Raw genomic sequence first — 144179 nt, 5'->3', positions numbered from 1 at the left:
TCTGTTGTTTATATATACTATTTTTGGGATAACTCATCATTAACTCACAATGTTCTTAGCTTGTATGTCTAATTGTTACAGCCTGTTACGTTATACAGTATAACGCCTTGTTCGGATCTGACCGATATTAGTAGAATCAAAAGAAACAACTGATTATAAATGTTTCTTTATTATATTTACACAATTACAAGCAATAATCTCACGTCCATCTGCCCATTGGGGACCCCGCGGCGATGGCTAGTCGAGAGATATCCTCAAGTTCCTTGGCACCGGTTGCGAACCCAGTCCACAGGTGAAGTCCGAATTCGAATGGAAGGTCCCTGCCTTTATAGTATGGTACAAACAATGGACTCATCTTGTTTGTTACATTCTTTCCCGGATCAGTCACAGCCATCTGGTGTTTGCAAGCATTAGACAAATTATACTATATTAACCCATGAGTATCATTCTGAGACCGTGGCAATCTGCAGATTCCCACATTCCACCCCTTGATACTCAAGGGTTATCAAGCAAATGAGTATATGCACAAATTAATAGCTCAGTAGCTATTACCTTATGATACAATTTATAAAATTTACATAGTAATATCGATAAAACCAAAAATGCAATCCAGAGTATGATTAGTAAAATCACAGTTGGATGCATAATTAAGGAGAGGATCGTGGAGGCTTTGGGAGACCATCCGCTGAAAATATCCCACCAATGATGGACGGTTAAGGTATGTAATTCGTCTGTAATATGAACTAATTCCTGATTCGTATATTATTTACAGGTAACTTCCTCCATTTACATGTTCCTCCCGAAGCTCACATGGTACATGGCTCAAACACTGGGGTGTGATAAGGACGTACCAATCCTTCAGGCCAGTACTCACAATCCTCCCCAACATGGGTCTTATCATATTCATTCAACCATTTTCCATAGAATATGGGGAGCCAAAACTTAGCTCTAAATAAATGTGGTAATGTAATAAATTTACACTACATATCTTTACAAGTTCCATTTAGAATTGTAAATGTTATATTGCATGCAGTGTCATTACACTGCGTACATTTCAGGTCTGGATTTATAGTCAAATTAGTATTAGTCACACTTAACAGCTTCATCCATGCATTATAATGTCCGGTATATAGACTAAGTTTCAATTCATTCCGTTGGGCTATCTCATACAATTCCATCAAATTGCAATGGGTTAGGGCAAAAATAAGGTCCCATGTCCATCCATCAAAGGTATAACGATCCACAGAATCCATGTTATCTTCACCTGTAATGACATAATGTAATAGCTGCTCTTATTTACAGTTTCACTCTCTTTTCCTCAGTTTATCAGCATTTATACAGGTTGGTATATCTTCATTCTCAAGTAACACCCAATAGGTATTACCTTCCCCATGTGCCAATACTTCTGCTTGTACTGGTTTCTTATTAGGGTAATGCACCCATATTTTTCCACCTTTACATACATTTTGTCCAGTAGATTTTAGTTGTTGGGGAGGGATTTGGTTCCGCCCCATCATCCATTCAACAGGAGTACCCCCAGGCCTAGGCCGATTGTTAAGATTGTATTTTGCTTGAGCTAATGCTTTCGGCCATCCCCTCACAGTATGGTTGGGAGTTAGCAATTTGATATGTTGCTTCAATAGCCCATTCATTCGTTCAATTAATCCTGAGGCCTGTGGATAACGTGGTATATGATACACCCACAAAATCCCATTGTCCATTGCCCATTGCCCGACCTCTTGTCCGGCAAAGTTTGAGCCATTATCTGATTGTATCTCATTAGGGACACCGTATCTCTGCACAGGATACTCTAACCTTTTATCGTTGCAGCTTGGGTTTGCTTTCACAGTGGGATAGGTGACCATATAACCTGAGTACGTATCTACCATTGTAAGTACATACTGATATCGTTGCTGAAGGGGTAAGGGCCTTATATAATCAATTTGCCAGTTTTGCCCTGGTCCCAGCCCCCTTTTCATCTGTCCTATGGGTTTCTTCTGTAGTAGGAATTGTTTCACATTCTGGGATGTTGGGTATTCAGCAACTACCATTCGTGCAGTACCATGTGTAACTGGGATTCCTCTGTCAGATGCCCATTGTCAGGTTCCTGCCACCCCTAGGTGTCTGGATTTCCAATGAGCCCATTGTGCAAACTGCTTAACTTCCTCTTCTTCAATTTCAATAGCTCGAACTCTTGTTCATCTCATCAACATTTGCATTGTTCATGCTAGTGGGTTTGGTAGTTTTCATGCGGCGTCCACATGATTTACATACAACTGTCTCTAATGAGCTTCTTCCCATATCTGAGCCCACAAGTCTTTTCCCCAAAGGGGTTTTCCATGTATCGCCCACTGATTATTCGTCCACTTTGGCATCCAGACTGCCATTCCATCGTCTACTGCCCACGAGTCAGTGTAAATATGTACCGCCAGTCCCTCCCGATCATGCTCTAAGGCAAAGATTACCGCCTTTAGTTCAGCGTATTGACTAGAGCCATCAGTACCTTCTTCTTCTAAGAGTGTCCGGGTTTTTGGATCAAACGCCACAACTTTCCAGATTTGTCTACCTTGGCAATACATAGCCGACCCTTCAGTAAACCAAGCATGCCTTAAGTCCTTATTTTCCAAACTCTCATACATTTGACCCCATTTAACAGGAAGTTCAGGTAGAGGCGGAGACTGGGTAGCAGTAGTCTTAGGTAGGGTAGTTAGCCACTTCCTCATGTATTCGACTAACCCCATCCCTTCCCTTAATCGCTCTATCTGCAATGTACCATTTCCATTTCACGATCGAGCTTTGCTGTGCTCGTCCAATTTTATTGTCGGTACTATCAGGCAGTATTCAGGTCATGATAGGGATAACTGGCCTAAGAATAATTTTGGCAGCATCGGCGTAGAAGAAAAGAGTTGACGTTTCGAGTCCTCATGACCCTTCGAACTAGGTGAATCCAAGGAAGGGGTGATGTATAAAGGTAATGAGAAAGAAAATTGCCATGGAATGGGGACCAAAGCAACAACGGGCCTTTGAGACAGCAAATTCACCCCTTCCTTGGATTCACCTAGTTCTGTCGAAGGGTCATGAGGACTCGAAAGGTCAACTCTTTTCTTCTCCTCCGATGCTGCCAGACCTGCTGAGTTTTTCCAGGTAATTCTGTTTTTGTTTTGGATTTCCAGCATCTGCAGTTTTTTGTTTTTGTTTTTATCTAAGAATAATTTTGTCTGGACCGGTCAATCCTTCAGTTTCTACCAGAGCCCAATAGCACGCCAACAGTTGTTTTTCGAATGCAGAGTAATTTGTTGCAGCTTCTGGCATTTTCCGTGACCAGAATCCCAATAGAGCTTGTCTCCCTTGCAAGTTCTGCCATTGGCTCCAAGTCACCACATTCCACTCTACTGATATTTGCAATTCTAAATGTCCTGCAATATGGGGCTAGAGGCATAGCGATCAACACAGCTTCTTTTGCTGTCTCAAAGGCCCGTTGTTGCTTTGGTCCCCATTCCATGGCAATTTTCTTTCTCGTCACCTTATAAATTGGCTGTAGAAAACTCATTAGGTGGGGAATATGTTGTCTCCAATATCCTAATAGCCCGATAAACTGTTGGGCCAAGTCTTTTGCGGCAGGAGCTTGCATATCTCGGATCTTATCTTTCACTTTATCTGGTATAATTCACTCTCCTCTTGTCCACTATATGCCCAGGAACATAACAGTTTTGCTAGGTCCCTGAATTTTCTTGGGATTGATTTCCCATCCTCTGTTTCTCATACGTTGCACCAATGTAGCCAAAGCTTCCCCGACTACCTCTTCAGTTGGTCCTCGGATTAGAATATCATCAATATTGTGGGTGGTGCTAATTCCCGGGGAGAGGTTACAACTTTCCAAATCACGTGTTATCAACCCATGACACAGAGTTGGACTATGTAGTTAACCCTGGGGCAGCCTCTGAAAAGTATATTGCCTACCATCCCATGTGAAGGCAAACTGATTCTGGGATTTCAGTGATCAGTTCGGGACTACCTTTGGTGGTCTATTAGCAATAACGAATCATATATTAGTTCTAACCACTGGGCTCTCGGCGCCTCCAAATCCATTTACAACCATCCGTATGCCTGCATGTTTTCTAGGATTTCCGTAAATTAATGTCACCTCAGCTCCCGTATCCATAAGAGCCATTACATGTTGTCTATTCCCGTTATTCTAATATATTGTATTCTGGAACATGTGGCCTCAGGTCCCCAGGCTGGACTCTCTTTATTGGTCATACCTCGGTCCCCGTGCCATGCCCCTATGTTGGGTAACTAACCTCCCAGGTTCCCAACTCCTCTAAATCAGGGTACAATCGTGGTTTCAGCTGCTTTGGCGGCTCTCCCTGATTGCCTTTAACATGTGACTTATCTGGTTTCTCTAGGTCAGACACCGCTTCCCGCACCAGAAGCACACTCGGCTCCCATTTACCCCCATACTGTTTCTTCCATAATGCATACATAGTCCCAGTCAGGATACCATCTATTTCTTCTCTAGGTACCCCTGACTTCAAAAGAGCTGTAAACTTCTCTCATCTGGTAATCCTCTCCCTAACACTATCATTCCCATTTTTACCTCCCCTTGGTTTCCTTTCTCTCCTATTTGTGACTCTGGCTCTTGCTCGCCCTTCTTCAACATCCCCTAATTGTCCTAGCAACATTACCACAGTTCCCACTGCTTGTCCTTGTGCTGGACCTAACAAAGCGCCTTTTAAGTGTGGAGGACCGTGTTGCATTAATCAATTTCTCACACCAGCCATAAATGGCTCATGATCTGGACCCTGAAAGTCTGCAGTATAAATCCCTATTTGGGTCGCCATCTCTTGTAAATAATTACCCGCTTCTGTCACATTAGTCCAGGGTGCCTGCCTGTCACCCCAGTCCACAGAACAAACAAGGAGCATGAGTAGGCCATTCAGTCCCTCAAGCCTTCTCCACCATTTAGTAAGATCATGGCTGATCTGATACTAACCTCAAATCTGCATTCTGCCTACCCCTGATAACCTATCACCCCTTTGCTTACAAAGAACCCATCCGTCTTTGCCTTAAAATTATTCAAATACTCTGCTTCCATCGCCTTTTTACGAAGAGAGTTCCGAAGATTCACGACCCTCAGAGAAGAAAATTTCATCTCATCTCTGTTATAAGTGGACAACCCCTTATTTTTAAATAGTAAGCCCTAGTTCTAGATTCTCCCACAAAAGGAAACGTTCTCTCCACATCCACCCCATCAAGTTCCCTCAGGATCTTACATGTTTCAATCAAGTCGCCTCTTACTGTTCTAAACTCCAGCGGATACAAGCCTAGACTATCCAACCTTTCTTCATAAGACAACCTGCCCATTCCAGGTACTAGTCTGGTAAACCTTCTCTGAACTGCTTCTAATGCATTTACATCCTTCCTTAAATAAAGGTGACCAATACTGTATACAGTACTCCAGATGTGGTCTCACTAGTGCTCTGTATAACTGAAGGATAACCTCCCTACGTTTATATTCAATTCCCCTCAATTCCCCAATAAATGATAACAACTATTAGCTTCCCTAATTATTCACTGTGCCTGCATTCTAGCCGTTTGTGATTCGTGCACTAAGACACCCAGATCCCTCGTATCTCAGAGCTCTGCAATCTCTCATCATTTAGATAATATGCCTTTCTTTTATTCTTCCCGCCAAAGTGGATAATTTCACATTTTCCCAAATTATGCTCCATTTGCCAGATCTTTTCCCTCTCACTTAACTTATCCATAGCTTTTTGTAGCCTCATGTCCTCTTCACAGCTTACTTTTCTACCTATCTTTGTGTCATCTGCAAATTTGGCAACCATCTGATCCATTCCTTCATCCAAGTCATTTATATCAATTGTAAACAGTTGAGGTCCCAGCACTAATCCCTGTGGCACACCACATGTTAACATCTTGCCAACCTGAAAAAGGCCTATTTATGCCTATTCTCTGCTTCCTGTTAGCCAGCCAATCTTCTATCCATGCCAATATGTTACCCCCTACACCATGGGCTTTTATTTTCCATAATAACCTTTGGTGTGGCACTTTATCAAATGCCTTCTGGAAATCTAAGTACAGTAAATCCACTAGTTCCCCTCTATCCACAGCACATGTTACTTCCTCAAAGAGCTACAATAAGTTGGTTAAACATGATTTCCCTCTCATTAAACCATGTTGACTCTGCCTGATGACCTTGAACTTATCCAAGTGCCCTGCTATAGCTTCTTTAGGAATAGCTTCTAATATTTTCCTTATGACAGATGTTAAGCTAACTGGCCTGTAGTTCCCTGCTTTCTGCCTCCCTCCCTTTTTGAATAATGGAGTTAAATTTGCTATCTTCCAATCTAATGGGACCTTCCCCGAGTCTAGGGAGTTTCATAAAATTAAAACGAATGCATCAATTATCTCACTAGCGACTTATTTTAAGACCCTAGGGTGAAGTCCATCAGGACCCAGGCACTTGTCAGCCCACAGCTTCAACAGTTTACTCAGTACCACTCCTCTGATTGTAATTTTCCTGCGTTCCTCCCTCCCTTCCATTTCCTGATTTACAGCTGCTTTTGGGATGTTACTTGTATCCTCTATAGTGAAGACTGATGCAAAATACATATTCAATTCATCTGCCATTTCCTTGTTTTCCATTATCAATTCTATAGATTCACTTTCTATAGAGCCAACACTCACTTTGTTAAAAGCAAAATGCTGGGGGTGCTGGAAATCTGAAACAAAAACAAAAATAGCTCGAAAAACTCAGCAGATCTGACAGCATCTGCAGAGAGGACGGCAGTTAATGTTTCGAGTCTGAATGACTCTTAGTCAGTTCTGATGAAGAGTCATTCGGACTCAAAACGTTAACTCACTTTGTTAAATCATTTCTTTTTAAAATATTTGTAGAAACTCTTACTATTTGTTTTTATATTTTTGGCTAGCTTTCGCTCGTACTTTAATTTTTTGCTCCTTATTAATCTTTTAGTCATCCTTTGCTGATCCTTATATTCTGTCCAATCTCCTGTCCTCCCACCTATCTTTGCATAATTATATACTTTTTCTTTAAGCTTGATACTACCTTTAACCTTTCTAGTTAACCACAGATGGTGTGTCTGTCCCTTGGACTTTTTCCTACTCGTTGGAATGTATCTGTTCTGTGTATTATGAAATATCCCTATAAATGTTTGCCACTGCATCTCTATTGACCTATCCCTTAACCTAATTTGCCAATTCACTTTAGCCATCTCTGCTTTCATGCCCAAGGTTTAGCATGGACTAACCCATGGGCTAGTCATTAACTTCTGGGCCTGGCCTAAGGTCACATTCATTCTAGTTTTTTTTTAAATGCAGGCACCTTCAAAATGCATATCTTTAATTTAGCCAAGCCTGGGTAATCCCATGATGCATCCCGATATGTCTCTTCAGCCAGAACAATGGTCCCAGCACAGTTCAGATGTAGACCATCCCAACGGTACAACTCACACTGGCCCCAGCACTGTTGCCAGTGCCCCATGAATTGAAAACCATTTCTCCCACACCAATCTTTGAGCCACATATTCATCTCCCTAATCTTATTTACCTGCACCAATTTGCTTGTGCCTCAAGTAATAATCCAGACACTATTACCCTTGAGGTTCTGCTTTCTAATTTAATCCCTAGCTGCTCATACCCCTAGGCGGAACTTCTTTCCTAGCCCTAAGTTGTTTGTATCTCATGCATTATGACCACTGGATCCTCCCCCTCCCACTGCAAGTTCCTCTCCAGCCCAGAGCAGATGTCCTTAACCCTGATACTGAGCAGGCAATGCAGCCATCTGGACTCATGCTCTCGGTTGCAGAGAACACTATCTATCCCCCTGACCATGCTATCTCTTATCATTACCACACTCCTCTTCACTCCCCCCACTTGAATGGCACCCTTCAACATGGTGCCACAGTAGTCTGCTCATCCACATTGCTGTCCTTCCCCTCATCCACACAGGTAGCAAGCACCTCATAACTATTGGACAAAGTCAGGGGCTGAGGCTCCTCCATCACTACATGCTGGTTCCCCATACATGTCTGACTCACAGTCACACTCTCCTGTCCCTGACCACTGACCAACTCTAAAGATCTGCCTAACCCTAAGTGGAAGGACTGCCTCCTGGAACAAAGTGTACAGGTAAATCTCCCCCCTCCCTGATGCCCCGCAATGTCCACAACTCAGACTTGAAGCTGCCTAAGCGACAGACACTTTCTACAGATATGGTTGTCTGGGATTGCAGGGTTTTCCACAGATTCCCACATGCAATAACAGCACACCACCAGCCCTGCTATTTTTTTTAATTAATTAACAATATTTTTAAATACATGGAACGCTTCATGAATTTGCGTGTCATCCTTGCGCAGGGGCCATGCTAATCTTCTCTGTATCGTTCCAATTTTAGTATATGTGCTGCCGAAGCGAGCTATTTCTGCCCAACTTGTTTCTTTAATTAGTCAATCAGTTAATTATTTACACAGATAAAGTAATAGCATGATTGCACTCTGCTGGCTTAGACAAGGAAGGAAGCTCATCTACCACTGGAGGCTGAAAGTAAGTAGAAAAAGGAAAACCTCTTTGCCCCTCTGCACTGAATTCCCACCTGAACCAAATTCTCAACTCCTCACTCAAACTACACCACACTCAGGCGTAGTCTCATGTCTGCGCACCCCCTCTCCTTGTGGGTTCCGAATGTAAATGCAGAGGGAGATAGTATACTTGGAAAGGTCAGCCTGGAACCCCGGATGGTAAGGACGAATAAGATGAGTGTCGTCCCCCATCTGTTGCATCTGTGAGGCAGCATACATGCCTCTGGCAACTGGGCAGGATAGGAAAGCCCTGGGCAAGGGGTCGGGGGGGGGTCAGGGTTGCTGTATATAAAAGTTTAAAGCAGTTGAGGGAAAGGGGAATTGAATCCGCTAACATCATTTATTTGTCTTGCTTGCTTCTGTTTTGAGTTCTGCCTTAAGTCTTACAATCGTAAGACAAATGTTGCAAGAATGGAGACTGCAATGGAAGCTTCTGATAATAACGTATGTTTGCTTTATTCGTCCATGGGATGTAGGCATCACTGGCTGGGCCAGCATTTATTGCCCATCCCTAATTACCCTTGAGAAGGTGGTGGTAAGCTGCTTTCTTGAACTGCTGCAGTCTGTGATGTACATCCACGGTGCTGTTAGGGAGGGAGTTCCAGGATTTTGACCCAGCGACAGTGAAGGAACAGCAATATATTTCTAAGTCAGGATGCTGAGTGACTTGGAGGGGAACTTCCAGGTGGTGGTGTTCCCATCTATCTGTTGCCCTTGTCCTTCTAAATGATGTGGTCGTGGGTTTGGAAGGTGCTGTCTAAGAAGCCTTGGTGAGTTCCTGCAGCGTGTTTTGTAGATGGCACACACTGCTGCTGCTGGAGGGAGTGAATGTTTGTGAATGTGGTGCCAATTAAGTGGGTTCCTGAACCTGCTTCTTGAGTGTTGGGGGAACTGCACTCATCCAGGCAAGTGCGGAGTATTCCATCACACTCCTGAATTGTACCTTGTAAATGGTGGGCAGGCTTTGGGAAGTCAGGAGGTGAATTACTTATCGCAGGATTCCTAGCTTCTGACCTACTTTTGTAGCCACAGTATTTATGTGGCTAGTCCAGTTCAGTTTCTGGTAAATGCTAATCCCTAGGATGTTAGTAGTGGGGGATTCAGCAATGGTAAAGCCATCAATGTCAAGGTGTGATGGTTAGATTCTCACTTGTCGGAGATGGTCATTGCTTGGCACTTGTGTGGTGTGAATGTTACTCCCACTTGTCAGCCCAAGCCTAGATATTGTCCAGGCCTTGCTACATTTGGACATGGAATGCTTCAGTGTCTGAGAAGTTGTGAATGGTGCTGAACTTTGTGCAATCATCAGCGAACATCCCTATTTCTGACCTTATGACAGAAGGAAAATAATTGATGAAGCAGCTGAAGATAGTCGAACTGAGGACACCACATTAAGGAACGCCTGCAGTGATGTCCTGGAACTGAGATGATGGACCCCCAATAACCACAACCATCCTCCTTTGTGCTAGATATGACTCCAACCAGCAGAGATTTTCCCCCCAATTCTCCATTGACCTCAGTTTTGCTAGGGCTCCTGGATGCTATACTCAGTCACATGCTGCCTTGATGTCAAGAGTAGTGACTCTCATCTCACCTCTAGAGTTCAGTTCTATTGTCCATATTTGAACCAAGGCTGTAATGAGGCCCGGAGCTGAGTGGCCCTGGTGGAACCCAAACTGAGCATCAGTGAGCAGGCTATTGCTAAGCAAGTGCCGCTTGATAGCACTGTTGATGACCCCTTTCATCACTTTTTGATGATCGAGAGTAGACTGATGGGGTGGTAATTGGCCGGGTTGGTTTTGTCCTGCTTTTTGTGTACAGGGCAGTTTTCCACATTGTAGGATAGATGCCAGTGTTGCAGCTGTACTGGAACAGATTAGCTAGGGATGTGGCAAGTTCTGGAGCACAAGTCTTCAATACTATAGCTGGAATATTGTCCGGGCCCATAGCCTTTGCAGTATCACGTGCCTTCAATCATTTCTTGGTAGCACATGGAGTGAATCGAATTGGCTGAAGACTGGTATCTGTGATGCTGGGGACCTCCGGAGGAGGCCAAGATGGATCATTCACTCGGCAATTCTGGCTGAAGGTTGTTGCAAATGCTTCAGCCTTATCTTTTGCACTGATGTGCTGGATTCCTCCAACATTGAGGATGGGGATATTTGTGGAGCCTCCTTCTCCAGTGAGTTGTTTAATTGTCCACCACTGCTTACAACTGGATGTGCCTGGACTGCAGAGTTTAGAAACTGATCCATTGGTTGTGGAATCACTTAACTCTATTACTTGCTGCTTATGCTGTTTGGCAGGCAAGTAGTCCTGTGTTGTAGCTTCATCAGGTTGACATCTCATTTATGATATGCCTTATGTTGCCCCTGACATGCCCTCCTGAGCTCTTCATTGAACCAGGGGTGATCCCCTGGCTTGATGGTAATGGTAGAGTGGGGGATATGCTGGGCCATGAGGTTAAGATTTTAGTGTATACAGGTCTGCTGCTGCTGATGGCCCAAAGCGCTTCATTGTTGCTCGGCCTTCAGTTGCTAGATCTGTTCAAATTCCATTCCATTTAGCACGATGGTAGTACCCCACAACACAATGGAGGGTATCCTCAATATGAAGATGGGACTTTGTCTCCTCAACTAGTGGTCACTCCTATCAATACTGTCATGGGCAGATGCATCTGTGGCAAGCAGGTTGGTGAGGATGAGGTCAAGTATGCTCTTCTCTCTTGTTGGCTCCTTCACCACCAGCCACAGACCCAGTCTAGCAGTTACGTCCTTTAGGACTTGGGCAGCTCGGTCTGTAGTTGCTACTCTTGGCAATGGACACTGACGTCCCCCACCCAGAGTTAATTTTATGACCTTGCCAGCCTCACTGCTGTAAGTTTTAATGTGTTCTTTGGCACTTTGAGTTCATAACTCATTATACTTCACATTTCTAGGGTGCATGGAGATATGAAAATGTGGATATGATTATTGACTGTGCCTGTGTCAATTTAATATTATGTAAAGCTAAGTTGTGAATCGATAGAGAGCAATTAGTGCTGGGATTTTGTTGTGTTATTACATCTCTCCCAGATAAAAGTAGAGTGGCAGGGAAATGTAAACTTAAATCATAGTGTTCTGTCTCTTTACGAGGCTATGGCTGCAGAGATTGCTGTTGGAGATTTTACGAGCTGCAAAGTCAAAGCACTGATTGCACTGCTCCTTTGTGTGAAAGCTTTCAAGCTTCCTTTTTTGGGGGGCTAAAGCTGTTAAGTTTTTTCTTGGGAATTAACTTTGTTTTGAGCTTTAATTACACTTCGGTGTGAAATTTTACATGGTTGGGATTTTACAGTCCTGTCAAAGTCAATTGGCTTTTTAATGGCTCCCCGCATTTTACGGCCCCACTCCCTCTGAAATGGGACCGTAAGATTCCACCCCAGAGTTTAAAGAAAGAAGACAAGAAATGTAATTTGTTTTTTTTAAAGCATGAGCTATTATTCTCTGCTTGTGTGGGAAATGAAAGGATTGTTTTCTTTGCGCAGCTGATATTTGTGCACTTTAAGCTTTTGGCCAGGTATTTACTGCTCTGTCGTGACAGGGACAGGGCCATAAAATGCAGCGAGCCATTCGAAACTCCATTGACTTTGGCGGGAATGTAAAATCCCGCTGCTGTAAAATTCTGCTCTTGGTGTTTTTCTTCCCAAAATTGTGATTTTGTGGTCATAGTTTCAGTACTTCAAGTTTACAAGTTAACAAAAGGGAAGTATAATTAATAACGTAAATTTTTCAAGTTATGAACCTGGAGCCATGATTACTGGCCAGAATCATGATTCCAGGGTATTTTGATAAATGTGTGGGAATTTTAATCTGGATACTAATGTGAGAACGGAGTAGCTTTTAATGCTTGGTCATGGAAATTGGAATTTGGTTCGAGACTTTTTACAAAAGTTAAAAGTTTCTTTTTTCGGGGGAATCATTGGAGTTCTTGCTCTGAAATAATTGGAAAAAGGAATTTGGTAGAAGTTGAAAAAGCCTTAAACAAAAACAGAAAATGCTGGAAAAACTCAGCAGGTCTGACAGCATCTGTGGAGGGAGAAACATTTCGAGTCCATATGTCTCTCCTTCGGAGCCTTTGAAAAAGCTTCTCTTCGTTCAGGAGAAAACAGCTTGAACTGGTTTCTTGGTATTCATGGAATGCATGATTCTCTTGATTTAGAAAAAGGAGAGACTTGGGGAAAAAAGAGGGAGCTTGGAATTTTGAAACAATGGGAAAAGTGATTTAAAATAGTGAGCAAAATATTCTGAAATCTGAGAAAATCATTTGGAAAAAGATACAACTGTTTGAAGCAAAAAAGTCTAAAGGGAGAGATTTGTTAGAAAAAAAACCCAGTTCAAACTCTAACCACAGCATGTGGCAATGTCTATGTTGTGCTCTTTCTTTTTAACAAAAGCTGGGGGGATGGTGGTGGTGAAGATATCACTAGTCCATATAAGTGCTTTTGTTCTGCCCTCTTTCAAAGCAGCAGGAAGGGTGCATGGGTGACGATGTGAAATTATGCAAGGGTTGTTGTGTCTGAACACCTGTACAAAGGACTCTGTAGCATAGTGGATAAGGCTAGCCGTATGATGGATGTGGTCATTTCCCAAATGAATAAAATGTTTCAACGTTAACTGGATGGAGTTAGCAACGCCCCAAACCAAGGCATGTCACTGACATCACAGGAAACTGTTCTGTGCAATTTGGGTCAAATCATACCAATAGTGTAGGGAGATGCCCCAAGAAGTTTCACAACAGAGGGGTGATGATGATAACGGTGGTGATGGTGTAAATGATGCAAATGCAAATCCACTCCATCTGTGAGATCAGCGGCAGGTAAAATGAACAAAATGGGGAATATCTGGAGATCTGAAGCCTAAGAGATTCTGGTCACAATCTCCACTCTGGTACCACCAGAGTGAGGAGCAGGGAAATACAAAGAAAATCAGGAAGAAATATAGATATATATTTATATAAAACTGCAACTAACCTATAATACCCATGTGATCCAATATGCTCACAGAGCAAAATTTTGTTTTGTTTTATGTTTTACAGGAAATGTGGTGGAAGTTAATCTTAACGATAGTTGTGTTTGGAGAAGGAGATGAAGGATATAAAACATCAACAGTAGGTGGTTGTTGATAACCGGAGGGATCATTACAAACAGCCAGTAGTGACATCCCATGGTGCATGACTATTTGGCTCCAGTTGCCCCCCCTGTTGCACATGCGGCAACTCTATGCCGACCAACCTGGGACTCACTAATCTTCAGGGGGAGGCCATGTGTTAATTCCGTAAATTACTAGCAAACGTGTCTCTTGTTGATTAAGATGGCAAAGGGATGGCCAGAACAACCAACAGAGGGAAGGAGATGGCACGACAACCGTTGAAGATTCAGCTTTGAAACCCACAACACCCAGCCCATTGGGTGATAGCTCTCGTACAGTAAGAAAAAGGGAAGGGAGACTCCACGAGGTTTGTGGTTAGGATGGGAATAATGAACACTTGCCCTAATAATGTGGTTGTGAGTCTAATCAATGTGGCGGTGGAATGGGGAACACCACTTTGCATATAGTGCTCCCCATAACGATAAGAAAGGTTTAGGCCCGAGATAATATTCTATGGAGGGAAAAATGTCCCCAAGGCTCCAAGTAATAGAGTCAGGGATACGGAGACTGCCAGATTATGAAAGGGTGGATATTGCTGGCAACACCAGGAGAGACAACAAGATGTTTTGTTGGAAGTTTTTGCAGCTCAAGGGGTAGGCATCTACATGTGCGAGGATAAAGTTCAAGTAGCAGAATGAGCAGAGTGTGAGGCATCCAGGTGACACTACCTAGGAAGTTCCTGGCCTTTCTTTGCACAAACAGTAATGCGAGATGCCCAAAGAACTAACTGGTTATTATGTCCACACGAATGGTCCTACATCACGGTGTGCACGGTGATGATTAATTTAGCAGATATGGGACTACCGCCATGGCATAAACACAAAACCTGAGAATTGAATGCTGCATCGAGTTTTGATGGAATTTTGGGAACAGACCAGCACTGTGATTGATGAGGATAAATGCACTAGTCTGTATAAGAGTTCAAGGAATTAAACAAAATCTCACTCTCATGGGCAGCCAAGACATAGTTCAATTAATGATGCTGCAACTATATTTAGAACTGGGACATCACTCATCAATTGTTTAGATTTAGCTATTTTAAAGGAAGAGGTAATTAGAAATAGGTTAAGGAAAATATTAAATGGGATGAATGATGTGGAATAGAATGAATTAGAGGGAGATCAAATACTGGCCGTTTATTTGCAAGATGTGATGGGGGAATTGGAAAAGCATGGCCAACGCATGAAAGAAATTATAGGAGAACAAAACTGCCTCTGTGGAGTCTGCTGAAAATGATGCTTGCACAATGTATGGTTCTTGATTGGTGGAACAGGCCCGTGAAAACCTCCAGAGGATTGTGGAAGGGAAGCTGCCCTCCTGGGTCACTGATAAACATCTCAGGGCTATGTCTACTTACCAACTTACCAACAATATCTATAATATCAGAGGACTTGAGCAGATATACCTGGTGAAACATGAGTGCCACCTGGGGAACAGTAGCATGGGCATGCTTGTGTTGGTTTTGTATTATTCTGTTCAAAGGAAAGGGGAGAAGCCTAATCATCATTTTAGAGTTGAAAACATTGCTGTAGCGGATCAGGGATATGTGTCACATTACGACCAATGCACTACAAGTGGATTAGGTAGCCCCGGATTGGTCTCAGTGTGCTTGGAAAGGGGATACTTTTGTTTGCCCATATAATGTAACTTAAAATGCAGCACTATCCTGCGGGTTCACTTGGGATCAGGAAGGGCCCAATTACACAGTCATGGTGACCAGGGGAAAAGAGTTGCCAACACATTTGGCATATAAAGGAAAGGGGAATACCAGTACGAGGATCTGATCTGTCCTATCCAGGGTGGAACATTTTGTTTTACCTCCGCTTGACCTATTAGACTGGGTACGTGGGTATTATTAAATGCTTATGCTCACGGGCAGATGGATATTACTAAAGAGATGGACTAAGGTGAATGGATTAGATTCAGAAGTATAGTAACATTCGTAGCTGAAGTTACACATTTAAGGGTGGATGCTGTAAGGCATTTTGATATCTCTCATATTTCTGTTATGCTGTAAGGCATTTTTAATATCCCTTGTATTTCTGTACAGTTGTGGTGTGGAGCTCACTGGTTGGAAGGAACACAGAGTGAGGAGGACATGAGGACGAAGGGGAAATTCACTGCCTGGTTTGGTGGTAGAAGCAGAAACCCTCAACTCATTTAAAAGGTACCTGGATCTGCACCTAAAGTGCTGTAACCTGCAGGACTATGGACCAGGTGCTGGAAGGTTGGACTAGAATGGTGGCTAGTTTTTAAAAAAAATTTTTTTGGCCAGCGCAGACATGATGGGCTGAATGCCCACTTTCTGTACTGTAACTTCTAAGAATTCTGACCGAAGGCATCATCACTGGGGCTCATACTGAACTTTTTAAAAGCAAAGACAGTTTAACTGAACACATGCATGCACACACGTGTGCATACATGCACACGTACACGCACACGGCAGTGGCTCACCATCAGCCATTCTCCTACAGCAGCTTTCATAGACAATGAGCTCTCTGGAGATGGGTGAGTGGCTTTCTTCCTGCCTTTTGAAGGTGCAGTTATTGAATCTATTGCTGGAGACACTCCCAGCTGAGAGCAGGAAATGACCACATTCAGGTGGTCTTGAATAGCCATGATGGGATTGAAAAGGCACTGAAACCCAAATAGGTGACCCGATTCATGATATTCCCTTATTTGTCAAGGGACCAGCGTCAGAAAGGGGTATAAATCCACATTATACAAGGACATTGTTGCTGCAGCCAGGAAAGCATGACTTGGTCAGTCACGGGAAGTCATGTGGAAGAATTCATTCAGTGGGCTGACCACCCAGAAGGAGCTCCTGCTTGCGGGTTTTAGTAAGAAACTAGTGTTGTAAGCTTATACTATTGCTTAGTAGGTTAATAAAAGTTTTCCACATAAAGTGGAAACTATATCCAAAATTGTTTTGTGTTGTTGATATTTATTATGGGGTATGGACCTTAGAGGGAAGTGAGACCCACTCCACCCCCGTTAAAAGTCTTGCAAACAGACAAGCTAGCGTTAACAAAAATATTCCTGGAGCAGCAGAGATTAGAGCCAGAATTCCATGAAAGAGAGAGAAAAAAGAGAAAGAGAGACAAGAATGGAGGGAAGAAATAAAATTCGAGTTAAGACAGCTCAAACTGTGTAGGAAAAGAGCCACTGTACCCAGTGTAGGCACTGCTAGTGAGGGAACTGCCCCTAACTCAGAGACAAGCACTGAGCTCTTAAGGTTCACCCAGTTAATACCAACATTTCATGAGGGAGATGTGGAAGCATTTTCATCTCATTTGAGAAGCTTGCAAAACAGCTGAAGTGGCTAGCAAAGAGCTGGACCCTGCTATTGTAAAGCAAGTTAACAGGGGAAGCTCATGAGGTTTATTCCCTATTGTCCGACCAGAGTTTGTCAAATTATGAGATGATCTAAATTGCTATCCTGGGTGCATAACAACTGGTGCCAGAAGCATTCTGCCAAAAATTCTGAAATTCCAAAAACTGCCTGGACAAATTTACATTCACATTTGAGAGCCTTAAACAATTTGCTTTTGATTGATGGACACCGACGCTTTAGATAGAGTCCACCTATGAAAGCTTCAGAAAGCCATCACACTGTCTGAAATGTTTGCTAAGATTCAAATTATCTGCCCTAAAAAAGTTGGTAACTATTCATTATTGGCGAAGGTAGACACAGGGGCAAGTGCCAACATATTAGCCCTGCGTATTCTAAAAGACATGAATCTACAGACATGGAACGCCATGATGAAACCTATTGCTGTGAAACATTCAGTGTACAACAGTTCACTAATTCCATGCTCAGGATCAATAGTTGTGGAGTGCAAGTACAATCAATCCTCCTGGGTATCATAGATGATCTACATTATAGAAACTAAAGGCTTGGTGATTGTGGGCCTACTGGCATGTAGTGAACTCACATCTGTGATGATCCATGGAATTATTCAAGCCTTACAAGGCAGATCAACCTCAGAAACTATTATGGATAAGTGTAACTATTCCATCGCCAGCAGAGCTCATGTTTGGCAGACCAGTGCTTGCCAATCTACCTAATCTTACTCATTCTACTCTCTCAGAAACTAGATAGCAACTTTTAAAACCACAAGAGATGACCAACGTGCACGATAAAACGACAGGTACAGAATTACCAACTTTATGCTTGGAACAACAAATTAGTACCCAGGATCACACAGAAAGGGCGTGGCAACTAGCCAAGGTGACAAGGGCTTGATCAGAACCAGGGTCCTATGAAGTCATTGCACACAAAGGCACAATGGTGAGGCATAACCGAGGACAAATCAGATCCATTCCAGTGTCTCAGCCACCGTACAGTCCTATTGCATATAGGACAAGATTCAGAATGAAACCAGGAACAACATCCAGGAATGACAATCCCACAGATCACTGTGAGCTCCAACCAATGTTACCTCTATGCTTTAGTGACTCACAGATTCATCAGTTCTATACACTTACGTAATGGTAACTAAACATGAACATGCATTATAAATAGTTATACTTCTTTGTCGGGGGCGGGGGGGGGGAAGCATCTTTAAAAAGGGGGATGTTGTAATCTGCCTTTAAGGGATAGAAACATGACATCATTAGAAAGGAATCAGGCTGGGACCAGTGTCCTGTGAATCGCATAACTAGGGTTGTAGATAGGGCTTTAAACTAAATAGTTGGGGGGAGGGTTCGGTTGCATTGAAATATAAAAAATCAAAGTTTAAGGAGAGGGTAAGAGTGCAGGTTAGTGACGAGGCTGATTGTTACCAAAAAGTGAAAGGAAGGGACAGAGTGTTTGAACGCCATATTGCACCAAAGAATCATATAAGAGTAGGGAAAATTGACAATAGGGCAAACTTAAAGACTTTGTATCTGAATGCGTGTAGCATTCAGAATAAAACTAATGAGTTAACAGCGCAAATAGAGATAAATAGGTACGATTTGGTGGTGATTACTAAGACGTGGTTACAGGGACAACAGATTTGGGAGTTGAATATCCAAGGGTACTCAGTGTTCCGGAAGGATAGGTAGGAAGGTAAAGGAGGTGGTGTAGCTTTGTTAGTAAAGGAAGAGATCAGTGCTACAGTGAGGAATGATATGGGCACTGGAGAGCAAGACATAGAGTCAGTTGGGTAGAAATAAGAAATAGCAAGGGAAAGAAGTCACTGGTGGGAGTAATCTATAGGTCCCCAAACAATAGTTCAGCAGTAGGGCACAGTATAAACCAGGAAATACTGGGAGCATGTAAGAAAGGCATGGCAATAATCATGGGTGATTTTAATATGCATATAGACTGGACTAATCAAATTGGCAAAGGTAGCCTCGAGGGAGAGTTCATAGAGTATATTAGAGATTGTTTCTTGGAGCAATATGTTGTGGAACCAACCAGGGACCAGGCTATTCTGGATTTGGCTTTGTGTAATTAGATGGGATTAATTAATGATCACATAGTATAGGATCCTCTAGAGAAGAATGATCATAGCATGCTAGAATTTCAAGTTCAGTTTGAGAGCGAGAAATTTGAGTCCCACACTAATGTTCTGGAGTTAAACAAAGGTAACTACATAGGCATGAGCGCAGATTTGGCCCTAGTAGACTGGGCAGGAAGACTACAAGATAGGACAGTTGCTGAATAGTGGCAGATATTTAAGGGGATATTCAATTCATCCCAAGTAAAATATATTCCAAAGAGGAAGAAAGATGGTAAGAGGGGGAAAAAGCATCCATGGCTAAACAAGGAAGTTAAAAATAACATAAAGGCAAAAACTAAGGCATACCAAATTGCAAAGGTCAATGGCAGGCTTAAAGATTGGGAAACTTTTAAAGATCAACAAAGGATTACTAAAAAAATAATAAAAAGAGTAAAGGTAAATTATGAAAGAAAACTAGCGCAAAATGTAAAAATTGATAGCAAAAGCTTCTACAAGTATATAAAAGGAAAGAGAGTAGCTAAAGTGAATGTTGGTTCCTTGGAGGATGAGACTGGGGAGTTAACAGTGGAGAACACAGAAATGGCAGAGACGCTTAATCATTATTTTGCCTCAGTTTTCACAGTGGAGGACACTAGTACCACCCCAGTAGTAACAGGTAGTGCAAAGGGTATAGAGAAAGAGGAACTTAGAATAGTCACCATCACTAGAGAAAAAGTACTAAGCAAGCTATTGGGATTAAAGGGTGACAAGTCCACAGGGCCTACATTCCAGGATCTTAAAGGAAGTGGCAGCAGAGAGAGTGGATGCATTGGCTATAATATTCTAAAATTCCCTGGATTCTGGAAAGGTTCCAGTGGATTGGAAAAATGCGAATATAACGCCTTTATTCAAAAAGGGAGGAGAGGCAGAAAGTAGGAAACTCTAGACCAGTTAGTTTAACGTCTGTCTTTGGGAAATTGTTCTAATCCATTATTAAGGAAGTAGTAATGGGGCATTTGGAAAGTCAAAATGCAACCCATCGGAGTCAGCAAGGTTTTATGAAGAGTAAATCATGTTTCACTAATTAGCTAGAGTTCTTTGAAGTTGTGACAAGCAAAGTGAATAATGGGGATCCTGTAGATGTGGTATATCTGGACTTCCAGAAAGCCTTTCATAAGGTGCCACGCAAAAGATTAATACACAAGATAAGATCACATGGAGTTAGGGGTAATATATTAGCTTGGATAGAGGATTGGATAACCTGCAGAAAGCAGAGAGTCAGAATAAATGGGTCTTTTTCTGGATGGCAAGCTGTAACTAGTGGGGTGCGGTCCTTGTGCCCCAACTATTTATAATCTATATTAATGACATGGATTCAGGAATAGAAGGTACAATAGCTAAATTTGCATTTGACACCAAAATAGATGGGAAAGTAAGTTGCAATGAAGAAATAAGAAATTTACAAATGGATATGGACAGGTTAGGTGAATGGGCCAAAATTTGGCAGATGGAATTTAACGTGGATAAGTGTGAGGTTATCCGTTTTGGTTGGAAGAATAAAAAGGCGACTTATTTAAATGGAGAGAAACTTCAGAATGCTACAGTGAAGAGGGATCTGGGTGTCCTTGTGCATGAATCGCTGAAAGCTAATATGCAGGTACAGCAGGTAATAAGGAAGGCAAATGGAATTTTGGCATTTATTGCTAAAGGAATAGAGTATAAAAATAGGGAAGGGTTGTTGCAACTGTACAAGGCATTGGTGAGACTGCACCTGGAGTACTGTGCACAGTTTTGGTCCCCTTACTTTGAGGAAGGATGTAGTTGCATTGGAGGCGGTTCAGAGGATGTTCACTAGATTGAATCCAGAGATGCGGGGCTTGTCTTATGAGAAGAGATTGAGCAGTTTAGGTCTATACTCGCCAGTGTTTAGAAGGATGAGAGGAGATCTAATTGAGGTATATAAGATGCTAAAGGGCATAGATAAAGTAGACGTGGAGAGGTTGTCACCCCTTGTGGGGCATTCTAGAATGAGAGGCCATAGTTTTAGGCTAAGGGATGGTAGATTTAAATCAGAGATGAGGAGGAATTACTTTTCTCAAAGGGTCATGAATCTGTGGAATTCACTACCTCCGAGTGCAGTGGATGCCGGGACGCTGAATAAATTTAAGGAGGAAATAGACAGACTTTTAATTAGTAATGGGTTGCAAGGTTATGAGGCGACTGCGAGAAATTGGAGTTGAGGCCGAAATGAGATCAGCCATGATCGTATTGAAAAGCGGGGCAGGCTCGAGGGGCTGAATTGCCTACTCCTACTCCTAATTCTTATGTTCGTATTATGATCTAATACCTCAATTAGATCTCCTCTCATCCTTCTAAACACTGGCGAGTATAGACCTAAACTGCTCAATCTCTTCTCATAAGACAAGCCCCGCATCTCTGGATTCAATCTAGTGAACATCCTCTGAACCGCCTCCAATGCAACTACATCCTTCCTCAAAGTAAGGGGACCAAAACTGTGCACAGTACTCCAGGTGCAGTCTCACCAATGCCTTGTACAGTTGCAACAACCCTTCCCTATTTTTATACTCTATTCCTTTAGCAATAAATGCCAAAATTCCATGATTGGAACAAGCATGATTATGTCATGCAATCAATTGTTATTTCCACGTTTTCTGAGAGCAGAACACACACAGACAGCTCTGCTGCTGATGTTTCTTCAAGCTTTATACCTTTGTAGAGTTATCTTAATAAATGAACTCACAACACATTTACCCAACCTCTTATGAGTGATTGCTTGCTTTATATCATTATAAAAACACAACAGAAATAAGGCCTTCCATTAGCCTGACCCCAAAAAGAACAAAGAAATTCAGTAAGGCTATTTCGATGAAGCCTGTATTTTTGTAACGTTACCACCTAAAGATTATCCACATTGCAGACAAAAAAAACAAGGTCGTAGATGAGGCTTTATCCAGCTCAGCATCACATTGTTATGCAAACTTAAACAGAGTGCAGCTATACCCGTGTACAGTCAAGATATAAGTGTTAAGAATGAATGGGTGTGTGTATGATTTCTCTTTATTTGCAACCTTGTAGTGAAATGATTCTAATAGTCACATATCATTCTGTGTGGTGGGGAAGTGTTATGTCAAATATTTATTTTTATTCATCAGCTGAAAACAGAAATTGGACATTTAAAAAAATATATTTTTGAAACAGACCAAAGTGATTTCAATCTACATCAAGATGGCTGACACTAATTTGCATTACTGTATATATTCCACATGCCAACCCTATATAAAGGAGATGGCAAGTCTGCAAGACTCAAAGACAATGACACCTCCTAGGGACAATGAAAGACCTTCCTCATGCCCTATTGACAAGATATCTATGGAAATCACCTACAGTTTTCAGCAGCTGAAGATGAACTATTTAAAGATTAATAGCTTAGACAAAATACCTTGATTTTTAACAAGCTAATCAAGTTATAATTGGAATACACAATTATTGTTTGAGTTGCTGGCAATTGGAGAGAGAAGTCATGTGACAAGCCAAGTTCTTTGTGAGTGTAAAAGCACGTAGCTTTCAGCAGAACTGGACCAGCCGTTGAGCGAAGTGGAAGATCTTGCTTACCTCACTCTCTCTCTCTCCACTCAACTATAAGCTTATAGTTGCCCTGGAAGCAAGACCATTGGATTCTACCTGCAGCCAAATCTATTGTCCACTTCTCCGTAACCTGTATTTGTGTGTGTGAGCTTCGAGTGTGCGTGAGCTTCGAGTGTGCATGTGCACACATGTTTGGAAGTTGGATTGTATTTTATTATTTTACTTAGATTGGTTTAAGCATAAATATTTAACCTCTTTGTTAAACTCAAGAAAACCTGCCCGACTAGTTCTTTATGATCACTGCACGTAAACAGTAAAGTACTCAATAAATTGGTAAGGATATCCTTATCCAAAAAACAAACAAAACTGTTGCAGTCAAACAACAGCCTTCTCACCTGGTCATAACAGCAACTCACCCTCATAATTTAATCATTTTAGCCCTGGAATCATTCTGTGAAGCTACACTGTATCCCCTCCAAGCCCAATATATTTTCCTGAGGTGTGATGCCAAAAACTGAATGTAATTCTCCGGACTGGAAAGGATCGTGGTTCTATACAGTTGAAGTATCACGTTCTCACTTCTGCATTCCAACTCTTTGTGATTGTGGCCAATGCTGAACTAGCCTATTTATATCTGTGGAGTACCTTTTTGTGATTTTTAACGAAATTGTCCTTGGTATGTGAGCGTTGCTGGCAAGGCTAGCAATTATTGCCAATCTACAATTGCACTCAAGAAGGTGGCGGTGTGCCACCTCAATGATTTGCTGTAGTTCATGTGCTGTAGGTACATCCACAGTGCTTATCTGTAGCAATTTGATGAACTGAGTGGCTTACCAGGCCCATTTCAGAGGGCATTGTTGGTCTGGTGTCACAGTCAGGAAAGGCTGGGTACGGATAGCAGATTTACTCCCCTGAAGGCTGTTAGGGTTTTTACAACAATCTCATGGTTCCATTATTATTGACACTAGCATTTTATTCCAGATTTATTTATTTAATTTAAGTTAAATTCCCTCTTTGCTCATGATGGGGTTTGAATGCAAGTCCCTGGGGCATTCGTCCAGGCCTCTGTGCTTACTAGTCCAGTAACACTGACCATTATGCCATGTACCCACTACTTAGACACCTAAATCCCTTCACTCCTCCCAGTGAAGAGCTTCTCACTGTTAAAAAAAAATTCTGATTGGTTTTAGCTTTGTCTAAAAGGGATGAACACACACTTCCCTTCATTGGGCTTTATCTGCCCAGTCACTTAATCTGTCAACATTCCTTTGTAACTTCCTGCTCCAATGCACACAATTTCTGTGCATTTTTCCCAGCATGAAGCAAATTGGCAAGGTCAGGCTGCATCAGTTGATTTGCTGCCTCGGAGGATTTATTTGGAAAGTTGTTGCTGCTTCAGGAATTATTGATGCTCTTCTTACAGCTGCACACATTTGCAACTTGAGCCTGATATAGCTGCTAATGGAACTTGATTCTGCTCTATAAGCTGCAGGTAGGAATTCCTGCAACAGCACAAAATATACTCAGAGCAAAGCAGCATGTCAGAGAGGAAAACAAAAACAGAATTACCTGGAAAAACTCAGCAGGTCTGGCAGCATTGGCTGAGAAGAAAAAAGTTGATGTTTCGAGTCCTCATGACCCTTCAACAGAACTGTCAGAGAGGAGTTGACCAGCAATACGGTCTCACAGCACTGAGGCTGCCTTGGGCAAAGTAATAGGTGACATCTAATTGGAACAATGGTGCAATATCTCTCTTTGACCTTTCTGCAGCGTATGAGACAGTCAACCACATCATTTCTTGCATTCCTGCGCACACTGCTGTCTGTTGTCTAGCTTTTTGAAGTTGCCTTTGTTTGGTTCCATTTCTACCCATCTAAATGCAGCCTCTGCTTCTATAACAGAAGTCTTTCTCCTCACACCTGCACAATCCTTTGTCCCCTCCTCTTCCTCAACTAGATACTGTCCCTCATTAACCTCATTTCCAAAAACTGAATACCTTCCATGGTAACGTCAGGGTATACTTTTATACCCTTTCTCTCAACAATGTGTCAAGCTCTGTGCTGTTAAACTTTCTATCTGATATTAAGTCTTGGGTGACTCACAACTTCCTTGAAATGAGTATTCGTAAGATCAAAAGCATTACTTTCTGCTGCTGGCACAAGCTACAATTGCTTGTCATGAACTTCATTCCTTTCCCTGGCCACTTGCTTAGGCAGAACCAAACTTTGTGAAACTTTGGTGTCCTGTTCAATCCAGAATATGCTATGAATCACACATCTTGTCAATAATCAAGGACACTTATTTCCAATTTCACAACGTTGCCTACCTCTGTCCCTTATCACAACTTTGATTTCTCTAATGCTGAACTCATTGGACTCCAATACTCCAAAATTATAGGTGCAAAATTATACAACCAATATTCCATCCTGTATTATTTCCCATTCACCTAACAACTTCATCCGTACTGAACTGCATTGGCTTTTATAGCCCAACAAATCCTTGTCTTTAGATCATGAATGAACCATATCCCTATGAACCTCCTTCAGTGTTGTACAGCCTGTACATCTTGATCCTCCAGCTCAGCTGGCTTGTGCATCCTCGTATCCTTTGCCTCACCCATGGTAGCAGACCCAACTCCCCCTGCCTTACTATTAGGAACTAGAGTTAATTTTGAGTAAGTTATATTTGTATTGGTGGGTGTTAGGAATAAGCTATAGCTTTAAGTTTAATTTATTTTTTATTTGTGTGTTAGAAAGGCGAAGCCTGGATTTTTGGTTTCATTTTAGAGTGGAGTCAGCAAGTCTGAGGGTTTGTTGGTATACCTGCATTTTAATAAGGTTTAACGACCCTTGAAGTGGTTTAGGGAAGTTAAAACAAAGCAGGGAAAACTGTGCTATTGCCTAGCAACAGGGGGCCCACAGAGACAGAGAAACAGACAGCAGTTTGAATTCAGTTGGTGAGTATGTTCCAAAGTGAAGGGAGCAGTTTAAGTCTCTTTAGCTGGACATACCAGCAGATTGCTAAGGAAAATAAGTAGAAGAATCTTAGATGAGTTACTCTAAAGTTAAAGAAACATTGAATGTCAAGTGAGTTCTGGATCTCAAGGGAGATAACAAGTTTTCAGCAGTCTACTAGGAGAGGGAACTGCAAGGAGCAGGTCCTAAAGGAAAAGGTGAAAGATCCCAAGAAGACCTTTGAGTTAAGTCAAAGGACAAGGACAGGAATCTGGAACAAGATCCTATTCAGTAAAGTTAAAGTAAAGAGCAGAGGAAAAGGCTCCAAATTAAAGAGAGAAAGCTGTGAGGAGCAGAATCAAGACAAAGTAGGCTTGCGAGAAGCCAGAAGATCCGAGGAGACAGCCAAAAATTGGTGACTCCTTTCTATGGGCCTGTGGTGTTCTACTCACACACATAGAAGCAGTGGTGTTCTCGGAGCTGAGTATTTGGGACAGAGTGCATGGAAGGAGAAGCTTGAATGTACGTGATGATCCAAGGAAAAGGAACATCAGAAGGAGAGGTTGAAACCCTGGAAGTGGATCCTTGTGGAAGAGGACCAAGTGAAAGCATTGCTTGGGAGAAGATTCCAAAGTGAATTCTTCAAGCCTTGTGATGGGAAACCCTCGGGAGAAAGACAGAGTTCAGTGAGACCGGTTGGCTCACAGTGTGACAAGCGTCTGGGGGAGTTGAGGAAAGTTCCATAGCATCTGGTTGAGGTGGCATCTGTCACTTGATCTTGGAGTGTGGTGTGTCTGAGCACAGGTCACCTATCCATTTACACTGACTATATACTTACTGTGAACATTAGAGTATAAGATAGATTTTTTGCAACTTGTGTTATTCTTACGAATCTGTTTAATCTGGAAAGGTATGGTTATGGGTGAAGGAGTAGTGTAACATCTTTTTCTTGTTTAGTGAACATTTTTTTCTTTTTCAAGTACATCAGCAGACTCTCTGGGCTGAATTTTCCATTCGTTGAGCGGGCGGGTGCAGAGCCGATTGCGGCCGCACCGCCATTTTATGTGGGCGGGCCAATTAAGGCCGGCCCAGCATGACGTCCGCTGGGAAGTGCTATCTGCTCCCTGTGGGTGGGGGGAAATCCCTAAAATCAAGAGTGCGCTCTTTCCCGCATGCGCATGAAAGAGCGCACTCATCTCCCTGAGGCTAAGTGCAGCCTCAGGGAGATCGGCTCGACTTTTAAAAATATTAAAAAGAGAAAAGAAAAATCCCTTACATGTCCCCTCATGTGACAATGTCATGAGTTGGGACATGTTCATAATTTCCATAACAACTTTATTACAATTTTTAAAACCCTACATGAAATCTCATCCCGCCGCTGGTTGAGGTTTCATGTTTTTTCTAGTTGCCACCGGGATTCCTGGCTGACCCACCAACCTTAAGGTTGGACGGGCAGGTCCTTTAATTGCTTAATTGATCCTGTCAATGGCCTCAAGTGCCATTGACAGGTCGGCGGGCCCGCAGCTGATTTTGCTGCGTTCCCACCTTCCTGAAAATTTAAATGAGGCGGGATGATGTCGGGGGTTCCGCCCGATGTCATCCCGCGTCACTTTATGCATTGGTGAGCAGGCCCCACCCCCGCTCGCCGATGGTAAAATCCTGCCCTGTGACTCTGTTGAGTAGCGACCCTGCACGTTTCTAAGCAAAAAATAAAAGTTGGGATCTATCAAACCAGGGTCCACCCAGGGATCTTACTTGTCCAGTAGTAACAACAGCTGGGATCGTAACACTTACTCTCCTGACTCCCTTCTCTCCCTAAATCCCTCTATTTCTTGTCTAAGTCTCCTATATTTTGGCCAAGCTGTCAGGCTTCCTAATCTCTCCCCCCTGACTCAGCATCCGGCCCCTTATTTCTATTTACTTTCTTCTCCACCTCTGTAATGTGCCTTGGGATGCTTTCTGCTTTTTAACTGTTTCCACTTGGACTAAGGGCTGCTACTTGCAGATAAAACTGTGGCAGAGCAGTGGGAGATATTCAAGGATGAAATAGCGAGAGTACAGACCAAATATGTTCCCATAAAGACAGAGGGGGGGGGACCAAGTCTGGAGAACCCTGGATGTCATGGGACATAAAGGTTAGGATTAAGAAAAAAAAGAGAAGATTATGTCAGATACGAGGGCTCAATACAGCAAAGTCCTTAGAGGAGTAGAAAAAGTGCAGAGGGGAACTTAAAAAGGAAATTAGATAAGCTAAGAGTGCATGAGAAAGCATTGGTGGGTAGAATAAAGGAAAACGCAAAGGGATTTTTTAAATATATAAGAAGCCTAAGAATAACTAGGGAAAGTGTAAGACCAATTAGGGGCCATAGAAGTAATCCATGTGTGGACCCAAAAGATGCAGGTACAGTCCTCAATGAATACTTTGTGTCGGTCTTCACAATGGAAAAGGACGACACAGATATAGACATCAGGGTGGAGGACTGTGAAATATTAGAGGAAATTAACATTGAAAGAGGAGGTACCAGCAGGTTTAGCTGCCTTAAAAGTGGATAAATCCACAGGCCTGGATGTTTCTCATGTGCCTTCAGAAAAAAAAGGCACATTTATAAAGGACCCTTCACAACTACAGCACATTTCAATGCTCTTTACAGCTACTTAATTGCTTTTGAAGTGCTGTCAATGTTGAGGAAACTGTGCCAACCAGTTCACGCACCACAAGCTCCCACAAGCAGGCAGCAATTTGATAATGGCCACATGACCTGTCTTCATTTCTTGTGATAGAGTATGATGATGCAGTTTAAAACTTTGCCATCAAGCTTTGTCAATCTCTAGCTTCTTAATTACAGAAAAGAGCACATTTACACTCCCACCCTGGTGTCAGTCGGAGTTCTGTCTGTATCAGCCAGTTTGTTATTTTATTCTGTGACTCATACCCTCGCCCCAAGATATTTTCAATAGGACGCAATCGCCCACTGCCTACAGCGGAAATTGAAACTTGATGCACTGAAGTTTATTTTCCGGAGAAACGAAACTTTGCTTCTCAGCCACATATGCCAATCTTTGTGAGGCAGTGGACGGCTACGGCGGGACTCTCAGTCTAAGTGTGGGAGCGCCGCATAGCGGCCGCTCGGTTCGGTCCCTGCAAATCCTCGCTATTTCTGTCTGCAAAGTACCTTGGACTCAATCCCTGCAGCCGAACTAACTCCTGGGTCATAAAAACAAAAAACTGCGGATGCTGGAAATCCAAAACAAAAACAGAATTACCTGGAAAAACTCAGCAGGTCTGGCAGCATCAGCGGAGAAGAAAAGAGTTGACCTTTCGAGTCCTCATGACCCTTCAACAGAACTGAGGCCGAGCCAGTTCTGTGAGTGAGGCCAGTTCCGTTGAAGGGTCATGAGGACTCGAAACGTCAACTCTTAACTCCTGGGTCACACTGGCATCTGGATTTCGGAGTCCTGCACCTTCTCCCGAAGGTGCCTCGTTAAAGCCAACTATTTAAAGGCTTTTTAAAAAAAGCCCAACTTTTCTAGTGCTGGAAAACAACTAAACTGGCCGCGTAACGACAGCGGGGGAGGGTGTTGCTCTCTCACGCCACTCTGTATTAAACAAGCACCAGTACTACAGGGCTCAGCCACCAAACCGTACTTCCATTTACCATGTGCGATTATTTCCTGACTGTCCTTCATGTTATATTCAATTAGAATTATATCTAGAAACATTGCAGTGAGCACAAGGATAAGACTTTCTCGAACACCTTAGAGATGGAAAGTAAGAGCAGGAATCAATTAGTAACACGGATGCCAAATGTCAATTATTGTGCTTAACTGAGTTAGCTGGACGAGGTAATGGTTTTGATTGTAAATTCCCTTAAGTGCATTTCAGTATGTCTGATTTGCAGTACTGAGACCGGAAAGCTTAATGTAATAAAGCGAGTAAATTAATTAAAGAAATCTAACAATTTGAACAAAATGCCAAGTTTATCTAAAAACTGCTCTTTCTCTCTTTATATTGCGCTATTAAACGAGCATGAGCTACGGAAGAATGCTCTCTAATCACGTGTGAACAAATCACAAAGGGATAATATACAAGGCAATCAACGGCAAAATTACCCAAAAAGTTTGATCGAGGAATCTTTTCTGGAACAAGGGATGCGACGAAGAAAAGTATCCATTCCAAGTGAAACAGTTAAGTTGAATTCGCTGCGTGGACTTCAGACACGTCAGTAAAAAATTCCTCTTTAACGATCCACCAGCAGATCACCCAAAATTTCCATTTATCAAAGGAAATGTGCCTATTCCGGGTAGAAAGGGAAACCAGCAGTAATAGAAGAGAGGTGACTAAAATCAGAAGAAATGGTGATAGCAATGTGTGTGCGTGTCAAAACAAAAACAAAAACAGAATTACCTGGAAAAACTCAGCAGGTCTGGCAGCATCGGCGGAGAAGAAAAGAGTTGACGTTTCGAGTCCTCATGACCCTTCGACAGAACATGAGTTTGACTCGAACTCAAGTTCTTTCGAAGGGTCGTGAGGACTCGAAACGTCAACTCTTTTCTTCTCCGCCGATGCTGCCAGACCTGCTGAGTTTTCCCAGGTAATTCGGTTTTTGTTTTTGTTTTGGATTTCCAGCATCCGCAGTTTTTTTGTTTTTATCTATGTGTGTGCGTGTGTTGGGAGAGGGTGCGCGGGGATTGAGGGAGGGAGTTCCAAAAAGCAAGGCTAAGGTGGCTGAATAATCTGTTACCAACAGTGGAACAGGAAGGGGGGCGGGAGGGGGTGTACAGGAGGTCAAAGGTCTTGATTTCAATTTATAACTTTGGTATATTTAAAATTAACCCCCACACAGACTAAAAGAACTTGCCCAACTGTCAACAAAACCTGGGGGAGGTTTGTAAAGCATTGACAATCATGAGGATGTCACTGGGAAGATGCCAACAGATTGGAAGTGGACCATTTTTGATATTGTTAGGGGAATGAAACAGGCCCAGACAGCTACACACCATTCGTCCTGCTTCAATTCCAAGTAAAATAATGGAATTAATTATTAGAAGCAAATTTGAGGAATATCAGAGTGACAATCTAGTAAACAATGGCTCTTCTAGAACATAAGAACATGAGAAATAGGAGCAGGAGTAGGCAATTCAGACCCTCGAGCCTGCCCCGCCATTCATTACGATCATGGCTGATCTCATTTAGACCTCAACTCCAATTTCCCACTCTCTCCTCATAACCTTGCAACCCATTACTAATTAAAATTCTGTCTATCTCCTCCTCCTTAAATTTATTCAGCATCCCGGCATCCACTGCACTCTGAGGTTGTGAATTCCACAGATTCACGACCCTTTGAGAAAAGTAATTCCTCCTCATCTCAGATTTAAATCTACCACTCCTTAGCGTAAAATTATGGCCTCTCATTCTAGAATACCCCACAAGGGGAAACATCCCCTTTAGCATCTTATATACCTCAATTAGATCTCCTCTCATCCTTCTAAACTCTAGCGAATATAGGTCTAAACTGCTCAATCTCTCCTCATAAGACAAGCCCTGCATCTCTGGATTCAATTCAGTGAACTTCATCTGAACCAGCTCCAATGCAACTGCATCCTTCCTCAAAGGGGACCAAAACTGTGCACTGTACTCCAGGTGCAGTCTCACCAACAACAAGTTGCAACAACACTTCCCTATTTTTATACTCTATTCCTTTAGCAATAAATGCCAAAATTCCATTTGCCTTCCTTATTACCTGCTGTACCTGCATAATAGCTTTCAGCAATTCATGCATGAGGACATCCAGATCCCGCTGCACTGAAGCATTCTGAAGTTTCTCTCCATTTAAATAAGTCGCCTTTTTATTCTTCCGACCAAAATGGATACCCTCACACTTATCCACGTTAAGCTCCATCTGCCAAATTTTGGCCCATTCACCTAACCTGCCCATATCCATTTGTAAATTTCTTATTTCTTCATTGCAACTTACTTTCCCACCTATTTTGATGTCATCTGCAAATTTAGCTATAGTACCTTCTATCCCTGAATCCAAGTCATTAATATAGATTGTAAATAGTTGGGGTCCAAGGACCAAACCCTGTGGCACCCCACTAGTTACAGCTTGCCATCCAGAAAAAGACCCATTTACCCCGACTCTCTTCTGTCTGTTGGTTAGCCAACCCTCTATCCAAGCTAATATATTACCCTTAACTCCATGTGATCTTATCTTGTGTATTAATCTTTTATGTGGCACCTTATGAAAGGCCTTCTGGAAGTCCAGATATACCACAGCTACAGGATCCCCATTATCCACTTTGCTTGTCACATCCTCAAAGAACCCTAGCAAATTAGACAAACACGATTTATTCTTCATAAAACTATGCTGACTCTGATGGATTGCATTTTGACTTTCCAAATGCCCCATTACTACTTCCTTAATAATGGATTCCAACAATTTCCCAATGATAGACGTTAAACTAACTGGCCTATAGTTTTCTACTTTCTGCCTCCCCCCACCCCTTTTTGAATAAAGGCGTTATATTACCATTTTTCCAATCCACTGGAACCTTTCCAGAATCCAGGGAATTTTGGAATATTATAGCCAATGCATCCACTATCTTTGTTGCAACTTCCTTTCAGACCCTGGGATGTAGGCCATCAGGTCCTGGGGACTTGTCACCCTTTAATCCCAATAGTTTGCTCAGTACTTTTTCTCTAGTGATGGTGATTGTTCTAAGTTCCTCCTTCTCTATATCCTCTGCACTACCTGTTACTATTGGGATGGTATTAGTGTCCTTCACTGTGAAAACTGAGGCAAAATATTGATTAAGTGCCTCTGCCATTCTGACACCCTCCACCACTTTAACAGTTTCTTGGCCTGACCTGTATCCTTTTCACAATCAACATCCAGTCCCTCGACATCTCCATCTCTCACTAGGACAGTTTGTGTGCCTTCCACTTCATCCCTGAGTAGAGGAGCAACTAGTCCCTATCCAGCATCCACCCTCCTTTGTCTGGCTCAATTTGTTCTTACATTGAACACCTTATTCTTATGACTCCACTCACTTCCTTCAACTAATGTGTTGCAATGCGAACCCATATGAGTCCTTTCTATGCATACCTTTTCATGTTTTTGCTATAGTCTACTCACATGCCCTCCCTCTCTTTCTCTGAATGGCTGGATTGGTGTGTTTTCTGCTTTTAACCCAAACTGGAAAATTTTTATCAATCTTTTATTCAAATTTCCACCCCTCCCTCGCCTTCACATGGTCAATTTCTGACTTTTTGCCTCCCCAATGTCTTGTCTTCATTTCTAGGGATAAATTGTCAGTGTCTACTATAAGCCCACAGACTCTCACAGCTACCCCGATTACACATTTAGCTTCCAAATAGGACTCTATTTCATTCTTCCAGATTCTCCATCTTTGTTATATCTGTCCTGACAATGTCGCCTTCTACATCAATGCTTCTGATATGTCTTCATCCACTCAACTGAGAATTCCCCATCACAGATCCCACACTTCTGTCCTCAAACCTTCCCACCCCCCCCCAAGACACACAATGGGGTGCTTGTCTTCACCTTTGATGCATCATTCTTCACTATTTCCTCCTGCACCCTTTCCTCCCATTTCTGCGTTCCCAAGGGATCATTCCTTCTGCGACATCCTGGTCTACTCTTTCTTCAACTTCAACCTCCTTCAGTTCTTCCCACAGCATCCTTCCATGCAAACATGGGAGATACACAACCTGTTCATTCACCTGCTCCCCTCCCGCTATCCAACATCACTCCTTTTAGGTGCAGTGATATACTTGTACTTAATTCAATGTAATATACTGTATATGCTACTCATGAGGTTGTCTCCTCTAAATTGGGAAGATCAAACACAGATTGTGTATTTGCTTTGCTGAACATTTCAGTTTGGTCTGGTTTCTTGCCATTTTAATTTTCCACACAGCTCTCCAACTGACCTTTCATTCTCTTCTGTCACCCACACCATTCCAATGAAGCTCAATGGAAATTAGAGGAACAGCACCTCATCGTTTAATTAGAAGCTTTACAACCTCCTGGACCCAATACCAGCTGCAACAGTTTTGGATCCAGAACCTTTGCCCGTTATTTTCAGATAGCAGGAGCTGGTAACAATTCTGTTGTCCATCGAATCATTCCTGCCTTCCACCCTATCACGCATGTTCCTCCCATCTCATCTTACCCTGCCTCTGCACTTGTTTAAAACCTGTTACATCTGTAACATTTTCCAGTTCTGATGAACAGTCAGCAACCTGAAATGTAACGCAGTTTCTCTCTTCACAGAAACCTTCTGACTTGCTGAAAAGGTCCAATATTTTCTGTTTATATTTCAGATTTGTAACATCTGCACTATTTCGCCTTTGTAAGCAACAGTCATCATGGATTCAGAAGGGGATGATCATAGCTGGCCAACCTCGACTTGCTTGTGGAAATGACCTCTAGTGGAATGCATGTTAAGCACCAAAATCAGCAAAAAGCAGGTCCCTAGTACCAAGAAAGAAATGTGAATGGCAGGTTAGGCATGATGTCCAATGCCAGGAAACCAAAACCACACTGATTGCACTGCCCAGTTGGCAGGTGAGCAGTAACAGAAAGGGTAGATAGGAACACCGATATTGAGCTGAGGTACGTCCACCACTCCCCGTGGTAGTGAGTTTCACATTTTTAGCACTCTTACGGTAAAGAAGTTCCTTCAGAATTTCCTATTAGATTCCTTGGTGACTATCTTACATTGATGGCCTTTAGTTAAGCCGTTTCCCACAAGAGGCAACATTGAAGCAGCACTTCCCAAATTATTTTTCAATATAACCATTTTAACACTAAAATTAGCATGCGCAGACACCAAAACAAAATAGCAGGAAAGCAGCAATGTAACATGCAGTCTATAATTATTAAGTTTATTATAGGTCAACATATATCTTAAATGTGAAAACCTGTTTCTAAAATATTTTATTTTATTTACTCACCAGTCCATTACTTCATCTGAGCCACTCCACCTCATGGACCTTGGCCAGTTCGAGGGCCTTGAGGTGGCTGATGTTGGAACCCAGGTCAGTCCACATGGTGGGCTCAAAAAAACTTAGCTACAGAGTTCATGGTCGGGGCCAGACTTCAAGACTCGGTGAAGTAGCCATGGCAGGACCCAGGGCCTGGAGAGACAAGCAGGGCAAGGACAGATCCCATCTGGGCCTCAGTGCTGGTGTAGGGCATGGTCTTAGAGGAGGGGGAACTTGTGACTCCATTTGCTGTTGCTGTGACCCCAACTGGCTCATGACCCAGTTTGGGAACTGCTGCATTAAAGGGTCTGGGTAAGAGATATACACTTAGCCACCTGAAACCAGCCTCATTTTAAAATTACATGGGAATGTGTGTAGGCCAGTTAGTCTTCTGTATCAACTCAAAATAAGTTTACCCTTGGGTAATAAAATTCTGCCTTGAAAGCTCCAATGGTCCCAGAATCCAGACATTTGTGGGAAAGGGACATCCAAATTTCTACTACCCTTTGTGTGAAACTGTTATTCCTGATTCAACTCCTTTTATTACTTAGTACAAATCAAAGAAATAAATAAATTCACAGCATGGCTGCAATGTTTTCTTTGTATTGATAGTCAAAATAGCAATCTTAGGAAGAACTGGAGTTTGGAGTCGGTCATTCTAGAGTTAAACTCAACCAGGTTTAAAATATTTTTAGCTGGTGCCCCATGTTTTGGCCCTTCGCTATGTTTACTTGGTCACACTCCTAACAAAATACGTCATGGCTTATAACCAAAGTATGCTTTTGTCCCAGTTTCTAGTCTGCTGCAGTTTTTCTTGCTAAAAGCTGTCACATCATTTCACTAGTTATCTCAGCAGCTGTTTATCCATATCTAGACTCGTCTGCTCCACTCTCCTCCTGCTATTTACCGCTTTTGGATCAGGTGGCTAAACTAATTCAAGTTATTAGCTAGTTTCTACTTCTGCCCAATGCCTGCCATGTTCCAGCTTACTCACCAAACATAAATAAAACCACTAATTTCTTCATGGATGACATTCTAACAACACTTTGTAACATCAAACCCAGTAATACAAATCATGTCCGCTTAAAGCCTAGTCCAGACAAATCTGGATTGAAGATTCATACAATACAGATCACACATATTTTAACCCCAATGCAAACAAATAATCTTCAAGAGAACATGCATTTTCTGTCACCACTCATGCACTTTGGCAAGTATTTTATTCTAGTAATCTTAAATCTGACTGTATGATTATTTCACTCCAAACCAGCCCAATTACTAGCACAGTAATTCAAATTTCATTGGTTGTCCCTAATTTGCAAAATATACTGTACAAATTTTAAAAATTCTTTCATGGCATGTAGGTAGCACTGGCAAGACCAACATTTGTTGCCCATCCCTAATTGCCCTTGAGGTGGTGGTGGTGAGCTGCCTTCTTGAACTGCTAGTCCATCTGGTGTGGATACCCCCCTCAGTATTGTTAGGGAGTTCTAGGATTTTGGACGAGCAACAGTGAAGGAATGGTGATATCATTCCAAGTCAGGATGGCGTGTGGCCTGAAGACAAACTTTCAGGTGATAGTGTTCCCATGCCTCTGCTGTCATAGTCCTTCCAGTGGTAGAGGCGAGGGTTTGGAAGGTGCCATTGCATGAGTTGCATCTCTGCTGCCAATGTGTCGGTTATGGAGGAAGTGAGTTTCTAGGTTGGTGCTGGGGAGACGAACCAGTAGACTGTTTTGTACTGGATGTTTGTTGAGCTTTTTGAGTGTTGTTTGAGCTTTCATCCAGGCAAGTGGAGAGTATCCTGTCACACTCCTGACTGGTGCCTTGTAGACGGTGGACAAGCTTTGAGGAGTCAGGAGGTGAGTTACTCACTGCAGAATTCAGGCTGACCTGCTCTTGTGCTCCCCCGAAAACAATGGATTAAAAATTTGTGAACCACCTGATCTTTGATGAATGCCTAATTTGTAGCTTCTTTTAAAATGACATTCAGGACATTCTACAATTTAACACTGAATGATTATCACTACACTGCTTCAGAACATGCATTCACCCAAAAAATCAAACTTAAGATCAGTCAAGTTACACAAAGCAATGACTTGTGACATCACTCACTTGTTTTACAAGATTTCACTTAAAACTTTTACTGCATCAGACGAACCAAGATCAACATAATCAGCCATTAACATGCAAAGGATATTTCAAATAAAAAAGTAAATTTCAATTTAAGTAGCTGATACAACAAAGGTACACCTCAAGTAGTTACAAGAATTCTCATTATTTCCTTCACAAATATGGCACCACGACAGTCTTTCCAACTTGGCCTCCATTATGTAGGATCTCACTTCTCAATCATTTTGGCCCTTGAGTCACATTCACCAGCAGCCATATTCCATTCAAAGTCTCTGGTCATAGTTAACACTGATACAGCATACATCCATTCAACTTCTCTCACACAAGTCACGACAGTTCTGCGAGTAGCCATCCAGAGTTCCTTTTTAAAATCAACAACACATCCAGCTCAGTCTGGTTCTCTGATACAAATACTCAGCTTGCTCATTCACACATGGTCTCACCAAGAGCACCTGGAGTTGTATTTTCTTCTTACTGCAAAACAGAAAACTAGTCTATTTGTAGATAAAAGCAAAATACTGCAGATGTTGGAAATCTGAAACAAAAACAGAAAATTCTTCAGTCATACGGACTCAAAACATTAACTCTTGTTTCTCCCTCCACTGATGCTGCTAGATCTGCTGAGTTTTTCCCAGCATATTGTTTTTTTGTCGTCTATTTAGAGTTTGGCTTGTTCCCCTCACATGAATTTTGTGCTCTAACTGCTTGCCACACAGACTGGAACCAGACATCACTGCAATTTGCTTTCTATTTACTTTCTGCAACCTCATGTCACGTGGACATTTCTTGTAACCTAGTGTCATAGCCAGGAAACCAATTACCCCCTTTCAGAATACTCCCCAGTTTCATTTTGGTCTTAAAGAGGACATTGCACAAAAAGAAAGCACATGGTTTATTGCACTTATCTCCAAATATTGCAGCACTGTCACTAATCAACATCATACTTATACATATTGCGTGTATGATGCCACTAATGAATTGCAAAGTTGCAAGACAAGTTTAAAAAGTGAAAGTTTTTTTTTTAAAAAAAAGTTGAAACACAACATAGTAAACCCCTCTCTCCATTAAGCTTTACTGAAAAACTTGTGAGAAGTGTTTGCTGGAACCAATATAAAACAGTTGCATTGAATAATGCAAATCAACATAAAGCCTTGGGAGAAACTGAACGTGTGGCAACATGGAGTTAGAACAGTGAATAGATGCATGTAGAAAAGTTGAAAATGCACTTGATAGATCAAGATAGCAAAAATATGCAACTGAACACCATTTGATGGGGACTTTCTACACAGATAGGATCTGCTGGCTCAAAAAAGGCCTCTACTCCAAAACAACAGTGAAAGTACCGGAAATTGAAGTCCCAACTAGGGTTTTATTCAAAATAAACAATTTGGAATACAATATATCACATGACTGCCATCCTCAAAGACAGTAGATGTTAAATCGTTATGACTGTCGGTCCTTTTCTTGGTAATTGCCATTTTATTTTTTGCTTTCAACCTTCCTCCCTCCTTTTTTGTTGTGTTTCTTGGCAAACCGCATATTCCTCAGGAACTTGGGATCAACCTGGCGAAAAAAAAAATACATATTAAGATACTATACTTAATCAATACTAGCTAGGAGTTAGCATTACTAATAATTGTCCATGTAATCTGACTGCTTTATAACCAAGTTAAGCATTGGCCTGGTGGCCCTGATTTGTCATTTTCAACAGGGCCCCAGCCATTTAGATAAGATAGAACAACTGCATAATATGCTACCAAAATAGAGAACCAGCCAGGAAATTATTAGGCCAAGATAGTCTTGAATAAAACGCTTCCAGATTATTTGATCTCTTTCAGCTTCTGCCCTCTACCTGTTACAATCCATTGTCATGATCTTAAACACCCAACTCACCAATCGTATCAAACTGATGTGCATTTTGTTAAGAAACTTCAGACACCAGTCCAAGCTTTAACTTCATAACCATGTACCCGTGACTCTTTACTCTGGGAGTTGAATTTTGGGTTTACTATACCACATTAAGTGCTTTCTATAAGAAGTCTATAACCTGCCCCTTGAGAAATCTCTTTTCAAGATAGAAGAGTTTGGTTCATTCATCATCATGCTGCGGTGATGGTGTTTTGCCTGATAAGGATTAACCTTGTTGGTTCAGTATGCACTACTCATAGACTTGTATGACACCACATTCCCTCATGACAGCAGTAACCAGAACCACATGCCTTGACACCTCCCGGGAAACTGCAATTTTAAACTACTAGGGATTCTGCATCGTAACTGTTTATTCCACTATCACCCCACAGCTTTAACACGACGAATACTAACTAGTGCCCCTAGACCTCTTAGGAACTATCCTATTGGGAGTATAGATGCTTCCTATTACTACAGGAACGCCAGGTCCCTTTCGCAGTTTCATTTGCCATTGATCATAAACTGGCATAAACTTGGACATGTTCCGTTCTGAGAATTTCAGCTGTCCAAATACTAGTAGCTTGGTCTTGTTTACAAATTTTAAGCATTTTCATTCCAGAAAATTTATGTATCAGGTCAAGAGTGACATCGCAGTATATTTTAAAGATTGCTCTCTGCTCCTCCTTGAGCCATGTTTGATCCATCTTTTGTCCTTCCTGCCCACTAATCTTGGTTTGTAGTTAACTCTTTTGTATGACACTTAATCAAGGCCCTTTTGAAAAATTTAATTGCACCCGCCCCATCAACCCATTGTGTTACTTGCTCCAAAGTATCGACCCATTCTAAATCAGCGGTTAGTTTCTTCCCGAACAGGTAACCCTGTTTCTAATTACCAATTACATCTATTTTCAATTATTAGGAGCAGACCAATGGCTCTAGCCACCTGTCCCAGACACAGGAACTATATGGGCAGGTCATCAATCTGCCAGCCACCCCACAGTGATCAAGATTCAATAGGATGTTTCTAATCAGCATTTAAGAACATGACCAAGGGAAGAATTTTTCTAAAAAATCCCACCGCTCGCCATACGTCACATCTCAGCCAGTGTTTCAGAGATATAGAACATAAGGTGGACCCAGGTGAAGCATTTAGCTGAGGGGGAAATCACAGCAGACACCTTCCTAGCTGCACAGAGGGCTAGAGACCTAACTGAAGAAAGATGTAGGATTTGCGGGGAAAAAAAGCATACAAACTACCATGTGTGTTAATATAAAATACAGCATACATAATATAAACAGCAAAAAACCCATTGAACAAATGCAAGTTTTGAATGGTATAGATAATGCTGCACATGGACAAATGCAGGTTAATTAAGAAAAGCCAGTGTGGATTTCTTAAGGGAAAATAGTGCTTAACTAACTTACTGGAGTTTTCTGAAGAGGTAACAGAGAGCTGATGAGGAAATGCTGTTGACTTGGTGTATATGGACACCCAAAAGGCATTTAATAGTGCTGCACAATAGACTTGTGAGCAAAATTATGGTTTATGCAATAAAAAGGACAGTTGCAACGTGTGTTGGGATCCTTGCTCTTCCTAATTTATATTCATGAACTAGACCTTGCTGTACAGGGCACAACTTCAAAATGTGAAGTGATTCATTTTAGTAGAGACAATATAGAATAAAGGGTACAACTCTAAAGGGGATGCAGGAGCAGACAGACCTGGGTGTATGTGAGCATAAGTCATTGAAGGTGGTAGAACAGGTTGATAGAGCGGTTAATAAAGCATACAGTATCCTAGCCATTATTAATAGGGGCATACAGTACAAAAGCAGAGAGGTTATGTTGAACTTGTACAGGATATTAGTTCAACCTCTGCTGGAGTATTGTATCCAATTCTGGGGGCCACACTTTAGGAAGGATGTGAGGACATTGAGTCGAGTGCTAAAAAGATTTATGAAGATGACTCCAGGGATGAGGAACTTCAAGGACTATTTCCCTCGAGCAAAGGTGGCTGAGGGGAGATTTGATAGACGTATTCAAAATCATGAAGGATTTGGGCAAAGCACTTAGGGATTCCCACTTGTGAAAGGATCGAGAATGAGAGGACACAGATTTAAAGTAATTGGCAAAAGGAAAAAAGCAACACGAGAAAACATTTTCATGCAGTGAATGGTGAAGGTCTGGAATGCACAGTCTGAGATGTGGTGGAGGCGGGTTCAATCAAAGCATTCAAAATGGCACTGTTATCTGGAAAGGAAGAATCTGCAAGGTTATGGGGAGAAGGCAGCAGAATGGCACCAAATGCACTGCTCAACTGGTGCAGGCACAATGGGCTGAATGGCCTCTTTCTGCACCATAACAATTCCACAATTCTGTAATCAATATCCAAGTTCTCAAATTCAACTCTTTTATTCAAAGCTTACTAAAGTCAACAAATGGAATAGAGGAGGCAGCAGTACCGTCCCCTCTAAAAACTGTCAAAAGAATAAAACTGTAGAAAGAGCCAGTAAAAAGCTTAATATGAAGTTAACAATCGTGTCCAAAAGCTATGAGGTTTAATGGAGACCAATGCTCTATTAAACACGGGGAAGTTTTTTGATTTAATCTTCCTGCAGCATCAATGATCTGGTAATGATGAATACCACAATCACTTTCGAAAGCAGGTGCAATGCTTATAAGAAATTACTGTAACCCGCAACCTTTTAAATAGATCTATATTTAGAAAAATACAAAACTCTCTCTAGTCAAAATTATGACTTTCCATTCAAAACAATGGCATTTTCAGAACTTTTAACACTCCAGCAGTACACTGGGGGTACAACGCACAGTACTTCACTGTTACTAGCAACCTTTCAGATGAAACATTAAATCAAGACCCATCTGCCTACTTAAATGGATGGAAAAGATCCTATAATATTCCAAGACCAGTGAGTAGTTTTTCCAATGTCCTAGCCAACACCCCTCTTTCAATCAGTCTCCTTATGTCAGGGTTATCTGATCATTCATTTGGCACCTACGAGACTGAACGTGACTAGCCATATACTGTGGCTACAAAAGCAGGTCAGAGGCTGGAAATCCTGAGGTGAGTAACTCACCTCCCAACTCCCTAAAGTTTGTCCACCATTTACAAGACACAAGTCAGGAGTGTGATGGAATACTGTCCATTTGCCTGTCACCCCATCCACAAACATTCATTCCTTCCACCACCGACGCAGAGCAGCAGCAGTGTGTACCATCTACAAGATGCACTGCAGGAGCTCACCTAGGGCCTTTAGACAGCACCTTCCAAACCCACAACCACAGCCATCTAGAAGGACTAGGACAGCAGACACATGGGAACACCACCAACTGGAAGTTCCCCATCAAGCAACTCACCATCCTGACTTGGAAATATATTGCCGTTCCTTCAGTCACTGGGTCAAAATCCTGGAACCCCCTCCTTAACTGCACTGTGGGTGTATCTACACCACATGGACTGCAGCGGTTCAAGAAGGCAGCTCACCACCACCTTCTCAAGGGCATTTAGGGATGGGCAATAAATGCTGGCCTAGCCAGTGATGCCCACAGCCCACGAATGAATAGAAGAAAACTGAAAATTAGCTGCCATATTCATCTACCAAAGTGAGTGCACTTCAAAATAATTAGCTGATGGTAAGGTACGTTCCGATGCTCTGAAGGAACTCTGTGCTTTATAAATGTAACCTACTTTATTTAGCAAAATAGTCAAAAATGATCCACTGAATTAGGAAAAGATTTCATTTATATAACATCTTTCACAACCCAAGGACATCCAAAAGCATTTTATAGCCAATGAAATACTTTTGAACTGCAGTAATTATTGTAATGTAGGAAATGTTGCAGTCGATATGTGCACAGCAAGCTCCCACATAAGCAGTGAAAATGGCCAGAAAACCTGTTTTTGTGCTTGAGAAATAAAGATCAGCCAAGCCACTGGAGATAGCTCCACTCCTCTTTTTCAAAAATGGCAACTGCACATTTTGTGTCAACAGAACCTCCGTGATATAAAGTGAACTGTGGTTCCAGATAGACTGCCAAGTTTGCTTTGACACCGATAATTTTACAGCACCATTTATATAACATCTTTCACAACCCAAGGACATCCAAAAGCATTTTATAGCCAATGAAATACTTTTGAACTGCAGTAATTATTGTAATGTAGGAAATGTTGCAGTCGATATGTGCACAGCAAGCTCCCACATAAGCAGTGAAAATGGCCAGAAAACCTGTTTTTGTGCTTGAGAAATAAAGATCAGCCAAGCCACGGGGTCATTTATGCCCACCTCGAGGCAGGCAGGGTCTTGGTTTAGCATCTCATCTGCAAAACGGCATCTCCGACAGCGCAGCACCCTTTGAACTGGATTGTCAGCCTAAACTTGTGCACTTCGGTCTTGAGCAGGACTTGAACGCACAACCTTTTGGCTCAGAGGGAGGCGACAATATCCTTTATCTTACTGCCGTGAAGATGTCATTTGTGACAAGCACATGTGAACCTTCAACAGTATTACTGTTGGCTCCATGATGCTGCCAGACAGGGGTCAAAGCCCAGCGTCATTTTCTAACTGTAAAGAACCAACTCTGTTGTCCTGTTACAGAGAAAGATATAAACAGCATCAAAGCCAAGCAGAAAAGTTTTGTACCAGACCAAAGAGCTATTGATGCTGGAAATCAGCAGAAAACACTCTGCAGGCCTGGCAGTATTAGATGCAAATTGCTGTAAAATTATCGGTGTCAAAGCAAACTTGGCAGTCTATCTGGAACCACAGTTCACTTTATATCACGGAGGTTCTGTTGACACAAAATGTGCAGTTGCCATAATATTGCATGGCATGCATCAGAAATCATAATCAGCATCAATATACTTACTCCTTTCAGGGGTTCAAATCGATAAGACTTGGGCTTTTTGATCCCTGTCCTGTGCCATTTGCTGGCTGTAAGATACAGAACATGTTTTTAAAAGTTTGCCAACAAATGAAAGGAAAGCCAAATGATTGAAAAATAGCAGCCTCAGACTTACACTGATTGTGGTTGGTGTGATTCTTGGACTTGGCCATGACTCTCGACTGATCTGAAAGAGTAAAGTGGCACATTTACTCACACACTGTAGCCTTCCTCTCCTGCCCTCACAGATACATCGCTTTGGATTCATGTTATGAACCGGCGATATCCAATTCTCTCTCTCTCTCTACCCCCCCTCCCTAAAACACCTTAAACCAGCTTATATTTCAACTCTTTCTTGGACTCGAACTCAAGTTCTGTCGAAGGGTCATGAGGACTCGAAACGTCAACTCTTTTCTTCTCCGCCGATGCTGCCAGACCTGCTGAGTTTTTCCAGGTAATTCTGTTTTTGTTTTAGATATCCAATCCGTTCTGACACAAACTAACCGCCACTAACTCCAAGGAAAGCTGATACTTGCCCCGAGTCTCTGTCCCCGGCTCCAGCCACTCTCTCTTCCCCCCCCATGCCCCCCTCATAACTCGGCCATTAAACATCATCCAATCCCGCCTCCCGGTGTAAATATTCCACTCGACCCCATCCTCCCCCTCCCGCCGGCCCGGAGCCACCGCCTCCACATTCCCAGGACGGCTCCATGAGTCGGATGGCTCCGGATTACAAAGCCTCACCTCCTGAACCTCCTGCTGCACCACCAGCAGCCACCGGAAGAGAAAGGCTGGTCGTTAGGGATGCTGGGATTTACCGTGCGGTGTCCTTTCCTCCTTCCGGCAGCGACGCTGAACCAGCACAAAGGTTCCGCTCAGAGAGCAGTCACCGGTTGTGGGTTTGGGCCACGCTTCACAACCTTGTCTGATAATTACTCTCAAATATTCACCATCAGTCAAATTCACTGATAAGCATGGCGGTTAGTTTGAATTCACAACCGTGTCTGTGAGCGCAGGAGAGGGAGGTTACAGGGTGTGTGTGTGTGTAAATGTGCCACTTTACACTTTCCCATCACTTGAGAGTCATGGCCAAGTCTAAGAATCACACCAACCACAATCAGTGTACATGAGGCTGCTACTTTTCAATCATTTTGGACGAAAGGTCATTAACTGTTTCTTTCTCCACAAATGCTGAACAATTTTCTGTTTATAATTAATACTCTTTGGGAGCTGAAAGCTAATCTTTAAAAAAAAGTCTTTCTTGTGTTGAAGGTTCTGCAAGATGTCTTACTCCACGTTTGTATGCATTGACAATCACTTTCTCTTTGTGGGAAAGACCTAATCTAGGTCACCGTAAGGAAAAGCTGACTTCCTGTCAGAGGTTAGGTCAAAGCCATTTCATTTTTTTCAAAAAATTTTGCTAAATTTAGTTCTGACTCCGGTGGGAGGGAAATTGAAACAAAGCCCCAAAAGGTGTTTTGTATAGTTCTCAATCAAGCAGGGTTAGGATGTAGCTGCAGCTGCATCACTCTTGCTGAAGTGTCACACTCTGGAGGGATAGGCAATTTGATTTTCCAGTGTGATTTCTGGCAGGTTCCAATGGGAATTGTGATGTTTCTGCATTCATTACCTTTCCTCTCTTTGAGGCGTCTCAACCTCATCAGTAAAGTATATTCAGTTAAGTGTGCTTCTAATTGCCTCTGAAGTGGTTTCATTGAGATGACCACACTGTGATCAGCAATTAATAAACATTCTGGTTAAAAAAAACTCAAAAGAGCCAAAATTTCATATTAAACTATTTTGCTCACAATATTTTCCATTCTTCCTGCATTTTAGAGGTACAAAACATAACAATAGCAGCAAAAATGACACAAGTTATAATATCTTTCTCCAGGGGAAAATAAAGCAAGACTTTACTTGCAGCCATGAAATTAGGAGACCGATAGATTTTCAAAAGGGTTTATTAAAAATCAAACCTCTTAGACTAGGCACTTCTGATTTGGTCTGTGGTCAGGGACAGGAGGGTGTGAATGTGGTTGAGGCAGGTATGGGGACCCACAAGATAGCAATGGAGAGTCTCAGCCCCTGCAACTGTCTGACAGGTCCAAGGTTCTTGCAGCTTGTGTGGATGAGAGCAGGGATTAAGGTCAGGAAATAAATATCCCAGGGTTCACAATATATCATAAAGACAGACAGAATAGAGAAGGATGAGGGTAGCCTTAATAATAAAGGATGACATAAGTACATTAATGAACCCTGGAATATTTATTTCCTGACCTTAATCCCTGCTCTCATCCACACAAGCTGCAAGAACCTTGGACATGTCAGACAGATGCAGGGGCTGAGACACTCCATTGCTATCTTGTGGGTCCCCATACCTGCCTCAACCACATTCACACCCTCCTGTCCCTGACCACAGACCAAATCAGAAGTGCCTAGTCTAAGGGGTTTGATTTTTAATAAACCCTTTTGAAAATCTATCAGTCTCCTAATTTCATGGCTGCAAGTAAAGTCTTGCTTTATTTTCCCCTGGAGAAAGATCTTGACTCAGAATATCAGGAAATAGAATCAATATGGGTGGAGATTAGGAATAGCAAGAGTCAGAAAATGCTGGTGGGAGTAGTTTATAGGCCCCCTAACAGTAGTTATATTGTTGGACAGAGCATTGAACAAGGAATTATTGGAGCTTGCAACAAAGGCAATTAATAATTGTGGGCACATTAATCTTCATATAGACTGGGCCAATCACATTGGCAAAGATGGTGTGGAAGATGAGTTCGTAGAATGCTTTTGTGGCTGTTTCCTGCAACAATATGTTGTGGAATCACTGGAAATAAAGCTATTTTAGATCTAGTATTGAGCAATGAGATAGGATTAATTAATAATGTCATAGTAAAAATTCACTAGGAAACTGATTGTAGTACAGAATTCCACATTAAGTTTAAAAATAACATGCTCCAATCACAAACAAGAATCTTAAACTTAAACAAAACCAATTACACAGCTACAAGGAGAGAGCTGGCTAAGATTGGTTGAGTAAATAGACTAAAAGTTATGGTGGTAAATTAACAGTGGGAAAAATTTAAAGAAGCAATTCAAAATGTTCAACAAAAATACATTCCACTGAAAAACAAAAATTCAGCAGGGAAGACACATCTATGGTTTACTAAGGAGGTAAGGATAGTATTGGATAATGTTGCTAAGAACAGTAGTAAGTCTGAGGACTGGGATTGTTTTAGAAACCTGCAAAGCGCCACCATAAAGTTGACAAAAAGGGGAAAATTTGAATATCAGCGTAACTAGCCAGGAATATTAAAACAAATTGTAAGAGTTTTTACAAATATATCAAAAGCAAGAGAGTAGATAAAGTAAACATTGGCCCCTTAGAAGCAGAGACAGGAGAAATTATCCTGGGAAAAGAGGAATTGGCACAGACATTGAGCAAATATTTTGTGTTTATCTTTACAATAGAAGACATGTTACATGCCAGAAATAAAGAGTAACCTAGGGGCAAATAAGACTGAGGAAATTAAGGTAATTAATATTAGCAGAGAGAAAGTACTGGAGAAACTCAAGAGACTAAAATCTGACAAATCCCTAGGACCTCATGACCTACATCCTACAGTTCTAAAAGAGATAACTGCAGAGATAGTGGATGCCCTGGCTATATTTTTCAAAATTCTCTCGATTCTGGGACGGTCGTAGCAGATTGGAAATTAGTAAATGTAACATCACTATTCAAGAAAGAAAGGAGAGAGAAAACAGCAAACTGCAGTCCTGTTAGTCATACATCAGTCATTGGGAAATTGCTGGAATCTATTTTTAAGGAAGTCTTTTAAAAGCGTTATGATTAGAACAAGTTGACATGGTTTTACAAAAAGGAAATCCTGTTTGACACATTTATTGGAGATTTTTGAGGGTGTAACTGGTAGGGTTAATAAAGGGGACCAAGAGATGTAGTATATTTGGATTTCCAAAAGGCATTTGACAAGATGCCACACAAAGAATTAACACAGATAAGGGCTCTTGGAGTTGAGGTGAAATATTAACAATGATAGAGGGTTTGTCAATGGATAGGATAGAGAGTATGGATAAATGGGGCATTTTCCAGTTAGCAGGCTGTGACTAGTGGAGTGCCACAGGGATCAGTGCTGGATCCTCAACTATTTGCAATCTTTATTAATGAATTAGATGAAGAGACAGAGAGTAATGTGTCTAAGTTTGCTGATGATACAAAGCTAGGTGGGAATGTAAGATGTGAGGATACAAAGAGGCTTAAAAAGAGATATAGACACATTGTGAGTGGGCAACAAGATGGCAGATGATGTATAATGTGACAGGTGTGCGATTATTCACTTTGGCTTTAAGAATAGAAAAGCAGAATATTTTTAAAAGGCATGGAATTTGTAAATGTTGATTTTCAAAGAGGCTTGGGTGTACTCGTTCAAGGAACACAAAAAAGTTAGCATGCAGGTACAACAAGCAATTAGGAAAGCAAATGGCATGTAGGTCTTTATTGCAAGGGGATTGGAGTACAAGAATAAAGTCTTGCTACAATTGTTCAGGGTTTTGGTGAAACCACATTTTGGTAAAATTTTGGTCTCCATATTTAAGGAAGGAAATAATTGCATGGAGACAGTACAGTGAAGGTCCCTGGGATGAGTGGGTTGTCCTATGATGGGAGGCTGAGTAAATTGGGTCTATATTCTCTGGAGTTTAGACGAATGAGAGGTGATCTCATTGGAACATTCAAGATTATGAAAGAGTTTGACAAGGTAGTTACTGAGATGTTTTTCCCCTGGCTGGGGAATCTAGAACAAGGGGGCACAGTTTCACGATATGGGACTGATTGTTTAAGATTGAGATAAGCAGAAATATGACTATCGAATTATGTTGTCTATATCGACAATTTATTGATCTACAATGATACTGAGAAGACCGTGAAATACTGCTGTGCATTATTTGAGAAACTACAAAACGCTGACTTAGTGATAAATTTGGTGAAAAGTAAACTTGCCAAAGCCAAGATCACTTATTTGGGACTTGCTTGGGGCAAGCTCGAGTGTTGCCCATAGAAGCTAAAGCTCAAGTGATTATGAACTTCCTAAAACTAAATGAGATACTGTGGTTCCTTGGAATGTATGGATTTTACAGGAACTTTGTCCCGGATTTCAGCACTCCAAAAACAATCTTATTGAAGAAAGTCAAATGTGACTGGATAGAGTCTTGTCAGACTGCCTTCGAGAGATTAAAGAAATAAGCCCATGGTCGGTGCTCCAAATTTCAACAAACCGTTCAAGACAGCAATTGATGCCAGTGATGTAGGTGTGGGAGCCATATTATTAGGAGATGATGAAGCTAACATGGAGCGTCCAGTCAGTTATTTTTCGAGAAAACTTACTCCTTGCCAACAAAAGACTTTAACAGTTGAAAAGGAGGTGTTAAGCCTTATTTTGGTTCTTCAACAATTTGAAATATACATTTCCAGAAATGCTGGAGAGACTGTGATCTACATGGACCATAACCTACTAATGTTTTTTTGTGAAATTCCAGGCCAAGAATCTTCATTTGCTTCATGGGAGTCTGATGCCGAAACCATTTATTTTAAAAATTGTTCATGATGCAGGAAGGAACAATATAATTACAGACCCTTTATCCAAAATTTGACTATTTGTTTAAATACCTTGTAACTGCATAAGGAGACTTATAAACTTTATATTTATGCCAAAGGCTTTGGACATAATCTCTCCATTTGTTTAAATGCTATCATCTTTTGATCAAGGACTTGGGATCACAAGATCTTAGACATTTGAATTGCGATTGAACTATGTGGAGGAGATTATTGAGTGTATTGTATGTAATACAATAGTTGCTAAAGTGTTTAAAATATTAAAATGTATAGTATTTTAAAGAGTTGTGATAAAATGCTTACTTTGGTAAGGTTTTGTTCTTTTCACAATCACACAGTGCAGAAGAGGCCCTTCTGCCAATTGAGTCTGTACCGACACGTGAGAAACACCTGACCTACTTACCGAATCCCATTTACCAGCACTTGGCCCATAGCCTTGAATGTTATGACGTGCCAAGTGCTCACCCAGGTACTTTTTAAAGGATGTGAGGCAACCCACCTCCACCACCCTCCCAGGCAGTGCATTCCAGACCATCACCACCCTCTGGGTAAAAAGGTTTTTCCTCATATCCCCCCTAAAACTCCCGCCCCTCACCTTGAACTTGTGTCCCCTCATGACTGACCCTTCAACTAAGGGGCACAGCTGCTTCCTATCCACCCTGTCCATGCCCCTCATAATCTTGTACACCTTGATCAGGTCAGCTCTCAGTCTTCTCTGCTCCAACAAAAACAACCCCAGGCAACATCCTGGTGAATCTCCTCTGCACCCCCTCCAGTGCAATCACACCCTTCCTATAATGTGGCGACCAGAACTGCACACAGTACTCCAGCTGTGGCCTCACCAAGGTTCTATACAACTCCAACCTGACCTCCCTACTTTTGTAATCTATGCCTTGATTGATAAAGGCAAGTGTTCCATATGCCTTTTTCACCACCCCTCCACCTTGAGAGGGGCTGTGTGATGGCCTGTGTGCTTTTTGGAAAAAAAACTATATTATTAAGTTAATTATAGGATGGAGTAGATTGTGTGTGGATCGGTTTAAAGCAGTTTTTTGAGTTTAGAACAAACGGTAGAGTAGGGAACATCTCTTTCCCTCAGAATTCAATTGAAATTCCGGGTACTGGCTAAAAGAGTTCAAAACTCTTGTTAACTTAAGGACTCCACAAACAGTGAATTGCACTTCTGAGATAGCTAAGCTGAGAGAGATAATTTTAGATGCCAAACTCCAAAGTTAAAGAATATTGGAACCAGAGAGTTCTGACCCTAGGTGGCTACACTTAAGAGGTTACCAATGCCTGTGTTGAACTGGGAGTCCACAACAATCAGACAGTTGGAGAAGATTTGAAGGGAAAACCATGCTGGAAGGAGATGGAAGGTCCAAGAAATCTCATGGCCTTATACCAATCTTCGAATCAGCACTCAGACGAAGTGGGAATCTTCTAATTTTTGAAGTGTATTGGATTTTAGTTTTTGGGCGTGTAAGCTGAATGAGTGTAGAAGGAAATTTGAGTTAAGAAGCTTGTTTTGCAGAATGAGTAACTCTGTTCATAATACTTTTAATATCTTTAAAGTAACTGACTATTTAAGATAGAGTGTAGTTATTAGTATTCATATTCTTTAATTTTCGTACAGTAACATTTTTTTGACTTAAACCATAAACCTCGTGGTTTCATTCATTTAGTAAACACCTGGGTTTTCGGATTCTTAAAAAATAAACACGTTGCAGGTCTCTATTAAGATCGTAATAAGTTAGATGCAAGAAGGCTCATGTGGGGCATATAGACCAGCATAAAGCTGTAGGGCCGAATGACCTGTTTCTGTGCTGTAAATTTTACATAATTCTATCTGTTTAGTATGCAGTACAGTGTCTCATATATGTACTGCTGAGTTTGTTTTTGGTGCCCCCTTGTGTTAAGATGTGTTATCATTATCAGTTTTTAAATTAGTTTTGAAACATTTTCTCAGACAATATTATGGGGACAATTTACCAGTTTGGGCTCTAGGTGGGGAACTTCACCCGATCTCGGAGATTTGGGATTGCACTGCCCATTGCATTCTGACCATTGAAAATGAATGGAAGAAAGGTGGAAGGCAGAAACATTATTTAAAAGGAAACATTATTATGTACTGTATGAGCAAAAATATAACTGAGCCACAGAATTATTCAAAGATCATAAGGTCCGCACATTGAAACAATTATCACGTTCATCACCAACATTTTAGAGGGTTGTGAGTCTTTGGAGTTCTTCCCCAGAGAGCAGTGGAGGCAGGATTACTGAATATTTTTAAGACAGAGGTAGATAAATTACTGACAAAGAGAGTCAAAGGTTATGGAGGGGCGGGGTAGGTGGGAAATGTTTTTGTTTTTTTTAAGTCTCCAACAATAATTAAATTCTGAAAGGATGAGACTCTACCCTTGCAAAATTCTTTCTGAATTCTCTTCACAGCCACAAAAGTGGCTTGGCAGTAATGAAGACTTATCTTGCCCTTCGCAATTCACTTATACTTAAAAATTCACTGAATGCATCAGCCCTACCTTTTTCTGTGGGTGGGTACCAAAACTTCTCACTCTTGCATGGATTTCAATGCAGAATCTCCCAGCAAGATACAGTATAGTGAGGCATTTGGAGGAGCAAGGAAAATCAGACAACAACTTCCATAACTGCATGTGCAGAAGACAGAAAATGCTGTCCCAATTACTCTATAATAATGGTGAATGCTGATAGTCTCATTATTATTCCTACTTCAAAGTGTCAGCTAAAATTTAAGCACAATATATAAAGCACCTTCAATACCATAGCAACAGTAAATCAATCTCAAACCATAAATATTCAAAACAAAGTTTAAAGCAAATAACCAACAAAACCAACAAGAAAGTGATGGTGAAGGGTATACACCTGAGACACCGTCGTCTGTCTTTTCACTTTCCAGGTACTAACTGACATGCATTTGAGGTTATTTAGGCAAAAAAGTAATCTTATCTACAAAAGTAATCTTATAGCAAGTTTTTTGGGATGAACGGAACATAGAAATATGTAGAAATTATATACAACAGGGAAACAGACTGTTGAACCCAACCTGTCCACATTAGTGTTTATCCTCCACAAGAGCAGCAGTTCTAATCTCATGGACCTGCCATTTTCTCATATTGCTTAATCTGCTTAGCCATTTAACTTATTCTTAAATGTTGACATGCAGGACCAACCTTTCATTTTCTTGATACCTTGATTTGGGGTGTTGATGGGGCAGTATAAGTCAGCAATTCCAGCAGAAATCAATTCCGTTGGATTCCCACTGGAACAAGAGCCTGATTGGATCTGTGATCTGTAGGAATACAGTGGTTCAAGGACCTGAAAAGTTGCTAGCTAAAGGAAGTCACACTACTGTGTATGCTAATCAAAGTTACCTTTACTGTTTTAATACTGTTGTTATGACCGGTGAGGACATGTGTCAACATTTGCCCTTTTTTCACTCCTCGATTAATCATAATAGGGCTTTATGTCATTTACAAGGATTAAGGTATTATTTCAATGTCTATGCTTAACCATTTATGTGCCGATTGCGAAGAACTCAGTTTGAGAGGCTTTCTTGAATTTAAACACAACTTTTTATTGAGCTAAAAATCCATCCAGGTAAAGATATAACATATTTCAAAAGGGGAACCCACATCCCAACCACTGCAACATATATGCACATATGCAAGATAACAAGTTATACAGTAGGAGGTTACTTTTTAGCCAAATTAAGATTCAATGCAAAAAGGTAAAAAAATAGAGAGCTCACTGTTCATGAATCCTTTACTGGTATTCATGGCTGAAGCAGATTTCTTTCACAGTGGTCTTGAAATTCCAGTAGAGTTGAAGCTGATGTAAACTACAATTTCTGGAGAGCCTCTTTGTTAAACATAATCCATCTTTTCCAAAAATTGATGATTTTTGCACCTAACGTTCCTTTAGATGGATAGTCCCTATCTCTTTGGTGTCTTCTGAAATGTATCAGAGATAGGGCCTTGAACCTGAGGGAGAGGGGAGAAAGAAAGCTAGTGTTACTGCTCCCTTGGTAGACTTCTTCTAGACTCCTGTTGTAGTAGCTTGATGAGACAGGAAGAATACCTTCTATGTAGCCATTGTCCTGGTAGACTTCCTGTCTTCACTTGAAAGGGCACTTTATAGAAATGCAACTGGTGAGAAACAGTACAATTTTAGTACATCTTTTTAAATAATTCTTGACATCAGCAAGTATGAACTTCCGCAGGAGGATCTCTTGGCATGTCTTAATTGTAATTCACATTGCTGCCTTCCAGAAACTAGACAACTTGTAACACCAGATGTGAGGTGACTTGTGACAGCCACCTTAAGTCAGTGTCTTTGCTTGCTTTTTAAAAGTGCTTTTAAACCAGTTCAATATATGTTTGATCAGCCAATGAAATTAAAAATTAGTTTCACACATGCACGCATCACATCATTGTGACACTGCACACAGTATTAAAACTGTTTACACAAGCGTAAAGACAACACAAACATTGCATATGACCTGCAAATTAGGGAATCATTATCAAGTCAACGGAGTGACCAGCTCCTACATGGCACTTGATTATTCTTCTAGTGGGATTCCCTCATCTAGACAGAGCTTCTTTAAGCTCTCGTCGACTGCTGTGCTGAATCTGATTCTTGCTAGTTGGGGTAAAAGGTAAGGGAGAATTTCACGTTGTCTATTTAATCCATTGTCACTAGGCCTCAGTAGTTTACCGACCCCAGTGAAGCATCATTGAGGCCTGTTAACTACAATAGGTGTCCATTTGCATTCAGCTTCTCGGCGATGTTAAAACCAAATGCAATTATCTCCCTTGGTTGTATGGGCTAGTGGAATGTGTAACCCCCATCTTATTTGTGTGCAGATCCTCTCAAGGCTTGGGTGTCTCCAATGTGACCTGTCTTTTTTAACTGCCTCCGCAAATTTTGATCATTTGTTTTGGTTTATTAGCTATGTGGAATTTGCTTCCTTTCTTCCTTATCAGTTGTTTTTGCAAGCGAGAGGCCTACTAATAACAAAGTTCTTTGAGTCAGTGATTTCTGCATATTGATGTCTTTGAAGTTTAAACTCACAATGTTGAAATGTCCAAAAGGGGTTATTATTCAATTCCATCAGTTGGACATTTGAAGGTTCTACTCAAAGTAGGTGGGTGCTTGCAAAATACAATAGGGGTCAGGAATCAATAAGTCCAATACATCAATAGGACATAAGTGCATTTTAATGAGGGCCTGAGTAAGGAAATCTCAAAGCGTTTTCAATAGGCCAAAGCAGGTTAGCAACTGGTGAGAAGGATGAAGAGGGTCTCCAGGAAAGTAAACAGATAATTCTGGCCTCCAATGTCCTGCATGCTCCCTTCTCTCCTACGAGACTCTTTCAGAACCCCATCCCTACCATTCACCCCTTCAAAGATCTACATCTGTTTGTCAGAAATCTCCTTCCTTAATCCATCTTAGCTGCTCCTTCTTTCTTTTTCTTAATGCTTTTGGATAGAAATTGGACCCCACTGTGCCTTTTTTTCTGCCTTGACAGGACAGAAAGCACCAATTTCCTGATGCTGTCTCCCTTGCCTCAAGGGTGTTTGGAATATATCCAACACAATATTCAGTTAAGGGATATTCAGGTGCCCTAGGAGGCTGCCTAAAACAGTTGTTGGGTCCCATGAATGACGGACCTAATGCCTGTTTCAAGACCTCTCCCAGAAACTTGTTAGGACTGAACGGATCGTATCCAGACCTGCCCAATTAAGGGGTTTAGGCTGTTTAGTGGGAGACCCTGGAAGCTGATGCCACAAAGTGGTTTTCTTTTAAACACATGTAGCCAGGATGGGGAGCAGGAGAGCCCCTCCCAAGTCCAAGCTGTACTGTAGGCCTTTGCCTGGCCATTCTCACTGCCCTTTCATTCTCCTAATCCCTCATTCAACCCCAGAACATATCAGGGGCTCATTTGGTCATTTAAGCTCTCTCCGGGTTGAACTTCAGGTTCTCAGCTGAATGTGTTGTCTATTTCAATGCTACAGACAGCAACTTGCATTTATAAAGCATCTTTATTCTAGTAAAATGCCCCAAGGCACTTCACAGGAACATTATAAAACAAGATTTGACACTGAGTCAAATAAGGAGATATTAGGGCAGTTGCCAAAAGCTTAGACAAATACGTAGGTTTTAAGAAGCATCTTGAAGGAGGAAAGAGAGGTGGAGATGTTTAGGTAGGTGGAAGATGGGAGGCCAGCCAGGTGTATGTTAAAATAGTCAAGTCTGGAAGTGACAAAGATGTGGATGAAGATTCCAGCAGCAAATAAGCCAAGGCAGAGACAATGTAAGGGAGATGGAGATAGGTGGTCTTAGTGATGGTGCGGATATGTGGTCAGAAGCTCACCCTGGGGTCAGGTACGACACCAAGGTTGCAAGCAGTCTGATCCAGACTCAGTCTGATGCCAGGAAAAGGGATGGAGTTGCTGGTAAGTGAATGGATTTGTGCTGGAGACCAAAAGCAGTGTTTAATTTGGCCATTCCAATATTTATTTGGGGGAAAATTCCCCTGATCCAGTATGTCAGACAAGTAATGTGACAATGTAAAGACAATGTAGGGATTGAGAGAGGTGGTGATGAAGTAGAGCTGGGTGTCATCAACATACACGTAGAAGATGATGCTGTGTTTTCTGGATGATGTTGAGGATCAACATGTATATGAGAAATAGGAGGGGGCCGGAGATGTATCCTTGAGAAACCATGTGAGCAGGAAGCGAAGCCACTGAAGATGCTCAGCTGGTAAATGACTGTCTCCAATCCAACAGCAGCTTTGCATCTTGTCAATGTGCTTTGAACTTAAACGATTAGATTACAATCCTTATTTATTCTGAGAATCCAAGTATCCCCAAGTGCAGCATTTGCCACTGCTTCAACAATGTTTCCATTCAGACATGCCAGATGAAGAAGGTGTTTGTGCCAAATGCTACACAGTTCATGTCACAACATTACATTCTGTAAACTGTTAAAATTAAGTTGTGATTATAAGTTCTACAAAGTATAGTATTTATAAAATCACAGCCTGGCTGCAGAACATCAATTTCAAGGACTCTATCATCCACCTTGACTACTTGTTCATAATGAATTAGAATGTGAAACCTTGCTGTTAAGTTGTACCCAGAGCACAGCTTCAAACGTTCATATCTATCTTCAAGACCATTTACTTCTGCCTCCTCAACACCATCCATTTTCCACCATCACCCACACCTGCCAAACTCTATTCACAATTTTATCACTCAAGACTCAAACCCTAAAATGTCCTCCTTACCCAGCTCCCAGCGTTTTGTAAACTCTAACTCTTCCAAAACTCACCTACCTACATCCTGGTATTATTGATCCCTTTTATCTTGTACTCATTGATCCACAAATCCCCAATGCAATGATTTTAAAATACTCATCTTCAGTTCTCTCATGGCCTCACAACTCTAACCCCTGCAACTTCCTCTGGCTCTCATCTGCATCCTTTGGCCCTCTGACACTGGCCCTCTGTGCATATATTTTTTATTCATTCAAGGATGTGGGCATTGCTGGCTAGGTCAGTATTTGTTGCCCATCCTTAATTGGCCTTGAGAAGGTGGTGGTGAGCTGCCTTCTTGAACTGCTGCAGTCCATATGGCATAGGTACACCCACCGTGCTGTTAGGGAGGGAGTTCCAGGATTTTGACCTAGCAGCAGTGAAAGAACAGGGATATAATTACAAGTCAGGATGGCGTGTGGCTTGGAGGGAACTTGTAGATGGTGGTAGTCCCATGCATCTGCTGCCCTTGTACTTAAAGTGGTAGCGGGATAGAAGGAGTTGTAAAGCTTTGGTGAATTGCTGCAGTGCATCTTGTAGATTTGTTACATACTGCTGTCACTGCGCATCAGTGATGGAGGGAGTGACTGCTTAAGGTGGTAGATGCGGTGCTGATCAAGCAGGCTGCTTTGTTCTGAATGGTGTCGAGCTTCTTGAGTGTTGTTGGACCTGCACTCTCTCAGAGAGTCAACTCTGACTTGCTGTACCTTTTAACACTGGACAGACTTTGGGGAGTCAGGAGGTAAGTTATTCGCCACAGAAATCCCAGCCTTTGGCCTTGTAGTCACAGTTATTTAAATCTCTCCTCTTTTCACCTCATCACTATTAGCAGAGCCCTCACTCTCCTCAGCTTCTGTCTGTGGAATTCAACAGACCAATTGGAACCAGCTCAAGAGGCCAACTGGAACAAATTAAATTGTGCCAGTTTTCCCTTTTGATAACTGGTTCGGATTCATGTGAAACTCCTCTACCTCTCTCTATTTCTTTTCCAGTTTCAAAAGCCTCCTTAAAACCCACATTTCCAACTGAGCTTTTGATCAGTGTTTTTTTAACCTTCCCACAATGACTTGGCATTCCGACTGTAAATATCCTTGGTACGATCTTCTGTTGTATAAATGCAAGTAATGGTGCAATAAACATTATGTGGTCACGAATATTGAGGGGTATAGCATAGATGCATTTAAAAGGAAGCTGGATAAATACAGGGCCGGCGCAAGGGTATTGACGAACCTTCAGCTGTATGCTTCCTGCACACCACCAACCCCCTCCCCCCCACCCCACCGCACCCCCCCAACATTTAACTTTTGAAAATGAATATTGTGTATTAGTATGAATTAAAATTCTGCATTATAACTACAGATTTATTTTACATGAGAAAGGAGAATATTGGTGTACTGATTACACATTCTCATTATTCTACACTTTTCACAACATATGTGCTGGAAGAAAGAAACGTTATAATGTGCAATACAGCTCACATGATGTCGTACAATGGCCTGAATTTTAGGCTGTCCTGCCAGCGGGTTTTTATACGAGAAGGAGTGTGAAGTTGAAGGAATGGAATTCCCTCTGGGCTCACACCTGTCCCGACCACGCAGTGACTTTATGCTGGGGTGGGCATGGCCTCGGACAGGAAGCCCGCCCTTGCTCCAACTGAGACCTTTAAGTGGCCAATTGTTGGCTGTTTCCCGCACGACCTCAATTTTTAGGCTGGCGTGGGGATTGACCTTGCACAGGGGAAGCCCAGAAATCAACGGACTTGGACCTCCGGCAAGAAGGGCAGGGGTAACACTTCCATCAGAAGCCCCCTTCTGAAGTCAGGCGTCAACCCCACCCCCCTCCATCCCACCACCTACCCTTAAATTCTGGTAGTCTCCAGTCCTCACTCCACCCCACTTGCACCGCTCCCCCCCACCCCCCACCCCCACCTCCCCCCCCCCCGCCCCCCACCCCACCACCACCATGCCCCCGGCCTCTTCCCCGAGATCCTGATTGTCCCCTTCATGTCACCCCCAGGCCTTCCTTAACATCCCCGCCCTGACACCCGTTAAACTTACCTGGGCCTCCAGTGCCTGGACTTAGTCTTAAGCGTCCTCATGCAATTCCTCTCAGTCCACTGCAGCTCTTGTTGCTGCAAGGACAGGTGAGCTGCCGGCCAATCAGATTGGCCAGCAGCTCTCTAAGGTGGGACTCAGAGTCAGCAGGTCAACTGTTCGGATGGCAGGAAGTGAGACTCCGCCATCTGAAAAATTCAGACCTGTGTGTTCCTGCAACAATTATTAGATGATTTTATGTGCAATTTACACAACCAATAATCAGTATTTTAGAGTGGGCTGGCGTCTATTACGCTCTTTGATTTTATTTACTTGTTTGCAGTTTTGGAATAGTCATGTAGATGTACAAATTTGTATAAGTGTCAATAAACGGAATGAGGAATATATAAAATTTTGTGAAACACTAGGTCTATACCTTTCAATCCCACTGCTGACGCCTGTTTGTTTACTTATGTTCTTTCATGAAAAGTTCATTTAGCTTTTTGCTGCTCCCAAAATTTTGCTGCTCTAGGTGACACTGGCCCTGGATAAACATGTGAGGAAGAAGATAATGCTGGTTGTTCGATCAAAAGGGTGGGAAGTGACTCATGTGGAGCATAAATGGGAAGAATGGCCTGTTTCTGCGCTGTACATTCTATGTAAAAGTTCTTCCAAAGCCACCTTGGGTTGAATTCTTCCACCTGTGTAGAGAGTCTGTAGAGCCAAATGTGAAGCCCTAGCCCACCCTTGTCAACTGTGCACAACTTTATGTGAGGTGGGTTTCGAACTGGCTGTCTCTGTGTTCGACATCCAACTGAGGACAGCAGGGTTACAGGGAGAAGGCGGGGAACAGCCCTAGGTGCATTGCTCGTTCAGAGAGCCAGTGCAGAAACAATGGGCAGAATGGCCTCCTCCTGTGCTGTAACAATTCTGTGATTCTGTGAACATGGAGGTGTTCTCAGAAGGCTTTAGAGAATTTAAAAATAGAGAAAACCCCATGTTGTTAGGGTCATCATTGTGGAGGGGAAACCCCTCCTTAGGATTGGCCATGCCTGCAGACTTTTCATTTTTGCAGCTCATTCATTGGGCAAGTGAGGGGAGGAGCTGATGGCCCTTTTGACCCGTCACTGGGATGCTGCCTCCAAGTTGCTGCCAGCCTATGGACTCAGAGGGAGGCTGATCTGACACTGGAGAAATGTTGGTGCCATCTGTAAATGGCCTTTATTAGGCCCTTGGGAGAAGACATAGTGCTAACCTCCTTCATTTGTCAGATTTTCTTGCTTCCAGTTGTATTACAGTTATGGATATGTGAGTGACATCACATATATTTGGGGTTGTCTAGGAAACCTGCAGGTACTACTGTGTATATCAAAAGTATAATTGCTTCATCCTCCACTAATCTACTTATGCATGTGTCACTAGGAGCCAGCACTTACTCTATATTGTTGATATGACAGGAACGTTATACAGCCATGTGACTCATAGCTGTTAAAGTGAATTATATTTTGCCAGGCTCCATATTCTAGTCACTGGTGAGTAACAGCTCAAACTGGGAACCAACCTCTCCCACTCGGGAATACGGATTAACCATTTTAGTTTCAGAATGATTGGGGAAAGGCAACTACCACATAAAAAATGACGCCGTGTTTATTTTGAGGAAAAAGAAGATTAAGGTGCAATACCTGGTAACACTTGATGTAGAGTTTGGTTTAAAAAAAAAGAAACATATCAATAAAGTTATCCAGGTGACCTGTGGGTAGAAGTAGAGTGTGATGTAGCCATTAGAGCCACAGAAATGTTACGGTGCAGAAAGAGGCCAAACTTTTCCTGGTTTCATCTTCGGACTTGTCAACTGTCAACTTGTGCTAAATGAGGACCAGTAAGTAAGTTCCATCTGGCCTTTGTGACCCTGGTTAGAGAGGGTAAAGCAATTCTCTTTTCTGATTGCCCCTCCTGGAAAGTGCATTGATTAGATTTTAGCTTTTGGACAGCCGGGCCAGCACTCCAGGAGGAAAGACCGCATAGCTGTTTTGAGGCCTGGGTTTTGTTTAAATAGAGTTTAAATGCTGAGTGGCTGTCTCTCCTGGCTGGAGAGTCTAGAATGAGGGGTCATAGTCTCAGGATTGGGAAAGGGTGGGAAAGTGGAGCTGAGTAAGATGATCAGCCATGAATATATTGAATAGCAGAGCAGTGGCCATATTTGCTGTTCCAGCTCCCGTTTCTTATGTTCTTTTGAACCAGTTGAGCTATGGCTACCAAACAGGCAAACCCAATGCAACCTTCCAATTTGAGACCTTCAGGGTTCCAGCCAACTCTGAGGTCTAACGGGAGGGGAAGGAAAATGGAGGGGTTGGTTGGTGAGGCCGTGGGGTGGCACAAGCCCTTACGGGCAGCAACCGCAGCATTTATGTGGAGCCAAGCTAATTAACATTGCTGCTCCTACTGCTTACATTAAAATACAACCTTCAAAACGTTTTGAGACCCATCTTTGGAGTGATCAAGTGTGGTCCCTTTAAGGACAGCTGCTTATGCCTTGGGAGACCCGGAAAAATGATTGGACCATGGGCAATACCCGTTCTGCCCAAGTGTCTTTTAAACATACAATAGGTGTCTTGGGCTCCAGTTGACTTGGTAAAGTGGTTCACCATTTGCTCTGGCTGCCCATGTGAAAGCCTCTTTAAAAGTGGCAATGGCCTGATTTTCAGCATTAACAGAGCAATATGTCAACTGGCCACATTTTGAGGCAACTAATGCCGATTTTGGTAACTTAAAATCAGCCTCCCTGTGTATATTAGGTGAACATATGGCTGGGTTGCTCTGTGGTGTTGCATAGGGTCATTTATGAAGATATTGGAGGATATCCAGCACCATTGAAATCATATTCCAACATGGATTAGCACTTCTAGAGAAAGAAAAAAGATTTTACTTTTGTAAAACACTCTTCATGATCTTGGATTGTCCTAAATCACTTTACAGCTAATGAGGTAGCTTTGAAGTGCTTTAGTGTAGGAAACATGGTAACCAATTTGCACACAGTACAGTTCCACAAACTTCACAACCAGCATGAACTTTCCATTCTTTTTTGAATAATGCCATTGGATCTTTTTGTTCACCTGAGGGTGCAGACAGGTCTGCTGTTCAATGTCATGTTTGAAAGACAATGCAACATTACCTCAATACTGCACTGAAATGTCATCCGAGATTTTTTTGCTCAAGGTTCTAGAGTGGGACTTGAATGCACAACTTTTTGACACAGAGGTAAGAATGTTACCAACTTAGCCACAGTTAACACCAGCAAGGAAGGGATGAAACTGGGGTAAATAAAAACAAACACAAATCCTGTTGGAGTGGCCAGGCTAATATTGATCCCTTCAGCATCATCAAATCACCAAAACAGATTCTACATTGTCACTTGCTGTTTGTGTTGTGTGCAAATTGGTTACTTCATTTCCTGCATTACAGCACTTTAAAAGTTATCTCACTGGTTGTAAAGTGATTTAAGACAACTTGAGATCATGAAAAGTTCATTATAAAAGTAAGATTCCTCTGAGTCCCTGTGGCCATAGAATATTTTGGTGCAGATCCATTTCATTACACGATCTTTGAGAAGCGCACAAAAGTGTGCTATTAAGAAAGGTGCTTTATAAAGGAGATATTCAGTTAATATGTAGCAACTAGCAATGCATATTATATTATACATCAGCATCCCAGACAACTAGGAATAAAAAGGGCAGTTATAGGGGGTGTATAACTCTGGATATTATTGAACACACTTGAAAATGAAGGATGTGAGACTCCATCCAAGAGGTTATGTTGAAGCCATTTGAATTTGCACCTAGTGCAGTTTAACTCCAGAATTTACCTTTTGACCTTGGGCTACTAGTGTATCATTGGGTCCAAAATAGTCTTTGGCTAGCAATTGATTGTTGACGTCTGACAGTTCTCTTACTTGATTTAAGAGATCCAGATGTACCAAAGTGCAGAGAGGTTGGCAAAGGCCCAAGGACATCTGAAAGCACTTTCAAGAATTTAACTAGCTGCCACTTCCTAAGATGGTAAACATGGTTTTTAAAAAAATTCTGCCTAAATATAACATTGAGACAAAGGGAATAAAATAAAATTTTTAATAATAAAATACAGTGCGGTCTGTAACAAATCTTGTTAACATTATTTCCATGTGATAACTCAGATGCCAAAAGTAGAATTGACTAACTTCATTAAGTCTCCTAATTGACCAGTGACTATTTAAAGTAATGAAGATTTTGCTATACAGACAAGATTCCTTTTTTAAATATAATGATGTCTTTTTTGCTAAGTTAATTGTTTGAGCACGGCCAAGGTAGGGTTTTAAGCATTTATAAGCAGCCTTTTTAAAAAACAATAACATTCCAAACAATTGTTTGCTACAGATATGATCAACTGAGGTGTTTTTTTTTTCTGTTGTTATGTCATAGTGATTCTGTATTCTTCTTGAAGTGAATAACATGGACATAAAACCAATAAGAAAGAAGCTGGAGATTTCCAATAAACAGTATCATATGTATTTCTAACTGGCATGCGAATTAAACCTTATTTTTTCCTTATGAGTTGCATTTTGAAATCCCCCATCAATATCACTAAACTTCTGTTTCACATTAAAGATTGTACTTTAAAAAAGAATCATCCTGCATCTGCTTTTTACAGTTACAGATTTAAAGTCTAACTAATGTTCTCATGAGCTGACGAGAAGCTATTAAAATGGAGCAGAGATTTTAAGGGAGACGAAGTCCACTGGTGACCATGGGAATGAGGTTATGCTGCAGTGCATCGTGTATTTTGCATTCCATTTTTCCAACATCCACCCTTATTTTGTAATTTGAATTGTAAGTTTAGTTGAAGGTGCAATAGTGACATTTTTAGGAAGCACTTTTAGTCTCAAACCTGGTGACCCTTACTGTGCCAGTGACTAGTTAGTAATCCTGCAGAAATCAATTGGAAAAAGACTCCAAAGCCATAAACATAAACAGAGGAATTAAACAACAGTATAAAAAGCTAACATTTAAATAAAAACAAATACACTCTTAAAGAGAAACAAAAAAAAACAATTGTTTATGTTCATTTTCTTTTGTCTTACACCTATGCTAAAGGTTTCTGGCAGTAATATACTCTCTTTACTATGGTTGAAAAAAGAGACATGCTGTCGAAGGTTTCCATCTTGTACTCATCGGGACAGATGCAGGAATGTCAAATTTCAAAGGGAACATTAATGTATACTGCATGAGAAAATTCTGTTGATTTGTTGGCAAGTCAGCACTGTCAACAAGTCAAGTTATTGCCATGGAGAATGCACCAGAAAACTATTTTTTTCCTCATGCTTTTGTTTAATTCAATAAAGGTGGAATACCTGGACATGTTCTTTTTTTCCCGCAGAGGACAGGTCCCTGCATATGATTATATGTGGCTTCCAGCAAAGGTAAGTGAACTACATTGTGAGCCCGACTGATAATCTTAAATTGGCTGTTAGTGTAATTCTCAGCGCACTCAGAATTGTTTAGCAAGTGCTGACCAATTGCAGAATCACATCCAAAATTAGACATTGTGTTCTGAGTGCATTGCACTTTCTTGAGTTAAACAAAAGCATTGGGGACAATAGTTCCCTGATGCATCCTCCTTGGAAATGCCTTGACCAATCAGAGTCGACTTGCCAACCAACCAGCAACATTTTCTCATGCAGAATAAATGGTTGCTTCCTTTGAAATTCTTGTGTCTGTCCTGATGAGTGCAAGATGAAAAGCTTTGACAGCATGTCTCTTTCCTCAGCAGTACTCAACTTCTTTAATACCAAGTGACTATTTATATTCCGTTGAGGAAGAAAGAGCCAACCAGCAGGACATACCGTTCGTGGCTAACTATCAATGTTAAGGATGGTATCAAATAAAAAAGTTAAGGCTTACAATGCTACAAAGATTAGTGGTGGCCCAGAAGATTGGGAATGTTTTTGAAATCAGCAAAATATAACTAAAAAAATTAATAAAGAGGGAGAAATTGGAGTATGAGAGCAAACCAGCAAGAAATATAAAAACAGACTTGTTTTTAATGAATGAAAAAAGGAAAATAGTAGCTAAAGTGAGCCTTTGTCACATAGAGGGAGAGACTGGGGGATTAATAATGGGAAACAAGGAAATGGTGGAGGCTTTGAATAAGTATTTTGTATCCACCTTCACAGTAGAAGACACAAAATAATTCAAAGAATAGTTCAAAACCAAGAGGCAAAAGAGAGGGAGGAACTTAGAACAATCACTGTCACTAGAGAAAAAGTAGTGGGAATCCTAATGGGTCTTATGGCTGACAAGTCCCCTGCACCTGATGGCCTGCATCCTAGGTTTGGAAAGGACGTGGCTACAGATATAGTGGACGCACTGGTTGTGATCTTCAAAAATTCTTTGACTCTGCAAAGGTCCCAGCAGATAGGAAAACCGGAAAGGAGGGAGACAGAAAGCTGGAAACTATAGACCAGTTAGCCTAATGTCTGTCATTGGGAAAATGCTAGAATTAGATATTAAAGAGGTAGTAGGAGGATATTTAGAAAATCATAATACTATCAGGAAGAGTCCACATGTTTTGTGAGAGGGAACTTGCGTTTGGCAAATTTATTAGCATTCTTTGAGAACGTAACAAGCAGGTTGGATGAAGGGGAACCAGTAGATTTGTCTATTTGGATTTCCAAAAGCCATTCTCTTTTTTTATTCATTCATGGAATGTGGGTATTGCTGGCTAGGCCAACATTTATTGCCCATCCCTAATTGCCCGTGAGAAGGTGGAGGTGGGCTGCTGTCTTGAACACCCACAGTGCTGTTAGGGAGGGAGTTCTGGGATTTTGACCCAGCAACAGTGAAGGAATGGCAATATGTTTTCAGGTCAGGATAATGAGTGGCTTGGAGGGGAACTTCCAGGTGGTGATGTTCCCATGCATTTACTGCCCTTGTCCTTCTAGATGTTAGCCATCGTGGGTTTGGAAGGTGCTATCTAAGGAGCCTTGCTGAGTTTCTACAGCACATCTTGTGGATGGTACATGCTGCTGCCACTGTTCATCAGTGGCAGAGGGAGTAAATGTTTGTGGAAGGGGTGCCAATCAAGTGGGCTGCTTTGTCTTGAATGGTTTCAAGCTTCTTGAGTGTGGTTGGAGCTGCACTCATCGAGGCAAGTGGGGAGTATTCCATCACACTCCTGACTTATGCCTTGTAGATGGCGGACAGGCTTTGGGGAGTCAAGAGGTGAGTTACTCTCCATAGGATTCCTAGCCTCTGACCTGCTCTTGTAGCTACAGTATTTATATGCTAGCCCAGTTCAGTTTCTGGTCAATGGTAACCCCCAAGATGTTGATAGTGGGGGATTCAGCAATGGGAACGCCAATGAATGTCAAGGGCTGATGTTAAATTCTCTCTTGTTGGAGATTGTCATTGCCTGGCATTTGTGTGGCACGAATGTTACTTGCCACTTGTCAGCCCAAGCCTGGATATTGTCCAGGTCTTGCTGTATTTGGACATGGGCTACTTCATTATCTGAGGAGGTGTGAATATTATTGAACATTTGCAATCATCTGTGAACATCCCCACTTCTGACCTTATGATGGAAGGCAGGTCATTGATGAAGCAGCTGAAGATGGTTGGGCCTAAGACACTACCCTGAAGAATTCATGCAATGACACCCTGGAATTGAGATGATTGACCTCCAACTTCTTCCTTTGTGCTAGGTATGACTCCAACCATTGGAGAGTTTTACCCCAATTCCCATTGACTTCAGTTTTGCTAGGGCTCCTTGATGCCACACTTGGTCAAGTACTGCCTTGATGTCAAGAGCAGTCACTCTCACCTCCCCTCTGGAGTTCAGCTCTTTTGTCCATGTTTGAATCAAGGCTGTAATGAGGTCAGGAGCTGCGTGACCCTGGCAGAACCCAAACTGAGCGCCAGTGAACAGGTTATTGCTAAACAAGTACCATTTGATAGCACTGTTTACGGCCCTTTCCATCACTTTAATGATGGTCAAGAGTACCTTCCAGTGCCACATAAAAGGTAAGAGTATATAGTCTTGGGGATGAGATATTAGCATGGATAGAGGACTTGAAAACCAACACAAAACAGAGAACCGGGATTAATGGGTCATTTTCAGGTTGGCAAACTGTAAGTGGAATGCTACAGGGATCAGTGCTGGCGCCTCAGCTATTTACAATTGCTATTAATGATTTGGATGAAGAGACGAACTGTGGTGTAATCAAATTGCTGACGATATGAAGATAGATAGAAAACCATGTTGTGAAGAGGATACAAAGAGTCTGCAAAGGAATATAGATAGGTTAAGTGAGTGGGCGAAGATTTGGCAAATGGAATATAATGTAGGAAATGTGAGAATGCCCTCCTTGGCAGGAAGAATAGAAAAGTAGAATATTATTTAAATGGAGAGAGACTGCAGAATGCTGCAGTACAGAGGGACCCATGTCTTTGTGCACTAATCACAAAAAGTCAGCATGCAGGTACAGCAAGTAATTAAAAAGCAATTGAATGTTAGTCATTAATGCAAGGGGTTGAAGTATAACAGTAAGAGAATCTTGCTCCAATTGTACACGGTATTGGTGAGGCCACACCAGAAGTACTGTGTACAGTTTTGCTCATCTTACTTTAGGAGGGATATGCTTGCATTGGAGTCAGTTCAGAGAAGTTTCACTAGGCTGATTTCTGGGATGGAGGATGCTATGTGTTCATGTTGTCTTTTGGATTCCTGATGGTGTTAACAATCACACTTGAAGCTTGGAAAGATGAGAGCTCTTTATGTTTCATACTTGCCATGCTGCTTTGTACAATAGAATGAATGGTTTTAACTGGTTCTGATACACATCACATGAGTCCCTAGTGCAGCCATAGAATGAGGTCTCCTGAGACACTGACAGATCACAATCAATTTGCTGATTAGTTCCTAGCTCTTTACAGATATTTGTAGATAATACAACAATATATAACAAAGGGGTTGTCATATGAAGAAAGGTTGAGCATGTTGGGCTGACACTCATGGCATTTAGAAGAATGAGAGGTGATCTTATTGAAACATATAAGATTCTGAGAGGCCTTGACAGAATAGATGCTGAGAGGATGTTTCCCCTCATAGGCCAATCTACAACTAGGGAGTAGAGTTTCAAAATGAGAGGTGATGAGGAACTTCTTCTCTCAGAGGGTTATTAGGCTTTGGATTTCTCTTCCCTTGATAGCAGTGGAGGTTGGAGCATTGAATATATTCCTGGCTGAGTTAGACAGATTTTTGATTGACAAGGGAGTCAAGTGTTGTGAGGGGGGTTGGGGGGGGGGTGGTGGTGCAGACAGGAAAGTGGAGTTAAGGCCACATCAGATCAGCCATGATATTACTGGCTGGCGGAGCAGGATCAAGAGGCTGAATGACCTAGTCCTGCTCCTATTTCTTATATTCTTCACAAAATCACACAGAATCTTTACAGTGCAGAAGGAGGCCATTCATCCCATTGAGTCTGCACTGGCTCTCTGAAAGCGCATTCTACTTAGTCCCACTCTCCTGCCTATCCACATAACCTTGCACATTCTTTGTTTTGAGATAGCAATCCAATTCCTTTTCGAATACCTCGATTGAATCTGCTTCCACCACCCTCTCAGAAAGTTTGTTCCAGACTCAACCACACACTAGGTGATTTTTTTTTATATAGTCCTTATATCCTTAATTGAAATTTGGCACATAAGCAACAAATCTGAGCTGGTCCATTGCTGTGGCAGGGAAGGATATCTGATTGGAGAGATTCAAACAGGCAGTTGCAAAAAAACTGGCTGCAACTTTGGGAGGCAGCTTTATGTTTAAGGACCTTAGAGATGAAAGGGAGATTAAAGAGGGGGGCCCAGATTTTTGCTCCCGAATCGTGTGCACAGAGAAGGAAGAATTCCTGACTCTGTGACCCTGACCTGTGAAAATGGCAGCCCACAGTTCTGATTTTCATTCTGGGGGAAAGCTGCGTTAGTAGTCGGGCCAGCTGCCCTTGGAAGAAGTGTGGAGGCTGCCGGCTGTGGAGGTAACCTCGGGGGAGGCCTACCCCTGTGCTCCAGTACTGTGTTGAATTTTAGAAACAAAATTATTAAAATAAAAAACAGCCCTCCAGTCCTCACCCCCATATAGTGTCCCCATGTCACAACCATGCCAGCCCATGCCACCTCAGGTCACCCATCCATTTCCCATGGACCTGATACCCACGTGCCAACACATGCCCCTCAACCCACTCCATGCTTTGTAATACCCTCTGTGCCAACCCATGCCCCTCTACCCAACCCCATGGCTCTCATACCCCCTATGCCCCCACATCCCTATAGCCTTTTATAGGCCCTTTGCCAACTTGGTGTCAACTCATGCAAACCAATGCCCCCCACCAATCACCTTTTGCCCTTACTCCCTCCATGCCAACTCACCTAGTACCCAAAATGGGCAACCTCAGGAACCATGCTGACATAAAATAAATGTATGTGTCTATTGATGATGTTACTATTTTAAATGGAAAAAAAACACTCTCATTGATTTAAAAAAAACATTTAATACATAGAAATTCCTTCAACTAATCTCCTATGAAAACAAACATTTCTGTTCAATGTCGATTTAGAGCCGAAAATTAAACTGCTCGCTTGACAGAGGGGTTGAAGGTGGATTTTTTGAGAAGGGAGCTAATGCTGGCAGATTGGTATAGGAGCAGTAGCTGAGAGGATGGAACCATAGTGAGAAAGAGCATAACCAGAAGCCATCAATATAAAACAATCACCAAGAAATCCGATAGAGAATTCAAAAGAAACTCCTTTACCCAAAGAGTGGTGAGAATGTGGAACTTGCTATCACAGAGAGTGGTTGAAACAAATGCTATAGATGCATTTAAAGGGAAGCTGGACCATAGTAAGAGAGAGAAAGCCCTTTCCAAGCTTGTACCATCTGTGGGACTTACTCCTGTCCTCTTGCTTTCTCACTATACTGTTGACCACCCTTGGTAGTTTACATGCATAGGATATACAGCCATTCGGCCCAACCAGCCATTGCCAATGTTTATGCCTCTCTCAAGCCCTTTCCCATCTTTCCTCATCTAAATCTATCATCATAACAATCAGGATGAGGAACCCTGGTTATTTTTTATCCTACTTAGCTTGGCGCACTGAAGCAAGCTGTACCACATCTAGCCACATGCTCAGTGTGATTACCTAACTAAGCACAGGTTGGGAATAGGAACTTTGCACCACCCTGGTTTGCATGGTAAAGTTCCCCAATAAACTATCTTAAAAGAAAACGAAGTGGCTTGCTCCAGATGAAACATGTGATGAATTATCTAGTTCATGGTTCATGTTAATTCTCATTCTGAGAAGATTATTGTTGTGAAGGTAAGATAACTAAAGGGTTGGGCTTTAGAGATTGCCTGAACACCTGAAAGAAATGACAAGTTCAGAAGGTTACCCAAGGGCAGGATTTTCTTGTCGGCAAGCGTAAAATGACGCGAGATGATGTTGGGTGGAACTCCTGACCTCACTGCGTCCCATTTAAATTTTCAGGTAGGCGGGGGCGCAGCAAAATCAGCTGTGCACCCCCCGACCTGCCAATGGCCAACTGAGGCCATTGACAGAGTCATTGAAGCAATTACTGGACCTGCCCGTTCAACCTTAAGGTTAGCGGGCAGGCCAAGAGCCCAGGCGGGCTTTAGAAAAAGCATGAAACCTCATCCACAGGCGGGATGAGGTTTCACGTAGGTTTGAAAAAATTTAATTAAAGTCTTTAAAAAGTTATGGACATGTCCCAATTCATGTGACAATGTCACATGAGGGGACATGTCAGGGAATTTTTTTTCTATTTTAAATTTTTTTTACTGTAGAGATGATCTCCCTGAGGCTGCACTTAGCCTCAGGGAGATGAATGCGCTCTTTCATGCGCATGCGGGAAAGAGCGCACTCTCAGGTTTAGGGATTCCCACCCCCCCAACCTGCATGGGGAGCGCATAGCGCTTCCGTGTGGACATCACACTGGGCGGGCCTTAATTGGCTTGCCGACATAAATTGGTGGTGCCTCCCCCAATTCTTTCATGGAACATGGGCATCTCTGGCAAGGCAAGCATTTATTGCCCATCCCTAATTGCCCTTGAGAAGGTGGTGGTGAGCCACCTTTTTGAACCTCTGCAGTCCATGTGATGTAGGTACACCCACAGTGCTACTGGAAAGGCAATTCCATAATTTTGACCCAGCAACAGTGAAGGAACAATATAGTTCCAAGTAGGATGGTGTGTGGCTTGGAGCAGAACTTGCAGGTGGCGGTTTTCCCATGCGTCTGCTGCCCATTCCTTCTAGCTGGTAGAAGTCGCAGGTTTGGAAGGTGCTGTCGAAGGAGCCTTGGTGAGTTACTGCCATGTGCCTTGTACTTGGTACACACTGCTACCAATGTGCGCCAGTGTTGGAGGGACCCAATATTGGTGGATGGGCTGCCAATCAAATGGGCTGCTTTACCCAGGATAGTGTGGAGCTTCTTGAATGTTGTTGGAGCTGCAGTCATCTAGGCAAGCAGAGAGTATTCCATCATACTCCTGACTTGTAGATGGTGGAAAGGCTTTAGGGAGTCAGGAGATGAGTTACTCCCTGCAGAATTCCTAGCATCTGGGCTGCTCTGTAGCCGCAGTATTTATATAGCTGGTGCAGATCAGTTTCTGGTCAATGGTCACCCTGAGGATATTGATCGTGGGGGTTCCAGCTATGGTAATGCTGTTGAATATCAACAGGAGATGGTTGGATTCTCTCTTGTTTGAGATGGTCATGGCCTGGCACTTGTGTGGCACGAATGTTACTTGCCACTAGTCAGCCCAAGCCTGAGTGTTATCCTGGTCTTGCTGTATATGGGCATAGACTGCTTCAGTATCTGAGGGGTCATGAATGGTGCTGAACATCGTGCAATCATCAGTGAATACTCCCACTTCTAACTTCATGATAGAGGGACAGTCACTGATGAAGAAGCTGAAGATGATTGGGTCTAAGACACTACCCTGAGGAACTCCTGCAATAATGTCCTGGGACTGAGATGATTGACCTCCCAACAACCACAACCATCTTCCTTTGTGCTAGGCATGACTCCAACCAGTGGAGAGTTTTCCCCCTTATTCCCATTGATTCCATTTTTGCTTAGGCGCCTTGTTTAATCGAGTCAGAATAGAAAAGCTGGAGCCATAAAAGAACAAGTGAGCTTACTTAACTGGAAAGCTATATGTAGATTGGTGCAGCTAGGAGTCTGGAGTTCAGAGAAACCCAGTGGCAGTGCAAACTTAGTGAAGCTAGCAGCCTGCTAAAGAGTTGGAAGTGTGCCAGTAATTAGAGTTCGGAGTGCAGCTTTGTGAATCCCATGGAACGCAGTCTCAGGAGAAGAGACAGAACCATCAAGAGGTGAGCAGCCATTGAGGCAGTCTGAGTCAGAGTGGTTTTTAAGGGAATTCAAAGGCTAGGTCATCAAAAATGAAGAGTTGAAATCCCTTATGAGGGCAACAGATTTTTGATGTGATTTTGTGACTCATAGTGGTCACTGACATCTGGTGGGTTGCTGAGAAATCCATGGGATCTGTTTTGGTCATCTCTGCCATTTAACATACAATGTGGTGTGTTTGACCACAGTTTAGCTGTTAATTCATGGGCAGAATTTTCATCTTGGGGGGCGGGCGCGTGCCCAACCTGATTGAGTGTGAAATGACGCACGATGACATCGGGCAAGTATGGGCGAGCATGCGCGGGACTTGGCAGCATGCCCACCGACAAGGCCATTAAAATATTAATTAACTTACATTTTTCCCTGCCCATCCAACTTTACGGCCTTTGCATTTTTTTTTGGAAACCTCATGCATGGGTGGGATGAGGTTTCCAACATCAAATAAAAATAAAATAAATGTTTAAAAATTTCATTTATAACATGTCCCTAATCATGTATCAGAGTCACATGAGGGGACATGTTGTACAACATTTTAAAAATCTTTATTTCTAATTTTTAAAGCTCTTCATCTCCCTGAGGCAACACTGTGCCTCAGAGAGATTTTCAAGTGCTCACTCGCACGCATGTGCAAAGTTCCCCGCTCGTCTCACTCACCATCCTTCCCTCCCACCCTCGCACAGGCAGCACTGAGCGCTGCCACTTGCGTTTCACCCTGGGTGGGCCCCAATTGGCCCACCAGTGTGAAATTGTGGTCCGGCCCCCATTGCGGGCGGTGGTCGGCTTCCCAACCACCCGATATGGGCAAAATTCTGCCCCATGTTTACCTCATGTTAATTCTGAATGTTCAAGTATAAAATAGATATTGTAGATTGTTTTACTTTTCTGACTTCGCATGGCAAAGTTTGTTTTGTTTGTTTAAAACCATGGAATCTTGTGGCTTTTATCTCCTATTGGGTAAGAAGAATTTCAAATTTTGTCTACTTTAATCAAAAAGTTACTGGTCCCTAATTGTAACAAACAATAGTATCATGCTGGAAGAAGGAGACAAAATTATTAAATATTTAGTGAGGGATAAGTGATTTAAGAAACTACTTTATGTTGACATCTGATGTACAAATTAATATTACCTTTGCTGATAGTTAATGGAGATTTATTTTGTAATTGTAAGTTATTTGAAATGGATTTTCAATTTAAGCAACCCCCAGTTCCAGGTAATAACTTATATTTGCAGTCAGAATAAAGTAGGGCAAACACCCAACACTAAGTTAAATTAAATGGAAACAGAGCAAAGAGTATAGGCTATGATTTAAAGATGGAGGAGGTCACAGAAATGCATAAGTGTGCTAGAGGAATTTTTTCATGTGCTAATTATCATGTGAAAGTATGATTAAGAAACATATATAATTTATATAGCTGGTTTTTTTACTAAAAAACTTTAATAATAAAGCTTTAATTTAGTTACAAGATTATGGTGTTAAAGGTTAAAAACAAAATATCTAAGTTTCAGCAGATGAAAGGATATAAACATTCATCCAAAATAAATACAAAAATGATTAATCTGGAACTACAGGCTAGTAGAGTGGGATTTCTGCACTGATTCTATTTCAGAATTAGTACCTAGGTTTTAATGGAGCGAGGTGTTGAGCTATCATTGTGAAAATCGTGCTAGCTGTGTCAATTGATCCTGTGAATCACCCCAAAAACCGAAAAGAGCCTGTTTTGTTTTGAAACACAGCTACAAGGCTGAATCTTCTTTTCTCTTTTTGAACTGGAAGGATAATGTCTGCAGATTTTTTTATGGATGTAAGGATTACACGTAGGGGCATTGTAATCACAAAATAAGATAAATTAAGAATGCCTTTTAAGTGTCAAGGTTAAAAAACTTGAATGCTGAATGGAACTCCTGGTTTTCGAATACAGTCCTAACTTTTTTTTTCCATGTTTGACCTTGTGAACCCATTCCAACTTTCTTCTGAGCAAGATCTGCAAAATGAGGAATTGGGCATATTTCCACTCATTTTTTTTGAGTGCTTTGGGTGCCCTTATAGCTCCACCACATTTCTGGAATGAATCGCACTGAGTATCCTATTGGTAAGGGCAGTCGTGTGCACAGTAAGCCAGAAGATCATGACGTCAATCAGCCTGCAATGCTAATTTGATGTCAGCGCTGCCATTTTTGAGTTCAACATTCCGGCTAACATCTCTTAACCTCGCACAACTGAACATGCATTCAGCAGCAGAGAAGAACCCCAACAGCTCCATTTAAAGGGACTATCAGCTACTTACAGGTTAGTTGCTGGTTGACTTTAACCGGCTGTTGCTATGATTCCGCTGTGTTTTGTGTTTTCTATAATTATTTAAATTTGCAAAAGTTTACAGGAAGTGGTGTGGCAGCAGTTGAATGGCTTTTTCCTGACTTCAAGGCTTCTGCACAAACTAGTTGCAGTAATATATATTCCCCTTGGAATAAAGCATGACTTGGAGAATGAACTGAAACCACACAGAGCAGGACAAGATGCTGGAATAGGAGGAAGAGGAAGGGGAGGGGGGGGGGGAAGGGCTCTCAACAGGAGTTCGTATCTGCCCAGAGTGTTCAGGGAGCAGTTCTCCAATGTGAACCTCAATCAGGAATGATGTGCTAGAGATTTGCACTTCAGTAAGAATATGCTCACTGAAATTTGCCATCTGCAGCCACAACTGCAACCTCAGAGCAGGGTGAGGACCACATTCTGAGTGACTGTGAAGGTAAGAGTGTTGATTAACTTTTTTGCATCTGGTTTCTTCCAGGCTGGAGCTGGAGATATTTGCAATACCTCGCAGATCGCCATCTACTTACGTAAGGGAGATCACAGAGGCTCTGTATTCCATGAGAGCTAATTACATTTAAGTCTCTCTTGTCAGAGTAAAGCAGATAGAGTGAGCACAGAGCTTCACTGGGATTGCAGGTTTGCCCATGGTGCAGGGTATCATTGAATGCATGCATATCACTTTGTGGACATCACAGTTCAATTCTGGCCATGTAGTGGAACTGATTCTGTTTCCTCAACTTTTAGCTGCTGTGTGACCATAGGAGGAGAATCATTCTGGTAAATGCCTAGTATCTTGGTAGCAGTCATAATGCTTTCACTCTGCGAAAGTCCAATGTGCCAGTTGCTTGATTCATCACTGGGCAACAAGGTCCAAACTTTGGCACCATGGTTGAAGGTTCTGATACAAAACCCACACAGAGGTGTGCAGCAAACATGCACTGAAACTCACGCTATCCTGGGAAATGTGACAGATTAGAGGATTGGTGTGCTGAAACAAAGCTTTTGTTGCTTGGATCTCTCCGATGGAGCCCTGCAGCGTCAACAAAGCAGATGTCAAGATTTGTGGTGATCTGCTGCATGCTGCACAATGTGGCCATCATGAGGGCTCAGTCTTTTCCATTAGTTATAATCCCAAAGGTACATGCAATGTCAGCAAAGAGCTGACATGTGAAATCAAGCGACTTTGCTGTCTTTTCATCAGCAGTGTCTTGAGTCATGTTTTTATCAAGATATGAAGGCACCAATCACTCATAAGGGATTTTGTAAAGACTTTATTGGTTCATTTAGGCGCATAGGAACACGTATACAGAGCTGTAAAGCTTGAAGACACCAGGAGTAGATCTGTCAGTGTGCGTTCTGCTTAAAAGCAAAAGTGAAAATAAACTGCTTTGCATGACAATATCCCCCACTCTACCATTACCACCAAGCCAGGAGATCAATCCTGTTTCAATGAAGAGTGCAGGAGGGAATGCCAAGAGCAGCACCAGGCACACCTTAAAAAAAAGGAGTCAGCCTGGCTATAAAACAAGACTACTTGTGTGCCAAACAGCGTAAGCAGCAAGTGATGGACAGAGCCAAGTGATCCCACAACCAACAGATCAGATATAAGCTCTGTAGTCCTGCCACATCCAGTCATGAATGGTGGTGGACAATTAAACAATTCACTGGAGGAGGAGGCTGCACAAATATCCCCATCCTCAATGATGGGGTAGCCCAGCACATCAGTGCAAAAGATAAGGCTGATGCATTTGCTACAATCTTCAGCCAGAAGGGCTGAGCGGATGATCCATCTTGGTTTCCTCCGGTGGACCCCAGAAAACAGATGCCAGCCTTCAGCCAATTCGATTCAGTCCATGTAATATCAAGAAATGGCTGAAGGCACTGGCTACTGCAAAGGCTATGGGCCCTGACAATATTCCGGCAATAATATTGAAGACTTGTGCTCCAGAACTTGCCACTCCCCTAGCTAAGCTGTTTCAGTGTAGCTACAACATTGGCATGTACCCGGCTATGTGGAAAATTGCCCAGGTATGCCCTGTACACAAATAGCAGGACAAATCCAACCCAGCCGATTACCACCCCATCAGTCTACTCTCCATCATCAGTGAAGTAATGGAAAGAGTCATTAACAGTGCTATCAAGCGGCACTTGCTTAGCAACAACCTGCTCACTGACACCCAGTTTGGGTTCCACCAGGGCCACTCAGCTCCTGACCTCATTACAGCCTTGGTTCAAACATGGACAAGAGCGCTGAACTTCCAATGTGAGGTGACTGCCCTTGATCTTGAGGATGCATTTGACCGAGTGTGGCATCAAGGAGCCCTAGCAAAACTGGAGTCAATGGGAATCAGAGGGAATAGTCACCACTGGTTGGAGTTAGACCTAGCACAAAGGAAGATGGTTGTGGTTGTTGGAGGTCAGTCATTTCAGCTCCAGGACATCACTGCAGGAGTTCCTCAGGGCAGTGTCCTTGGCCTAACCATCTTCAGCTGCTTCATCAAGGCCCTCATAAGGTCAGAAGTGAGGATGTTCGCTGATGTGCGACTCTTCAGATACTGGAGCATTCCATGTCTAAGTGCAGCAAGACCTGGACAATATCCAGGCTTTGGCTGACAAGTAACATTCGTGCCACACAAGTGTCAGACAATGACCTTCTCCAACAAGACAGAATCTAACCATCGCCCTTTGATGTTCAATGGCATTACCATCACTGAATCTCCCATTATCAACATCCTGGGGGTTACCATCAGCCAGAAACTGAACTGGACTAGCCATATAAATACTGTGGCTACAAGAGCAGGTCAGAGGCTAGGAATCCTTGAATGAGTAACTCATCTCCTGACTCCCCAAAGTCTGTCCACCATCTATAAGGCACAAGTCAGAGGTGAGGTGGAATACTCCCCACTTGCCTGGATGAATGCAGCTCCCACAACACTCAAGAAGCTTGACACTGTCCAGAAAAAAGCAGCCTGCTTGATTGGCACCACATCCACAAACATTCACTCCCTCCACCACCAACGCACAATGGCAGCAGTGAAGGTATTCACCAAGGCTCCTTAGACAGCTCCTTCCAAACCAAGGACCACTACCATCTAGAAGGACAAGGGCAGTAGATAGATAGGAACATCACCAGCTGGAAACTACCCTCCAAGTCACTCACCATCCTGACTTGGAAATATATCACTGTTCCTTCATTTTCGCTGGGTTAAAATCCTGGAACTCCCTTCCTAACAGCACTGTGGGTGTACCTATAACCATACGGACTGCAGCGGTTCAAGAAGGCAGCTCACCACCACCTTCTCAAGGGCAAGTGGGGATGGGCAATAAATGCTGGCCCAGCCAGTGAGGCCCAAATCCCATGAATGAATTAAAAAAAAATCACTTTCTTTCTAGCGATGTCATGCTGCAATCCCTTAAAGACATATTATAACATCCCCTTTTCTTTTTAAAGATTCCTTTCCCCCCTTGAAAAAAAGTATAACTATTTACAATACGTGCTCATGTTTAGTTACCAATACATAAGTATATAGGGCTGGTAAATCTACAAGTCTTTAAATCGTAGAGATAATCTGCTGGTATGCCCAGATCTTGCAATGGTAACATTGGCTGGAGGTTTCTTTAACTGCTTACAATGACCTGTGGGATTATCATTCTTAGATGTTGTTCTTGGTTGCATTCAGGATCTTGTCCTAGATGCAATAGGACTTGCATGGTGGTTGAATGGATCTAATTTGTCTTGTTATGCCTAACTGTTGCAACTTTGTGTGTAACGTCTTAATAGGACCTTGGCTGCAAGCAAATCCTTGGCACCTCGGCTGGTTGCCACGTTCTATCTGTGGGATCCTGGATATGAACTTGTTGTCCCAACTGTAAACTTAGCAATTTTGTACCTGCAATTTTGTCGTGCATGTTGATTATGTCCCCTTTACATTTTAAAAGCTGCTCTCTAGGTTCTGAGAGAGCAGAATGGGTAAGAGTAGGTAAATTGGTACGCACTGGTCTGCCAAATATGTAGTTGATGGAAGAGTTGTACTTAAAGGTATCACTCTCAGATGTAGCATTGCAATGATCTTACTTGGACTGTCTACATTTGAGAATTAGGGATTTCACTGTGCAAATCATTCATTCAGCTAGGCCATTAGATCTATGGTAATAGAGGAAGATATAGTGTGATCGATATTCAACTTCTCACACAAATCCTGAAATGACTTCCAAATAAATTGCGGACTGTTATCCATAATTATCTTTCTTGGCACACCAAGTAAACTTGGTGCGACAGTTGTGCTTGACATATTGTGCAATTGTTGATTAACAGACACTTGGTAAAGTAGTCGACGATGATGATGAAATAGGTGCCATTTGGAAAGGGCTTTGGACCAAAGTTGGGTAGGAATGTAATGCGGAATCAATGATTCTTTTTGCTAATTTGGCATATGTTCTTGACATGCCTCGCACTTTTTGATGACGACTTCAATTTCATTGTTCATACCTGGTCAATAGATGTCTCTCTTGCAAGTCTTCTCATCTGATCTATGCCCTTGTGTAAGTGATGAAGTTGTTGAAGAATCAGGTCATAAAGATTCAGGAACGATCACCTGCTTGCCTTTAAAAATGATTCCCTGTGAAACAATTAGCTCATCCCGGTAAGGCCAAAATGTTCTCACGTGATCGTGGACATGCTGAATTGAATCAGGCCATCCTTCGCTGATGTGGTGGGATGTGAGAAGGGTGATTAGGTATTGCAGGCCTCAGTCTAACCAGTGGGAGTCCCAATAATGGCCAGTACCATCTCCTCCATTGGAGTCAGACTATATAGTCACACTTGGCCATCACTGGTTAGCTCCTGTTGCTTCTGCTTGTGTCACCTTGTGCTATGAGATGTAAGTGTGTCAGTGAGTGGTATGCATTCTGTTTGGTTGATGTGGCTGTCATGGTTGACTATTTGGCAGTGTGTGCAAGCTGTGTGATGTGGGTGTGAGATTTGCAGCAGTACTAAGCGTGGGAGGGTATAGTAGAGCATATAAATGTTGGATATGCATCCTGATTGATAGAAGTTGTTCTAGGCATGTGATGGGATTGTGATGATTTGAGCAGTGATTGAGGCTGGTGCTTCAACGGTGGATAGGGCATTTGAAGATGCATTCATTAACCTGGACCCGCCGGCCGGGTCGTGGCAGGACCTGCCGCAGGAGATTATGTGGCACAGACAAAAATCCATTGGCTTTCGGTGGGGCTGGACTATCCTGGTGACTGGCTGGGCGGAAAATCCCTCCCCTCATGTGAGATCATTGGACTTCTTGTGGCACTGCATCTAGGGCCTTGGAGCTTGGCTATCTGCTCCCGCTGCTTTTTGAGCATATGTCTAGAGGGATCCCTAGCGCCCCCCTGCAGATACAGGACATCTCTCCTCTTCCACCAGGGACCCAAGGGCAGCATCCAAAAACCTTGGAGCCCACTCTCTGGCATATTGTGCCATTCTTTATAGTCATCCAGGTCAGACTCGGTTCCTGTATTGCCAGCGTCTGCTAAGCCTCAATGTACCTCCACATTAAAAAGTGCAGGCTAGCTTTAAGCAGTACAGACTAGCTTTAACTAGTGCTAGGAAGTTATGATTTTGGGCACAGTTAGTGCTGGCAGCAATCATTCCAGTAAACAAGCTGCATGAAGTTGGTATGCTGCATGCATTACATTGAAGTGGTTTAGGTTAATGATGCATCACTTTCCTCAAGACCTTTGTCAGGGGCTATTCAATTTAGCTCGTGCAATATTCTGGAAAGCATATGGATTCCCCGGTGCTCAATAAAAATACTGCAGGGAGTGCATGGCAATCGTTTACCTCATCATTCAAAGGAGACATCTGGAACTCTTTCGCAGTGATTAAGGGCCACACATTGGGTGCATACTATGGGGGGGGGCAAAGTCGGCGTGGAACCAACTGGCTTCACTCCAGCCTGCCCTGCAGCCAAAGCCAATCCAATTGGCCCACAGTTCCAGTGGTCCCGCTGGTACCAAGAGCTGCCAGGACTGCAGGCAGGCCCATGGATCTGGAGCAAGGTAAGTCCGGGGTCTTGGGCCAGGACGGTTTAGGGAGTTTGCAGAGGGAGGATGGGGGGCTGGGGGTGATGTGTTATACAGAGCAGGCAGGTGGGAAGAAAGCGGTGGCATTAACTTAGGGGTCTATACCCAGATGTGGAAAGGGTACCCTCCGAAGATAGTAGCCTCCCCACTTTCTTCCTTCCCGACTACCCACACCAAACATATTATGGCATAGGCAGCTTGTTATCGGGGTCCAATGGCTTGTTAGCAAGCTCAATTGATGCTTGATCATTTATTTAAATATGGCAGGCGAGCTGCTGATCTCGGTGCCCGCCCAACACCCTCTATTATGGAGTGAGCTCAGGGGTGAACGTGAATGTGGTGGGGTTGGCTCCTGCCCTATTTTATGTATCCCTCCCCATAGAAAGCACGATCGGTGGGGGCATGTAAAATCCTACGCATTGTGTTATTTTTGCAGCACTTTCTTCTGATAAAGGTTGGACAACAGTTTCAAACATATCTTAACAGATTACATGTGTTCAATGGATTCAAATATTCTAAACATTGTCCCAGGCGATCTTCCTGTCAAAATATTAATGAGGCTAATGGTGCTCACTGTTGTTTATGTACAAATGTTCCAGCAAATTCAGGTGACGGGCAGATGTGTGGCTAAACTCAACATCCAAAAGTTGCTGTCTGAGCTGCTCACTGGCTGCCCACTGCCTCCCACTGCCTGCTCACTGGCTGCTCGATAGCTGCTCACTGGCTGCCACTGCCTCCCACTGCCTGCTCGCTGGCTGCCCGATAGCTGCTCACTGCCTCCCACTGCCTGCTCGCTGGCTGCCCGATAGCTGCTCGCTGGCTGCACACTGCCTGCTCACTGGCTGCCCACTGCCTCCCACTGCCTGCTCGCTGGCTGCCCGATAGCTGCTCGCTGGCTGCCCACTGCCTCCCACTGCCTGCTCGCTGGCTGCCCGATAGCTGCTCACTGGCTGCCCGATAGCTACTCACTTGCTGGCTGCTGCTCACTGGCTGCCCAAGGCTTGCTGATCTCAACTTTCAAGCAGGCCTAAAAATGAGTGGCCAGCCTTCCCATGCAAAACGTGCTGGGGCCTTATTAAATATTTACAGTGGGGATCCCATGCATTTTGTGGGACCCAATGCAATTTTCAGCTGCAAATAAGAAGAACCAGTGCCCCTTAAGACTGGTGTTTGAAAGTATTGTGGCTTGTGCAGCAACCCTTAAAGCTGCCCTGGAAATATTGCAGGTCAGCTTTTTAAATTGATGTTTTAGGAATTGAAGTGATATACTGACTTCGGTCTAACCTCTCGGAGAAAGTGCTGGAATTTCTGCCTATCCCAATCAGTGAGTTGTGTATTGGCGGTCACTGAGTGATGGCAGTCCACCAATATTATGCAAAAGAGATCTAATGGTGAAAATAGTTTCGGCCTCTTGCTGGTGCCATTGTGAAAATGGTGTGATCGTCTTTGCTCTTCTTTCCCACTGAATGTCTGCATGGTATCTCTGTCTCCCCCTGCTGGTTGTGGGACCTCTCTTCCCTCCCAATTGCCAACTTCCACCTGCAACGTCCTATCTCTCCACCCAGCCCCAATGTCCGATCTCTTCCCCTCCCAACTCCACAGTGATGTCTAATCATTCACCCAACTCCCAAAACCCTGATGCTTGACCAATCCCCCTTCCAAATGCCCATCCCCCAGGATCCCGCAGTTCGCTCCCTCCTAGCCAGGCTTCTGACCAGGAAACAACTTTTAAAAATGACCGTGAGGTCTGGACTTTAAGGGCGGCAGGATTTGCGCGTCTCCTCTTTGGCTGTTCTTGGCCTTTCCTGTCCTTCTCTGCCTTCCCATAAATATTGGGCCCAGAATGTTAGTCATCTTCAGTGATCAGATATGCATCAATGTGCCAAATCAAATTAACATTGTCTCAAGGACTGTTAATGCAAAATTGTTCCATTTGTGCAGCGAATCACACTACACTTGCAGTGCAGAATTTGTGAGATTTGTCACTGAACATTACACACAGCAAATTGTTTGAACTACAAATTATTTCATGTCACGTGAAGCTCTGTTAAAAGATTATTCTATTTTTGCCTGGTAAGCACTAATATAAATGGAATGTTATTTACAGGATTCACAATGTTTAACATTACTTTTTGTTTTATTCATTCATGGGATGTGGACATCGCTGGCTGAGCCAGCATTTATTGCCCATCTCTAATTGCCCTTAAGAAAGCGGTGGTGAGCTGAATTCTTGAACCACTGCAGTCCATGTGGTGTAGGTACACCCATGGTGCTGTTGGGGTGGGAGTTCCAGGATTTTGACCCAGCGTCAGTGAAGGAAAGGCAATATATCTCTGAGTTAGAAGGCCGTGGAGGCCTAGTCACTGAATATATTTTAAAAGGAAATAGATGGATTTCTGGACTCTAAAGGAGTCAGGGGGTATGGGGAGAGTGTGGGAGTATGACGTTAAAATAGAGGATCAGCCATCATCATATTGAATGACAGGGCAGGCTTGAAGGGCTGAATGACCCACTCATGCTCCTATTTTCTATTTTTCTATGTGAGTGGCTTGGAGAGGAACTTCCAGGTTATGGTGTTCCCATGTATCTGCTGTCCTTCTATATGGTAGCAGTCATGGGTTTGGAAGGTGCTGTCTAAGGATGCTTGGTGAGTTCCTGCAGTGTATCTTGTAGATGATACACACTGCTGCTACTGTGCGTTGGTGGTGGAGGAAGTGAATGTTTGTGGATATCGTGCCAATCAAGCAGGCTGCTTTGTCCTGGATGGTGTCAAGCTTCAAATGTTGCTGGAGTTGCATTCATCCAGGCAGGTGGGGAGTATTCCATCACACTCCTGGCCTGTGCCTTGTAGATGGTGGACAGGGTTTGGGGAGACAGGAGATGAGTTACTTGCTGCAGGATTCCTTGCCTCTGACCGACTCTTGTAGCCACAGTATTTATATGACTAGTCCAGTTCAGTTTCTGGTCAATGGTAAACCCCAGGATATCAATATTGGGGGATTCAGCAATGGTATTGTCATTGAATGTCAAGGGGTGATGGTATTGCCTGGGACTTGTTTGGTGCAAATGTTACTTGCCAGTTCTCAGTCCAAGCCTGGATATTGTCCACATCTTGCTGAATTTGGACTTGGACTGCTTCAGTATGAAGAGTTGCAAACAGTGCTGAACGTTGTGCAATCATCAGTGAATATCCTCACTTCTGACCTTACGATGGACAAAAGGTCATTGATGAAGCAGCTGAAGATGGTTGTGCCTAGGACACTACCCTGAGGAACTCCTGCAGTGATGTCCTGGAACTGAGATGATTGACCTCCAACAACCACAACCATCTTCCGTTGTGCTAGACAAGCAGAGAGTTTTCCCCCTGATTCCCATTTTCTCCAGTTTTGCTAAGGCTCCTTGATGCCACACACGGTCAAATGCTGCCTTGATGTCAAGGGCAGTCACTCTCACCTCACCTCTGGAGTTCAGCTCTTTTGTCCATGTTTGAACCCAAGGCTGCAATGAGGTCAGGATAAAAGCTGTCAAACAGATAACAGCTGTTTGGAAAATACATGTGGGCCCATATAGCTGGACTAAAAAATCTGGAAGCGTTTTACCTGTTCCAGCATTGCCAAATAAATTTATTTTCTCAGTTAAAACTGCGGTGTTGTAGAGAATGGTCAGTCATTGCTTAAGAACAAAAAAAATTGAACCATGTGAACTAGAGCTTTTCTTTCCCCCTCTCCTGGAGCTGAAATGGAGGTTTAAAGTGGTAACAGCATTAGCAACAGTGCTTGTAATGTGTGGAAAGACCTTCCACTTTACAGATTAAATGTTATTATTTCATGCCTATTTTATTGGAATAGAAGTGACACTTTGGTCTATACAGTAACAACTGCACTTTTAAACTCAAAGTTCCTTTTTTGCAATAAATTATTTTTGGTTTTCCCCCTTTATTACTTGGCAGTCTCTTACACTAAAAGGTTATGAGGGTTGCTGGTGTGTAGAAAGAAAGAGAAAAAGTACAGGGCATTGGTGAGACTGCACCTCGAATGCTGTGTACAGTTTTGTTCTCCTTATTTAAGTAGGGATATACTTGCATTGAAAGCATTTCAGAGAAGGCTCACTCGGCTGATTTTTAAAAAATTCTTTCAAGGGATGTAGGTGTCACTGACAAGGCCAACATTTGTTGCCCATCCCTAATTCCCATTGAACTCAGTGGCTTGCTAGGCCATTTCAGAGGTCAGTTAAGAGTCAACCACATTGCTGTGGGTCTGTAGTTACATATAGGCCAGACCAAGTAAGGATGGCAGATTTCCTTCCCTAAAGGACAATAGTGAACCAGAAAGGTTTTTACAACAATCGCTCATAGTTTCATGGTTACCATAATTCTGCAATGAAGAGATTGCCTTATGAGGAAAAGTTGAGCAGGTTGGGCCTACTCATATTGGAGTTTAGATGAATGAGAGGTGATCTTATTGAAACATAAAATTCTGAGGGGTCTTGAGGGGGTAGATGCTGAGAGGATGCTTCCACTCAGAGGAATCTAGAACTAGGGGGTACAGTTTAAAAATAACAGGTCTCCTATTTAAGATGGAGATGAGAAAGAATTTTTTCTCTAGAGGGTTATTAATCTTTGGAATCCTCTTCCACAGAGAGCAGTGAAGGCTGGGTCATTGAATATATTCAAAGCTCAGTTAGAGTTTTTAATTAACGAGGGAGTCAAGGGTTATGGGGGGGCAGGCAGGAAGATGAAGTTAAGCTCAAATCAGCCATGATATTATTGTATGGCGGAGCACACTCAAGGGGCCAAATGCATTACTCCTGCACCTGTTTCTTATGATCTTACAAACTGACGAATTTCTACAGCACTTTTTATGACCCCAGGACATCCCAAGGCACTTCACAACAAATTAAGTACTCTTTGAGTGTCATCACTGTTGTGAAGTAGGAAACATAGCAGCCAATTTGTACACAGCAAGGTTCCACAAACAGCAATGTGATATTGGCCGGGCAACCTGTTTTATTGACGCAAATTGAGGGATAAGCAGGGGTCTGGGAAGTCCCCTACTCTTCTTCATACAGTGTCATGGGATCTGTTGCCTCCACCTGAGAGAGCAGACAGGGTGTTGGTTTAAGATGAGATAATGTTATTGCTTGACCCAGCTGGAGATCCTAGTGTGCCCCTATGTACAATTAAAATGGCTTAGTGGGTAGCAGTCTGAGTCAGAATGCTGTAGGTTCAGTCACCTAAAAAACAGGCTTTGCATGTAGGAAGGCATCCAGGGCTGCTTTTGAGTTGTGTTGTTTTCTTGGGTCGTTATTTTTATGGGGCTATGCCAGGTAGTTCGAAGCTGTTCATTAGCTTTTAAGAGTTTTCTGGAATGACTATTTATGTTCAGAGCATCCACATTAGAAAATGTTACAAGGTAATAGAAAAAAAGTTGGATATAGCCAAAGCAAGATGACTTAACCTGTGCCAAAGTCATTTCTTCATGAATGACCCCAGTTCATTAGGTTATAAACTCACATTACTAGGTTGCAAAATCACTTTAACAAGTTACAAAGTTAGGTTACCAAATTATAATATTTGTATCACTGTTCATTCCCACGGTGTGACTTTCTATCATCACAATCTCAAGTGCTTTCAAATCAGTTCTCATTTACTTGTGACCAACATTGCATTTTTCATGATCATGCTTTTTCTGTCGGTGCACAAGACACTTAAAAAGCTTTTTAAAGCTGTATCGTTAATATGAATAAGGGGTACAATAAATTCTGCTTGTAGCTAATACTATTAGCTAACTGAAGATCGCTTGATAATGTTAGATGGCTTGACATACAGTGCAATTTTTATGGGAGGCTCTTTTTATTTAAAGAATTGTCTTCTCTTTACCTTTCTTGGGTCTCTTTCAAGGCACTTTTTCCAAGTGAAAAGGAAACAAGGGTCAGGGTTGAAATTTCTTTCTGGACCCCCATCATTCCCCTAAAAAAAATCTAGCTTTTTGATTTCTCCTATTTGGTGCCTTCCAGTTGTAATATCCGCAGCGAGATTCCTTTCACAATTGGAATTTGTGTTCAGCTACGGAGCTTAGTGTTTTTGGGGTTATTATGTTGTCCCTCCCTATCTCTGCAATCTCCTCCAGCCCCGCAAACCTCCAAGATATCTGTACTTATCTTCAGCATCCCTGATTTTAATCACTCCACCATTGGCAGCCATGCCTTCAGCTGCCTGGACCCTAAGCTCTGGAATACCCTCCGTACACTTCTCCACCTCTCTGCCTCTCTTCCTCCTTTGAGACTTTAAAATCTTTCCCTTTAATCAAGCTTTTGGCCATCTGCCTTTATGGTTTAGTGTCTTGTTTTATAATGTCCCTGTAAAGCACCTTGGGATATTTTATAACGTTTAAAACACTGTATAAAATGAAGTTCCTGTTGTTGTTGTTGCTGCTGCTGTCTGTTCTGAGCACTAGAGGGCGCTCACATGCAAGCCATTACATCTGAAATTATGCCCAAGTGATTACTCTTTCATTACAATTTGCATTTATATTCTTTTTGAAAATGTCTTTAATTCTGGATTCGTCATGTTCTGCGAAAATTCACTGAACATAAATCATATGTGTGCTAACAAACTGTACAATTTTAGGGGCAAATGGTTAGCTCAGAAATGATCTCATTTATTCAGTAGAGACTTAATGACCTTAATGTTAGATAAAAAGTTAGAACAGGTAATGTTTTGAAAGAATAAAGAACGCAAATACACACAATATAAAGCTTCACACCTTGGTATAGTATCTATTGAATATGATTGCAAAGTACAAACAAGTACTTCACCAAGGCAATGTACAGTTCAGGAAGATACAGACACAGACTTAGGTATTCTACATTAAAGGTCAGCTGATATCTTTGGATTTAATGTTACTTTACTATAAAAGTTAGCAACAGTCATACTGACAAGTGAAAGATCTTATTGAAGTGGTTTTTATAACAGTGTTTAAATAAAAGATTTAAACCATTACAATGTTGATATTGTTTTTCAAATTTAGTCTTTATTGTGACAAACTGACCATTTCAGTCCAGATATAATCGAACAGGAGCGAAGCAGAATTCCAATATATTATTTCCATTGTACTCAAATCCTGATCCACATACGATGCATTTCTGACTAAACAATGAAATCTCTGGTTCTTTAATAATTCACTTCAACTGTTCATTAACATCAACTGGATTCTAACTGTTCTTTAGAATATCAACAATTTATTTTCCTTCAGCCGTCTGTATTTATCTTTTCCCTTTTTTGAATTATTTTCTCTTCCCTTTTTGGCTCCATCAGTCACATGTACCTGCCAGAAACTGCCAGAGGCTGGTGTCCCAGCATTTTGCTGATGCTCATCTTCAGTTTGTCTTTAAGCAGCGTGCTGAGTTTTGGGGTCCAGTTGTTTTCCACCATGGTGTCATTATACAGCTTGGATGTGACTGACTCTATATTTACTGGTTAACTGTTAATGTTTGGTGCATTTAACAAATATTATGGTGCAACTAAAAACTGAGGTCTAATATATACTTTATTTAAAATGATTGAAGAATAAATGTTCTGTTCATTTGTTTATTTAAGTCATTTGTCTTTGATGTCTAAACATTAGCTAACATGCCCATGAAATAAAAATTGCAGCTTTAAATATTCCAATTCTAATGATTAAGATGACTTGTTTATTTAAAGTCGTTTCTGTTTATTCTTCACTATAATAGTAATAGGAACATGAGATTATTTAAGGTTATAGTTCAAGAAACAATTTTAGCCAAAATAAAACTCTTGCCATGAGACTTGATATGTGGCCTAAATGTAACTTTTTATCCTTGGATAAAAAGAATAAAACAGCAGCAATGTTTTGGGAATGAAGACCATAATGGAAGTGCAATTTTGTCATGATAGCATTATCTGTCAACAATGTGATGATGCTTTTTGTCACATAGTGGTATTTTACTAATGAATTTCGTTGATGCAATTTGCAACTGGGACTGATTTTTAATTCCTTCCACCCCTATAAAAGGGATGGTAGTGGCTTAAAATACTGTCTGGCTGCTTACCGCTCTTTTTATGCTGCCAACTGGGGCAGGGTCTTGAGCTGGGTAGCTGGAGTGCTTGCCTGTTTGTGATATGCACATTAGGATCCTATGATGCATTAATTGCAGTTTTGAGGTACAAATGGTTGGAGCTGGTGCAGCTTAAGGTCTGCCCAGTTATACAGACCGCCGAGTGGTCCTTAAAGGGATTGCTGGAGGCCACTCAGAACATGCCTGGAGATTTAAATTTAAATTTTGTAGATGGACCCAAACAGGAGTGTTCCTCTTTGGCTTAGAGCAAGCTCTGGGCTGGCGCCAGCCATCCGTGACCTCTCCACCACATCCACCACTCTATCCCATGCCAGGTTGTGCTGCACCCCCCCATCCCACCCCCACCCAATGAGGCTCAGACTGTAGGCCAGCTCCGGTGGGATCCAGCTCATTTCCTGCCAGCACTCCTGGAACCAGTAATCTGCAGCCAAACAGCTTGTCAGCAGAACGTAAATAAAGCTCCAGATGCAAAATGGGTTGGGTCTCACACAGCCCAGGGCACTCTGCCTGCCTGTTTTCAGCCAGTAGTTAAAGTTGGCCCAACTGTGTCATATACAGGAAGGATGGCAGGGACGTGGGAGGGGAATCAAAGACTCTTCAACAGTGCAATTGCCTCTTTAATAGCAATACAGCTAACTCTAGAGAAATCAATGTGCTGATCAATTCTGATACCAGAGAATTCCTTCGTGGGCATCAAAGCAGTTATGTGAGGGATTTTGAGAGTCTGTACATAGTGATGACACATGGTTCAGTTCTAACATCATCTTACATGTTAAAATGACAATGGCACAGTAGAATTTGAGCTTCATGTAAATAAATCATAAACTTGTTGCTTAGTAAAGTGTTCAAATTTCACTACATGTAGGGCAGTCAGGAGATCTGCTGTCATGGTGGTTTAACCCATGGTTTCATGGTATCCGAGGTAATGAGTTTTCATCATTCCTGACCCATGCCAGGAAACAAAAATGCAGAAACTTAGAATAGCGTGTACAAAAACTATGTCAAATCCCAACAGGCATGCCCAGATGACCCTACAAAATCCCCCTCACTAACATCCAGGGAATTATGCCAGAATTGGGAGAGCCATTTCACAGACTAGACAAGCAATAGCCTGACATAGTCATATTCACAGAATCATACCTTTCAGACAATGTACCGGACTCCTCCATCACCATCCCTGGGTATGTCCTGTCCAGAACAGACCCATCGGAGGTGGCAGCTCAATGGTATACAGTCAAGAGGGAGTGGTCCTAGGTTCCCTCAAAATTGAGTCTTACAGTATCGAGTCAAACATGGGCAATATAATCTGTTGATCACCACCTACCACCATGAGTCTACTCTCAATCATCAGCAAAGTAAGGTGTTGTCACGCAGTGCTATCAAAAGACATTAGACAGCAATAACTTGCTCATTGATGATCAGTTTGGTTCTGCTATGTCCACTTAGCTTCTGACCTCATTTACAGCCTTGGTACAAACATGGGCGAAAGAGAAAATTCTATAGGTGAGATTAGAATGACTACCCTTCATGTCAAATCAGCATTTGACTGAGAGTGGCATCAAGCAGCACTAATAGAAGTGAACTTATGGGAATTGGGGGAAATAGCTGGAGTTGTAACTAACATAAAGGAGTTACTCAGAGTAGTATCCTAGGCCTAAACATCTTCAACTGCTTCATAACTGACCTTCCCTGTATCATAAGGTTACAAGTGGGGTTGTTCTGTGATGATTGCACAGCATTCAGTACCATTTGCAAATCTTCCGAGAATGAAGTAGTCTGTGCCCTCATGCAGCAAGACCCAAACAACATTCAGGCTTGGACTGATAAGTGGCAAGTAACATTTACACCAAACAAGCACGAGGCAATGACTATCTCCAAGACAGAACCTAACCATTTCCCCTTAATATTCAATGACATTACCATCACTGTATCTCCCATCATCAACATCCTGGGGGTTACCATTGACCAGAAACTGAACTGGACTAGCATATAAATACTGTGACTACAAGAATAGTTCAGAGGCTGGGAATTTATGACTCCCCAAAGCTTGTTCACCATCTAAAAGGCACAAGTCAGGAGTATGGTGGAATTTTTCCCATTTGCTAGGACAAGTTCAGCTCCATAAAATTCAAGAAGCTTGACATGATCCAAGACAAAGCAGCTCACTTGACTGTCACTCCATCCACCACCTTAAATATTCACTCCCCCCCATCACTAACATGCATTGGCAGCAGTGTATGTACCATGTGCACTGCAACAACTTACCAAGGCTCCCTTGACAGTACCATCCAAACCCATGAACTCTACCACTAGAAAAACAAGGACAACAGATGCATGGAACACCACCACCTGCAGGTTCCCCTTTAAGTCACACGTCATCCTGACTTGGAACAATACATCACTATTCCTTCACTATTGCTGGGTCAGAATCTTAGAACTCCCTCTATAACACTGTGAGCATATCTACACCACATGAACTGCAGCGATTCAAGAAGGTTGATTTTCACAACCTTCTCAAGGGCAATTAAGGATGGGTAATAAATGCTGGCCTTGCCAGCGATCCTTAAATGAATTTTTAAAAAAACACACCAGCATGGTACATTTCGTTCCTTATAAAGCTATAGCAGAAGAAACACTTCCATATCCATGGCACCTTATCAACAGGCATCTTGTAGTCCAGAGCTATGAATAGTGATGGTAGAGGCTCCATTTTTTTTCCTATCATATCCAGGAATCTTTTTCACTTTTACTGCCTGCTATTGCATAAGTTCAAAGGATTTACAGGTTGATACTCAACATATTTGGCCATGTTATGTACACACCTTCCTTGACCATCAAGTTCAGGAGTTGGTCTTGAACCTGGATCTTCTGGCTCAGAGGTTGGAATACTACCCGTTGCCCAAGACATCCTCAGTCAGCTCATTATTTAATCATAACTACGGTAAGTTGATGACATAATGCAGCTGAAACCTGATCAATATGTAACCAGTCTGCCAGGAAATGTTATGCTTGGATGAGCCTTTCTGTCGACCATTTATTGGGATATTGACCAGTTGTAATGTTTGTACCTAAGTTAATCATTCAGTTACAACTCAATCTATTTTTAAATATATTCCATATGGCCAGTTGTTCTGCTGGCTCACTGCTGAGGCAGGACTTCTGCCCATTAATCTGCTGGAGTGCTGACCTTGCCATTAATCACAGGGTCAGCACTTGTGTACCCCCTGGGTTTGGTGAAGTGTAACCCCATGTACCACAGGATTGCTATGCTAGGAGGAGGGCCCGAAATTTCAAGTGCAGCCCTTAAAATCTTCGCTCTTCTCTATACCCACCCTCACCTCTCTTCCCACCCACCCTTCTCCTTCCAGCATTTTAACTGCCTTACCATGAAACCAGTTGCTTGCATTTAAAACTGCTTTAGTAGGCTGCAGCTGAAGTATTTCAGGTAGAGGCCCATTCAAAGAGTGGGTAGGCAGGGAGACAGCTCAGGGGTGGAATCATCCATGCCCTCTGCCATCAGGCGTGTTCAGAGGCATGAGTGGACAATATGGCGAGAAGGCCAAAAATCGGTTTCGTGACGTCTTGAAATTAGTCTGTGATCGTCCGCTCTGCCCGCCAATGGCGGGCCATGTTTTCTGCCATTGGATTTCGGGAACCTCATTGTAATACATCTGCATATCATTATAAGCCCTGCTTTATGGCTTCTAAAACATAATCTGGACTTTTGAGAATAAATCTGAGCTAAGCAGCAGTGCATGAGGTGCCTGCACTTCACACATGACGATCTACCAGGTACAAGGAGTGTTCCCTGAAGACCTGGCTGTAGGTATGGACTGCTAGATAGTCAAGCTCCCTCACCACCCCCATTCCCTCTTCCCTTGCTTTCCTCTTCCCTATATCCCACTTCACTTTCTTAAGCTTGACGCCTCCACTCAGTCTCCTCCTTCCGGCTCCCATCATCATTTTTTCCCAGTTCCCATTTCCTCAATGCACCTTTGCTTTCCTAAAGCACCATTTCTAAACTTAAGTTTTGCCCCAACCAATCCCACTTCTTTTCTTACTCACCCTTCTCCTGCCAGCATCTTCTCTTTGCTGCCTTACCATGAAACCAGCTGTATGTGTTCCTAAAACTGTTTCTTGTAGGCTGTGACTGAAGCATTGCAGGTAAAGTCCCTTTCAAGGAGCGGGTAGGCAGTGGGATATCTCAGGTCAGAAGCCCAAAAATCACGGGCACTCCAAAAAAGGCTGGGAAATAACAGGGGCCTTTGGAGCATGTAGGAACTAGTGAAGTGTGGGAGAGAGCACCAGAAATGGACAGAAATCCCACAGCCAGGAAATAATTCTGTTCTGAAAAATTAAAAAGCTAAACAAAAATTACCTGAAGACTGCAGTAGGAGCCTGAAATTGCCCTGAAACTGGTTGCCACAGTAACATCTGAAGGCATATTTGGGAAGCAATAGCAGCACGTACCTCAGAGACCAGGCCTCAATCAGATAGAAATGAAATCAATTGAAAAGCTGCAGAAACATAGCATGGCAGCTGACATGATGCAAGTGTGACTATGATAGGAAAAGCGTTACAATAAACAACTGGCTGAAAACACAAATGCTTTGAATATATGATAGATGTATCTTAGATTAACTGGCTTGTAGTTACTTTTTTGAACACTGAAGCTACATTTTCCCAGGAATTAAAAGTTCTAACCAATGCAACACAAAAGGGGATAGTAGAAAAACCCACAAATGGAATCTAGTCACCATCTTACTGAGTAGCACTGTACTAATTTTTGATATGATGGGATATGATAATCTGCTGATCATCACCCAAAGTGCTACTGTGCATCATTTTATGCGACCTTTATAAGGCTAGCACACATCATGTACGTATCAGCCTCAGTGCGATCTCAGTAGAAGATGTCATTCAGAGCAAGGCCTCTACGTGGTCTCAGGCTGTAAAATGGGTGTAAAAAATCATTGTCCTTTTTGGCCAAGTTGATTACTATTTCTAAATTGGACCCTGCTTGATAGTTGTGTTAAGCCGCTTCAAGTAGATGCATCAGTTTGACTGTTTATTTCATGATACCCTTTGGAGTTTTTTTAAGACATTAATTCATTGGATATGGGCGTTGCTGGCAAGGCCAGCAGTTATTGCCCAATGTAATTGCCCTTGAGAAAGTGGTGGTGAGCCTCCAGCTTGCCACTGGAGTTTTCTACACCTTCGTAAAGCTTCTCCAATCTACCATCATGGGTGTTACCTGAGGGAGTATTAACTTCTGTCTGAGTAAGGTCTATGGGGGTGGAAATTTGTTTGGGCCTGTTTCTGGGTCCAAGGTAGGCAGCACAGTCTGCAAATACATGCCAGAAGCCTGAGGCACATTTGAAATTGGGCCAATATTATTGTACAAATGTGTAACATTTTTGCATTAAATACATCTCATTGGAAGTGCTGCCCTGTTAACTATAAATGTATCAGTGTCACTGTGTAGGCTGATGCAGCTACCTTACGTTGTTAACTTAGAAATTCCTCATTGCCTAAACAAAAATATTTAGAACAATTAATAGACATACAGAAATAAATCGAAAGAAGATAAAATTCAGGAAAATTCGTGCCATTTCTTAAAGGCAAACCAATGGTGAAACTTATTTTTTAAATGATTTCAATTGAGCAGTTAAAATACTGAACAAGGAAATTGCATGCATTATTATCTGAAGAGGTTAAGGTCAAAGCATTTCTCTGTGCAAATATCTGCTGCTGTTTAAAGTTCCAAACATGTCCATACATTTATCCTTAGACGAATGGTCAGAATATTCAAGCGCTGCAAGACATTGACTGGTAGTTGCTTAGAAGTAAGAAAATTAAAAGCAACGTATGAATTATGCTTGTATTTTGTAGTCATCAGTATGTTTAACATTCCTGAGAGCAGTGTTTTTGATTGGCATTGATATTACTGAGATGACTCTGTAAAGATAACTTTTACTTGTATAATAACGTAGAATGGGTGCTTGCAGACCAACATTCTGTTTTATCACTTCACCTATTTTTATTTCCAATGAATTCAATGGAAAAAAAATCAGGAGAGATGCAAAATAGATTGCCTGTTTCATTCCCAGTCACTCTGAAATTCTGTGCCTCTTCTGAAACACTGAAACACTGCCGTTTATTCAGAAGCTATCACATCCAATGATATAAAAGGCCATAAAAAGTCGGGTGCATATCTACAACACTGCACATGCTGATTCTAAAAGTTTTAATGTACTCAGTGTTGCACCAGAACAATTCAGATAGGAAAAACAATTTTAATTAATCGGCACATTTTGATATCTGCACTTTGAGAAGTTTACTTGGAAAAAAATTACTCATTTTGACTCCTGCAAAAGCTTTCAAAGTACTGTTCTCCACATCCAGTAATAGCTTTAAGATGGAATTTTCCATGCACATTGGCGTCAGGTGTCATGGCAAGCGTGAGTGGTCAAAATGGCCAAAAATTGGTTTCACGACGTTCCACCACCCAAGCTGGAGTGGTGACACTGATGGGTGTCCTGTGGCCAGAGTGGGGGTAGAGGACACCATGGCGGGCTCCAATGGTGACCAAAAGGCGTCCGAGCGATGCCTCATTGAATCAGGGGCTGCAGTCTTCTTACCTTTTCTTGCCTTCTGGGGCCTTGTCTTCAGACCTGGCCGGAAGCACTGAGAGGTGCGCGCGTGACTGCACTTTAAATATGGCACCCGGCGTGGTGAAGCGGCAAGGTGATGGCATGGCGGGCGAATTGGAGGTTGCCCGCCAGTGAAACGGCATGTTTCCCGGGAATGCATGATTAATGAGGTGGGATTGGGACAATATGATGTGAAAACCTACAATTGCATCCAGTGGGTAAAACATCCTTTACTCCATCCGTTACTGCACTTGGGGCGGAATCGTCCCAGATTTGCACTAAGAGTCTGAAAGTTTGCAATTGACATAATTCATGTTTTTAAGGGCTAAATAAAATCCATCCATTAAACTTTGGACTTTGAAAACGTCCTATTTTCTAAGTGCAAGTTGCAGCATTGGTACTCTTTCTTGGAGTCATGTAGAGTTTACTTTCACTGAGCCTCTTTCTCTTTATCTCTGTCTGTTTTGCTGATAAATTTGGTTAAACAAAACTTTTGTTTCGGCAGTGGAGGAGTTACTGAGCCTAACCATGTGAGGGAACTGAATTATTGTCAATGGTAAAGTTGGCATATCCCAGGGCCCCTTTACCAGACTGCTGGGCATGCGGCCATGTTAAACAGCTCTGGGGTGGGAACTGCACTCACTTAACAAAATTGCACCCCACTTTCTACACTACTCATTTAATATACAGCTATTGATAAACAAAACTGGCTGATTGGAAGCAAGAATATCATTTTAACAAGTCAAAATGAATCAGTTGCAAATGATGTGATTTGCACTGGTGTCAGTAAAGCACAATAAAGAGAGGTGCAGGGCAGTCACAGGAGACTATAGGAGTTGACTTTCATCCTCGCCATTGAGCAGGAATGGGGTGGTGATAGATTGAAATAACAATGCAACACTTACCACCATTACCTTGCCAATGTCTGAGGCACCACCATTTTGGATGGGGCCTTGAAATAGAGAACCAAGCATCATTCCTTACAATTAGATACTATTGTTAGTGTATGCATCTGAGGATCACCTTGAACAATCCCTGACCAGTGTTGAGTGATATGATCAGAAAAAATGATAATATCTGCTGCCTATTTTAATTTGAAAGAAATCATTTTACTACAATAATGGTCATAAGTATTTAACAACATACCTAGAAGTAAAGACTTGAAAATCCACAAGGGTGTTCTGTTCCCATAGCCATTGAGTAGTTACTTGTGTCCTGCAGTAATGGACCTCATTGCCCCTTGTACAGAGGAAGGGAAAATTAGCCAAAGTTCCAGCTCCTGGTCTTTAGATAGTGACCTCTTCAGGAAAGACTATGGGGGTAATTTTAACTAATTCTCTGGGCAGGCAACCTACTAGGTCAGGTTGAATGCATGGTTATACTCAATATTAACTTCAAAGTTATGTGGGATGTAAAATCAGTGTTGCACCCAATACCACCAGCTTTCTAACTGGCTGCCTTAGATTACAATTCCCCTTGTATGTATTGTGGTTGAGCATGTGAGATGGGACATCAACTTTGGACACCCTCCAACACTGTATTGGATCCCCACATTCAATTTCTGGGCTAACACATGATGTTTGGTCACTTGGTGAGGTGCTGGAAGACTGCCGCTCCCATATATTCCAACGTAAGTCAACAGATAGAGAAAAATGTAGGGAATCAACATTATAGAAATGTACAAACTAGCAATCTTAATTTTACAGTTTCCAATAATAAAATAATTAAATACTTTCTTTTCAGAACAAGAAGCAGCAGCACAGGAGGTCTCTACACTTTCTCGTTAAAGTTCATTAAGGAAAACAGGAAAACTGTTAAATGGCAGGGGGTCAGCTTGAGAGCAGAAAATGACTGGGCTCACCATGGAGAACAGAAGTTAACCATTTTACTCAAGTAACAAAAACCTCTGCAGCCATGAAGGATTGTGTGACCTGTGCTCCCAGCTGGAATATCCCAGCATGGTGGCAAGCCAAGGCAACAAAACCTGGCAAACTTGTCCGGGATTTTCCAGTCCTGCCCTCTGCGGGACCGGAAATTCCCACCTGATGTCAACGGACCTTTGGCCTGCCTGTCAAATTTTCTGTCCCACCTGCAACAATTCCTGCTGTGGGCGGGATTGGAGGAAGAATTGCTGTGGCAATTCCCAAGCAATTGTAACCAACTGCTGATTAAAGAATCTGTTGCTTGTTTACTTGATGTGACATAAACGGTAAATCAACAAGTTATAAGATAATGTGTTATAATTCTTGGACTCATTTTACTCAGCAATTCAAGAATGAGAAACCTTCACAGGACTCTTTCTTTCGTTCAATTAAATGTTTGGCATATTCCCAAACTCTCGGATATCATTCAGTACTTTTGCACATGATGAACACACTGACAAACCGCTTTCTTGCGTATTAAAAATATGCCTAAATGCCCCAAGTCACCTTTTCCTGTTAAGATTCTAAACGGATGTAGAGTACAGTATTTTACACCAACACCTGTTTCACATGTGGATCCTTTGATGTGCCTCCATTGCTTCATATTAACCATGCACATGTGAAGCTTTACTGCTTTGGATAGTCAGCTTCTGTCAGCTGGCTTCAAGGCAACTTAAAGCAGGAGTTTGGTTACTGCACCGAACGTGTTTTGCAGAAGAAATCAATGCAAAATTATTCACCGTACATAGAGGAGCTTGCTCTTCATGTTCCATACTTCACCTAATAAGCTAATTGATTTTCCACTCAGTGGAATTCTTGTAGTTTGTTCTGCTTACAGGGATCACATCTTAGTAAGAGCATTGAGGTCGGAATATGCTGCCCTAATTTTTAAGGTGTATGTTGGGGTAACCAATTTAGGAGTGGGATGGCCTGCTTGAAACCTGCACTTGCACTAGTCTCACAGCTAAATTTCTGAGGGCCTTATTTAAGAACGTAAGCACGTAAAAAAATAGAAGCAGGAGTAGGCCATTCAGCTCTGTGAAACCGCTATTTCTGCCATTCAATGAGATCATGGCTGATCCTCTACTTCAACACCATCTTCCAATGCTATCCCCATATCCTCTCAGTCTTGAACAAACTCAGTGACTAAGTTTCCAGAGCCCTCTGGGGCAGAGAATTCCAAAACTTCACTCCCTGAGTGAAGAAATTTCTCCTCACCTCAGTCTAAATGCCCTGCCCCTTATTCTGGACTAAGTCCCCTGGTTCTAGACCTCCCAGCTAAGAGAAACACCCTTCCTGCATCTACCCTATTAGCCCTGTAAGAATTATGTACTTTTGAATGAGATCACCTCTCATTCTTCTAAACTCCAGAGAATAAAGGCCTAGTCTATTTAATCTTTCCTCATAAAACAATGCCCCCTTCCCAGGAATTTGTTTGGTGAACCTCCATTCCCCTCGCTCAATGGCAAGTATACCTTTCCTTAGGTAAGGAGACCAAGACTGCACACAATACTCCAGGTAAGGGCTCACCAAGGCTCTGTATAATTGCAGTAAGACATTTTTACTACTATACTCAAATCCTATTGTAATAAAGACAAACATACTATTTGCCATCTTAATTGTTTGTTATATCTGTATGTTAGCTTTCGGTGACTCATGAAAGAGGACACACAACACTTTTTTGAAGTTCAACACTTCTCAGCCTCCCACCATTTAAGAAGTACCCTGTATTTCTGTTTCTCCTACCAAAGTGGACAACCTCACATTTCTCCACATTATATTCCATCTGCCAAATTTTCTTCCACTTGCTTAGCCTCTGCAAATCTCCTTGAAGCATTTTTGCATCCTCCTCACAACTCAGACTTCCACCTAGTTTTGTGTCATCTGCAAACTTGGAAATATTACTTTTAATCCAATTCAATGTATAGATTGTGAATAGCTGGGCCCACGCACTGATCCTCGTGGTACCCCACTAGTCACAGCCTGCCAACCTGAAAATTACCCTTTTGTTCCTATTCTTTGTTCTCTGTCAATTAACTAGTTCTCAATCCATGCCAGAATATTTTTCCCAACATGTGCTCTATTTTTTATTACTAATCTCCTGTGTGGGACCTCATCAAAAGCTTTCTGAAAATTTAAATATACCACATCCACTGTGGTATCCCGTTCTCCTTATCTATTCTGCTAGTTCAATCCTCAAAAAACTCCAGCAGTTTTGTTAAATATGATTTCTCTTTCATAAGTTCATGTTAACTCTGCCCAATCCTAACATTATTTACCAAGTGCCCTGTTCTTTGATTATAGATTCTAGCATTTTCCCTACTACTGATGTCTGGCTAACGGATCTGTAGTTCCCTGTTTTCTCTCTCCCTCCTTCCTTAAATAGTGGGGTTACATTTGCCACCTTCCAATCTGCAGGAACCATTCCAAAGTTGATGATCTTTTAAATTTTAAGTCTCCTGGCTCAGAATTCTTCTTGTCCAATGACAGATAAACTAAAAAATGTTTATTTTGTTTAAAAACCCATGCTGGGAGTTACAATCACACCTCCACAGCAGCAATCCCTCTCCCAATCCCGATCAACATCACATCACCCCCATCAGCACCCCCACACCAACATCACATCTCCCCATCAGTCCCCTCCACCAATGCCACATCAGCCCATGGAGCTCCATCTCTCCTCCTGAGAATTACTTGAGGGCCGCTGCCAGTGTGGTAGGTGACTTGACAATGATATCTTCACTCAGGTGAACTGCTGGAGGGGGAGTGACCAGCCGAGCAGCTCCCTATGAGTATATTACGAATGCCAGGGGACTAATTTCCATTGATACTCAGGCCTTTCAGTTCAGGCATGGTCTGAACTAACTTCAACACCATCAATTTATTCCCAATTAATTTAGAACAAATAGTAAATATTAGAAAGGCACATTGATGCTTAGCTGTGATCAGAATTTAGAAGAACCTAAGTTGTTGCCAATAGCAACACCAGTGATCAAATGTGATGGTAGGCTGCAACACCACCAGAATATTTTCAATAGCATTTTCAAACAATTGAACCTTCATCTAGGAAGTTTCTTTAACATTACATTCTTTGAACTCTTCTAAATCTATGTGGCTGAAAAGGTTGCAAGATTCTTGCAGTCTGCAGCCATGATGCATGTTGCTAAGCAGGTGTCTTATTTTGCATTGGAAATTCTTAACTTACAAGTCCAAAAGTCCTCACAGCAGCTCACCAACAAAATATACTACCTTTATCCTGCTCTAATAAAGTAAATGAGAGACATGATTTTAAATCTGTCAAAAGCATGAACATCACTGCCAGCCAATTCCCAACGTAATAGGATTGGAAATGTTTAACCACTTCGAAATTCAGAACCAGTTTATTAAAGGCTAGCAGAATAAAATTCCAGAGGCTGAGACTTAAACTTGCTTGCAAAGAGATATTGATGATTCATTCTGAGTGAGATTGCAATCTGTAAAGTGATTTGGGCAGAAACTTTTTTCTAATTGTCTTTTGAGACTCATAACTGTGGTAACTACCTCAGGACTGATCGCCTAATTTGTTCAATTTAACAAGATAAATTAAAGCAAACAGAAGCAAATTAGGCATTAGTAACCCAGTAGAAGTGGCAAGCTAAATCTCTAAACTTGTTCTTTTCAGCAATCATGCAATGAAGCCAGTGTGAGATAATCAGTGAGGATCTGTACTGTGATATTAAATTAGTCATTGCAATCCAATTATTGAAATAGAAGTCATCACAAAAAGTGCATTGATACTCAGCACAGAATAAGAAATTGAAGCCTTTGATAAATAAAGCTAAATGACTGATTCTTCTGTGAATAAACTACAATGATGGTAATAAGTTATCAAAGAATATAATACCATTTGAAAATTCAATCTGAGGTAAAGCTGATCCAATAACATTCAGAAATCACAGTACTCTACCTTTGTACTTTGCCAGTAAAACTATTGGCAGATTAAACTGCGGTGTAGATATCATTTCATTTCCTCAATCCCCACCCTCCTTGCCTCCCCAACTAAAAAATACCCCAATTCATTGAGGCCTATTTATTTGACCTTATTTTGATTTTATTTAAATCTGTTACATGTCTTTCAATATCCACTTCATAGCCATTAGTGCCTAACAATGTACACCTATAAACTGTATGATAGTATATTGCCTGCAGATCCTGTGTGTGTCAGCTCTAAAGAAGGGGTGGTAGAATGGACATATTAGATGAGTTCCAGCAGACATTTGGAGCAGACAGCCATCTTGTTTTGTTATCTTTCATTTTTCTTCTTTATTACAGCATTTTACTTGTATATCGTAAAAGTCCTCCCAACATTCCCTGTCATTTTTCCCATCTACTCCTTCTGTAAGACAATTCCAAAAGGCCACATATAATTGACAGTCCTACACGTAAAATGGTGATTTTTCTGATACCAATATGGCAAAGTGTCAGAAGATCACTGCCTGAGATCTCCACATATTTTCAGTAAGAATTGATGGGTTAATCCAAAGGAAACTTCCATGCACTTATCAATGCTTGGATTAAAATTGAAAAATTCCACAGTATTTCCCAAAACACTACACACTTACCCATACTCAGCTTTACATTTGGGATTATGGCACTACTGGATGTTCATAACTTAATTTATTCACCTTCTTTGACCCCAATTAGTTAACATAATTCACAACTATCATAGTCTCACTGAAAAGCAGGATGGTCCAACTTGTGGATATATATGTTGCTAATACAACTCTTTGAGACACGCTAGAGTAATCTGTTAAGGGATCTACTATTGATCAGATCTTCTTACGTCCAACAATGAATGAGTCAATTGGAAAATCATTTCATTGTGGAGAAGACATAAGGGTCAAAGCATAAATTAGAGTTGAGAGTCTCTGTGGAGGTTCTACTGATTTTCCATGAAAATTTTGATGGAACAGCCATGAAAATCCCAGAACACTGTGGCCACGAAGATCATTTAACCCATTTTCCAGGGAATTTAGCATCTCGCTTATACAAGTTTTGGAGGGTGTTTGGGAGAACCTGCATGGAAATTCATCCCCTTTACGACCATCCAGACCCGAGGCTTTTGTAGAAAAGGATTCTTGAAAGCATTGTTTGGAAATAATGGCAGACATAGGAGCAGTGTAATTTACTGCTGATTTGTAGGTTCCCTGTGGTTCTTATCCAACTGTGCTGATATGTGTTAGACATTTAATCCAAGGCACACAAAGAACACTGTGGAGGTCTGTATAATGTGTTCTTAACACAAATGAGACAATTGCACAGAATACTTGCAACAAAGCCATGAAAGAGTTATGGGTATGAGCCAAATAACAATTTAATTTAAAAGCAAAGTAAAATGAAATGAGGATTAAAGTAAATGATAATGTCACTGCTTCACAGTCACCTCCAAATGTAGAGACTTTTCTTCCCAGGAGCTGTGGTTTAACTGCTAATGAAGCAGCTTCTGTCAGCATTAGTGCTGTGCGACAGGTAGCTGCAAAAGGAGTTGCTGGAATGCAAGAGCCCAGAAACAGGCATCAACAAGCAAAGGTACATCAAAGACAATGCAGATAAAAAGGAAATGTTAACGCTATACTAAAGCACCTTTCAGAATTGAAACTTATAAAGGGCAGAGTAGCAAGTCCCAGGAACAGCACACCTTTTAAACAGGTGAGCAACACTGAAAGTGTCAACAGATGGAGAAGCTTACTAATTTCTATATATTACCAAGCTTACTAATTTCTATATATCACCAATTTACACAAGATGACCTAAAATCCAGATATCTCATAAGACTTAAAGGCAATTCTGGTCAAGGGTTCCAAAAGGCTTGAAAGTTTTTGCACTCAGTGAAGTTGGCGCTTGGGCCTACTTCGCTGCCGATTCATCAGAGCATTTCCAGAATGTTAGGATGCACTCTCATCATCATTGAACCAGCTGTATGGTTTTATTAAAGCATATTTCATTAGTAGCAAGAAATAAATATCTCGGTAACATTATTCCAGATGTTTTTCTAGTGTGTTACATTGCCTCAGATGGAATTGCCTGTGCTGGATTCCCTGGAGGCTCCAGATATCAGGGTTAAATATTCAACAGCTCATTACATATTACTTGTCATTAAAAATGCTTTCCATGCCAAATTTTAGAAATGAATATGGAAGCAATGAACAAATAAGTTTAGCATTTGTCCAAAAAATAATATTCTTTTGTACACTGGTATGACAGCAGTATTTTCACAATTTTGACTGAGTAGAAAATGTCCATATTTATCTTTTGTGGTGGAAGAATTTACTTCATAAAGAAAGAACTATCCAATTTAATATAATCTTTTCTTTAATTTTAGAATTCTTGGCGCTCCATATAAAAATTCACTACTCTTAATAAATAGTAGTCTATTTGATATTGTAAATAAATAGTTTTTTATGAAGAAAGTTACAATTTGTATTATTTTGTTCAAAATGTCTTATATCTCTAACCATGAAAATCATAACAAACAAAATATTAATGTCATTAATATTAAATAAACTGGTGGCTTGAAAACTGTTATTTAAACGGTAAGATACAATTTTAATATAAGCAATAGATATAAGATAGACATAGATCTAAATATTCAACTTTCTGTGATTTTCATTTCTTCAGAATATATCTGTATTGTAAAAAGTCAGCAAATTTAAAATAATAATTTGATTTGGTGTGCTAGCCTGAATCGAACCAACTAAGCGGTTCAATAAAAGTTTTTATTTCAACTTTACTGATTTGAGGGCCTGTGCCTGACTATGAGAGACAGAGGGAAGTGCAAGTGTACTAAAAATAGGTATTAAAGAGCTATCCATCTTTCAGATAAAATGTTAAACTGGGGTTCTGTTTGGTCTCTCAGATGAAGGTAAAAGAAGAACATAAGCATTCTCTCCAGTGTCCTAGCCAATATTTGTCACTTAATCTGTACCGCTAAAAGCAAATAATCTGATCATGATCACATTGCTATTTGTGGTAGCTTGCTGTGCACAAATTGCCTGCTGAATTTCCTGTGGTGTAAAAGGTTAATGTTAAATATGTAAATAAACAGTCTACATCACCAGTAGTGTAAGATCGCATGATAACAGAGACTACTGAGGATGGTCCTGTGTGAAGCCTCATGCTAAGCTGTCCTGTATATAATTAGAAAAATATTTAATGGAAGGTAAAGTTTACCAACAGCCTTGCCTCCAGCAGTCTCTATCTATTCTGATCAAGGACAACCCAAGCTAAGCCCCATAACAAGGATATCAGTTGGTGGCATCAGTAAAGACAATGGAAAAAGCACCGATCAATCCCAGCTGACTGAAAACAGAGGGGGAAAAGCCCAGCGATTGAAAAAGCAGCAAGCAAAATGACTGTGAAGGAAGAGAAGGTGGGAAAATGCCAACAGAACTCAAAGAAAGGCTAGAGCAAAGAAAAGCCTTGGAGAAAATCTTACCCTTATCAAAATGCTTTAAACACATGGAAGGCCTGGATTAAGTTGAGAAGTGGCAGAACTGGCTTTGTAGATTTACCAGGTACAGAATCGCTTTGGGACTAGCAGAGAAGCCTAGCACGGAACAGGGTAGTATCCTTCTTTATGTCATAGGCAGTAGTGCAGACAATATATTGGTCATTAATGAAGAAATAGTGACATACAACGATGTTATGAAAGCTTTTGATACATTTTTCAGCCTTAGAAGGAACACATCACAGAGAGGGCAAAATCAATATACGTACCCAAAGACCAGGAGAAAGCATAGATTTCTTCATTAGCGATTTATATCTACTGGCTGAGAGTTGCAAATATGGAGCCTTTAAAGATGAATTAATTTGGAATCATATTGTTATTGGAGACTTTCTACAGACTTTCTCCAATCGAGAGGATTTAGCACTATCAAAGGCTGTGCAGTTAACAAGGCAAGCAGAAGTGAGAAAGCAAAATTGCATATTTATTCGAGGTGGCAGGGAGATTTTGTGGAGAAAAAAAAGTGACAGCGCAGTTTGTAGGAAATAGAAGTAGCAGCACACATAATCAAAAACAGGGAAACAGCGAAGAGGGCATGGTAGCCACCATTAGTCAGTGTTCTGCCTGTGGCGGGAAATGTTGCATCAGCGCGAAGAGTGTCCCGCCAAAAATGTGGAGTGCCATTCCTGTGAGACGTTTTAAAGCTGTACGCCGCAGCCCATCTCAGAAATTTAAAGAGAAAGCAACTAAAGCAAGCAGCATTCAAGAAATTGAAGAGGTAAAAGACAATGAAGTGCCATTCTTGGGAAAAATTACAGGATCTAATGGGCACTATTGGAGCACAGACATTATGGTCAATGGACAAAAAACAAATTTCAGATTAGACACTGAAGCATGAGTTCTTCAGTTCTTTCAGACACAGAACAGTGTCTAAAGCAAGACTTCCTCCTGCCATAGGCCATACAACTCCACAGTTCAGGAGGTGGTCACCTGAAGGCTGAGGGACAGTTGACTGCTACAGTTCAGTACAAAGGAAGAGAAATCACAGAAAATGTGTACGTGATCCAAAACAAAGAGTGTTCTCGCTTAAGCCAAAGAGCTTGCATGAATCCAAAACTCAGATATGAAGTAGAAAAAACTGGGAAGACAAGACAAACCAAAAGAATTCAGGACAGAATTTCCAAACTTATTTCGAAGTTATGAGAAGCTGAAAACAGCCTATCACATCACATTGAGACCAGATAGCATACCAGTGTGCTTGTTCAACCAAAGGTAAGTTCCACACCCATCTTTACAGAAATGAAGCAAGAAATTGAGTCCATGCTGCATCAGGGTGTAATCTCACCTGTAACAAAACCGACAAGTTGGTGTTCAGAGAGAAACAGAGTTAAAGTTTTGAGTCCAATATGACTCTTCTTTGGAATGAAGAACAGCCATATTGGACTCAAAATGTTAACTCAGTTTCACTCTCCACAGCTGCTGTCAGACCTGCTGAGATTTTTCAGCATTTTCTGTTTATATTTCAGATTTCCGACAGTATTTTGCTTTTATTAAGTTGGTGTTCAGGTATGGTCCCAGAAACAAAACCGAATGGTTCACTGTGAACCTGTGTTGACCTCACACAGTTAAACAAAGCTATGGAAAGAGCGATCCACCCAATGGCATCTGTGAATGAGAGTCTGGCAAAGCTGGCCAAAAGCACAATTTTTACCAAACAGTGGCTTCTGGCAACTTTGGATGAGGAATCCAAACTACTGACAACATTCATCACACCATTTGAGATATATTGCTTTAACTGACTACCCATTGGGATTATATCGGCAGTGCTTAGCGCGCAAATGGGTCATTCGGCGGTAAGACAAAAAATAGAGGATACAGTGTTAACACGAAGGTGAGGTTGTCTAGAAACAGGACACAGGTGGCAGTACGAAGGGAGATTTGTAACAAGGAACAATGAGGACAGAAACACCTTTGACAATTATGGCAGGAGAGAAGAACTGGGGAATTGCAACAAAAGGATGAACCCCAGAAATGCCCACTGTGTGGTCAATTGGTGTTTTAGATGCAATTCAAAGTACCATTATGCAATGAACTGTCATAAACGATATAATAAGGGGTTTGAAATTAAACATGAGACAGAAGACTCAGAAGGAGAAGATTGACAAAAGTGAGGGTATTGTATTAGTTACAAGAAATTTCACCCCAGTGATGAATGTCTTGGTTGCAGAATCCTTCAACTGTGCGGTGCTAGATAGCGGATACACATCTATGGTCTGTGGAATAGACTGGTTAAAATGCTACCTGGACTCCTTAAATGACAAGGACTTGACTAAGGTTAAGGCATTTGAGAGTTCCATCAGTTTTAGATTTGGAGATGTTAATACTCTAAAATCTTTAAAAAGGGTAGTGATTCCCTGTAAGATAGCTGGAGTCAATCACTTCATCAGTACAGATGTAGTGTCCAGCAAAATACTGTTACTGTTGAGCAGGCTATCAATGAAGAAAGCACAAATGAAGCTGGACATGGAGAACGACAAGACTACTGTATTTGGAAAACCTGTGGATTTGCAACTTACACAATCTGGACACTACTGTATTCCTTTAATGAAACCTAGCTTTTCTACTAAGGAGATTAAAGAAGTGTTATTAGTGTTGGGGGATAGGAATTTAGAAGACACAAAGTTAATTGTGTTAAAATTGCATCGGCAGTTTGCCCACCCTTCTTCACAAAGATTACAAATTTTGCAATGGGATGCAGGAATAAGGGATGGAGAGTACACTAAACTTGTAGAGAAGATAAGTGATAAATGTGATATATATAAGAAATACAGAAGGACACTGTCGCAGCCGATAGTGAGTCTACCCTTAGTGAAGGATTTCAATGAAGTTGTGACGATGGATTCAAAAGTGTAGGATAAAGAAAAGAAGATTTTTATTTTACATTTCATAGGTTTGGCCACAAGGTTTAGCCAGTCGACAATCATACACGGTAAAGAAAAGAAAATAATTGTTGATCAGGTAATGGAAAAGTGGATGGGGACCACTGTCAAAATTCCTCACTGATAATGGGGAGGAATTTACTAATGATGAGTTTCAGGATATGTGCAAAAACATGAATATAATCATTATGAATACAGCAGCAGAAAGCCCTTTTACTAATGGAGTGTGTGAAAGGAATCACGTGGTAATAGATGAGATGCTTCATAAAATATTGGCAGATAGACTAAACTAAATTAACATCAGCTCTAACATGGGCTGTCCATGCCAAGAATTCACTGTACATAGTTGGAGGCTATAGTCCATATCAGTTGGCTTTTGGTAGAAACCCAAAAATTCCTTCAGTTCTGAGTGATCATCCCACTGGATGGAAGGGAAGTACGATTAGCTCTACCTTTTCTGAGTATTTAAATGCATTACACAGGGGTAGGAGAGCGTTCCTTAAAGCCAAAGTTACAAAAAGAATTTGACAAGCTCTAAGACTATCAAAAACTATTTTCAATCATGGAGACAGGGTTTATCATAAAAGAGAAATACTTAATGAGTGGAAAGGCCCAGGAAAGATTATAGTTAAAGACGGCAAAGCAATCATTTTACAGCATTAGAACCAGACTATTCGGGTACACTCAGCAAGGTCAGGTGGCGCGGACTACAAATTTGCAGGTTCGGAAATTGTTGTAGGAAAAGACGAGGTACCATGTACCTCTCATACCCATATATTGCATGATTGTGAGGACCAGGTAGCTGAAGTTGAGAGGGTATCTGAACATGGAGACAGCAATTTGGACAAACAAGATGAGGCGATTTGCCCCAGAGGACAACTGCCGAAAGCTGGCACTAAAGTTACGTACTTGCCAGAAGGGGCCAGTCAATGGCAGGATGCGGCAATTATAGGCAGAGCAGGGAAGGCCACTGGATAATATAAAAACTGGTTAAAAGTATGAGAGAAAGGGCAGGAGGTTAGGCCTATGGATTGGGAACATGAAGCACAAAAATGGAAGGCCTGGAAATGCATTTCAGACAGTGGGTCTGGGAGAGGAAGAGATTGCGAACTGTTGAAAGACCTTCTTTAAATAGGAGAGGTAGATCAAACAGTAACAGCCCAGAGCGTGATAGAGGGCAGGATAGAGGACGTAGCTTAACAAGGTCAAGGAAGATGGTACAGACTGACAATGCTACAAGGAGCAATAGCCCATATGATTGAGAAGTCTTAGTAGCTTCAAACAAATTAGCCGATAAATTAATAAAGGTTGCCAAACAGCAAGAACTACATAGTTGGAAAGAATTTGGGGTATACACAGAGGTGCCAGATAGGTGCCAGCTCTGTCTAATAGATGTTTATGCATGGAAAAGGTGCTTCCTGATGGGACTTATAAAGCTAAAGCCAGGCTAGAGGCACGAGGTTTAAAGAAAAATTGGGTGACCAGGATATAAGAGTAGATTCACCTACGGCAGGAAAAGTTATTCGGAAGATCTTTTTGGCTCTATTAGCTACAAATGCTTGGGACCGTTATTCCCTTGATATTAAAGTTGCCTTTTTGCAAGGGCATCACCTTCAAAGGGAAGTTTTTCTCCATCCACTGAAAGAGGCACCAAATGCAGAAGGGACTCACTGGAAGCTAAATAAATGCGTACACGATTTAAATGATGCCTCCAGAGTTTCGTATTTCTCAGTGAAGTCAGTTTTGTTAACTTTGGGTTGTCTTCAGTTGGAAGCAGACCCGTCAATGTTTTACTGGCACCATGGAGGGAAACTTGCAGGCATCTTTATGATGCATGTAGAAGATTTATTTGTGGGGTGATAGTAGTGAATTTGAAACGGTTGTCATTAATGGGCTCAGAATGGACTTTAAAATTGCAAGTCAGGCTTCTGGTGCATTTAGGTACATTGGATTGGAAATCAGGCAGAGCGGATCACACATCCTTTTACATCAGCAATCCAACTTGGAGAATGTCAATTCCATGCCAATTGGTCATAGTAGGGCATCCCAGAAAGATATAGCAGCTTCTGAAATGGAAGAAGAGGAATTCAGAAGCCTAATTGGGCAGCACAATTGGCTAGGTAAATGAACAAGGCCAGACATCAGTTTTGACGTTTTGGAATTGAGCACTAAAATGAATGATCCCAAGGTTGAAGAAATCATTCAAGCAAACAAATATTGACATAATTAAATATGGAGCAGTGTGTTTTGAAATTCCCGTCTTTGGGTGACCTTAGTGAAATGAAACTGATTGTGTTTAGTGATGTGTCTTATGCAAATCTATGTGGTGAATTTTCAAGTGCAGGAGGATTTATAATATTTCTCATGGCGGTGGGGAGGGAGCAAATGCTGCCTTTTGGTATGGGAATCTAAAAAGATACGAAGTGTTCTAAAAAGTACATTGGCAGTGGAGACTTTTGTCTTTGTTGAGGCAGTAGATATGGTATTCTTTACATCAAAGATACAGGCAGAAATTTTAAATGGATAAGGGTATTCCCAATGGTACCTATCGAATGTCTTATAGATAATAAGTCATTTTGGGAAAATGTTCACTCTACAAAGTGCATTAACAAGAGATTGCTAATTGAGATTATGGAGCAATATGTTGTGGAACCAATCAGGGAGCAGGCTATTCTAGATTTGGTTTTGTGTAATGAGATGGGATTAATGAATGATCTCATAATAAAGGATCCTCTAGGGAAGACTGATCATAGCATGCTAGAATTTCAAGTTCAGTTTGAGAGCAAGAAACTTGAGTCCCACACTAGTGTTCTGGAGTTAAACAAAGGTAACTACATAGGCATGAGGGCAGATTTGGCCCTAGCAGACTGGGCAGGAAGACTACAAGGTAGGACAGTTGATGAACAGTGGCAAATATTTAAGGAGATATTCAATTCATCCCAAGTGAAATATATCCCAATGAGGAAGAAAGATGGTAAGAGGGGGAAAAAGCATCCAAGACTAAGCAAGGAAGTCAAAGATAACTTAAAGGCAAAAGCTAAGGCACACCAAATTGCATAGGTCAGTGGCAGGCTGGAAGATTGGTAAACTTTTAAAGATCAACAAAGGGTTACTAAAAAAATCATAAAAAGAACAAAGGTAAATTATGAAAGAAAACTAGCTCAAAATGTAAAAACTGATAGCAAAAGCTTCTACAAGTATATAAAAGATACTTGCTAAAGTGAATGTTGGTCTCTTGGAGGACGAGACTGGGGAATTAATAGTGGGGAGTGCAGAAATGGCAAAGATGCTTAATCAATATTTTGCCTCAGTTTTCACAGTGGAGGACACCAGTACCACCCCAATAGTAACAGGTAGTGCAGAGGATATAGAGAAGGAGGAATCACCATCACTAGAGAAAAAGTGCTGAGCAATTTATTGGGATTAAAGGATGACAAGTCCCCAGGACCTGATGGCCTACATCCTAGGGTCTTAAAGGAAGTTTCAGTGGAGATAGTGGATGTATTGACTATAATATTCCAAAAATCCCTGGATTCTGGAAAGTTTCCAGTGGATTGGAAAAATAGACATATAACGCCCTTATTCAAAAATGGGGGAGGCAGAAAATAGGAAACCATAGACCAGTTAATTTAAAGTCTGTCATTGGGAAATTGTTGAAATCCATTATTAAGGAAGTAGTAATGGGGCATTTGGAAAGTTAAAATGCAATCCATCAGAGACAGCAAAGTTTTATTAAGAGTAAATCATGTTTGACTAATTTGCTAGAGTTCTTTGAAGATGTGGCAAGCAAAGTGGATAATGGGGATCCTGTAGATGTAGTGTACCTGGACTTCCAGAAGGCCTTTGATAAGGTGCCGCACAAAAGATTAATACACAAGATAAGATCACACAACGTTAGGGGTAATATATTAGCTTGGATAGAGGATTGGATAACCAACAGAAAGCAGAGAGTCGGGATAAATGAGTCTTTTTCTGGATGGCAAGCTGAAACTAGTGGGGCGTCACAGGGTTCAGTCCTTGGGCCCCAACTATTTACAATCTATATTAATGACTTGGATTCAGAGATAGAAGGTACTATAGCTAAGTTTGCAGATGACACTAAAATTGGTGGTAAAGTAAGTTCTAATGAAGAAATAAGAAATTTACAAATGGACAGGTTAGGTGAATGGGCAAAAATTTGACAGATGGAATTTAACGTGGATAAGTGTGAGGTTATCCATTTTGGTCAGAAGAATAAAAAGGTGAATTATTATTTAAATGGAGAGAAACTTCAGAATGCTTCAGTGCAGAGGGACCTGGGTGTCCTCGTGCATGAATCGCTGAAAGCTAGTATGCAAGTACAGCAGGTAATAAGGAAGGCAAATGGAATTTTGGCATTTATTGCTAAAGGAATAGGATATAAAAATAGGGAAGTGTTGCAACTGTACAAGGCATTGGTGAGACCACACCTGGAGCACTGTGCACAGTTTTGGTTCCCTTACATGAGGAAGGATGTAGTTGCACTGGAGGCAGTTCAGAGGAGGTTCACTAGATTGATTCCAGAGATGCGGAGCTTGTCTTATAAGGAGAGATTGAACAGTTTAGGCCTATACTCGCTAGAGTTTAGAAGGATGAGAGGAGATCTAATTGAGGTATATAAGATACTAAAGGGAATAGACAAAGTAGACGTGGGGTGGATGTTTCCCCTTGTGGGGCATTCTAGAACGAGAGGCCATAGTTTTAGGCTAAGGGGTGGTAGATTTAAATTAGAGATAAGAAGGAATTACTTTTCCCAAAGGGTTGTAAATCTGTGGAATTCACAACCTCAGAGTGCAGTGGATGCCGGGACGCTGAATAAATTTAAGGAGGAGGAAATAGACAGATTTTTAATTAGTAATGACAGAAACAGAAATACCTGGTAAAAGTCAGCACGTCTGGCAGCATTGGCGGAGGAGAGCACAGTTGACGTTTCGAGTCCTCATGACCCTTCACAATGCTGCCAGACCTGCTGACTTTTTCCAGGTATTTCTGTTTCCATTTTTGTTTTGGATTTCCAGCATCCACAGTTTTTTGCTTATATCTTTAATTAGTAATGGGTTGAAAGGTTATGGGGAGAAGACGGGAAATTGGAGTTGAGGCTGAAATGAGATCAGCCATGATCGTAATGAATGGCGGGGCAGGCTCAAGGGGCTGAATTGCCTACTCCTGCTCCTAGTTCTTATGTTCTTATGTTCATTGCAAGCTTAGGTCAGATGCCCGAGAATAAGGCGATTGCCAAGATCAAATGGATTGATATCAGCTATCAATTATCTGACAATTAGGCAAGGTCCAAGAAGTTATTTGAGATCCTCGAAGAGGGATGTCTTTTTCTTTAAGAAAAAAATATTCCTTTTGTGTGGATATATCTACATGTGTTCTCCGTTTTTTTGAAGGAGGGGAATAAAGTGAATTTATTGAATGAAAAATGTATATTGATGTTTTTTTGTGATTATATAAACTTAAGGATTACTTTCTTCTTAGGAAGAAGGGAATCTGTTGGAGAAGGAAATAGTTAGAGTTCAATTGCTAATTATTACTTAACAATCTAACTACCCTTTTGGTTGTATAAAGAGGATAACAGGTGAGACTAGTTCTGTCTGTAGAGAGTTTTATGGACTAAAAATAAAACTCTATCCGAAGGAGTCCGTCTTGGTCTTTATTACCTAACAGCTATTAAAACTTAACACCACGGCTCCACTACATTACAGCATGATGCCAGACAGAGCCGTGTTGCAATGTTTGCAAGAAGCAGGACTAATCCTTAGAGCGGAATCATCCCAAGTTTGCACAAAGTGCGGTAACAGGCGGGAAAAATATCATTTTGGCTGCAATTCGCACCCTATCCTCCCATTCCCACCTCATTAATTATGCAGCCACAGGAACCATACCATCTTGCTGGCAGACGGCCTCAGATTTTCTGGCCATTTCATTACCTCCCAACTTCCTCACGCAGGGCACCATATTTAAACTGCAGCCACACACACACACACACACACACACACACACACACACACACACACACACACACACACACACACACACACACACACACACCCTCCTTAATGCTTGTGTGGTGAAGACATGGCCCCAAGAGCTAAGAAGAGTGCAGCCCTTCAATTCAATGACACATCCCTGGGACGCCTTCTGGACACCATGGAGGTCTGCTGTGATGTCCTCTACCCCCAGTCTAGCTGCAGGAGGCCTATCCATATTACCACTCCAGCTTGGAAGGCCGTGCCAGAGGTGGTCAGTGTCAATGCCGCACAAAAGAAGTCGACTATCCCAGTGCAGAAAGCGGATGAATGATCTCATCTATGCCACCAGGGTAAAGCAGCCATCTTATCACTCTAAACTCACACATTCTCAAGGCCATGACATATCACTGACAACTCACTCAATGCCACTCTTTCTCACACACCCTCACATCTCCATCTGGCCTCCTCTCCTCTATAGACTTCCTCCTCAGCCCTCACTCTCTTGAGGCCACTTGCAGAGATCAACATTTTCCCCCTGAGATAACCCCCTTCCCCAGTACAACCCTTGCCCTGCAGCCTCTTACCTTGCCTGAGGATGCTTTCCCCGTCTTCCCCTAGCAAGCCTAGCCCTGCAGTCATTGAAAGTCATCCCCCGCTTTACAGTTGGCCTGGTAGGTAGGGAACTGCCTGTGAACCCCTTAAAGGTGATGTGGTGCTGCCTGCGAAGCCCAGTGCTGATGACTGCAAATGCTGCCTGAAGCAAGCTTGGCAAACAAACAAACAAACAAAGTGCAGCTCACCAGGTACACATCGCTTATGTACAATTTGAAACACATTAGCATGGTGCCCGGATTATCGAGCATGGGAGGATGATTCCAGTGAGCAGGGCTTATAATGAGAGGCGAATGTATTGAAATTATGTTCCTGATGTGCGGCAGCAGGAAATACAGCCTGCCATTGACGGTTGGAGTGGCGAGAAACCAATTTTTCCCTACTCGCCATATTGTCCCCTTCCCACCCGCCAAGACAGGGCCAGAAAATTCCGGCCTAAACAATAAATATGAGTTCTCACAGCCAGCTATTAAATTTCTGGGGCACATCGTTCACATATCAGACATCAAAAAACCAATGCAATCAAAGAGCTTCCACCACCTCACAATGTCACAGAGATTCACTGCTTGATGAGAATAGTGAATCAAGTAGGAAAGTCTTTACCCAACATAGCACATGTAAATGAAGCACTGCGACAATTGGTTGGGCCAGACCAAGCATGGAGTTGGGAAGAAAATCAACAAATTTTGTTCAAAAGGATAAAAGAGGTGCTCATTTAACCAGAAATGTTGGCTCACTCTGATCCAGAACCGCCTATGATAACTGCTGCAGATACATCATCAGCTGAACTAGAAACAGTATGCTTTCAAATTCAGAGAGATGGTAAATGTAGACCAGTGTACAATGCATCCCTATGATTGACTGAAACAGAACAAAGATACATTGTAATTGAAAAAGAAGCATTAGCAGCTAATGGGCTTGTGAGAAGTTTGCTGACCATGTCTTAGGCCTAAAGTTTACTATTGAGACAGGCCACAAACCATTGGTTACATTATTAAGTGCTAAAGAATTAGCAAAGATACCACCCAGTGTGCAGAGATTTAATTGGAGATTGATGAGATTCGATGCTACAACCAAATATGTCCATGGAAAACCATAAACTACAGCGGATGCATTGTCATGCATTCCTGTTGAAAAGCCAGAAAAAGGGGACATAAATTTTGTCAAAGGTATGGAGTCCTATAATTCATTAACCACAAAATTTTAACCAGTCAACAACACAGAGGCTATAAATCCGATTCAAATGGCGCAAAAAGCAGATGAAGAATATACCTAAATTCAAGTGCACTGCATCAAAGGATTGCCAGAACCCATTCCAAATAATCTCATCCTGAAGCAATACTTCAAGCAACGAAGGCACATGTGTTATGGATGACTTGCTGATTTGTGATGAGAGATTGGTCACACCTGGAATCCTCAAACCTGTTTCCTTAAGAGAATAAACAGGCACATCTGGGCATTACAAACTGGTATACCGGGGCGTGGTGTTCTGCTGGTAGCCAGGGAACTCAAAATCATTAGAAGAAATTATTTCAAACTGCATCACCTATGTGATCCATCACCAGGAACAAAGAGAATCACTGATGCTATTTTCATTTCCGTCCAGACCTGGGGAAGGCCTCAAAATGGATCTTTTTGTGCTCAAAGGGAAGACATCCTTCAAAGTGTTGATTATTACTCAGATGGATTGAGCTTAAGCGTCTGTATGGTCCCACCTCAGAAGTTGTCATTACATTACCAAAAGAAGTTTTTGCTATGCATGGCATTCCAGACCTAGTCATTTCAGACAATGCCCCATGGTTTGCCAATAAATGTTTTAAGCAGTTCACAGAAGCCTACGGATTTGTCCACACGACTAGCTCACCCAGATACCCGCAAGCTAATGGGGAGGCCGAAAGAGGAGTAAAAGCTTTTTTTGAAGAAAAATGGTATCAATTTGGCACTGTTGAACCACCATTCCATACTATTTCAGAATGGCCTGGCTCTATCTGAACTTCTAATGGGAAGACAACTGTGGCCTCAACTTCCTGCTCTTCCGCACATGCTTATGCCATGCCTTAAGGCAGCAGATATGGAAAGAGTAAGGGTGAAGGAGGATGAGTATTATGCACATCAAACCAGAAACTGTAATCAATGCCACAGAGTACACAACTTACCAGAACTCCAGGCAGCAAAGTCAGTATGGATGCACGACCAAAATCGCAAAAGCCAGGTTTTGGAAAAAAACACTACATCCGTGATCTTATCTTGTAGAGACTGAAAGTTAAATAGTGAGAAGAAACAGAAGTGCACTCGTATCTATAAGAAGAAGACTTCAATGGAATGGACCAGTTACGCAGAAGATCAGGAAGAAGACCTGATCAGCAGCTGGTATTCTTTGATGATTCACATACTACTCTACTGAGTTCGAGAGAGAACATGGGGCTGCATCTTTTGGTCAGCAAACGGGGGGCAGGGCCCGCTCACCGACGAGTAAAATGATGCAGGGTGATGTCGGGCAGGCATCCCGACGTCACCCCGCATCATTTATATTTTCAGGTTGGCAAGAGCGCAACCAACTGTCAACGGCCACTTAAGGCCATTAATAAAGTAATTGAAGTAATCAATGGACCTGCCCGTCCAACCTTAAGGTTGGTGGGCTTGTGAAAAAACATGAAACCTCATCCACGGACGGGATGAGGTTTCATGAGGGATTTTAAAATTTCAGAATATTTTAAAAAGTTAAGGACATGTCCCAACTCATGTGACAGTGTCACATGACGAGACAGGTCAGTAAAATTTTTCTATTCTTTAAACTGGTTTTCGCATTTGAGCCGATCTTCCTGAGGCAGCATTTAGCCTCAGGGAGATCTGTGCACTCTTTCACACACATGTGCGAAAGAGCACACTCCCGGCTCAGGGAATCCCCCCCGCCCGCACAAGGAACACATAGCACTGTCACACCGGGCAGGCTTTAATTGGCCCTCCCCACATAAAATGGCAGCATTCCCTGACCGGGGGTGCCGATTGGGAACCCGCCTGCTCGTGCCAGTCTCCACACAATCCCTTCAACGAGGGTGGGGTCCTACCCATGGAGAACTTGAATCCTATAAATCCTCTGAGAGCTGAGAACATGGCTGGGGAGATAACAACAGTTATCTCTGAACCAGAGATAAAGGCAGAGACTTTGAGGGGAGATGTAAGATAATATAAACAATCTGAATTAAGTCAGAGACTCGCGGGGTGTGGGGAGAGATGTAGTGCAAAGGGTTAATGTTAAATATGTAAACAGTCTACATCATCAGTGATGTAAGATCATGTGACAACAGAGCTACTGAAGGATGGTTCTTTGTGAAGCCTCATGCTAAGCCTTGTACTGTATACAGTTAGAAGAATGTTTAATAAAAGGGTAAGTTTACCAACAGCCTTGCTTCCGGCAGCCTCTATCTATCATAAGCAAGGGCAACCTAAGCTAAGACCCACAATGATGATAATGGATTTCTTATGTTATAAAAATTATGACACTTCAGTAAAGCACTCGAATGTTTTGGACTTGTTGGAAGGCCAAATGCTCAGTTTCGTAGTTACGGTAGGTATTTTCTCCATGTCACATGTAACAGGTATATTTATTTTTAGAACTACAATATGTGACAAGTGCAAGCTTATTTTCTTTATTTACATCAAGTGCTTAAGAAAAAGAAAATATTATTTATTTTCCAGAAACCAATCAAAAAAACACACACCTCACCTCTCTAAGCATATTTATTACAAAACTCTTTCCAAATACTTTCATTCGCTTTCGTGTCTCACCCATACTCATGCACCCAAACATGCTTCTCTCCCTCTGTAACAGCAAAACCTCTGATTTACCAAGAGTAACGGCATGGGAGACCTTTTAGTGTTCTGTTGAAATATACTGGTAAAGCCTCGGAAGGATAAAACTTGGCCCCAAAATGGCTACATTAAAGAAGTTATTATAAAGAAAATTGAATAAAATTGAAAAATAAAATGAAAATTTTCTCAACTATAGTGCCCATTTTATTTCTGGGATTGATTTAATGTTTACACCCATGTGTAATGTGGTAAAAACAGTGGCTTAAAAGCTAAATACTTTCCAAACATTGAGCAAGCTCCATAGCTTTCTCTGTAATTAGAGTGCATTGCATTCTTGGACGTCAGAGTAAGGCTATGTTAGCTCACAGTGGGGCTGCTAGTCACAATAAATGTTGATCACAAGATGGTCAGCATCTGTAGCTCCCTGTGGCAAAATTTGGGTGAACATCAAAGTTAGTCGTAGAGATCTATTTAATATTCCATTTTCATTGCAGCTGTACACAATCTCACCCTTGCTACCTATTTCTTATCCTCATCATGAAATGCAATGTCATACAAATAACCCAGTAAAGGTTTCATTTGCTGTGTTGATGAAAATCAGATTACCATTTAGCTGATTTTTTTTTTGCTCAAAGCTTCGAATTAATGGACTTGGTGTGTAAGTGTGCCCAGCCACACAGGAATTATTGACCTCCAATTTTCAAGTTGCATTGGCCCATTGTAACATGAGTGTTTTGTGACATTCTCGTCTGTAGCAAATTTGGTGGATGGGAGATTATGTTTAATTGAAAACTCATTATAATTATCAGAAATGATTGTAACTTTGTAGGTGCCACTGTGATAGGCCTCTTCATTGTTAATGGTCTCATGAGTTTTTGTATTAATTCATAGGATGTGGACATCACTGGCAATGGCAACATTTATTGCCCATTCCTAATTGCCATTTAGATGGTTGTGGTAAGCCACCTTCTTGAAATGCTGCAGTCCATTGTTTTTTATTTTGCAGTGATTTGATAAAATTGAATGGCTTGCTAGGCCAGTTCAGAGTCAACCACGTTGCTGTGATGAGGCAGATTTCCATTCCAAAGGATATAAACCAGGTGGGGCTTTACAATAATGCAGTAGAAATAAAAATTTGCAATAATTTCCAACATTACAACAGTGACTACACTTCAAAAATACACAACTTTGATTGTCAGGCTTTTTGAGATGTCTTGAGATTGTAAAAAGCACTATATAAATTCAAGTCTTTTTCTTTTTTTTAATTTTACACAAGGCATCTATAAGGATACAAATTTCAATTCATGGACATGTTGATCTGCTTACGATCTGCCTCTTAGACATGAACAGAGGATGGCTGAACTGTAGTATTATGCAAGAGCATGTTCCTACCAACCACAATTTGAAGTCAAGCACAGACTGATAAACAAATTAAGGAGCTGTCACAGAAGCTAAACAGAAAGTACCCTGTTTATATTTTGATTCGCTACATTCAAGCCAAGAGATTAGTCAAAATGATTGCAAACCAGCCACCATTTAAAGAACAGAAAGAGAGAGAGCAGAGCTAAAATCCACATTTATTCAACATAAGCAGTCCAAAGGAGTATCTATTAAAAGACAAAGAAAAGACTTGAATTTATTTGCTTACTATCATATAACTTTAGACTGTCCCAAAATGCTTCATTCGCAATGAATTACTTTGGAAGTACACTTACTGTTGCTAAGTAGACAAATGCAGCAGCCATTTTGGCCATGTAAGGCCCTCATAGGTGACAATGAGATGGATACCTATTTTTTGGCGATGTTAGCTGAGGGAAGAATGCTGTCCAGAGGAATATTGTTGGGAGAACCTTTATCAAGCTCTTTATCAAGCAGCACCATTGGGGATCCTCACAATCTACCTAAATGACCACTACAGACAGACGAGATCCAACATCTCATCAGAACAACGTTGCCTCTGACAACATGGTTTTCCCTCTGCACTAAGCAGAGTGTCAGCCTAGTTCAGAGAGGTAATTTTAAGCTAACACGCCCATGGAAAATTGAGAGGATCAGATTGACTGACTGTTTTATTCCAGGTCAAGCGGAGTGTAAATTTTGTGGCTGGTCTGATCTTGTCAGGTTCCCTGCAGGCAGATTAGATTAATGTTATGTGTTGAAAAACTGAGGTATAATGGTGCTGGTGCCATCCCAAAAGTTTCAGTGCAGTCAAGGCTACCTCCAAGGTATTAAATCAAAATCCATTTTTATTCCAGTTCCATGTTGCTCTTCCTCGGCTTATTGTCTGCTGATGCTTCATCCTGAACAGTTTTCTCGGCAGTTTTTGTCAGTAGTAGTTTGCTATTGCTTTCCATTTCTGTTCCAGCCCCACAACCCACTGAGGCCTCTGTGCTCCTTTGGCCTCAGGAGCATCCCTGATTGTAAATGCTCCACCCTTGGTGATTGTACCTCCAGTCACCTAGGCCCTAAACTCTGGAGTTCCCTCCTTATACCTCTCTGCCTTTCCACCTCACTTTCCTCCTCTAAAACCTATCTCTGTGACCAAGATTTTGGCCATCTGATCTAATATCTGCTTATGTGGTATGTTGTCATATTTTGTTTCGTAATTCTCCCACGAAGTCCCTTGGGGTGTTTTATTATGTTAAGTTGCTGTATAAATGTAAGTTGTTGTTGTTTTGTTCTCATTGCTGAGTAAGTGGCTGCTTCAGCATTTTTCTTCATTCTTAACTAAACTGTTGAAATGAAGATCTCCCCCCACAAATAAATATCCTGCATCATGTGTGCATCTTTCAAACTTCAAGTGCTACACTTCAAAGAATCAAAAGTACAAATAAAAGTCATTCCCTCCTTACCTCTTATTAATTTAACCCCTACAAGAGCAGGAATTGGAGATTTATTAGCGGTTGCCAATCTACCAGGTTGTCCCTATTTAGTCCACTTCGCCACATAGTAGAATTTACATGGAAACCTTCATGAGACAGTCCTAGCTAGCTGCTAACCTTAAGCCATGCTTCTGACACCAACCTACTCATGGGGGAGGAGTTTTCCCCCATCGGGCTGGCCTGGGAGTGGCTGCACAACGATCCACTGCCCGTGATTAGGCCCCGACCGTAATTTCATGTTGGCTGGCCAGTTAACGACCACCCAGTATGAACCGCGCACTGAAATGCTCAGCGCTGCCTGGGGTGGGGAGGAGGGAGGGTGAGCACAGAAGTCAGCGCATGTGCAGGGGTGTGCTCACAGGAAGCTCCCCGAAGGCACAGACCTGCCTCAGGGAGCTGAAGATTTTTAACTTTACAAGTAAAGATGGCAAAATTAAGGAAAGCATGCCCCCTCATGTGATTTTGTCACATGGGCAGGGACATGTTAGAAATGAGATTTAAACATTCTTATTTTATTTTTAATTAACATCGGAAACCTCATCCCGCCCATGAATGAGGTTGCCTCAAAAATCCAAAGGCCGCTTGGCCTTTTCGCCTGCATGCCAGGTGAGAGTTCAGCCCATGAGCTGTTGGTCAGCACGTATAATTGTACTGAGCACCTCTTACAGATGCTAAATTGGCTTCTATTAGCAACTAATTGTCTACGTTTTATGAATTACCAAAGATGACAGGCCAAGTACACCAGCCCCACCCAATACTGCACAATATTAGACTCCACCACAGAGGGAAAAGGAAATTTAAAAATACAAAATGTTTACTTTCTGGTTTGGGTACGGCATGATAATGGAAACATGTGACACAGGGTGGGTATACTTGGCAACAGCATGCATACACTGTGAAGCCAGCAGCAGCGCCACACTATTGTTACTTTATACATCCTCCCACATGTTTTCTAAAACTCTTTACAAATAAACAAACATATAAAGAACTGTGAACCACTATAGTGTGCACTGTCAAAATGATATTTTATAGGGAAAATTGTTGGTTCAACTTCTTATTCTACATCAATATTAATAATAGAATACTCAGCTAACTTTGAAAACCATTTATAGTCAAACCAGGAAGCTGTTTCTTTTTAATCTTCAAGGCCAAATCCAAATAGGAATTACCAGTCATCTTTATTTATAAGTCTGCAATTACTGGAGCAGTCAAAGCGATCGTTACAGAAGTTAAATGGGGTCCTGGCTTGGACACAATATTTTGAGAAGGTATGCATACAATGATGTTACAGCTTCACTGTGAAATGCAAAATTTGAAGAAACCAGATAAAAGAGGGCTTTTCTCTATGAGAACAAAAACAGAGACAGAAATACCTGGAAAAACTCAGCAGGTCTGGCAGCATCGGCGGAGAAGAGCACAGTTGACTTTTCGAGTCCTGTTAACTGTCAAACATCAACTGTGCTCTTCTCCGCCGATGCTGCCAGACCTGCTGAGTTTTTCCAGGTATTTCTGTCTCTGTTTTTGCTTTGGATTTCCAGCATCCGCACTTTTTTGCTTTTATCTTTTCTCTATGAGGTTCTGGCTACATATTAAACTGCTAACAGAAGTCATGGACAATCTGTTCATGCAGAGAGGCAATGTAAAATAAAAGATACAATTCTAAAAGGGGTGCAAGAACAGAGAGACCTGGGGGTATATATGCTCAAATTGTTGAAGATGGTAGGGCAAATTGAGAAAGTAATTTAAAAAGCATATGGGATCCTGGGATAGAGTACAAAAGCAAGAAAATTATGATGATCTTTTATAAAACATTAGTCCAGCCTCAACAGGAGCATTGCTTCCAATTCTGGGCACTGTACTTAAGGAAGGATGTGAAGAGTTTAAAAGCGATGAATAAAACATTTATAAGAATGGCTCCAGGGATGAGGAATTTCAGTTATGCAGATAGATTGGAAATGCTGGGGTGCTTCTCCTCAGAGAAGAGAAGGTTGAGAAGAAATTTGATAGAGGTGTTCAAAATCATGAGTGGTCTAGAAAGAATAGATAAGGAGAAACTGTTCCAATTAGTGGAGTAGTCAAAAACCAAAAGGACCAAGGGTGGCATGAGGGAAATCTTCTTCACGCAGGGAATGGTCAGGATCTGGAATGCACTTCCCGGGAGTGTGGTGGAGACTGATTTGGAAAAGCACCGGAAAAGAAAAGATTTGCAGGGTTACATGGAAAGGACAGGAGTATTGGGCTAGCTGAGTTGCTCTTGCCGAGAGCTGGCAGAGACATGACAGACCGAATTATATCCTTCTATGCTGTTATCTTTCCATGATTCTATAATTCTATCCAGAATCACTGAGAATTACTAGCAGAGAATTGAATGTCAGTTGCTTTGCTTGGAGGTGGGTTGCATTCAGGCTTCAGTGGCTCATCTTATTAACATTAAATTTGGGAGGCTTCAACATGCATAAGGCCCATACTGAGAGCTCAAGACTTTGTGGATGGATGATTTGGTATCTACAGGTTTTCAAAGGCCATAGAAGGCAACTGGGGATACTCACTTTTATCGTACATGGAGCTTTGGACGAGACCATCTTCCGGCTGGAAATGGTTAAGAGATTTGATCAGAGCAAGAAATCGATACTCGTGGTCCCAATGCTGAGCAGCAGACAACCTCTCCAGTGAATCAACTATAATAACATACAGAAGTGCGTGAAGATAAAACACTACCTCTCACAAGTTGTCTACGCCACGCATTGTGAAAGCCCCTGAGATTTTTCTTCCAGGATATCACATGAAAACCATTCAGCCCATTGAGTCAGTGCACTCCAAAACTATATCCATTGCCCTGCTCACTTCCTATACACCATTTCATCTTCTACTTTTCTCTTAACAAATGCAGCAGCTTTGCCTTAACTATTCCCTTTGGTTAAGGAGTATATGCTCTAACAAGACATTGTGTAAAGAAATTTCTCCTAACTTCTTTCCATCACTCTCTTAATCACTATCTTCAGTTGACTCATTATTTCCCCAACAAGAAGGAACATTCTTTCTTCTTCACCCTACTAAAACTCTTAATACATTAAAAAATCAACGAATCAAAAGCCATGTTGTCACTTGACGACGCTTAAGTTTTCAAAGTATCAGTGCAGAAAGGTGTGAACTGAAGCATTGTCTGCCTAGTGTTTCTGCCTTTCCTTGTATAAAAATGGAGAAGCACATGTACATTTTAGCTTGGAATAGATGCCACAGAAAAGTAATTAGCATTCAAAAATGCAATTAAACTGTTTCTTTTTTAAATTTTGTCTTTTAAAGTGTTCTCACATTCATCAATGCCCGCCGAGTTCTCGTCATCAGGTGATAAAATGGTTTCTGAGTCATTGGCCTAATTAAGTAATTATAGCTGGAAAAGAATTCTCTGGAATCTGTCACAATGTATGGTGTAGACACTGCTAATATAGGTAATAGTTCAAGAATGTGCTGATGCTTACTTGCCTAAGCCGCTCCACAGCTGACCACAAAAGTACCTATGGGTGATTTTCCCTCTGATTTCGTCTTCCCTCCCCTGTAAGAAAATGCGTGTATTAGAAAATGCCTGGCCCATGTAGCATGGGGTTTGAAGTCCTTTATATGGCAAATGATGCTAGTGAGTTCAATCCATATCACTCCAAGGCAGAACCTGTTGATGCTCTGAAATGTCACATTACTGCAATACCTTTCCAACTTTATTTCATTTCTTATTCACTGGATGCAAAATGGAGAGTGTTATTTGGTTCAGACTGATGGGAATTATTAGATTTATATATTGCCACCAGTAATATCCATGACTGCAATGATTTTGACGGTTAACTTAGAGTCGTGAAACGTTAACGTGTGCTGTTTACGTCTTGTGACAGTTTGGGCGTCTCTCTCAACTCACTGAATGACTGAAACAAAAACAGAATTACCTGGAAAAACTCAGCAGGTCTGGCAGCATCGGCGGAGAAGAAAAGAGTTGACGTTTCGAGTTCTGTTGAAGGGTCATGAGGACTCGAAATGTCAACCTTTTTCTTCTCCGCTAATGCTGCCAGATCTGCTGAGTTTTTCCAGGTAATTCTGTTTTAGTTTTGGATTTCCAGCATCTGCAGTTTTTTGTTTTTATCACTGAATGACTGACTGGAAAGCATAAAGCCCACTCTTCAATTCCATGACTGGAAGAAAATTACTACTGTTTGAAAGAAGTGCACTTACAATTTTAGGCCTTGCTCAACGAAATGTACAGTGAATGAAATAACACTGACCTGGAAGTGGGCCAGCTGTCACTGCGCATCAGATGTTCAATCAGCAAGGCCTTTGATGGCACTGGCTCAGTTATGAGGAAAGTGAGTCACCCAAGCTTGCCTAAGTGTGGGCTGAAGGCAGTTTGCTGAGAAAACCCTGTCACACTGAAACAGCACTTTGCTCCAAGACGTGATGATCGATTCCTTCTCATATTTTTCCCACTTCCTATTCTCATTACCATCAAGTAGTACCCATAGCAACCATGCTGCCTTTGCCAGCTTGAAATGAATTCTGCTGAATGAGATGCAATGTGAAATGATTCAGTAAAAATTGCCATTTTTACCTTTGTGTCATCAAAGACAGTTGGTGGAGCCGCTGCCTTTATTTTATCCACCATTAATAGTATACCTTAGCAAAGCCCAAATCCACAATTGTACGTGATTTATGTGCATAATTTTATTTTTATAGGGCTCCATATGGTACTGGATGTTTCATCCTGTAAATACTCAGTGTGTACTGCAGTCATAAGCACGCAGGAAATGGATGTTCATCTTCAAATCAGGTTGTGTGGGTTATCTTAGTATTTCTCTTACATTTCCCTTATTCATGTTGAATATGGTTGGCGACAGAAATTGTTAATTAAGAAGATATGAATTTGCATGAGCTTCGATTCAATAAAGTTGTTGGCTCACAACATGACAAATTATCTGTAAAATACCCTGGAAGGTCCTGGGTTTAATGATTCAATGGTGAATGACAGTTAGCTGATAAATATGAAGTCACTTAAAGCTTCTGAGTGTCTAAGAAATGGATCTTCATTGAGAAAAAGTTTAAACTGAAACCATCAAGAGTGAGATTTGAAGTAAAGTATCTCCAACTAAGGCTGACCTTTTGAATACTTGCTGTGTGCCAATCCTACTCAGCTTCTGCTTTAAAAATATTGGCCTGGGAATCAAATCGCATAATGAGGTTGGTGGCACAAGCCATGGCAAAATGGTCCACCAATCTCATTAGGAAAGTACCCAAGAGCTGTAGGGAGCACTACAGCTCACTGATTGCAGGGGAGAGCGAAATCAGTTGACTGGGACACTGGCAAGAGCCTCAAGGGTAAGCAACCAAGGGGAGAGGGATGACGTGATGAGCGGTAGTTGGCAGCGGTTGGTGGTCTATATATGAAACTGGGAGCAACACACTTGCTTCCCTTGGCTTCACAGAAAAGTAAGTATAAAATGTTTAACTTGCCTTTTGGGTGGAAGCCTCTAGCGGTCCCATTAAGTATCACAGGTTTGATTGCTGAGGACCTGAAGGAACTGACTGCAGTATGCATGGCTCAAGCTGAGATCATTTGCAAACCAATTCAGTAAATGGGCCTGGAATGGGTGTTAAGTCTTCCAATCGCATATTTAACAGGCCTGATAACCACTTTAGTCGTGCAACATCTTCTTGTCATATTCCCCAATCCAAACACTCTACAGAATCATTGCTAGTCTTTGCTGAACCCATTTTCACTATTTGCTTTAATGGTCTTTGCTCATTTCTCCTTCCATCAATTTGTTATGCTTTGTGTGAAATGATTCTGCCAAATTCCCTATTTCCTCTTAATTTCACCATTCATCAGTGTGATTTATTTGTCTGGATCAGTTTTCTCTGTCTCCTTAATATCGAAAGATCTACTTATTAACCTCCAAGTCTCCCCCTGTCCATGGGGAACAATTGCAACTTTCTTAGTTTCCTCGCTGTTTGGGTTGATGATTCCCAGTGACTGCCATTCCATGGCTTGAGCTATAATAAGCTATTCAGCGGGGGTGGGAGGTGTGGGGCCGGGGGTGGTTGGGGCGTAGGTCCTGTAGCCTAGCAGCACAGAATAGACCTACTGTCCCTTGCAATGCTGGCAAGCTGAGCGGTATTTTATTACAGCAAATGAAACCTTGTTGATTGATTTCCCTTCAGGGTGGATTTCCTTATCAGAAACAACAATTGTTCCCAGTACAGTTCCACATTTTTCCTAAAGGGACATGATGACAGAAATAAAGATTGAATTGTTCTCATTTTCATTGTTCCAAACACGATCAAATGGCCAAAGATACTATAGAGTTGCCGATGCCTTTGAAGATGAGTTTAGCTCAAAAACACGGTCATACAGAGAAGGTTTGAGGAACACAGGCAATGACTCCCATTCCATCAAGTTTTCCTTGGGTGTCAACAACTTGCTGGCTTGCAGAAGGCACAGCTTTTACACTCTTTCATTGAATTGATAACTGGAATCAGTGTGCTTTTATTTAAATATAAAGCTGTTCCAGAGAGTTGGCTGTGTAGATACTGCTGATAAGCCTGATAGTCAGGGTATATTAACTCTAGCTGTCAGGCTGTTTGTTCTACAGAGTTTTAAATGTACAGGCAGAAGGGGAAAAAAAACAGATACTCTGCTTTAAGAAGATGTGTTTCCCATTGGCCTAGAAACTGGTAGGCACCAGGCAGGAGGAGGTTCCTGTTGTTCATCAGGAAATCCTGTGCAAGGCCTTGCCATGCTTTCTAAATGTGTCAAACATATGAAGAACAAGTTCTGTTTATTTAGCATAACATAACCAGATTTCATCATAGAGATAGTGTTAAGTTAAAAACGACAGAGCTGTGGGTATTTTCCATCTCATTGATTGGCTGCTCAGCTCATTTGCCACAGTTATACACTTTAGAAAAGCTTTTATTAGAATAACTGGAATTAGGGAAACCTCAGGGAAGTGAGGGTATTGGAGTGCAGATTAAAGGGTAGGAGATCTTCCATTATATCATTAGTGGTTAAAAGGGCTGTTCTATTTTAATCAGGTTGGCACTCAGAACTACAGGTCATGCCAGATAGTGACATGGCCTTAAATTTCAGCTTTACCATTCTGACATTATTGGTTCACAGGAATGCAGGAACCCATCATTACTTAACTACTTGTTCCTGCACTTCTGCCCTCTATTAAATCGCTGCTTTTGTACCTAATCTTTAAAAAGGACGTCCAGTACCTGGTGTTTTCTTTCATTCTAGACCAACTAACTGGAGGGTACAACCCCCAGCTAATTAGAGTGTTGAGAACCACCAGTGACTCTGCGGTTTTTTCCTCTTTAACTCTTTCCTTGTGATTATGCAGAGGTTCTGAGTACAGCACGTAGAATCATAGGGCTCGATATCTACCCTGTCATGATGGCCGGGAGGGGGGTCAAGGGGAGATTTAATATTTTACAACAGTGGGCACATCCCCCACACATCACGCCAGCTCTTTCCACCACTTTCACACTGGCGGGTTTTGGGAATGTCCTGCCGTGGAGAGGTGAGAAACTTTACTAACATATTTAAATCATGCTTTCACAATGAAGTTGACAGGATGAGAAGCAGCTCTTGTAGGGCAACTACTCAGCATTAAAGGGGAGTGGGCTGTTATGCAAAGAGACTATCGAATCTGGCAGTTGATGTGGAAAGCGTTCAGCAGCATTAGGAGAAGTGTGAAGTTCAGTGGACCATTCTTTGTATACATTCTTAACATTTGGCCATGACAGGCATTGAACAAATTTAAATGCCAAGCTGCTGCACCCTCGGGGGTTAAAGATAAAGCACTGCATCTGTCTCGCACATGAAAATTCCTGGGTTTAATCCAGGCTCTTAGAACCAGAATTAAGTCCAGCGCTAAATTCTGGAGATCTTTTGTAAAGATTACATAGAGAAACAAGGAGTTTCCTCATAGGTTTGAATTATAGAGGATTAGAGCATGAGAGGAGATCATTTGGTCTAATCAAGGGGAAAAGAATCAACTTGTGCTCACAATAAGCATAAGATCAGCAGAGCAAATGCTCTCCATGTTGGTCTATGGCAGCCTGAGGCCTTAGCTTTGGGTCTTATTTCCATTCCCCCAGTGGGAAACAGGCATCAAATCGGTGCCAGTGGGGAAGGATGGGATATTGCTGCAGAGATGGTCAGCAACTCAGGTCTCCAGGTGTGGCATGGCGGTGGGGGTGCAGAGGGAGGGGGGAGTGGTGGGGGTGTGGGATGGTGGCGGTGGGTGGAAAGGTGGGGGAACAGTTGGGTGGCTTTCAATTGCTTGAAATGGGGTGGAGCTATTTTGTGGCCCTTTAGGAAGCACGCTTGCTGGGCCTACAGAAATAAAAAGTGAAAATTTCCAGGGCTTTGTTTTTGAGTAAACTCTCATGATCCCTTTAAGGATTGCTGGTTAAGCTGCTTGAGACCTGGTACAACCAGGCAGATCAAGTAGCTGTGCATGCTCTGCTCATTGGTAGCTGAACATCATACCTGGAGTCCTTTAGCCTGTGCAGCACCTTGGTTTGCATACCTGCTGGGTACAGTTAGGAGCAGGAAGGATGTACTTTTCCAAAGCAATGGGAGGAAGAAACCTTATGCTCTGGAGGTGAGAGGTAGCTGAGGAGGTAAGAAGCAGAATTGTTGTGTCTGGGTCATGAATGCAATGTGGGCAATGATTGAATGATCTAACCAGGTCAGGAAAAGCCAGTACATTTGCTGATTCAACAATGCATTTAACTCCCACCCTCTTTTTACTCTGTCTTGTGTTCTCCATCACATCACCCCTCAAACCCACACAACTTTCTGCAGCAGCCAGCCTTCATGTTTTATGTATGTCAACACCTTCCCATTGACCCATCCACCATTGCCTCTCATCCCAATCCTTATGCAATATGATGTATTTGCCTAGTCACCATCCATTTATCCATCAGATGAATGCCTCATCTTAAATCACTTACAGATCTACTTTTGCACCCCATGTTGGAGCAGAGAGCTCAAAACAAGGAGACAACTGAATCCCTCTCTATCCCAGATGAAGAGCCAAGGAGCTCGCAGATGACTGGTCACAGGATGACAAGTATCTCTGACACATGTATGCTGGCAGCCAACAATGACTGAACTATAAGTGGACTGATTATGGTGATTGTCAAGATTGCCATGACTAGATTATACCCCTTGCTTTTGCCTTCAAGAGCCTTTACATGTATGACAAGTGTTGCAGGACATCCAGGAGGATGATTACTCAGAGGATTTCATTTCTTCTGAAAGTGCACCACCATCATAGGGAGTACAATCAAGCACTGACATAGACACTCAGACCTCAGTGGGTCAACCTACACAGCTATTTGAGTTTGCCTGGTGAGTCACACCTGGTGATCTGCACTAAGCTGGTCTACATCAGACAGGTAGGAGTTATGTGACACTGGCCCAGGCAAGAGATGATGATGAAAGGTGACATGGAAATAGAGACTCTATTCAAAAAGCTTCCACTTCTCACTCATTGACCCCCTGCACCCCCACCATCCTACAACTGGTATCTGGCAAGTTTCCTTTCCTGCTGATGGTTGAGTCTGTCTCCACACATGTACAGGTAGAACAGTCTTTGGCAGGGCCCTCAGGGGCTCCAAATCCTAGAATGGGTAAGACAAAAGCACAGCGGCAGTCAGGGCAGGGACTTGAGAAGCTTGGCCTCAAACTCTACTGAAGATAAAAAGTGTGCATAGGAATTCAAGAAGAAAACTGTTGTTTAATTTCCTTTTTACATTATGCCACTTAAAATTTATTGATTAGCACTACTTCCATGTCTTGTGTTTTATTGCATCCAGAGTGCCAACTCATCCTTTCACTTGTTTCATGACGTTTGTCAATATATGACAGATGGGCAGGTGAGCATTGATGGACAACTGCTTGAAGGGTTACTTAATGGAAAGGTCTGAGGTTGTGGTTGGAGGAGTATGGTTTCTGGGGCAGAGTTTTATGGTCCCCCATTGGCTGGTTTGCTGGTGAGGTGAGGGCTCGTAAAATTCTGTGGGTAAATTTTTGCTGCCTGTCCGATCGCTCTGGACTGCTTTTACAAGTGGCGGGCAAGGCTCTCGTCCCAATTAAGGGCCACTTCCTGCCCCAGCCGCAACTTTTCAGCTGGCAGGAAAAGGCCAGTGATGGGATGAGACCTGCTCAGGGCTTGGGTGGGAAAGGGCGGGTTTGCCTCCTTTAAGGGCCCTCCTTTCCGATGGAGGGAGCATCATCCCCCCACCCCGCCCAAGATCTGGCCTCACGAGTCTCCCCTCCTCCCTCTGGCTTTTGCCCCTCATCCCTCATCCCTGTTCTCCCCTCCCTCCGATGCCGGGACCTGCTGACCTGGCCCCAATGAGAGCCCCCCCAAAGCTGCCATTTCATCCAGCTCCTGACTGTTTGTTTTCTGAGTCTGGATGTAGTCTCAGTGGTGGCCACACTACCAGTGGTGCTGGACGAGCAGGATGTTTACCTTTTCTTCGTGCCTAGTCAATTTTAACTCCTGCCACTGGGCAGGAACAGGGGGAGGTGGGGGTGGGGCTCACAGTTAAAATAAAGCAAGGGCTTCACTACTCTGTTCCCCTTCCAATCTGGTTGACTGAAATTTAAATTGCAATTTTAAATTTATAGGGCTCCAATATTGTAATTAGTGATGATTGTAGTTTTTACCTGAAAGCTGAGAGGTGAGGAAGTGCTGCAAGGATCTGTGGTGGTTTTGTTGGCAGGTCAAAGCCACTGGAATCTGTCTTGCGGCCTTGTGAGGTAACTTTCAGTGATGTCGGGCAGGCAACCGGGCAACTTTCTTGCCCTTCTTCAAATAGTGCGGTGAGATCTTTTACATTCATCTGAGTGGGCAGATAGGATCTTGGTTTAATATCTCATCTGAAAGACAGCACCTCCAACAGTGCAGCACTTCCTCACTACTTCATTGAAATGCCAGCCTAGATTACGTGCTCAGGTTTCTAGAGTGGCTCCTGAACTCATAACTTTCTGGCTTGAGGCAAGAGTACTATCACTAAGCCAACACTGACACCTAACAAGTCAAAGGATAATACATAAGGTATTGCACAGTTACAATACATACCTTGTGGTAAAAGAATGATGAGATATTGGGCCGAACCTTCATCATAGAGGCAGGAATCAGGAGATGGGAATTTCCCTGATGTTGCAATGCCGCTTAAGTCCCAGCATTGCTGGCTGATGGTATTTTCATCCCAGGGAGGCAGGGACAGCCTGGGATCAGGCCTGAAGTCAGGTCTGGAGTTGTGCCTGCCACCTTGAGGCAGAGACGAAGGGGGGCCAACGCCGAAGCAGCCAGGTTAAAAGGTCCACCTCCATTCACAGAGACACCAGCCCAGTTTGGCAGATCACTGCAAAGCCTCCTCATTCACCACTCACCCCCTTCATCCCCGTCAGCCCCTTGACCCCTTATTGCCTTGCACTCCCCTTCACCCCCCTCTCACAAACCTAATGCACTAACCCAGTATTCACTTTATGAACTCATGACACCAATAATAACATTTGGAAGTCTTTGAAAGCTCATAACTCTGTCAAAATGAACAAACATTAGTTGACTAGGCACTTGAAAAACATGATCCTCTTAGATACTTATTAATCTGTTGAAAGAAACATGTTCACATTCCCCAGGGCAACAGTGTAATCAAACCTTGCCATGTAGAATCCATTAGTGCCTTTGAAGACCGTCAAAAGCTCAGACATCTGTCAAAGCTTCTAAACAGCTGGCTAAGCCGTTCTGAAAGCCATGGGAAAAGTTTAACAATTAGCTATTGATCTCACACTAGGCTACACTTTCCATATTATACAATGCAGAATAAGACTTTATCCAGTGGATGATCTATCCTAATGCAGCTTACAGAATCACAGAATCTTTACTGTGCAGAAGGAGGCCATTTGGCCCATCGAACGCACTGGATCTCTGAAAGAGTATTGCACCTAATCCCACTCCCCTGCCTTATCCTTGTAACCTTGCACATTCTTTCTTTTTGGATAGCAATCCAATTCCCTTTAGAATACCTTGTTCGAACGTGTCTCCCGCACCCCTCAGGAAGTTCATTTAAAAACTAACTAAAACACTTAACAGAACTGCCCGTCCAACCTTAAGGTTGGTGGGTAGGCAAAGAACCCAGGCGGCCTTAGCATTTTCACGAAACCTCATCCACAGGTGGGATGATGTTTCAGGATGTGTTTATAAATTGAGTAAAAATTTTTATTAAATTTCATTGATATGTTCCAGCTCATGAGACAGTGTCACATGAGGGGACATGTCTTAAAACATTTTTTTCTTCATTAAAATTTTTGACCATCAAACTAATCTCCTTGAGGCAGCTCTGTGCCTTAGGGAGATTCCTCCGCAGGCCTCGACTGAGCCTATTCCCCCCCCACCCGGACAGGGAGCGCTCAGCACTTCCGGGTGCACGTCACACTGGGCAGGCCTTAATTCTCCCCCAAAATAAACAATCCCCACCTTGCCAATCTATCCTCAAAGCTACAGTTCTTTATTCCTGGAACCATTCTTATGAATCCCCTCTGCACTCTCTCCATAGCCTTCACACCCTTCCTCAAATGTGGTGCCCAGAATCGGACGCAGTACTCCAGATGATGCCTAACTAGTGGCTTATGTAAATTCAACATGGTCTCCTTATTCTTGTACTCAATGCCCTATTAATAAAGCCTAAGATATTATATGCTTTATTAACTATTCTCTCAACGTACCCTGCCATCTTCAATGACATTCTGTTCCTGCACCTTCTTTAGAGTTTCTCCCTTTATTTTGTACAGCTAAAATGAATCATCTCACACTTCTCTGCATTGAACTTAATCTGCCACTTGTCAGCCCAATCCACCAACATGTCTATGTCCTTTTTGAAGTTCATGACTGTCCTCATCACAGGTGACAACGTTTGCAATCTTCGTATCATCTGCAAATTTTGAAATCATGCGTTAAACACCACAATTTCGGTCAATAATACAAATCAGGAAGAGCAAAGGTCCCAGCACTGGTCCAGGGGGAACTCCAATACAACCTCCTCCAATCTAAAAAACAACCTTTGATCACTACTCTCCATTTCCTGTCACTCAGCCAATTTCTTATCCAAGTGCCTACTTTCCCTTTTATCGAATGAACCAGAATTTTGTTCTAAGTCTGTTGTTTGGCATTGTATCGAATGCCTTTTTAAAAACAATTTATACTACATCTGCATTGCCCTTATCAAGCTTCTCTGTCACCTCTTCAAAAAACTCCAGCAAGTTAGTTAAACGTGATTTTCCCTTAATGAATCCATGCTGGTTTTTCTTAAATATCCTGCACATGTCTAAGTGACTATTGATTTTGTCCTGAACTATAACTTCCAGAAGTTTCCCTACCACTGAAGTCAAACTGACTGGCCTGTAGTTGCTGGCTTTATCCTTGCAGATTTGAAGACATTACCACTTTTACAATGCTGTTCTTCCACTTGGCAGCTGTCACAACCTAGCAAACAGACTATTTGATGGCCACTTACCTTTTCCAATCATTGTACTGTCATCACTCACCAATCTATGGTTCATGTCTCTGCACAACAGGTGTGATTTAGAAAGGCTTCCAAAACACCCCTGCCTCCATGAAAATTGCAGAAGTTCCAAAATCCCCACTTCCAGAATGGTGCTGGTAGCTTTCAAACAACAGTGACCCACCCCCTTTCAGCTGAAAATCAGGAACGAACTGGGACTCCTGGGTCTGCGCTCCAGCCACTATTTTATTCTCCCACATGACTCCATGGGGTGGAATTTTACACTGATGGGATTTTACAGTCCTGCCGAAGTTAATGGATTTTTGAATGGCTCGCCGCATTTTACAGCACTCGCCACCGCCGTGATGGGACGATAAAATTCCGCCCCATGTGGCCCCAAATCAGGACCACAAAATCCAGACCATTATCTATTCAGTGCAAAGCGTCTTGAATGAACCTTTTAAAATGCAGATGTTTGGCATTTAATGTATTAGGTTACATAAAATATTAGAATAATAACCTTCATAATTTATAGAATTTTTACAGTTTTCTTACCTGTCACAACATACGCATGGGCTACTCATTGGCTTTCATCAATATGATAAAATACAGATAGCAATATTCACTGTTGTGTGTTTCCCTCAGTTAGTCAGTCAACTTTATAAACCTCTATTTAGGCTTAAAAATAAAATGTACCCTGGGCTGAATGACCCTGTTAACATTGCTACCTTTTTTTTGGCAATGACAATTTGTTACTTGGGCCACATTCTCTAAAAGAAATGTACATAAAACAAATTAACAGTTGCAATACTTATGCTTCAAAGGTACTTTGCTGGCAATGAAGTGCTTTGAGATGTCCTGAGTTTGTATCAACTCAATTTTTTTGACCTTAATTCCAGAGTGCACCAACATCTCTCTAATCCTTAATTATCCCACCTGTATGTGTCAAGCCTCACCTTAAATGCATCAATATCATATGCTTCAGCCATTCCATGGAGTTGGCAAATGGTTATCATTATTGCAAATAGATCTGTCTGGGGCCCAGTCATTCCAAAGAAAATCGCATTGAAACTGTTGCCCTTCATTATTTTCCTAAATTGTTTGGTTGTGGTTATTATTGAAGCTATTTGTAAACTCACGGATGATAAAATAATGTGCACAGTTTGGTAATTCAGACCATATCAGGAAGTTGCTTGGTGATGTGGCTAAATTATTTTAATGGTTCCATGTAAATACCCTTCAATATGGACAACTGCAGTTTAACACAGGCATGGTTATATCACGCAGGTGTAGCTGGTAAAGGTTAAAAGTGACAAAAGTCAAGATAGAGACCTGGGATATTTGTTCCAAATTCATGAAAAGTGTGCAAGCAATGAGAAAGCTCTAGGGAAACCAAATAGGCTTTTAGGCTGTTCTGCAGGATGACAAATTGGATTTTAGATGTTATCACTGAAGTCATTGAGTACTCAATAGAAAGGACTGCACTTGGCCTATATAATAATTTGGCACATTATTACTTGGAATACTGTGTACCATTTTGTACCACATTCATTGCGAAGGGTTTTGAGGCTCTGGAGAAGATTTAGAACAGGACAGTCAGACTGATATCTAGCTTTAGGGCTCTCAGTTATCACCATAGGCTCGAAGAGTTAGGGCTATTCGCCTGGGAAAAATGTATGTTTGGAAGGATTACGCTTAAGCTTTTTATGAATTCACAATAGTCAATTAAAAGGGAACTCGAGGGAAGAGGCATTTCCATTTATAAAGGGTAATTTGCTAGTTAGCTGGGATTGCTAGGAATTGTGGTTTACAATGGTGTCCTACAGCCTTCATTGACTTCTTTATTATTTGCTCTTGGGATGTGGTTGGTGCGGCCAAGGTCGCAATTATTGCCCATGCCTAATTGGCCAGGGAAGACAGTGGTTGACCTTCAGGGAAGTAGGGAAGAATTATTTAAACTGGCTGCAGGTTTTGTTTCCCCTTTGGGGTTTTTGCTTCTCCCAAGAGATTGCATGCTTAGTGGATGATCCAATGGTGTATGTGGTCAGCCTGATGGGCCTGATGATCTTTTCCTGTTGTCCTTGTTACATTTATATAAATTCAAGTCAGTGTATTGTAAAAAAAAAATGGAATAAGAGCATACATTGGTCTATAACCCTGCTCTGAGTGAAAGGTACCTATTTCCAGAGCTCTTAAAAAACATGTTAGTGTGTTATAAATAATAAACATGGTATGATTTTACTGGACCTCTTATGCATGGTGTGACCCAACCACAAATACTCCTATTTATTCTGTCCGTGGATTAATGCAGGAATGAGTGTGTATGTTTACGCCAGTATTGCTTTTATAATAACAGATACAACTGCTAATGTGCTGGTGGAACGGTGGAAAGTATTTTCATGGATTATTTCCCACATCTGTGGTATGAGTTTAGAACACTGTCTGACTAGTGTGTAATGTGAAAACTATTTCCTTGATTATTAGCATGAGCTGATAACCCATTAAAGAGTGAATTACAGACAGCAGCTCTGTACACCACTTTATTTTTACCACAGCTTCACTGAACTATAGGACACAGGTTTGACAAGAGATTTTACTTTACTTGATGAGAAATTTGAAGACTTTTATTTCCCCAGAGTTGCTGATGCATGGTGCAATTCCCAGCAAAATGGTGCTGGATCAATTAGCTCTTTCAGAAAGAGACAAATAATTTTCTGGTTGGGAATGGGTTATCAGGATAAATACTGATTGAGAAGATCAAATGCTCCACAATGCCTTCTGTACAACTAGGGCAGAGGCTTGGGAGAAGGGGATTTGTCAGGCACAGCCAGCCATATTTGAATAATGGAGATGTAGAGATGAATAAAAATTCTGGTGTTTCATTTGATTACCTGTTGAAGATTAGGGCGCAATTATGGTTCCCTCTTGAGAATCAGTGATTGGAGTGCAGTTATTGAAACATATAAGATTCTGAGAGTGCTTGACAGGGTAGATGCTAAGACAATGTTTCCGATCATGCAGGATCTAGAATTAGGGAGCATAGTTTAAAAATAAAGGATCTCTCATTTAAGACGAGGCGGAGTTTCTTCTCTTAGCACGTCATTAGTCTTTGGAATTCTCCTCTGTAGACAACAGTGAAGGCTGGGTCATTGAATATATATTAAAGGCTAAATTCCGGATTTTTGACCTACAAGGGAGTCAAAAGTTTATGGGGACAGGCAGCAAAGTGGAATTAAGGTCACAATCAGATTGGCCATAATCTTATTGAATAGTGGGGCTGGCTCGAGGGAGGGCTGAATGGCCTACTCCTATTTTTTATGATCTTATGATCTTATATTTTGTATGGTGCATGGAAAGAGTTGGTCTATTGGGTAAATACATCCAGAATTGCCATCCAATCTCCTGCCACAACCAGTGGGAGATTGACAGAAGTTCTATAAGCTCACTATTTTCAGTTTCAAACAAATGTTATATTTAAGTATCCAGCCTTTGGGTGCATCAATTTACTGACCAGCACATCTGTAGAAGACCACTGCATTACAAACATAAAAACCCAGTTAAAACATTAAAATAATCAAATCTAACTTGTACTGGATATAAATAACTGTTGGAAGGTCCATCCAGTTGGCAGAAAAATTAATATAAAGTAGATTTTAAAATGGTGTGAACCTCTATTCTTTCAATCCATTTCTCTGTATTACTGATTACTATTGAGCTCGAAATGGATGCCTTTCTACGTGTGATAACCATTCACAAATAATCCATTGCCAATACAAACATGCCACTTGCAGATTTCAACACTCCAAGATGCCAATGTAGTTGCTATTAATAGCAGAAGCCTGGATTTTCCTCTGCTGCCAGTATCTCCACCTCCTGAACATTTAGTCCATTTTCCACTAGCTTAGAACATTCAGATGACAGTCTGGCAGTGTCTACCTGTGTATAGACCAGAATACCACAACTGTCCATGGCAAGCAGAAAGTGGTAAGCTTGCCCAAGGAACTTGGAGATAGATTACAGTCTCCAAAATTACTTTGTTCCATGTTCCCTCAAATGTGAGTGGAAAACATTGCTGAACCTTGGAGGCCGAGAGAGTTTGCTAGTTTAGCACAATTTGTCTGAAATTGACCAAACAAGTGGAAAAGATTAAGGAATTTTAAGCACAAGTTACACAGAGCATAATTTGGGCTTCTGCCAACTTTAACGCTTGTTTTAAAAACATTGCACTAAGAACTGGCTGCACCTGAGAAGCAGGCCCTGCCCTCAGGCTGAAAAATGAGCATGGTGACTTTTCACTGCTTGTGATTGTTTGAAAAGGTTCTTCAAGTTTAACTTGTTTTTTAGGTACACAGGCACTAGTTGCACCTTTTTAAATGTATTAAATATTTTAAAATATTCAATTTACCAAGGAACTGACTAGCATACAACAATGAAACTAGTAAATGGTTCAGTATATTTTAAAATCATTTGCATTCTATTAATATCGGGATACTCAGGACTAGACACTTAATAAAAATGCTTCTATTTTGGTAATTAACCCAGGTATTAATAAAACTGCACCAAATTATCACTCTTAAATACATCAATGAATATTTTTAATGTAATGGGATATGACTTCATTGGGTCATGGGAGATTTTGTGGGCAGGATTTTTCGGATGGCAGGATTTCCCGCCCTACCACCAAACAGACCCCGTCAATACGGACTGCCCCACAGCCAATTAACATTCAGCAGAGTGTTAATTGGTTGGGGACAGGACTTCCACCCCTCAGTTGGGTGGAAGTCCTGCCTCAGAGAACTGCCAGTCAATTTGATTGGCTGGCACCTCTATAGTCACAGCAGTGCCAGTGACAGCAGCGGCCAGGACTGGGACTACAAGCAGTCCCCAGGTTCTAAGATCTGGAGTCCAAGACCAGGTACGTGGGGGATATCTCATGGCAGGGAGGGGAGATGAAGCCCAGGAGAACAGGGAGAGGGAGTGGTGGTCTTGATGGAGAGGACATGGCGGAAGGGAGCATTTGCAAGGGCGGGGGGACCTCAGGGGGTTGGGAGGGTTGGGGGGGGGGGTCGGGGGTGGGGGTGGATTGCCCAATGTGGAAAGGGGGCCCTTGAGGGAGGACCGAGCTGGGTGACCTGCCAGAGGCCCGAACTGGGTGACCTGCCAGAGGCCTCCCCCCTGCTTCTAAACTGCTCCAACCAGCCTCAAAATTGAGGCCATGTGGGAGGTGGCCCATTGGCCATTAACAGTCCTGAATTGTGGCAAGATCAGACAGGCTGCCCTAGACCCCACAGCCCCACCTAAAATTGTGGACAGGTCCAGGGGCGGTTATAGAGGGTGGTGGGAAGGCCACCAGGGGAATTTTATGGACTTCCCCGCCCACAAACCTGCCAGAGTGGGAACATAAAATTCTGCTCTATGTTTGTGATAATGCAAATGAGTTTGAGCAGAATCTTGAACCATAAGTTCATTTCTGAAATCTAGTGCAATTTCAGGCACAATTTGAGCCCAGAGTGCCAATTGTGCCCAAACCAGAAACTTTCATGAGGACTCGAAACGTCAACTCTTTTCTTCTCCGCCGATGCTGCCAGACCTGCTGAGTCTTTCCAGGTAATTCTGTTTTTGTTTTGGATTTCCAGCATCCACAGTTTTTTGTTTTTAACATTAACCTTGAGCTATTTGTGTCTGGGAGCAAAAGCACCTCCCTTTGAATTTCTGTGAATAATGGGACCCATGCAATCTAAAGACGAGCCATGTTTGTGTAATTGAACTGAGGCTCAAATCCATTTGTTAACCTTTGTTTTTCAGATGATAATCTCTACCCCAGTGTTGTGCACTCTATGGGTTGTACTGCAAATGAGGTATGAGTCATTCGAAAACCTTGGAATCTGTTTACAAGATTACAGTGTTCAGTGCTGTCCCTCCCAGTAACTAGTTCTGCCACGTCAAAAACTGTGTTGACTCACTACCTTGCATTTCTTTACTTCCTCCTAATTTCACCAGGTTTAATATAGCTCAAAAATAGTTCCAAGCAGCTTGTTGCATTATAATTGAAACCAACACAGGAGGGAGCAAAATTGCCAATACTCTGTCAATAAAGCCATATCTTCGTAATTAAATGTTTACTCAATAGAGGATTTTGGGGAGTCAGGTTTCATCCCATCCAAATAAATTCTACTGCATTAGGAAAGAAGACAGAATCATGGAGAAAGCTTCAGCTATTGAAATGATATTTTGTGTTCTCAGGGGCTTTTACTAAATTACAAAATCATAGAATCACAGAATGTTACAGCACAGAAGGAGGCCCATCGTGTCTGCACTGTGTTTGAAAGTACATGGATGAACAGAGAGAGGTAATGCTCAGATTCTGTCTCACCATGCTGCATCAGGCTACAACATGTGCCGACAGTGAGAATATGGAGGTTTCCATCCCTTCAGCAAGGGAAGTAATTTCTCTCTTTCCTTTGTCTATCCTCCCCAAGTGCATTAGATGAGTTATGCTTACATGTAATGTTATACACCAGCAATTTCTTTGCTGCATTCAATGTCCTTACTGTATTTTGGCAAATCTGAAATGTATAATACAGTTTCACAATCCCTGAGAAGGCATGAGATGGAATACTGAACCTCATTTTAAAGACACCATTGTAAGTATATATGCATAGATTATACCTCTGACGACAGTAACTTCGCATTTTTTTGCATGAGTTACATGGCAAACAAGCAGATTATGTCAAATCTAATTAAACCATTAGGATCACAGGAGAATTAGCAACAGGAGTGGGTCATTCAGACCCTTTTAATTCCATTAATTACATTTATTTTTTTTACCTGAATTCTGCAGATGAATATCAAATTCTAATCGTAAAATGTACATGGGAACTGAATTCAATTTCTGTCTGCTGGAGGATCTATCTGACGTAAAGGATGAGTAACAACATTTTTATGAATAACTCAAGCCAGAAGTCTTAATGGCCCTGATTTTGCAATAGAAATAATGGTGATCATCAGCACTCACCATTATTAACAAATAAATTGGACGACAATTTCTGCCATATGCACGTTGTTAAGAAACCCAAACTTACTTTGTTGAGCACGGAATTCGGGAACTCCATGTCCTGACCAACATTGGACCTCCTGCGTGTGTGCAAGCTGGGAGCGGGCTGCACATGCACAGTTCAGCATCTTTACGTTCTTCAGGCCCAGGACAGGCCACATGTGCCTGCGCCTAGAGCGAAAAGAAGAAGGGCACGAAAACCCAGGTCAGGTGATCAGGTGCGGAGCGCCATAGTTGGCAAGTATCCCAGAGAGAGGGACGAGGGTGGGGGACAAAGAAAGGTCTCAAAAGGAGGTCAAAGACAGGGGATAGAAACAGGTCCTAGTTAAATTCAGTTCAAAGGAAGGAATAGACTCCACTTAGAGAAAGGGCTGCAGGGAGCATACTTTAAGTGAAGTGGGCTCGAGAAAAGTCCTGAAGATCCAAAAAGACATCTGAAGGTTGGTGACTCCGTGCTGTGGACTGTTGGGCAAAGGTACCCCTTTGGACAGTAGTGTTCTGCTTGGCACAGCCAAAGAGCTGAAATTGTGCTTGTACATTGATGCCTGAGTGCACTCAGAAATCCATGGTAATCAAATCTCGGAAGGTGAGTTTGAAACCCTATGAGGTGGGCCATTGTTGAAGCCATCTGAGTTGGAGCGACTTTTGGAGAGAATTCTGAGGCGAGATCTAAGAAGGCGAAGAGAGACGGAGTTTCAGTGAGATTGGTTTACTCACAGTGTGAGTAACATCTGGGTGGATTGTTGAGAAATCATGGAGTCTGTTTTGGTTGCATGTCATTTATTTAATGTGATGTTTCCAACCAACTTTGCCTGTAAATTCATACGTCCCTCATATTTACCCTAAAAGTTAGAATGTGAGATAGCTATTGTAAATTGTTTTATCTTTCTGACCTTGTATGGTAAAATTTATTTTTGTTTGTTCAAAACCCGTGGAATCTCGTGGCTATTACATGCACAGTTAAAAGCAAGAATCAGGAGTTTGCTGACTATATTAACTTGATCCACCACAAGCTTCACCATAACTATACATCACCATGAGATTCAGCATTGAGATACATGAAGGGCATAAAGTTCCAACACTTACCTACGGGATACCCATTAAACACACCTAAAAATGTTAGGGCCTGTCCATTTAAGTGTAAGTGAATTTTAAACTATGTGATAAGTCTTAATTATTACCAACCAACCTCTCTCCAGCAATAGCAATTAACTTTACAAATGTGGAGTCACATCCCATCATATTTTAATTATTGTTGGAGATTTTAAAAAAAACTTCTTTACTTTTCCTTTGACTCTTTTATTTCTTTATCGCTTCCATGTAATCCCATATCTTTTTTCTTTGTTTGACTTTCAGCAGATGATTTTATATTGAATTAGATATTTTAACTTACATTTCTTGGTTTAGACTGGGTGTACCTCAATAAAGATTATTCAATCTGATCAGTTTTATTCCTAATAATTCATTTATGGGTTGTGGAACTGGTTAGGCCAACATTTATTGCCCATCGCTAATTGCCCTTGAGAAGGTGGTAGTGTGCTACCGTCTTGAACGACTGCAGCCCCTGTGGTACAGGTGTACCCACAGTGCTGTTAGGGAAGGAGTTCCAGAATTTTGACAGTGTGGCAGTGAGGGAACGTTGATGTATTTCCAAGTCAGGATGGTGAGTAGCTTGGAGAGGAACTTCCAGGTGGTGGTGTACCCATGCATCTGCTGCCTTTGTCCTTCTAGATGGTAGCAGTTGTGGATTTACAAGGATCAAGGACCAAGAATCCTTGGTGAATTTCTGCCGTGCATCTTATAGGTGGTGCACACCGCTGCCACTGTTTGTCAGTGGTGGAGGGAGCGAATGTTTGTGGAAGGGGTGCCAATCAAGCGGGCTGCTTTGTCCTGGATGGTGTCAAGCCTCTTGAGTGTTTTGGAACTGCACTCATCCAGGAGATGTACAGGGTACTCCATCACACTCCTGACTTGTGCCTTTTAGATGGTGGACAGGCTTTGGGGAGTCAGGAAGTGAGTTACTCACTTCAGGATTCCTAACCTCTGACCCACTCTTGTAGACACAATATTTATATGGCTAGTCCAGCACAGTCTCTGGACAATGGTAACCCCCAGGATGTTGATCATGAGGGATTCAGTGATGGTAATCAAGGGGTGATGGTTAAATTTTCTGTTGTCAGAGATATTCATTGCCTGGCACTTGTGTGGCGTAAATGTTGCTTGACGCCATCCAGAACATAGCAGCCCGCTTGATTGGCACCCTTTCCACAAATATTCACTCCCTCCACCACCAACGAACAATGGCAGCAGTGTGTACGATCTACAAGACCAAGGATCCTTAGGCAGCACCTTCCAAAACCATGACCGTTGTCATCTAGACCGTTGTCAGCACAGCAGATCAATGGGAACACACCACCATCTGGAAGTTCCCTTCTAAGGCACTCACCATTCTAACTTGCCACTTATCAGCTAAAGCCTGGATATTGTCCAGGTCTTGCTGCATTTGGACATGGACTGCTTCAGTATCTGAGGAGTCGCAAATGT

General features: G+C 41.9%; 1 protein-coding gene, 3 long non-coding RNA genes and 2 other non-coding genes across 6 annotated transcripts; 1 reads left to right on the top strand and 5 right to left on the bottom strand.

Moving 5' to 3' along the window:
- Positions 1 to 153: 153 nt before the first annotated feature.
- On the bottom strand, positions 154 to 30258 carry LOC121280203. The gene is made up of 3 exons (XR_005943563.1): positions 30202 to 30258; positions 29907 to 30088; positions 154 to 1264 (listed from the first exon to the last, which is right to left on the bottom strand). It is a non-coding gene; the product is annotated as an uncharacterized LOC121280203 (long non-coding RNA).
- Positions 8355 to 8459, bottom strand: LOC121280655. The gene has a single exon (XR_005943682.1). It is a non-coding gene; the product is annotated as a U6 spliceosomal RNA (small nuclear RNA).
- On the top strand, positions 29458 to 34642 carry LOC121280202. Its single transcript, XR_005943562.1, has 3 exons — positions 29458 to 29639; positions 29823 to 29981; positions 34144 to 34642. It is a non-coding gene; the product is annotated as an uncharacterized LOC121280202 (long non-coding RNA).
- Positions 34643 to 38287: 3645 nt separating this feature from the next.
- rpl29 (ribosomal protein L29) lies at positions 38288 to 44575 on the bottom strand. The gene is made up of 4 exons (XM_041191948.1): positions 44493 to 44575; positions 43885 to 43935; positions 43734 to 43798; positions 38288 to 38501 (listed from the first exon to the last, which is right to left on the bottom strand). The coding sequence occupies exons 2-4, from the start codon at positions 43919 to 43921 to the stop codon at positions 38418 to 38420; spliced, it is 186 nt and encodes a 61-aa protein (XP_041047882.1). The 5' UTR covers positions 43922 to 43935; positions 44493 to 44575; the 3' UTR covers positions 38288 to 38417.
- Positions 41386 to 41514, bottom strand: LOC121280600. Its single transcript, XR_005943653.1, has one exon. It is a non-coding gene; the product is annotated as a small nucleolar RNA SNORA71 (small nucleolar RNA).
- An 8945-nt stretch (positions 44576 to 53520) lies between the features above and the next one.
- On the bottom strand, positions 53521 to 125320 carry LOC121280484. Its single transcript, XR_005943621.1, has 4 exons — positions 125284 to 125320; positions 124495 to 124568; positions 123565 to 123693; positions 53521 to 53558 (listed from the first exon to the last, which is right to left on the bottom strand). It is a non-coding gene; the product is annotated as an uncharacterized LOC121280484 (long non-coding RNA).
- Between the last annotated feature and the right edge of the window lie 18859 nt (positions 125321 to 144179).

This window comes from Carcharodon carcharias, chromosome 7 (assembly GCF_017639515.1).
Source record: "Carcharodon carcharias isolate sCarCar2 chromosome 7, sCarCar2.pri, whole genome shotgun sequence".
Taxonomy (NCBI): Eukaryota; Metazoa; Chordata; class Chondrichthyes; order Lamniformes; family Lamnidae; genus Carcharodon; species Carcharodon carcharias.
This window is presented reverse-complemented; position numbering and strand designations above follow the sequence as displayed.

Coding starts and splice junctions, on each gene's coding strand:
- rpl29 (XM_041191948.1), bottom strand. CDS start 43,921: ATGGCCAAGTCCAAGAATCACACCAACCACAATCAGT. Junction 43,799..43,884: donor TCACACCAACCACAATCAGT/GTAAGTCTGAGG, acceptor TGTATCTTACAG/CCAGCAAATGGCACAGGACA. Junction 38,502..43,733: donor GATTTGAACCCCTGAAAGGA/GTAAGTATATTG, acceptor TTTTTTCGCCAG/GTTGATCCCAAGTTCCTGAG.